General features: G+C 36.9%; 10 protein-coding genes and 2 long non-coding RNA genes across 17 annotated transcripts; 6 read left to right on the top strand and 6 right to left on the bottom strand.

Annotated features, from left to right (window-relative positions):
• The first annotated feature begins 26,142 nt into the window (after window positions 1-26,142).
• Window positions 26,143-36,009, top strand: LOC103511642 (methionine aminopeptidase 2). Its single transcript, XM_026825350.1, has 10 exons — window positions 26,143-26,481; window positions 27,737-27,814; window positions 31,571-31,705; window positions 32,144-32,298; window positions 32,655-32,892; window positions 33,073-33,167; window positions 34,320-34,461; window positions 34,896-35,070; window positions 35,291-35,421; window positions 35,717-36,009. The coding sequence occupies exons 1-10, from the start codon at window positions 26,331-26,333 to the stop codon at window positions 35,836-35,838; spliced, it is 1,422 nt and encodes a 473-aa protein (XP_026681151.1). The 5' UTR covers window positions 26,143-26,330; the 3' UTR covers window positions 35,839-36,009.
• Window positions 36,010-36,116: 107 nt separating this feature from the next.
• On the bottom strand, window positions 36,117-40,816 carry LOC103511635 (integrator complex subunit 2-like). The gene is made up of 3 exons (XM_008476362.3): window positions 40,282-40,816; window positions 39,498-39,787; window positions 36,117-39,107 (listed from the first exon to the last, which is right to left on the bottom strand). The coding sequence occupies exons 1-3, from the start codon at window positions 40,575-40,577 to the stop codon at window positions 36,358-36,360; spliced, it is 3,336 nt and encodes a 1,111-aa protein (XP_008474584.1). The 5' UTR covers window positions 40,578-40,816; the 3' UTR covers window positions 36,117-36,357.
• Window positions 40,817-46,567: 5,751 nt separating this feature from the next.
• Window positions 46,568-51,176, bottom strand: LOC103511641 (doublesex and mab-3 related transcription factor 3, truncated-like). The gene is given in 7 exon segments (XM_026825342.1): window positions 46,568-46,805; window positions 48,654-48,888; window positions 49,228-49,662; window positions 49,954-50,065; window positions 50,067-50,289; window positions 50,574-50,773; window positions 51,089-51,176. Coding segments are annotated over 6 exon segments (1,257 nt in total). The 5' UTR covers window positions 50,588-50,773; window positions 51,089-51,176.
• A 1,859-nt stretch (window positions 51,177-53,035) lies between these two features.
• LOC103511633 (ninjurin-2) lies at window positions 53,036-61,466 on the top strand. Of its 2 annotated transcripts, XM_008476359.3 has the most exons (4): window positions 53,036-53,319; window positions 59,828-60,010; window positions 60,436-60,706; window positions 61,180-61,252. In XM_008476359.3, the coding sequence occupies exons 1-3, from the start codon at window positions 53,239-53,241 to the stop codon at window positions 60,703-60,705; spliced, it is 534 nt and encodes a 177-aa protein (XP_008474581.1). In that variant the 5' UTR covers window positions 53,036-53,238; the 3' UTR covers window position 60,706; window positions 61,180-61,252. The 2 variants fall into 2 exon arrangements, with proteins under 2 accessions (XP_008474581.1, XP_008474582.1); XM_008476360.1 differs by lacking the exon at window positions 60,436-60,706 and having other exon boundaries at window positions 61,180-61,466.
• Window positions 55,652-71,559, bottom strand: LOC113468438. The gene is made up of 3 exons (XR_003392190.1): window positions 71,458-71,559; window positions 67,083-67,087; window positions 55,652-55,696 (listed from the first exon to the last, which is right to left on the bottom strand). It is a non-coding gene; the product is annotated as an uncharacterized LOC113468438 (long non-coding RNA).
• On the bottom strand, window positions 55,666-80,690 carry LOC113468436 (doublesex and mab-3 related transcription factor 3, truncated-like). Its single transcript, XM_026825345.1, has 7 exons — window positions 80,642-80,690; window positions 58,771-58,970; window positions 57,909-58,219; window positions 57,183-57,617; window positions 56,609-56,843; window positions 56,005-56,159; window positions 55,666-55,916 (listed from the first exon to the last, which is right to left on the bottom strand). The coding sequence occupies exons 2-6, from the start codon at window positions 58,782-58,784 to the stop codon at window positions 56,015-56,017; spliced, it is 1,140 nt and encodes a 379-aa protein (XP_026681146.1). The 5' UTR covers window positions 58,785-58,970; window positions 80,642-80,690; the 3' UTR covers window positions 55,666-55,916; window positions 56,005-56,014.
• LOC113468437 lies at window positions 62,339-63,196 on the top strand. Its single transcript, XR_003392189.1, has 2 exons — window positions 62,339-62,676; window positions 62,933-63,196. It is a non-coding gene; the product is annotated as an uncharacterized LOC113468437 (long non-coding RNA).
• On the top strand, window positions 63,776-79,362 carry LOC108252682 (eukaryotic peptide chain release factor GTP-binding subunit-like). 4 transcript variants are annotated; one of them, XM_026825346.1, is made up of 6 exons: window positions 63,776-63,900; window positions 77,593-77,621; window positions 77,989-78,321; window positions 78,399-78,458; window positions 78,720-78,780; window positions 79,021-79,362. In XM_026825346.1, the coding sequence occupies exons 1-6, from the start codon at window positions 63,863-63,865 to the stop codon at window positions 79,148-79,150; spliced, it is 651 nt and encodes a 216-aa protein (XP_026681147.1). In that variant the 5' UTR covers window positions 63,776-63,862; the 3' UTR covers window positions 79,151-79,362. The 4 variants fall into 4 exon arrangements, with proteins under 4 accessions (XP_026681147.1, XP_026681148.1, XP_017300555.2 ...); XM_026825347.1 differs by having other exon boundaries at window positions 77,989-78,329; window positions 78,416-78,458; XM_017445066.2 differs by lacking the exon at window positions 78,720-78,780 and having other exon boundaries at window positions 78,399-78,519.
• A 1,828-nt stretch (window positions 80,691-82,518) lies between the features above and the next one.
• LOC103511639 (calcitonin gene-related peptide type 1 receptor-like) lies at window positions 82,519-110,336 on the bottom strand. Its single transcript, XM_026825341.1, has 7 exons — window positions 110,176-110,336; window positions 108,182-108,298; window positions 105,088-105,194; window positions 96,291-96,382; window positions 94,074-94,160; window positions 84,505-84,793; window positions 82,519-82,700 (listed from the first exon to the last, which is right to left on the bottom strand). The coding sequence occupies exons 1-7, from the start codon at window positions 110,330-110,332 to the stop codon at window positions 82,548-82,550; spliced, it is 1,002 nt and encodes a 333-aa protein (XP_026681142.1). The 5' UTR covers window positions 110,333-110,336; the 3' UTR covers window positions 82,519-82,547.
• Window positions 110,337-126,041: 15,705 nt separating this feature from the next.
• On the top strand, window positions 126,042-128,498 carry LOC113468434 (glutathione S-transferase 1-like). The gene is made up of 2 exons (XM_026825339.1): window positions 126,042-126,182; window positions 128,304-128,498. Exons 1-2 carry the CDS (start codon window positions 126,048-126,050, stop codon window positions 128,496-128,498), a joined length of 330 nt encoding a protein of 109 aa, XP_026681140.1. The 5' UTR covers window positions 126,042-126,047.
• On the bottom strand, window positions 126,733-128,465 carry LOC113468435 (glutathione S-transferase D4-like). Its single transcript, XM_026825340.1, has 3 exons — window positions 128,398-128,465; window positions 127,512-127,625; window positions 126,733-127,092 (listed from the first exon to the last, which is right to left on the bottom strand). The coding sequence occupies exons 2-3, from the start codon at window positions 127,611-127,613 to the stop codon at window positions 126,952-126,954; spliced, it is 243 nt and encodes an 80-aa protein (XP_026681141.1). The 5' UTR covers window positions 127,614-127,625; window positions 128,398-128,465; the 3' UTR covers window positions 126,733-126,951.
• A 2,713-nt stretch (window positions 128,499-131,211) lies between the features above and the next one.
• On the top strand, window positions 131,212-136,447 carry LOC103511638. Of its 2 annotated transcripts, XM_026825343.1 has the most exons (6): window positions 131,212-131,349; window positions 132,653-132,750; window positions 133,014-133,202; window positions 133,890-134,148; window positions 134,361-134,666; window positions 134,790-136,447. In XM_026825343.1, exons 1-6 carry the CDS (start codon window positions 131,232-131,234, stop codon window positions 135,854-135,856), a joined length of 2,037 nt encoding a protein of 678 aa, XP_026681144.1. In that variant the 5' UTR covers window positions 131,212-131,231; the 3' UTR covers window positions 135,857-136,447. The 2 variants fall into 2 exon arrangements, with proteins under 2 accessions (XP_026681144.1, XP_026681145.1); XM_026825344.1 differs by lacking the exons at window positions 131,212-131,349; window positions 132,653-132,750 and having other exon boundaries at window positions 133,070-133,234.
• The last annotated feature ends 7,382 nt before the right edge of the window (window positions 136,448-143,829 follow it).

Raw genomic sequence — 143,829 nt, 5'->3', positions numbered from 1 at the left:
TGAATGTTGAGCAACTTTCAAGGTAAAACCCATTTACATACTAAAAGACAAAAAAGTTTCAGAAATAAGTCTGGAGAGTAAAAAAAGTTGGTCGATTGTTAAAAAGATCAAATCATGAAATTTTTGTGGTAAAGCCGAGAGCTTTCTGAGTGCACCCCGAACACCAAGTACAGAGCCGAAAAAAAAATTCGACCCCTCCGGGAATCGAACCCGGGACCTCCGGAGTGCAAGCCTAGTCTGATACCCACTCTGCCTGGTGGGTACTTGGCTTTAGCAACGGTTGAAATTCGACACATTGTTGTTCAAATTCCAAGAAAAGCACTGATTTCAAATGGTGCTAGATGTTAGAAAGCGACTCTACCATCCACTTGAAACCAGTACCCTGATAGAATTCATCCAGCGTAGCACGTCCCTATCCCATAGTGTTTCCTTGGCAGCTCTAGAATTTAGGATCCGATAGTATGTCAGTATGTCTCCTTAGCTGTCGATTCGTAGCTAGAATGCGATGACATTTTCTCTCCTAGTGCGTTGGTGTCTTTCATTCGTTTCCATGACAGTTGAATCTGGCAAAAGAAAATAAATATCAGAGTGGGTATTGTTTTTATATCCTTGAAACTTTCAAATTCGTGTACAATATTGTACTTAATGTGATTATTCAAGTATTTATTTAGGTATTTACCACAAATTAAAAGTTTTACATGTGATTTACAAATTAATGAATATGCTTATAATTATACTACTTAACCATGACAATAATTTAAATTAAATTTATCAAGGGCCCCGATACTGCTAACCCCTGTGCCCTTCACGTTCCAAATTCTTTATGACACTAGGCACAGTGGGCAAAAATGACCACTAGGCCTCAGGGTCATTTTTGCCAAATAATCAAAATTGGACAAATCGGTTAAAAGTTAAGTATACCACGGAACAAAGGAATAAAAAAATGGTTAAGTTTTAAAACGAAAGATCTAAAAATGGTCACATTTTAAAACAAAGAAACTAAAAATGTTCAAGTTTTAAAACAAAGGAACTAAAAATGGTCAAGTTTTCATCACTTTTTTCTTAAGAATATTGAAGATACGATTCCTCCAATTTCGTAGATTTGTCTTATTGAGGTGTTACCTATGGTTTAGATTCGGACTTGCAAAACCGCAGCACAGTAATTTCCCGAACCTTCACTCCACAAGACTGAACCAATCCCAGACAAGACCTCAGCTTTTTATAAAGCTTTAGAAGAAAAGAAATCTCTCTTGCATGAAAATACTGCGTTTGACGACATTGTTTTCCAAAGTCAGCACCGTGAAAGCGACCAGATTTGATTACACTTTGGGATGATATGTTTGCTCATCTCGTTTTCATATATCACTTGTCACCACGTTAGTTCTTATAGACAGGTGTGTGAGTCTTCCGCGTGTGTTCTGAAATACAAAAAGTTTTCGATTAGTTACACCGTACACCTTTTGTCGAAGCGACACTTCAGTTACTGTTAGGGTGTGTCTAAAAATAGTCGAGCGGCCGTCGATCGACGAGGCAGCGTAGCACGTCCCTATCCCATAGTGTTTCCTTGGCAGCTCTAGAATTTAGGATCCGATAGTATGTCAGTATGTCTCCTTAGCTGTTGATTCGTAGCTAGAACGCGATGACATTTTCTCTCCTAGTGCGTTGGTGTCTTTCATTCGTTTCCATGACAATTGAATCTGGCAAAAGAAAATGAAAATCAGAGTGGGTATTTGTTTTTATATCCTTGAAACTTTCAAAGTCGTATAGATATTTTCTTTAACACAAAGTAAATGTTTTATATGTGATTTACAAATTTAGGAATATACTTCTACTACTTAACAATAAATTTATTAAGATGCGTTCACCATGATATGAGAGAGTTTAATGAAATGATAATTAATAATTAAATATCACTTTAAGCTGTATAAGGGCAATATAGTTATAGGGTCAAAACATCATTTGCCTATACAGACTCTATAGTTTGAAAATTACTGTTTGTTAAGGAGATTCCGAGCTTTGAAAATGGAAGTACAAGGTTAAGAGTTACATAATACAAACATGTGAGTACGAGGTACATAAATGTCGGTATGTACTTAGCAGATAATATGTGCTTAGAGTTAGTGAAAATATTCGAAATAATTATCATTATCAAAAATAACCACTAGGTAGGCCTTGTTTTAATAATTTTTGCCAAATAATCAAAATTGGACAAATCGGTTAAGGGTTAAGAGTTACCTTTATCACAGAACAATAAAAATTAACTCGTCGTGTTGTATCATTTAAATCACTTTTTTGAAAAGAATGTCAAAAATAGTCTTCGTCTGATTTCGTAGATTTGCCTGGTTGAGGACGTTAAAGTGTTGCCTATGGTTTAGATTCGGACTCGTAAAACCGCAGCACGGTAATTTCCCGACCTTCACTTCACAAGACTGAACCAATTCCAGACAAGACCTCAGCTTTTTATAAAGCTTTAGAAGAAAAGAAATCCCTCTAGCATGAAAATATTGCGTTTGACGACATTGTTTTCCAAAGTCAGCACCGTGAAAGCGACCAGATTTGATTACACTTTGGGATGGTATGTAGTTGGATTACACTTTGGGATGGTACGTTTTCAAATATCACTTGTCACAACGTTAGTTCTTATAGACAGGTGTGTGAGCCTTCCGCGTGTGTTCTGAAATAGAAAAAAGTTTTCGATTAGTTACAACTTACACCTTTTGACGAAATGAGACTTTAGCTACTGTTAAGGTGTGTCCAAACATAGTCGACCAGCCGTCGATCGACGAGGTGAAACTATGTTGTCGAGGCGGACGTGTCAGTCGACATCGATGGCCGGTCGACTATGTGTGAACACATCTTTAGGAGGGACTTTCCGCCAATCATTAGCCTATTCTTCTTAAAGTCCTAAACCCTTAAACAAAGACTTTTAGCCCGAAAATCGAAGAAAGAAGGACAGGATAGGTGGATAGGAGAAATCCAGCCGTTCCGAGAATGAACCTCATCTGTTTAGGACATCGGGCGGGAATCAAACCCGCGACCCAGCGCTCACAAGGCAGACGCGCTATCATCCAAGCTAACTAGGCTGGCATAAATGATTTTAATGATGATGGTTTATGTACTTTCTTCACCGAGGCAGATAGGTAGGTAGTGGAGGTACCTACATGGGATGTTGACGGGGGAATGTATCCATTATACCTCATTTTCTACTTCACGTTAGTTTTCAATTACCCATATCCTACCACAGTTCCATGTTTTTTTCAATTAGAACTTTCCCTTCTAATTAACCCGATAATGTTTTTCAATTCTCATTAAAACGGGGAAAACCGTCATAAAAGTACCTACAGTACTATTGTTTTATGCAAAAATATCAGGATTGAAAAATAAAGGGGTAGTATTAGTATTGAGTATTTGAGTGAACCTCCCTCCCCCCCACCCCATATCATAAGCATCTAAATCTATTGTTCCCATCCCCCCTACCCCTCCCGATATCTTGATATCCTTCCCAAACCCCAGCATATTATTTTCAGGCTTGGATTCAAGTTTTCTACCATGTAAATATTATTTAGGTGTTTTGTTACATCCACAAATTTTCAAGAAATTTAGATTGTTAGGTAATCGCCAATACCTACCTACTTCAAAGTGATATTGTAACATCCACTACTGTCGACTGTCGATCAATTACATTGTTCTTGCCCAATTTATTCCTATTGTTCTGTTCTTTTCAGAGTTCTTTCTAATTTTTCATTACAAAAATTTTATAATTTCACTAATATTTTCTATGTTTTACCTATATTTTTTGGAAAGAGGTGGATTCTCCCAAAACCTCTTTTCCCAAGCAATTTGATAAGTATAGGTATAAGGAAAAAGCCACACCACTTTACAATGTAGATTAGGGTTAGGCAAAAAAACATTACATGGGTTTTTTGGAAAGAGGTGGATTCTCCCAAAACCTCTTTTCCCAAGCAATTTGATAAGTATAGGTATAAGGAAAAAGCCACACCACTTTATAATGTAGATTAGGGTTAGGCAAAAAAACATTACATGGTCTCTAATTTTTATTTAGCTTTAATACTTTTTTGCCTACATTCACGTGTTTTCGTTAAATAAATAATGTAACGTGACGTCAAATTTTGACTTGGAAACGGAAACTTTGCGGAACAGGAAAACTCACACCTCCCCTATATCCAGCCTAGTTAGCTTGCAGGGTAGTTCGCCTGCCTTGTAAGCGCTAAGTCGCGGGTTCGATTCCAGCCCGGGACGAATTTTATCCTTAACAGATAAGGCTCGTGGGATCTTTCGCAGCAAAAGTTTGCTCAGCTGTTAATCAGCAAGTTTTGTTTGAAAAGTTCAAACAAAAGATGCTTCTCCTTTTTTTTCTCAGTGAAAATTATCGCGGAGTGAATTTTGAATAACGAATAAAGTGACACCTCCTAAAGTTTATCTATGTTAGAACTTGAATACGTGGTATTAACTACTTTGCTTTGCTTATATTATTTTTTCTCCTGAGATTATTAGGGGGTCAGTTCTCATCAAGCAATTCAGACAGCCGAAGAAACATTAACCTATTCAATATCAATACGTTAACTTTTCTAGGAAATTAGCTTGAGACAGGAAAATAGCGATGTTGATGCTTTGTAAAATGTTCTTTTTTGAAGTCCCTATCGTGTCCACAATGTGATTGGCAGCGGTAAAAGTAGGGCCATCGATCGGCCATTTAAGCCCCATGTCACAGCGATTAGATCATTAATTACGAGTAGATCATTCGTGATGCCTTATAACGTGAAGTTATAGATTGTTCCTTCACATCATTTTAAGTTTATTCCTACACCATACACAGTAGGTTCTCTATAAAAATCCGCGCTCGGAAGGTGTACAATAAAACATGGGTTAGGCACTAGACAGATATAGTGAGGTGAACCAGAGAGTATTAAATTGCAACTGGTTGAGCTCTAGATCGGAGGGATTTGGTTTCATGTCGAGATAAAAAAAAAAATTGACAGGGGTTGAGGTGTTGGTGGGGGGGGTTTGTTTTTTTGGGGAGGAAAAAAAAAAAAAAAAAAAAAAAAAAAATGGTTCAGAAGAGAAAAGGAGTGAGATGTTCATCTCGGATTGATGGTATACCTACTATAATTTTATATTAACTCCTGAGATCTATTAGGTTTGATCTGGATTCTGGCCCTAACTATAAAACCATTTAGATTTTAGAAACTCAATAAAATATTATTAATTGATTAATTTTCCAATAGTGTTTGTTTGATTACCTAATATAAGGTCAGCCACTGATTGTTGGAACGTTTTTGGCGGAAAAAGTTTCCTACAGTTTCTCAGACGGTCTGAAGACTGAAGTCAGAATCACACGTTCTGACGGTCAGACGGAACTTGAGTAGTTGGCCTAACAAAGTAGGTACGAGAACCTACATCAATCGTTATTTATAAATAAAACCCTGACTGGGCCAGCCTAGTTAGCTTAGTTGGTAGTGCGTCTGCCTCGTAAGCGCTAGGCCGCGGGTTCGATTCCCGCCCGGGGGTTAGAAAGTCCCCCCTTTTTCAATCTCCGAAACAGAAGAGGCAGAGCTTTACTGGGGAAATATCAGATATTCAGATCTGAATGAATGATTTTTGGGGGTTTATCTCCCCGCTGGACAGATTGGACACAGATTACAAAGTCTGAGTTTTGAAGAGAATGATACGTCTCCCGGCGAAATAAAACACTCCGTAAATAAATGAAAGTGTACCTTTTTTCGTCTTGAAATTTTGTGGAAAAGCTAGCACCTCGGCAGGGATTGAGGGGGTCAAGAGCTCGCCCCGGGGCTCAATGTATGTGACCCCTGGAACTGGGGATCTTTCGCAGCAAAAGTTTGCTCAGCTGTTAATCAGCAAGTTTTGTTTGAAAAGTTCAAACAAAAGATGCTTCTCCTTTTTTTTGTCAGTGAAAATTATCGCGGAGTGAATTTTGAATAACGAATAAAGTGACACCTCCGAAAGTTTACTTATGTTAGAACTTGAATACTGGTGGTATCCACCCCATGCCTTTGTTACGATTTTTTTTTCGTTTTTATAACCGAACCCTGAACAAAGAATGAATTCCCGTGGCTCTGATACCTACCTAGTTATCCTGAGATTGGGGGTCCATTCTCATCAAGCAAGTGAGACAGGCAAATAAACATAAACCTATTGAATATCAATATGTTAATTTTTCTAGGAAATCAGCTTCAGACAGGATGGTATTAGGCGAGTTGCTGCTTTGTAAAATGTTCTTTTGGTAATACCTACTTCCTAATGAAAGTCGGCCCATCGATCGACTATTCAAGAGGTCTCTGCGATTAAATCACTAATTAGATCTTTTGTGACGTCTTATAACGTGAAGTTATAGATTGTTCCTTCACATCATTTTAAGTTTATTCCTACACCATACACAGTAGGTTCTCTATAACTATAAAAATCCGCGCTCGGAAGGTGTACAATAAAACATGGGTTAGGCACCAGACAGATATAGTGAGGTGAACCAGAGAGTATAATAGGATAGGGGGGAAGAGGTAGAGGATTAGGAGGTAGGATAAATATCGCCCCGGGCGCGACCTAACGCTTACAGACGAGCTACCCTGCAAGCTATCTAGGCTGGTAGTTCAAATGAGTGAAAAGTACCTGTAGGAATCGAACCCGGGAGTTTATGTATGGCTAGCAAATGTTGAAGTGTTGTGTTTGACGGTCATTAGTATGGGTACTATTTTCTGGACTTAGAAGTGTCATTCAAGTACGGGTAGATATTGTCACAGATGGGTCTTAGTACTAAAAATAGGAGTCAAGTTAGAGTGCCTATTCAATTACCTATAAAATTGGCATGACATAATAAATGAGGACCATAATCGTAAAAATTGTGTTAACAGTGGGCTGATATGTAGGTACCTACTTTCCTAATTAGGAAAATTTTAAGATGTAACCTAAATATTTCCCTCTCTATTATTTTGCCCGCCGGGTAAAAATAGAATTTGGCTCCCAAACTATTAGGTACGTACCCCATTTGAATGTGGCAAAGGCTGTAAACAATCTAAAATAAATAAAAAATAAATTATACCTCACATGTAGATACCAGTTGTTGCACATTTCTTATCACTGATTTTAAAAATTAATAATCAAAATAAAAATATTCGTGTGATTGTCAAATAAAATTTGAGGTTTTAAATTGATAAGTAAAACCTTAGTGCTTTTAATTGCAATTATATCGTTACATAATTAAGGTGAAAAAAAACCGCCAAACCACAAAAACATATCATAAATTAAATTAATTGATAAATAAATAATTAAAAGATTAAAAATATAATAAAAATAGCACGAAAAAAATTTCCCTCCTTCTGTTCACTTGTGCAAAACTCACAACATTATTTGTAACTTTGATATTATTTTTTTCTGGAAAAGGAAAACAGTTTTCCCTCTAGAAAATCTAAAAACAGAATGCAGGAGAAAATCAATAGACTCAAATGAAAAGCTGAACACAATACGCACATTATAACCCTTGTAGGTACTGCGTCCCAGCCAATGGACAGGGACACGTCTTATATTTAACTTCCCACGATTATTATTTTTAATAATAAAAAAATATTTTGATGATTTTTATCGTTAGTATTGAAATAAATAATTTATTTTTAGTGATTTTTCTACCCCCACCATTGATCAAATGAACATCAACAAGAACCAACTTTTTCTTTCTGTGCATATCTATAGAATTTCACTAATGGGAGATTTTTTTATTGATCCAAACAGAAGCTTTTAAAAACACCTTTTTGGATCATTAAAAATTCTCCCATTAGTATCTAAAATCTCCCATTAATTCATTGGTGAAATCTACCATAACAGTTCACAAACCTCGACAGAAAAATGATAAAATACATGCACCTATTGCACCTCCCCTTTTTTGCCGAGGAAAAAAGAGAGCCGAAGAAATTACCGCGTCCTGTAGAAATACAAAAACTATGCCCAAATCCAAGCCTGGGAAACATTTTCTCCACGTGTATAATGTAGTTGTGAGGGTGGATGAGATTTAAGATTCCAGCGGTGCTGACTTGTGGGGGTGATGGGCTGATGAGGATGGTGAAGATGGTGGAGTGAATGAAATGGAGCCTCCATGTACATTTGGCAATAGAATAGAATAAAATAGAATAGAATAGAATATACCGTGTTTATCCTGCCCGAATAGGACTGAAAAGTCCCTTTACCACAGCAGTCTAAACAAGGTCTCTTATATTTGATGGGTTAAAGATGGTCAAATGGCCAGTGAAATGGTTTTTTTTTTCAGGCTTAATTTATAGCCCAAATGTCAGCCCAAAGCAATCACCCTAGTTAAAGCTGATTGAGCGACTGACGAAAAGCGCCGACCCCGTCTGTAAAGGCGGAGAAAAAGAAGAATTTATAGTGTGGCAAGGTTCTCCTTAAGGAGCTCTTCCAACCAACCACATACCTTGTTCTCCTTAAAAAATATATTTTCAGAGGTTTGATAAAGGGAACTGTATTATTATAACGACGGAGGTCTTATTGCCCCGGAACCGAAGAGAAGAGAATAGGATAGCCTAAAAAACGTACCATTTATTGGCCCACCTGTACCATACGCCACATAAGTCTGAACTGGACGAAATTTTTCAAGATCCAATTTCATCTGCTATCGAACCTTAAAGACTGCTATCGAACCAGTGCTATTCAAAAATTTTAGTCATAAAAACAAAAATTAGAAAAATAAATGTGGGCAGGTGGGCCAATAAATGGTACGTTCTTTAGGTGGGCGAATAAATGGTACACTTACCCTACCTACATCAATCGTTATTTATAAATAAAACCCTGACTGGGTGCCTATACTTAATTCAGTAGGTAGCAGATATTAGTTGGGTTCCTGCCTTGAGGATTTAGTCCGTGCTAACAAACTATTTCGAACAGTTTACACTTTGTATATTATATGCTATTTACCTTATTGCCATTTATACCTTCTTGTCTCATTATGACGTACTGGATTGTTATGTACGGAATACCCTCAAGTGTACTTCAAGAATGCATTTCTTTTTCGGAAGGAAACTTAGGTACCTACCTACCGAGCGGAAAAAAATCTCCACCAATAAATTATTTACATATCTAGCTATGTAGGTACTTTTTATTCACTGTAGGTACTTTATTATGGTCTCCGATTTTAACTTTATTATATCACTAATTTTATTTACTAATTTACTGACGAAATAACGGTCTTGAGGATTTCTATTAGACTAAATAGCAAAGTCAGCAAAATAAAACTTTCCCTGAGTAAAGTGTACGTGAGTTGATGATGGTATCTTGAGGACTAAAGGCTATTGGGCTTCATGTGCAGTTAAAAACTTGAAGGGTAAATTCTCTGCACTGTGAGGGGGGAGGTAGGGACTGGCCGGACATCAGGGGTAGGGTAATAGTAAGTACGGTATATGAGGTAGCTACCATATATACCTCTAGGTACGTAAGGTATATCAGTTACCTTATCTACCTGAACTATAAATTATAACGTACGTGTGTGTGTGGGGGGGGAGATAGGAGCAGGGGTGGAGGTATTAGAGTGTGAAGATTGGAATGTATTATTTTGATAAGATACATATAAACACCCTTCCTGTACGTATACGAGTATCTAATATGAGCTTTATTAGGAAGAGTCCAGTATTCATATCGTTTTTAAATGCTTTATAGTTTATAGACATCTTTTCTAGATTATAGACGGACTTGTTCATTTTACCACGACAATGTAATGTAATGTAAATGCAGTTTCTTTGTGTTATTATGTCACAACTTTGGTGCTCACTGCAGCATTGTAGGATGTAAATGCAGTTTTTTTGTGTTATTATGTCACAACTTTGGTGCTCACTGCAGCATTGTAGGATTTTCCCAATATCTCAATAATCCTAAAATCCAATGTTTACCTACCATGCTGGCACCGGTCGCTATGCGCATTTATATGTCATAGCTATACTCATTTTCCTCACGAGGCTGAGTGGGCCCCGCGACAGCCAGTCACGGACTGCATGATACAAATTTCTTGACCCCGCCGGGAATCGAACCCCGGTCTCCCGCGTGCAAGGCGAGCGCAGTGACCACTACGCCATGGAAGCTGACACTTCATACTTATTAACATGTAGTCTTGAAAATTAGTGGATGTGGCATAATTACTTCATAGGTACCTTTTAACATGATAATCAAGAAAATTAGTGGATGTGACATAATCACTTCATATTATTTCACTGGAGTGTCTAGAAAAAAATCTAGGTGCATACCTATTTGATAATGTCTACATAACTATTGGTTCTCTATTACCTTTCTAATGTCAATTTCAATTTTTTCAGTGTTTAAAAATGAAGCACGTCTATGTAGGTAGTGAGATTGTTGTATAGTCACAGTTGTATAGTTGTAGTGCACCCCCCGATAATAATACTGAGCAATATGTATTGTGAGAGGATGAGGTTGTTATACAATCATTCCAAACGTCATATCCTATTAGCATAACACCAGAGTAATGTCACTCCTAATACGAGCACAAAATAGCATAGGATTTATCATCGATGTGCAACCCCCGTGTCCCGTGTGCTGCCACCCCTCAACCTGGGATATTTTTGCACAGTAGGAGATGTGCGTTATTGAACGAAACTTTTGAACTTTGAGATGCAAACAATGATACCAACACAGCACTCGTCACAGCCTAATTAGTTGAGAGATGACGTTTTTTTCTCTTTGTTTTTTGCTTCAAGAAGCAAACGAACGCAAAAAAATCAGATTGCAATGCACTTGTACCTACTCTCTTCTCGTTCCTCTTCCCCAGTTGTCTCTCTGTATATACTAGATAGTTTCGTTTCTTTGTGTTCATATTTACCGTCAGTTTTGCAGTTTCCATTATTTCTCTTGCGTTTTTTCCTACTTTGCTGTTTTTATCATGGGAGAGCTAAGAGCTCAGCTTGGCAGACATTCAGCAAAGGATCTAGAAGGCTTTTCTTTCAGTCAAAGTTAAATTTCTCGAGCAGAAAAAAAGCTCGTAAATATGAGGCATTTATCAAATTGCGTTTCAAGAGCAGCTGTTAGCTACATACATAACTTGGCGTGAGAATTCCATCGTGCAATAGGGCTCATCTATCCGTACCTAGCTCCCTTTACTCGAAAGTTCTACATCATGTTGTCTGGATTGTAGCTACACTGATGTGACGCTATACTGTCGATTTTCTGGGCGCCAAAATATCCATCTGAAATTTGATGTTTTGATCTCAAGAGGCCTTTCAGATTTTTGGTAGATTATAATTGGGCTGGAAACTTTGTCGTGCTGAATGGCAGAGGGTCGACTATCGGTAGAAGTGGCCTGGGTTAACAGATGCAAACAATAGACCCGGCAAGATTTTTTTTTTGAATACTTGAACATTTTTTTTTTTCATTATGCTGGCAGTTTTTTCCTGTGGCTTTTGTTTCCAGATTGTAATTAAATACTGGGTCCGAGTTGTGGCCTTGCTAGAACGTTTGGTTGGTTATATTTTACCGAACTGCTTGCACTTTTGGTGATGACTGTGGAGCAGTTACTTTAAATACTACAGACTGATATAGAAAATTTGTCCAATGTCCAGCATCTACTGGAACGTCTGACACTGACTACTAAGTCTTTGGCCATTTCGGTGACAAAGCTACCACAGCTTACTATAACATCGCTCAGCCTGAGTGGGGCCGGGAAGAGAAAGCCTCAGGCGTTAACCTCGCTCGGTCACCTTTTCCATTCAACAATATTTACTTCTGTTAAGTTCTCTATGGATCAGTGAAGTTAAACAAAGTTGGGCGTGGTTAGTATCTGGGTGGGTGACCATCTGGACAATCGCTTGCTGCTGTGTTTATCTTGGCCTTACTCAGACTGAGGTAAATGTGAGGAGGCGGGTAGCTTGTCGCCGAATGGAGGGTAAAACCCCCGTCACTAAACACACATCAGTTATACAGTGACTTTAGATTCTAAAAGCTTAAAATCCAGCTTTTAGGGCTGTTTGCCCCTACACCTAAGCCTCAGACTGGCCTTTTAGTGTACGTACAGTAACGTTACACGTTTGTCAAACAAAATTTACTTCTGCCTTGTGTCCTCCTAACTTACACCGTGTGAACCCTGTATATTATTGTTCTCCCAGTCTCCTCATAATTCAGTCCGTGATTTTTCCATTCATGGATCCCGGTGCAACCTTACAGATGAGGAGCTTGAAACAAAAAGAGCTCGGTGATATTGTTTATACGCGTACTATAACACGTCCAATTCAAATGAAAAAGGGGGTTCTGGCCCATATTGTAATGCTTGGTCCCTAATGAAATATAAAATAGACTGAAACAACATCATGTTATTGCGAATTAATACTACGGGTATAATGCTACATGTAAATGCAGTTTTTTTGTGTTATTATGTCACAACTTTGGTGCTCACTGCAGCATTGTAGGATTTTCCCAATATCTCAATAATCCTAAAATCCAATGTTTACCTACCATGCTGGCACCGGTCGCTATGCGCATTTATATGTCATAGCTATACTCATTTTCCTCACGAGGCTGAGTGGGCCCCGCGACAGCCAGTCACGGACTGCATGATACAAATTTCTTGACCCCGCCGGGAATCGAACCCCGGTCTCCCGCGTGCAAGGCGAGCGCAGTGACCACTACGCCATGGAAGCTGACACTTCATACTTATTAACATGTAGTCTTGAAAATTAGTGGATGTGGCATAATTACTTCATAGGTACCTTTTAACATGATAATCAAGAAAATTAGTGGATGTGACATAATCACTTCATATTATTTCACTGGAGTGTCTAGAAAAAAATCTAGGTGCATACCTATTTGATAATGTCTACATAACTATTGGTTCTCTATTACCTTTCTAATGTCAATTTCAATTTTTTCAGTGTTTAAAAATGAAGCACGTCTATGTAGGTAGTGAGACTAGTGAGTACTGAGTATGTTGTAGCACCCCCCGATAATAATACTGAGCAATATGTATTGTGAGAGGATGAGGTTGTTATACAATCATTCCAAACGTCATATCCTATTAGCATAACACCAGAGTAATGTCACTCCTAATACGAGCACAAAATAGCATAGGATTTATCATCGATGTGCAACCCCCGTGTCCCGTGTGCTGCCACCCCTCAACCTGGGATATTTTTGCACAGTAGGAGATGTGCGTTATTGAACGAAACTTTTGAACTTTGAGATGCAAACAATGATACCAACACAGCACTCGTCACAGCCTAATTAGTTGAGAGATGACGTTTTTTTCTCTTTGTTTTTTGCTTCAAGAAGCAAACGAACGCAAAAAAATCAGATTGCAATGCACTCGTACCTACTCTCTTCTCTAGGAGATGTGCGTTATTGAACGAAACTTTTGAACTTTGAGATGCAAACAATGATACCAACACAGCACTCGTCACAGCCTAATTAGTTGGGAGATGACGTTTTTTTTCTCTTTGTTTTTTGCTTCAAGAAGCAAACGAACGCAAAAAAATCAGATTGCAATGCACTTGTACCTACTCTCTTCTCGTTCCTCTTCCCCAGTTGTCTCTCTGTATATACTAGATAGTTTCGTTTCTTTGTGTTCATATTTACCGTCAGTTTTGCAGTTTCCATTATTTCTCTTGCGTTTTTTCCTACTTTGCTGTTTTTATCATGGGAGAGCTACGAGCTCAGCTTGGCAGACATTCAGCAAAGGATCTAGAAGGTTTTTCTTTCAGTCAAAGTTAAATTTCTCAAGCAGAAAAAAGCTCGTAAATATGACGCATTTATCAAATTGCGTTTCAAGAGCAGCTGTTAGCTACATACATAATTTGGCGTGAGAAGTCCATCGTTCAATAGGGCTCATCTATCCGTACCTAGCTCCCCCTGCTCGAAAGTTCTACATCATGCATGTTGTCTGGATTGTAGCTACTGATGTGACGCTATACTGTCGATTTTCTGAGCGCCAAAATTCTCTCTCTCTCTCTCTCTCTCTCTCTCTCTCTCTCTCTCTCTCTCTCTCTCTCTCTCTCTCTCTCTTTCTCTCTTTTCTTTTCTCTGGAAAAAGAAATCCGAAACAGTTCACTGAGAGCTCTGAGACACAGAATTATAATGCTGGTGGAAAATAATTACTATCCGCCTTAAATGAAGGGAATTTGATGTTTTGATCTCAAGAGGCCTTTCAGATTTTTGGTAGATTATAATTGGGCTGGAAACTTTGTCGTGCTGAATGGCAGAGGGACTATCGGTAGAAGTGGCCTGGGTTAACAGATGCAAACAATAGACCCGGCAGATTTTTTTTTGAATACTTGAACATTTTTTTTTTTTTTCATTATGCTGGCAGTTTTTTCCTGTGGCTTTTGTTTCCAGATTGTAATTAAATACTGGGTCCGAGTTGTGGCCTTGCTAGAACGTTTGGTTGGTTATATTTTACCGAACTGCTTGCACTTTTGGTGATGACTGTGGGGTAGTTACTTTAAATACTACAGACTGATATAGGGAATTTGTCCAATTTCCAGCATCTACTGGAACGTCTGACTACTAAGTCTTGGCCATTTCGGTGACAAAGCTACCACAGCTTACTATAACATCGCTCAGCCTGAGTGGGGCCGGGAAGAGAGAGCCTCAGGCGTTAACCTCGCTCGGTCACCTTTTCCATTCAATAATATTTACTTCTGTTAAGTTCTCTATGGATCACTGAAGTTAAACAAAGTTGGGCGTGGTTTGTATCTGGGTGGGTGACCATCTAGACAATCGCGTGCTTCTGTTTTATCTTAGAGGGACTCAATCCTTTGTTTTCAACCTCCACCCTTCTCCCGTTCTGTCTTACAATCCACCAAACTCTCTTCTCTCTCGTGTACTAGCACCCTTTGATGCTAAATGTAGCAAGACTAAGCAGTAGTGATCTCAAGAGGAAATGGAAGGGAAGGGAGAGGGTGTTAAATTTGCAAGCCAACATTTTGAGAGACTTCACGGTGACAGACATCAGGCTGGAGTACTAGCAGGTAGAGTGAAGTGTCACACTCAGTGAGCTGAAGGTGAAGACAACCAATTATTAGACGAGGTGAATGAGGAAAGAAAACAGCATGGATTTGACTAGAACAAGAAAATAATGAGGGCCTTACCAAAAGTGGGAAAAAAAATAACAGAACATTGTTACAGAAAGCGCTCAGCTTTTGGGCCATATAGCAGGATAGGTAGATACACTAGATACAATATTTGTAAGAAAATATTTATAACATTTCTAATAAGACTGAAATTCACATCAGAAATCAGAACTTGCTGTTATCAAACATGAAATGAAACTAAACTTCTGATGTTCCAGATGTGACATAATCACTTCATATTATTTCACTGGAGTGTCTAGAAAAAAATCTAGGTGCATACCTATTTGATAATGTCTACATAACTATAGGTTCTCTATTACCTTTCTAAAGTCAATTTCAATTTTTTCAGTGTTTAAAAATGAAGCACGTCTATGTAGGTAGTGAGACTAGTGAGTACTGAGTATGTTGTACGGGTATAATGCTACATTATGTACCTACATGATTTATAGTACACTTACATAAAACTAGCATATTCTTCATCATCCCTGTAAGTACTTGTGTACTTTTGGGGACCATAACATAATATTTTGATATTTGAAACTTTCTCAAGAAAGCAATGTTCTTGGTGACAAAGTCTTGGACCGGCTTGGTCACTGAGGAATGCTTTAGCATCCAGACTGCTCCCACCAAGTTATCTGGACCCAAACCACGAAGTCCCTGCTCTAACCACCACACTTATTGAGCATTGAGGACACAAGTGTGGTTTTTATGAGGACAAACTTTTGGAATTATTCTCAAGACACCTAATACAAGAACGGGTTATAGGCGTTTCGTGACCAACTTAATAAGGCAACCTACCATTTTTTACCTATAAAATCTGTTCATAATAGTACCTATGTAGGTATTGTTTTAACGATCAAAGTTTCCTAGTTATTTATGCCTATACTTACCTAGATGTACATTTAAACTGCTCTAACCACCACACTTATTGAGCATTGAGGACACAAGTGTGGTTTTTATGAGGACAAACTTTTGGAATTATTCTCAAGACACCTAGGTAATACAAGAACGGGTTACAGGCGTTTCGTGACCGACTAATAAGGCAACCTACCGTTTTTTACCTATAAAATCTGTTCATAATAGTACCTATGTATAGGGTATTGTTTTAACGATCAAAGTTTCCTAGTTATTTATGCCTATACTTATCTATGTACATTTAAACTCACCTATTCGTCAAAAGGCAAAGTATGTAAAAGATATGGAAAGTTTCGCATTGAAACATTTTAATTACGGATACAAATATTCTCTCTGTCCCTTTCTCTCTCTCTCTCTCCCTCCCTCCCTCTCTTTCTTTCTCTCTCTCTCTCTCTCTCTCTCTCTCTCTCCCGATTTTCTCTTTTCTTTTCTCTGGAGAAACTGAGGTATTTTTTGATTTGAAAATATCCGTTATGTCCTTGGCTTTTATCTGGCTATAAGTTTTTTTATATATATTTAATATATCTACCGGTATTTTTTTGTTCTTATCTGTCCACGAAACCTGTCCGTCTAGTGACGAAAAGGTACAATTTTTAATGTAGGATCGTTACCATTAGCGCTATCTACCGGGTTTATTTAGCTTTAATACTTTTTTGCCTACATTCACGTGTTTTCGTTAAATAAATAATGTAACGTGACGTCAAATTTTGACTTGGAAAGGGAAACTTTGCGGAACAGGAAAACTCACACCTCCCCTCTCCAGCCTAGTTAGCTTGCAGGGTAGCTCGTCTGACTTGTAAGCGCTAAGTCGCGGGTTCGATTCCAGCCCGGGACGGATTTTATCCTAAACAGATAAGGCTCGATTTCGGAATGGCTGACTTTCGCATATCCTGTCTTCCTTTTCTCTTCGCTTTCGGGAAGATAAGACGTTAATGGTGGCTTTCACCAATGACTTAACAAGGAATTTCACTAATGGGAGATTTTTTTATTGATCCAAACAGAAGCTTTTAAAAACACCTTTTTGGATCATTAAAAATTCTCCCATTAGTAAAATCTCCCATTAATTCATTGGTGAAATCTACCATAACAGTTCACAAACCTCGACAGAAAAATGATAAAATACATGCACCTCCCCTTTTTTGCCGAGGAAAAACTTGAAACATTTTCTCCACGTGTATAATGTGAGTTGTGAGGGTGGATGAGATTTAAGATTCCAGCGGTGCTGACTTGTGGGGGTGATGGGCTGATGAGGATGGTGGAGTGAATGAAATAGAGCCTCCATGTACATTTGACAATGGAATAGAATAGAATAGAATAGAATAGAATATACCTTGTTTATCCTGCCCGAATAGGACTGAAAAGTCCCTTTACCCCAGCAGTCTAAACAAGGTCTCGTATAGGTATTTATTTGATAGGTTAAAGACGGTCAAATGGACTGGAATTTAGAGACATTGCAGACTAGTGAAATGATTTTTTTCAGGCTTACTTTATAGCCCAAATGTCAGCCCAAAGCAATCACCCTAGTTAAGGCTGATTGAGCGGCTGACAAAAAGTGCCGACCCCGCCTGGACACGGGAAAAGGCAGAGGAAAAGAAGAATTTATACAATTTGATGTTTTGATCTCAAGAGGCCTTTCAGATTTTTGGTAGATTATAATTGGGCTGGAAACTTTGTCGTGCTGAATGGCAGAGGGTCGACTATCGGTAGAAGTGGCCTGGGTTAACAGATGCAAACAATAGACCCGGCAAGATTTTTTTTTTGAATACTTGAACATTTTTTTTTTTCATTATGCTGGCAGTTTTTTCCTGTGGCTTTTGTTTCCAGATTGTAATTAAATACTGGGTCCGAGTTGTGGCCTTGCTAGAATGTTTGGTTGGTTATATTTTACCGAACTGCTTGCACTTTTGGTGATGACTGTGGAGCAGTTACTTTAAATACTACAGACTGATATAGAAAATTTGTCCAATGTCCAGCATCTACTGGAACGTCTGACACTGACTACTAAGTCTTTGGCCATTTCGGTGACAAAGCTACCACAGCTTACTATAACATCGCTCAGCCTGAGTGGGGCCGGGAAGAGAAAGCCTCAGGCGTTAACCTCGCTCGGTCACCTTTTCCATTCAACAATATTTACTTCTGTTAAGTTCTCTATGGATCAGTGAAGTTAAACAAAGTTGGGCGTGGTTAGTATCTGGGTGGGTGACCATCTGGACAATCGCTTGCTGCTGTGTTTATCTTGGCCTTACTCAGACTGAGGTAAATGTGAGGAGGCGGGTAGCTTGTCGCCGAATGGAGGGTAAAACCCCCGTCACTAAACACACATCAGTTATACAGTGACTTTAGATTCTAAAAGCTTAAAATCCAGCTTTTAGGGCTGTTTGCCCCTACACCTAAGCCTCAGACTGGCCTTTTAGTGTACGTACAGTAACGTTACACGTTTGTCAAACAAAATTTACTTCTGCCTTGTGTCCTCCTAACTTACACCGTGTGAACCCTGTATATTATTGTTCTCCCAGTCTCCTCATAATTCAGTCCGTGATTTTTCCATTCATGGATCCCGGTGCAACCTTACAGATGAGGAGCTTGAAACAAAAAGAGCTCGGTGATATTGTTTATACGCGTACTATAACACGTCCAATTCAAATGAAAAAGGGGGTTCTGGCCCATACTGTAATGCTTGGTCCCTAATGAAATATAAAATAGACTGAAACAACATCATGTTATTGCGAATTAATACTACGGGTATAATGCTACATTATGTACCTACATGATTTATAGTACACTTACATAAAACTAGCATATTCTTCATCATCCCTGTAAGTACTTGACTTGTGTACTTTTAGGGACCATAACATAATATTTTGATATTTGAAACTTTCTCAAGAAAGCAATGTTCTTGGTGACAAAGTCTTGGACCGGCTTGGTTACTGAGGAACGCTTTAGCATCCAGATTGCTCCCACCAAGTTATCTGGACCCAAACCACCAATCTTCATAAAGGTAGGTATAGGTATAGAATTATTATATGGGTTAGGTTATTAGATTGTGATGTAAGGGACCTGAGTGGGCTAACACAAAGAAGAATCCCCGACTTGGGGGAGCTTTTTTTAGTGCTTTATTTAGACTGTCGAATTAGGACATGTAGTCCCTTTATCTCAACAGTTTAATATTGCACCACTTTAGTATTTTGTTTATTACAAAGCTTTGAATCAGGAGAAAGAGACCAGGTGAACCTACATAATTATATGAATACCGATCTGTTCTAAAGAGAGCAATCTATTTTTTAGGTACCTATTAGGTAAACATTATTATTTGGTGTCTGTTTTAAAAGCTAAAATTTCTTTTTCTTCTCCCAAAACTTTTCTATTCGGAATTCCATGAAAGGGGCAAAATATTTTTACACGAGGAAAATGCACATTCCCATTTCCTTATGACCAGACCTGACGTACATTGTGAGTTTTGGATCGATTTTTTTTCTTGCTAGAACAAAGCGATCTCATTAGAGTGATTATTATTCCCTCACTCAAGTGCTACTGGTTCACGCTCTTCATTTTGATCATTGCTTCCTCAAAAATTCATGTTTTTGAGAGACTCTTTCAAAGGTAAGTACTTTGTCTTTCATTTTTATTTGGTTTCTAGATGCCGTCAATTGGCATCGTGCTATCTATTTGACGTGTTGATTTCTGTATCAACTTCCAAGTTGATTTCGTGGTAGGTAGGTGCATAAAATGTTAAGTTTTAGAGAGAGAAGCGTGCATGAGGCAGTAAGATAAAAAAAAAGTAATAAGAGACTACTTCTGATTTCTGATCGCTTCTGACCAAAGAGGAGCGTTTTTAGATAATTTAAGATTGGACCATTGGACAAGGGAATAAGTTCTAAAAGTCTGTTGTACCGAAGATGAATTAGGGTTGATACACATGCCTTTGAATAAAGTTGTACTTTTTCCAGCATTCTAGCAGAAGTGAGTGCGATCTTGAATCTTTCATTTCGTTCAACCGTATTATACAGCTAGCTTGGAAGCAGAATTATTATATGGGTTAGGTTATTAGATTGTGATGTAAGGGACCTGAGTGGGCTAACACACAGATCTGTTCCTTGAAGTCTTGGCGAACGTAATCAAGCGTCAGAAGTTCTTTTTTTATTATTATTACTTCGTAATTAGACAAGAAGTACTCAATTCTTAGGGTTTGGGGTCACTCTAGTGACGGTGGACGTTCCCCTTGGCCTTACTCAGACTGAGGTAAATGTGAGGAGGCGTGTAGCTTGTCACCTAATGGAGGGTAAAACCCCCGTCACTAAACACATTGACAGTTATACAGTGACGTTAGATTCAAAAAGCTTAAAATCCAACTTTTAGGGCTGTTTGCCCCTATTCCTAAGCCTCAGACTGGGCTTTTTAGAGGGACTCAATCCTTTGTTTTCAACCTCCACCCTTCTCCCGTTCTGTCTTACAATCCACCAAACTCTCTTCTCTCTCGTGTACTAGTACCCTTTGATGCTAAATGTAGCAAGACTAAGCAGTAGTGATCTCAAGAGGAAATGGGAAGGAAGGGAGAGGGTGTTAAATTTGCAAGCCAACATTTTGAGAGACTTCACGGTGACAGACATCAGGCTGGAGTACTAGCAGGCAGAGTGAAGTGTCACACTCAGTGAGCTGAAGGTGAAGACAACCAATTATTAGACGAGGTGAATGAGGAAAGAAAACTGCATGGATGTGACTAGAACAAGAAAATAATGAGGGCCTTACCAAAAGTGGGAAAAAAATAACAGAACATTGTTACAGAAAGCGCTCAGCTTTTGGGCCATTTGTAAGAAAATATTTATAACATTTCTAATAAGACTGAAATTCACATCAGAAATCAGAACTTGCCATTATCAGACATGAAATGAAACTAAAGTTCTGATGTTCCACTTCATTGCTTATGAAAACCTCATACCTGCCTGCATTATAAGTTCATACCTTTCTGAAGTTCTCTTGCCTCTTCATATGGATCATTATTGGGTTTTATACTTTTATCATTAACTGAGGAAAAGGGAGTTACAAAAGTACTTTTTTACACAGTAGGTATTAAGATTAAAAGAATCTGAGTGCTCCAAGAACTGTCAATTTTCAGAGACTGATGTTCAACGTCGGATCATTTTCAGCTTTCAAAGCTCTTTGTAATCTCTTGTGCCCCTTTGTATTTTGAAAATATTAGGCATACGTCGCATCGTGTCGCTTATATTCAAACTTGTGAAAATTATCAACATCAGCTTTTTTTGTCCTCTACAAAGAGCATTTGAATTCAAAAGAAGAGACGGAAAAAATATTCGCGCATCAATATCATAAGTAATTAAAAGAATTGACAAAAAAAACTTCGTATTACATGAAGTGACGTTAGCTGCTACTGCTACTGGGTTGGGCGCTATGGGAAGTAGAAAATGCTCAAACCAGGACAGGCCTGGAATAATGAAGCTCAGGACGAGACACGGCCTTTTTATTGAATTGAAATAGAAAATAGAAGGTCCTTTTGGCCTTATCTAGTAAATTTATGCTTATAAAATTAAATAAATCCAACTTGAACAAAAAATAATGTTTTCCAACAGTACAATCCGAGAAAAAAATTGGAAGACTTTAAAAAATCAAAGTTTTTTAGTATCTACAATGACTTTGTGAAAGTGAAACATCTCAGCTATTTTCAATGCGATTATGAAAGTGGTGAAAATGGCATCTCCACTAACTCCAATGAATACCTACGAGTATTTGAAGAAGCCTTTCAACTCCAGGGAAAAATACTGTGTAAACTGTGAAGCCTGTTAAAATCTTGGCCATTTCAAGGGTTCCCCTAATGTCGAAATTGAAAAGGAAAATACAAGTTAGCTTTCACAAACTGTATAATCGTATATTCCTCAAGCTCCATGTAAGCATCTTTCTCCCCCTTCTTCACCTTTACTTCTTCTTCACCTTTTTTCGTGTTCAGACGGGGTCGGCGTTTTTCATCAGCCTCTCAATCAGTCCTGGGGTGATTTCTTTGGACTGACATTTGGGTTTGGTCTTTCTCCAAGGTGTGCAATACCTATGAAAATCCCGTGGCTCTTTAGCAGTCTTACGGTAATGTTTCCATTCTTTTATTCCCAGGTATTCATGCAGGCAAAACTGTCCCCATTGTGAGAGGAGGTGAGGGCACGCTTATGGAAGAGAATGAGTTCTATGCCATTGAAACTTTCGGCTCCACTGGAAAGGGTATGGTCCATGATGATATGGATGTGTCCCATTATATGAAGAACTTTGAAGCCTCCTACATACCTCTCAGGTAAGTACTTGGGTACACTAGTTCCCATCTGACAGAATACCAAAAAAGGAATTTTAATTGTGTTAGCTTAAATACTTGTCACAAATGTTAATACAGAAAGGAGAAGAAGTTGCCAAGAAGAAAAAGAAGAAGAAAAACAAGAATAAGGCAGCAGCCGCCACTGAGGAGGCACCTAAGAATGGTGTACCTCAGCAGACAACCCCACCTAGTATTCCCGTGTCCCAACTTTATCCAGATGGTGAGTGTTGATATAAGGCCCGTTTCCATTTGCTGCAAGGTTAACCCAATTTATTTTTCCAAAAGTCCTTGTAGGCAATGTAATTTTTTAAATTAGAGCACTCCTCTAGGTAGGTATGCCAATTTTTTTCTTCTTCAAATGACAAGTGAGAATGAGAAATGTATCTATAGGATGGGCTAATCTAATACACTTCATAGACAGCCTTTTTAACTGACAAAGTCATGGGTATCAGGGTTTTTGCTATTTTGATTTGTTTTCACTTGGATTTCAAACAGTTTTGGGAACTGGCATATCAGGGACAAATCATATAGCCATTTATTCCACTGAAATGCAATGATTATCCATTTGCTCCCCTAAGTAGGCAAACACAAACCTCATGCCTAGCATAGGTACATTCTAAAATATGAAAAATAACTCCATTTATATTATCTTACAGGAAATTTCCCTGTGGGCCAGGAAATGGAGTATCCTAAATGAAGGGGAAAGGAAGAACAAGAAGAAAGAAACTCCAACATGAAAAAGAAGAGGAAGATAATGAAAAACGAGGACGGGGCGGATTCCACAAAACTCCCTCTTTTATTATTGTGTCTTGTGGACTCTCTTAAAGTTTACCTAAAATCTTTTAATATAATAGGTATGATTAATAGGTAGGTACGTTTGATTAATAGTTTGACCATCAGGAGTCCTATTAAAATAAAGCCTTTGAAGTCTAAACTAAACCCCCATCCCTTAAATTTGCCATGAAGACGCTGAAATATCAAGCTCTCTCAGTACCAAAACTCACTGTCCTATGTGCTTCAAGAATGTAGATATGTACCTATATGACGTCCGTCCAAAAACTTCATTGTCAGACCTCACACATTAGTACATAACCTTACCTTTTTGTCTCATAATCGTAATGTTTGATCCTAAAACAGATCAGATTTTGTTTCCAGGCAGAAAAGAAAGAGGAAACACCACCTCCATCCTAAAAAATTGTTCTTTTTATGTATAAATGCTTCAATGAGGATGGAAAAAAGACGCAAAATATGAAGTGAAAGGGGGGGAGGGAGGAAAAGGAAGAGAGAGAGAGAGAGGGTTAGGGAGAGAGGGGAGGGAAATGAAGTACCTACCTACCTAGTTCAGAAAAAAGCCCTTGTACTTTTTTTCTGTCAAGATTTCAGCAAAAGTAAAGCTAGGTAGGTATTAGGTACACGTACGTATTCTTTTGATGCTTTTCATTCTAAAGGTAGGTAGGTACTCGTTAGGTACGTTAGGTAGGTATAAGTTCTACATTTACTGCGTCTCAATTAGCATTTTTAGGTGGGTACTTTTCTAATTACCTAACGCCCTTTACAATTTACATAAGACCTACCTACCTATATGCATAAATTTTTTATTCTCATCAATACGTTTGTATTCTTTGATCACCACCTCCATCCTAAAAAATTGTTCTTTTTATGTATAAATGCTTCAATGAGGATGGAAAAAAGACGCAAAATATGAAGTGAAAGGGAGAGAGGCAGGAAGAGGAGAGAGAGAGAGAGAGAGAGAGAGAGAGAAAGAGAGAGGGTTAGGGAGAGAGGGGAGGGAAATGAAGTACCTACGTACAGAAGAAAGCCCTTGTACTTTTTTTTCTGTCAAGATTTCAGCAAAAGTAAAGCTAGGTAGGTATTAGGTACACGTATTCTTTTGATGCTTTTCATTCTAAAGGTAGGTAGGTACTCGTTAGGTACGTTAGGTAGGTATAAGTTCTAAATTTACTGCGTCTCAATTAGCATTTTTAGGTGGGTACTTTTCTAATTACCTAACGCCCTTTACAATTTACGTAAGACCTACCTATATGCATAAATTTTTTATTCTCATCAATACGTTTGTATTCTTTGATGTAGGTACCTATATACCTACACAACCTACTTATTCGTATGGAGCATCTAAAGAGTATGGTCATAATAAAATTATAGTCTGGAACAAGCTGGGCCCGTCCCTCCGGGAATTATTTAGCCCGTAGTTTATTCGATCAGTACCTATGTAGCTATGTACCTACCTAATTTGTTTAATATTCAGTTTATTATTATTTTTGATTTGATTTTTCGATTTTACTTTCATGTAATGATTTAAAATCAAGACTAGAGCCCGTTCTTCCTCTATTCCCAATATAAGGTTTAAGTCACCCATCCATTTATTGGCCTAGAAGGAGGAGAGATAAATACCTCCTACCTATGGACACCATGTATTAACTATATTGTCTACTTACTTAAACATCCAATCAAAGTAGGTTATAGGTAGATAGATACATAGGTAGGTATGCACTTACTTTAGGTATCTTGGTAACTAGGTACCTACCTACCTGCCAATGCTATCACACGATTGAAAAACTTCAAAGGTTTTCTGGATGGATTGTAGATATCCCACGTTTTCATGTGACATGGAGCCTGTGACGTTATTACCTACATACCTATAGGTGCCTATGTACCTACCTAATGTTAGAAATAGATCTATAGGTCTTCTTCTTCTTTTTCTTCACCTTTTCCCGTGTGCAGACGGGGTCGGCGTTTTTCGTCAGCCTCCCAATCAGCCCTAACTAGGGTGATCGCTTTGGTAAATGAAGGGGAAAGGAAGAACAAGAAGAAAGAAACTCCAACATGAAAAAGAAGAGGAAGATAATGAAAAACGAGGACGGGGCGGATTTCACAAAACTCCCTCCTTTATTATTGTGTCTTGTGGACTCTCTTAAAGTTTAACTAAAATCTTTTAATAATACGATTAATAGGTACGTTTGATCAATAGTTTGACCATCAGGAGTCCTCTTAAAATAAAGCCTTTGAAGTCTAAACCCCCATCCTTAAATTTGCCATGAAGAAGCTGAAATATCAAGCTCAATCAGTACCAAAACTCACTGTCCTATGTGCTTCAAGAGTGTAGATATGTATATGACGTCCGCCCAAAAACTTTATTGTCAGACCTCACACATTAGTACATAACCTTACCTTTTTTTCTCATACTCGTAATGCTTGATCCTAAAACAGATCAGATTTTGTTTCCAGGCAGAAAAGAAAGAGGAAGCAAGGGAAATTCAGGCTGGTATACTCCCTGTTTATAGTCCCCCAGCGAGACTAAGCTGGTCTACTCCCTGTTTAACGTCCCCCAGCCACACAATACCTAGATAGGTAATGTCATAAAAAAAAAAAAAAAATCATTACCTATTATGCAGGTAGGTAGGTACATTGATATATACCTAGGTATTTAGCAGTAATAATTAAAGACCTAGGTAGGTACCTACATAAAAGTTTTTTCTTCTCCTAGGAAAGTCCCACTCCCGAGCATCCTAGGTAAATAAAAGAAGAAGCAGGAGATAAAGATACATACCTAGGTGGGTAATACAGCTTTCAACCGAAAAGAAATAGGTAGGTACGTAGATAATAGGAACCTACCTACCTAGGAAAATGGGAAAATAAAAAAAAAAAATCTGTCAAATGTCGTCTTTTCCTTTGTCTATAGCACATTGCATACTTAACGAGAATATAAAAAAAATGTACTGCATTTTGCATACATAAAACATGTAGGCGGAACTTGGTCATAGATAAAGATAAAGAGGGAAGTGATTTGTTTTGATTTCAAATTTTTCAAAAAGTACCTAGAGGTAAATTTTTCAGATTCAGAACTTTCAAGAGAAAATTTTTATTTTTCATCTGGAAAAGTGTAGTTTTCCCGAATTTCCCTAGTATTCGAGCAAACTGAAAGGTTTGCTCTGTTTTTAAACCATTTTTGCTGTCGATAAGTGAGCTAGAACTTCAAATTTCAAATGGCAGCCGTCGTAGACGAAGTGGGAAAGTCAGTGAAGAAAGTGGTCAATGAAGAGGTGCTAGATGACGAAATTGAAGACGGGGATGTGGAAGATGGGGCAGCAGAAGCGTCCAAGAAGAAGAAAAGAAAGAAGAAGAAAAAGAAGGCTGGTAAGTTATAAGCTGGACTTGCAGAGAAGTTGTGTAAAGATAACACACCTCATCTCATGTGACCCGTCAAAAAGTTAGGTTAGGATTACTGACGTGGACTCGAACCACCAACCTCCAGATCCAGAGTCCACTGCGCTCACCACTACAAAATACCAATCTTCATGATTTTTTTTTTTTTATGTTTTACAGGTTGGCCTCCTCTAAGTCTCTGCTGAATACGATTAACAAGAACTTTGGTACCTTGGCCTTCTGTAAGCGCTGGCTAGACAGGGCTGGCTGTACCAAGTATCAGATGGCCTTGAAAGATCTGTGTGATAAAGGTAAGATATTTTATATTTTTATAATAGACTCCTGGCTCCCCGGGCCACAGAGTTTTTTTTTTTTTAAAGAGTTAATAGAGGGAAGCGTAACTGCTAAGGTCTTACCGTCACGAAATAGAAGAGGAAAGGAAGACAGGATAGAAGAAAGCCAGTCGTTCCGAGAACGAACCTTATCCGTTCAGGATGAAATCTGCCCCCGAGATTTCTGTACACATAGATCCCTACAGTACAGAACGGGGATGTGGAAGATGGGGCAGCAGAAGCGTCCAAGAAGAAGAAAAGAAAGAAGAAGAAAAAGAAGGCTGGTAAGTTATAAGCTGGTCTTGCAGAGAAGTTGTGTAAAGATAACACACCTCATCTCATGTGACCTGTCAAAAAGTTAGGTTAGGGTTATAGATATCTTTGAGGGACATTAATGACCAGAATAACCTGAGTTTCAAGTTGGTAGGTATAAGCTTAATGCTTGTATTAATCAATCTGATTGTCTATAAAGTTTGAGGTAATTATGCAGAAGTCATGTCCGTGGAAAAGCAAAGCTCCTTTTTGTATTTGACCTAACCCTATATTAACACTAATCACTGCTCTAATTGTGAAAACTCCTTCTTGCGTTTAACCTAACCCTATAATAATCAGGGTCACTGCTCATTTGTGCCAGTTCCTTTGGTAGCAATATTCCATGGACGTGACCTCTGCACAAGTACCAAGTTTGAAATCAGCCAATTAGATTACGGCACCCTATTTAATAACAACCCCATAAGTTTAAAATCTGATTGTGGGTCTGGATATTTATATCAATGAAGATAAATCTCATGTTCCTCTAGGGTAGGAGGGTTTCAGTATGAAATATGAATGTTGTACACATGCATATGCATACCTATCTTGATATAGGTATTTGATTAAAAATAGTCTTACATTATATTTCATTCCTCTTTTAGGAGCTGGAGAGGCTGCAGCCGATGTTCCTATAGATGGGAATGGGATTGCCGAGCAACTGGAACAGTGTGGGCTCAATGGTGATGCTGAGGGGAAAGAAGGGACCTGAGTGGGCTAACACAAAGAAGAATCCCCGACTTGGGGGAGCTTTTTTTAGTGCTTTATTTAGACTGTCGAATTAGGACATGTTGTCCCTTTATCTCAACAGTTCAATATTGCACCACTTTATGTATTTTAATTATTATAAAGCTTTGAATCAGGAGAAAGAATTGTGAAGGCCAGACTCACGTCCTGCTGGATTCTTATGTCATACATCCTTATATGCACCACCTCCATCCTAAAAAATTGTTCTTTTTATGTATAAATGCTTCAATGAGGATGGAAAAAAGACGCAAAATATGAAGTGAAAGGGGGGGAGGGAGGAAAAGGAAGAGAGAGAGAGAGAGGGTTAGGGAGAGAGGGGAGGGAAATGAAGTACCTACCTACCTAGTTCAGAAAAAAGCCCTTGTACTTTTTTTCTGTCAAGATTTCAGCAAAAGTAAAGCTAGGTAGGTATTAGGTACACGTACGTATTCTTTTGATGCTTTTCATTCTAAAGGTAGGTAGGTACTCGTTAGGTACGTTAGGTAGGTATAAGTTCTACATTTACTGCGTCTCAATTAGCATTTTTAGGTGGGTACTTTTCTAATTACCTAACGCCCTTTACAATTTACATAAGACCTACCTACCTATATGCATAAATTTTTTATTCTCATCAATACGTTTGTATTCTTTGATGTACCTATATACCTACACAACCTACTTATTCGTATGGAGCATCTAAAGAGTATGGTCATAATAAAATTATAGTCTGGAACAAGCTGGGCCCGTCCCTCCGGGAATTATTTAGCCCGTAGTTTATTCGATCAGTACCTATGTAGCTATGTACCTACCTAATTTGTTTAATATTCAGTTTATTATTATTTTTGATTTGATTTTTCGATTTTACTTTCATGTAATGATTTAAAATCAAGACTAGAGCCCGTTCTTCCTCTATTCCCAATATAAGGTTTAAGTCACCCATCCATTTATTGGCCTAGCTCGGCGTAGCTTAACATAGGTGACGCTAAAACCGGTCTTAAATGATCGACTGAAGTGTTATCTAAAACTTTCTCGCTTTGAGTTCATAGGTCGTCGCGACAAATTTCAAGATCAGAGACTACGCACTACAAAAAGTTGCTTGTCTACGCTTCTAATGTACAACGGGTCTAAAGGAATGAAAATGGAAATTCTCCTGAAATTTTAGCTCTTGACTATACGTTAACCATGTTATGTTTTATGTAAACTATGTATTTATGTCAATGTAATGTTCTATGTACTTTCTATGTATGTTCTATGTATACGTTCTATGTATGCAGGGGACATGGCGTGAACTAATTAACTTGCCGGAAAATTTATCAAATCACGGGAAAAACGTTTTGCCTAACTAAATTTTATTCGGGATAGGGGAGCGGTACCACGTGTTTTTTTTAAAAAAAAAAAAAAAAAAAAAAAAAAAAACTTCGTTACAAGTGATGGATGCATTTGCATTAACCTGAGAAGTTAGGATTCTCCAGTATTACACTGAGCTAAATTCTTTGACTTGACTTGGACTGACTAACCTTCAGATTCAAAGTCCACTGTGCTACAGTGTAGTGGTTACCTGGGAACTGGCATATCAGGGACAAATCATATAGCCATTTATTCCACTGAAATGCAATGATTATCCATTTGCTCCCCTAAGTAGGCAAATACAAACCTCATGCCTAGCATAGGTACATTGTAAAATATGAAAAATAACTCCATTTTATATTATCTTACAGGAAACTTCCCTGTGGGCCAGGAAATGGAGTATCCCACTTTGAAGGATGGAAGAACCGGAAAGGACAGGTTCACAAATGAAGAAAAGAAAGCAATAGATAGACTGCATAATGATATGTACAATGAAGCTAGACAGGCAGCCGAAGCTCACCGACAGGTGAGAATTGTTCAGTATTACAGAGGTGACCTAAGAAGGTGAGGGGGGAGGGGGTGAATGGTGGATACCAAAGTAGGTACCTAGTTAATAATTAGAATTACCTACCAAAGAAGAAGAAACCAAAGAATTAGAAAAAGAAGAATAGAAAGTAAAAAAATTAAGATTAATAATTAGAAGATCTGTAGCTTTACATCATCTTCCATCTAATATTTTTTTTTCTTCTTTTTGGCACATCATGACCAGTCAGATGAAGAGATCATGATGTAATATGCTGTGTTACTGCCTAACCAGGTTATGAATATTTTGTTATACAACCTTCTATAGTTTTTTTTTTCCTGAACCATAATGGGTACAAGAATGGTAGAGGAAAGAGAAAAGAAAAAGTAGCTAGACTTATGTAACCACCTCCTTTTTTTTGCCACTAGGTGAGGAAGCACATGATGGGCTGGATAAAGCCCGGCATGACCATGATAGAGATTGTAGAGGAGCTAGAGAAATATTCCCGCCTCCTCATCGGTGAAGATGGCCTCAAAGCTGGCCTAGCATTTCCTACAGGGTGCTCCAGAAACCATTGTGCCGCTCATTATACTCCCAACAATGGGGACAAAACGGTGCTCGAGTTTGATGATATTACCAAGATTGATTTCGGCACTCACATTAATGGTAAGAATCACAGTATCACAGTAAGGTCAGCAGAAAAGAATTTACAAAGAGCATTTGAATTCAAAAGAAGAGACGGAAAAAATATTCGCGCATCAATATCATAAGTAATTAAAAGAATTGACAAAAAAAAAGTTCGTATTACATGAAGTGACGTTAGCTACTGCTACTGGGTTGGGCGCTATGGGAAGTAGAAAATGCTCAAACCAGGACAGGCCTGGAATTATGAAGCTCAGGACGAGACACGGCCTTTTTGTTGAATTGAAATAGAAAATAGAAGGTCCTTTTGGCCTTATCTAGTAAATTTATGCTCCAATAAATCCAACCTGAACAAAAAATAATGTTTTCCGACAGTACAATCCGAGGAAAAAATTGGAAGACTTTAAAAAACCAAAGTTTTTTAGTAGGTATCTATAATGACTTTGTGAAAGTGAAACATCTCAGCTATTTTCAATGCGATTATGAAAGTGGTGAAAATGGCATATCCACTAACTCCAATGAATAAGAGGTGAAAGTGACATCTCCACTAATTCATATGTATGTGAACCAGGTGAACCTACATAATTATATGAATACCGATCTGTTCTAAAGAGAGCAATCTATTTTTTAGGTACCTATTAGGTAAACATTATTTGGTGTTTTTTTAAAAGCTAAAATTTCTTTTTCTTCTCCCAAAACTTTTCTCTTCGGAATTCCATGAAAGGGGCAAAATATTTTTACACGAGGAAAATGCACATTCCCATTTCCTTATGACCAGACCTGACGTACATTGTGAGTTTTGGATCGATTTTTTTTCTTGCTAGAACAAAGCGATCTCATTAGAGTGATTATTATTCCCTCACTCAAGTGCTACTGGTTCACGCTCTTCATTTTGATCATTACTTCCTCGAAAATTCATGTTTTTGAGAGACTCTTTCAAAGGTAAGTACTTTGTCGTTCATTTTTATGTGGTTTCTAGATGCCATCAATTGGCATCGTGCTATCTATTTGACGTGTTGATTTCTGTATGAACTTCTAAGTTGATTTCGTGGTAGGTAGGTGCATAAAATGTTAAGTTTTAGAGAGAATAAGAAGCGTGCATGAGGTAGTAAGATACCTAATAATTAAAAAAAGTAATAAGAGACTCTTTCCGATTTCTGATCGCTTCTGACCAAAGAGGAGCGTTTTTAGAGGAAAGGAGAAGAAGTTGCCAAGAAGAAAAAGAAGAAGAAAAACAAGAATAAGGCAGCAGCCGCCACTGAGGAGGCACCTAAGAATGGTATACCTCAGCAGACAACCCCACCTAGTATTCCAGTGTCCCAACTTTATCCAGATGGTGAGTGTTGATATAAGGCCCGTCTCCATTTGCTGCAAGGTTAACCCAATTTATTTTTCCAAAAGTCCTTGTAGGCAATGTATTTTTTTTTAATTAGAGCATTCCCACTAGGTAGGTATGCCAATTTTTTTCTTCTTCAAATGACAAGTGAGAATGAGAAATGTGTCTATAGGATGGGCTAATCTAATACACTTCATAGACAGCCTTTTTAATTGATAAAGTCATAGGTATCAGGATTTTTGCTATTTTGATTTGTTTTCACTTGGATTTCAAACAGTTTTGGGAACTGGCATATCAGGGACAAATCATATAGCCATTTATTCCACTGAAATGCAATGATTATCCATTTGCTCCCCTAAGTAGGCAAACACAAACCTCATGCCTAGCATAGGTACATTCTAAAATATGAAAAATAACTCCATTTATATTATCTTACAGGAAATTTCCCTGTGGGCCAGGAAATGGAGTATCCTACTTTGAAGGATGGAAGAACCGGAAAGGACAGGTTCACAAATGAAGAAAAGAAAGCAATAGATAGACTGCATAATGATATGTACAATGAAGCCAGACAGGCAGCCGAAGCTCACCGACAGGTAAGAATTCTTCAATAATATAGGGGGACCTAAGAAAGGAGGGAATGGATAAATAAAAGTTACCTAGGTAATAAATATTTTATGACAATATTATAAAAGTAGGAGAAAAAACAGAAGACCAATGTAACTTTACATCATCTTCAATATCATTTTTTTATCATTAATGACCGATCAGATAAAGCGATCATGATAGACATATAGTATGCTGTCTTACTGCCTAACCAGCTTACGAATATTTTGCAATAGAAACAAGTACAAATCTTCTGTAGTTTTCTCCTGAACCATAATGGGTACAAGAATGGTAGAGGAAATAAAAAATAGCAAGACTTACCTAACCACCTTTTTTTTGTCACTAGGTGAGGAAACACATGATGGGCTGGATAAAGCCCGGAATGACCATGATAGAGATTGTCGAGGAGCTTGAGAAATATTCTCGCCTCCTCATTGGTGAAGATGGCCTCAAAGCTGGCCTAGCATTTCCTACAGGGTGCTCCAGAAACCATTGTGCTGCTCATTATACTCCCAACAATGGGGACAAAACGGTACTCGAGTTTGATGATATTACCAAGATTGATTTCGGCACTCACATTAATGGTAAGGATCTCTGTAAGGTCAGCAGAAAAAAAAGAACTTTGTTACAAGTGATGAAGTTAGGATTTTCCATTTATTACACTGTGCCAAATTCTATGACTTGCCTTGGACTCGAACCACCGACCTCCAGTTCTCCATGCTAACCACTACATGACTAAGTTAAATAATTCTGTTCTATTCCAGGTCGCATTATCGACTGTGCATTCACTTTGGCTTACAATAACAAGTATGACAAACTGATTGAAGCTGTACGAGATGCAACCAACACAGGAATCAAGGTAATGTACTATGCTTACAATAGATAACGCAAGGAAGAGGTTTAGTAACATTCTAGGATTTAATACCATTATATCCCTAGGATTTAATACCATTATATCCCTAGGATTTAATACCATTATATCCTATCGAGATTTTTTGAGGTAATAATTTTGCCCTTTGTTTTGTCATTTCTCGTATTTTTGTATCACCTACTGTTTTTATTTTAGAGGTTTGATAGAGGGAACTGTACCTAACTGCCAAGGTCGTATCCTCCCTGACGCGAGGAGAGATAAGATAGGATAGGAGAAAGAGCTGTTCCGAGAACGAACCTTATCTATTTAGGATAAAATACGCCCCAGGCGGTAATCACCCGCGACCTAGCGTTTAGGCTGGCATACTTATTTTGAACTAAAACCTATGAGAGTAAGATTTGGTTCCAGGTAATCTTTATGTAAGTAGTCAATTCAGAATGACCTCAGATTTGGATTTTTCCCAACTTTTTACATAAGAATCGACCATTTATTCATAATTTTTACCCATTTGCAACTCCTCCATTCTGTTCTATTCCAGGTCGCATTATCGATTGTGCATTCACTTTGGCTTACAATAACAAGTATGACAAACTGATTGAAGCTGTACGAGATGCAACCAACACTGGAATCAAGGTAATTTTATTATTATGTTAAGGCGGTCTCTTCTTGATCCCTTGTGTGCCACGTCCATTTTTGTTTAGAACTATTGCACTGCAAATCAAGGTATTTACTATAGATAATGCAAGGAACGGGGTTAGTAAGATTCTAGGATTGAATTCTAGTATTTTTTTCATCACATACCTACTTTTTTTTATTTTGAGGGTTTGATAAAGGGAATTGTACCTAACTGTCAAGGTCTCATCGTCCCGAAATCGAGGAGAGAAATAAGATGTAGATAATAGGAGAAAGAACTGTTCCTGAGAACGAACCTTATCTGTTAAGGATAAAATCCGCCCCGGGCTCGAATCGAACCCACGACCTAGCGCTTAGGCTGGCATACTTAATTTACCCTACCCTATGAGAGTCAGAATATGGTTCCAGGTAATCTTTCACTTTTATGTAAGTAGTCAATTCAGATAATTTCTTGATCAACACCCTAGTTTCGTGAGCTTGTCTTAACAATCTGATTGTAACTTTCAGGCTGCTGGTATTGATGTACCTCTGTGCGAGGTGGGAGCAGCCATTCAAGAAGTCATGGAGTCATACGAGGTGGAAATAGATGGCAAAACCTACCAGGTGAAATCCATTCGGAATCTGAATGGTCACTCCATTGATTCATACCGTAAGTTTCTGTTTGGGATATTTGGGATTTGTTTACTTTTTCTTTTTTTGGTTCAACTCTGAGGAGTCTATATTGGCGTGATAAGCCTTTCAACTCCAGGGAAAAATACTGTGTAAACTGTGAAGCCTGTTAAAATCTTGGCCATTTCAAGGGTTCCCCTAATGTCGAAATCGAAAAGGAAAATACAGGTTAGCTTTCACAAACTGTATAATCGTATATTCCTCAAGCTCCATGTAAGCATCTTTCTCCCTCTTCTTCACCTTTTCTCGTGTTCAGACGGGGTCGGCGTTTTTCATCAGCCTCTCAGTCAGTCCTGGGGTGATTTCTTTGGACTGACATTTGGGTTTGGTCTTTCTCCAAGGTGTGCAATACCTATGAAAATCCCGTGGCTCTTTAGCAGTCTTACGGTAATGTTTCCATTCTTTTATTCCCAGGTATTCATGCAGGCAAAACTGTCCCCATTGTGAGAGGAGGTGAGGGCACGCTTATGGAAGAGAATGAGTTCTATGCCATTGAAACTTTCGGCTCCACTGGAAAGGGTATGGTCCATGATGATATGGATGTGTCCCATTATATGAAGAACTTTGAAGCCTCCTACATACCTCTCAGGTAAGTACTTGGGTACACTAGTTCCCATCTGACAGAATACCAAAAAAGGAATTTTAATTGTGTTAGCTTAAATACTTGTCACAAATGTTAATACAGTTAATACACTAGGCTAAGTTTTATTACTTGACGTGGACTCGAACCACCAACCTCCAGATCCAGAGTCCACTGCGCTCACCTCAACAAAATACCAATCTTCATGATTTTTTTTTATGTTTTACAGGTTGGCCTCCTCTAAGTCTCTGCTGAATACGATTAACAAGAACTTTGGTACCTTGGCCTTCTGTAAGCGCTGGCTAGACAGGGCTGGCTGTACCAAGTATCAGATGGCCTTGAAAGATCTGTGTGATAAAGGTAGGATATTTTATATTTTTATAATAGACCCCTGGCTCCCCGGGCCACAGAGTTTTTTTTTTTTTTTTTAAGAGTTAATAGAGGGAAGCGTAACTGCTAAGGTCTTACCGTCACGAAATAGAAGAGGGAAGGAAGACAGGATAGAAGAAAGCCAGTCGTTCCGAGAACGAACCTTATTCGTTCGAGATGAAATCTGCCCCCGAGATTTCTGTACACATAGATCCCTACAGTACAGTTTACTGTTTACATTGTAAAACAAAGTTAGTTACCATAATAATTTTGATTGTGTTCTCAGGTATTGTGGAGGCATATCCGCCCCTGTGTGATATCAAAGGATCTTACACAGCCCAGTTCGAGCATACGATTGTACTTCGACCCACCTGTAAGGAAGTCATCAGTCGAGGTGATGACTACTAAACCTCTGGATCCCACTAGAACTTTGATCCAGGCATTTCTCTATTACTTTATCTATACTTACCTACTTACTGTGAAACTTTTTCCTTTTGACACTCTCCAATGAAATGGTAAAAATCAAATTTTTAGGGAAAAATAAAATCTTGCGTTTAATTTTTAATTTTAACTAACCAATTGGTGTGTTTTGATTATTTTGCTTGTCTATAGATTGATATTACCCATTACCATTCAATATGACAAGACGTTCATAAAAAAAAAGAAAAAAAAAAAAAAAACTCATGTATCGAATTGAATATTACATGTGTATTTGATATATTATGTATTTACAAAGGTATTCTGAATACAGACCTAAAACTCTGTGCAAACGATCTGTTATGAAGTTAATGTAAGAAACTCAATTTTAAACTCAAAGGGCTTGAGTTGTGAACTTTTATGTACATCCCCTGATAAAGGGAAATGAAATTATAAAACCAAAGAATACTATTAAGCCCATACGTCATTGGCTTAACAGGGAAGAGAATGTCAGTAAATTTTTGTTTTAAGTACCGATTTCTGAATGATTTCAGCGAATGTTTTTTCTATATCCCCGCATAGCGTTTGATTGTTAATCACATTTCTTGTTACCTCAGTATTTATTTTGGCCGGTACAGCCGCTAGTGCATTCTCAGACACACAGATACGCCCTAACTGTGATAGGAGAGATAGAGAATCTTCAACCAGAGGTGGGAATGCTTCACATATCCTAACAAAGGCGGGCAATACTTTGCCAAACAGTTCATTCCGGCTATTGCTAGGAAGTACACCAAGCAATGTGGATAATGTATTGATAGCAAGTCGTGCACAACTCATTGACTTGGGTAATGCATATTGTAAAGACACATGGGATATGAGATCAATAGCAAACACTTGCTTATCTAGCGACGGCTGACTTAGTAGTTCAGGAATGAAGTCCGTACAGATATGCATAGAAGGTATTCCTTCTACAGCTATAGGTAGCAACTCTCTGGGGTACCCCTGGAAATGTACTAGTTTGGCTAATGCAGGGTCTGAGATAAACACTTGATGTAAATAAGAACAGATGACACTTCTGATCTCACGCAATCCCCATAGCTGTCCAGGTATCTGTCTATCTTCTTCAGTCTCCATGCATACTTCTAGTAATATCTGTACAGCGATACTTTCCTGTGTTGTGACCAAGGCATTCTTTAATTCTTCTCTCTCTGTATCAGTAGGTTGAGGAGGATGTCCAGGTCCTGTGTCAGATTTACTCAGGTTATCCAACAGGTGACGACTTAGCTTATTCCTTGATGCAGCAAGGCATGCCTGGAGTACTCTCAGTAGAATACTCAAAGCTGAAGCATTACGGAATACTCTACCATCACATCGTAATACCTGTAATGGATCCAGTACAATATTCTCCTGGGTTAACGTTACACTGGGGACACGGGTCTTCTGCTGGCGTACTGCATTGATAGTCATTACCCAGAGACATCTTGGTAATACCGTGTTCAACTTTAACCAGACTTGCTTGAACAATTCCTGTACGTAGCGAGGGACACAAGGATCCAACGTGTTCCTAAAGCTAGACACAACAGTCTGGGCGTAGGGCCACATTTCTGTAGCTGGTAACTTTAGAAGATCTACCAACATGCGGGCAGTGTCTGATGGTACCGTGGTCATCTTCTCTATGCCATCTACTACACGTTGCTGAGTGATGACAGCGCCCTTAGAATGCTTGCTGGAGAGTTCATCATCTTCCAACCAATCATCAACTAGAGAGAGATGAGGGAAATGTGTAGCTAAGAGACGAAGTAGATGAGAGTAGAGACCTGCATAGTTCTGTTGATCCCGCTGTGCTTGCTGCAGTAAATACTTGATGGGGATATCACTGAGGAATTCAGTACTGTACTTTGTAGCAGGGGATACAGTAGAGATATTGTTTAGACGCAGATCTTCATACTGCAGCATGTAGTAGAGAAGTAACAGCTGACAGGATAAGGATGGACCATTGACCTGTAAGGACTTGGAGAATACCTCTCGTATTTCCTGCTCTGTGATTGGTTGACTGGTAATCATTGTATGTTCCTGTGTAAAGCTTCCAGTCTTCACCTGAGGGACTAACATAGAGGATACAAACACTTCCACCAGGGGAGGTAACACAGGATGAAGGGGAGGCTTGCTCGCACAGATCTGTCTGTAAATCCAATCCTTAATAGGGACTTTGTGTTTGATAAATGCTCGACTTTTTAACAACTGGTAAATACAATGGATGGGTAGGAATCCAGAGATGTTTGCATTGAGATTTTCAGTAACAGGAACTTTCACTGCATGTGAGGTGACCACTTGTTCTGTAAATATTTCCTGAGTGAAGATATGTTTCATACGAGTCAAGTTGTTCGTACGCACTGTGACCTTCATACCTAGCGTGGAGCTTACCAGGTCACTGATAGCATTCATTTGGTTACCATGGAAATGGATAGCCATTAGAAGCAATAACTCACCGAAGGATGCTGCAATACCATTCTTACTTTCAAGATAGGCTTCGTCTTTGACAAGCCAGTTGAGCCACTCTATCGCCCTTGCCTCTTGTTCAGGATGGCCTATGAGAGAAGGACATGCTACTAACATGCAGAGTGAGAGAGATACAAGACGCACTCCCTCAGGCGTGGGAGGTGGGTGCGATGTCATCAACCTTACAATAAGAGAAATCTCATCATCTTGAAACTTGATACTGGCAATTCCTCTAAGAGCACAATAGAGGCGTAACAATGCTGAAGCTTGTACCACAGAGGACATGGGGAGCTTGTTATCATGAGAGAAATTCACTATACCAGACAAATGTCTCAACAATTCATCTCTCAGTGCTTGTAAGGCTTGAGAACTTTCTCTATTCCTCTTCTGTCGACTTCTTATGAACTGAGAGAACCAGTTCCGAATGATAATATCGTTGTGTAGCAGGAGTGATGTGACAAAGGGTACAATATCAGAGTCTTCATCCCCACAGTTCTTAGCATAGTCCAAGGTGAGTGTTATAGTTAGTGCTGGCATACGACACAACTCAACACATTGAGCACGTACTATATGAGATCCAGGGGGATACATCTTGCATAACATACTCATTGTCTGCATACGAATCTTACTGCCACCATTGTCTTCTTCAATACGATCCGAGTTAGAGATCAAACTTTTGCAAACCTCATGAAAACAATCAGGAAAGTTGGCCAAGATGCAACAGATGATATTGGGGCCATAACTCACATGTAACAATATTTCTGAAACAAGAGAAGTCAAGGTTAATTAGATTTTTTGCTCTTAAATGTTCATCAGAATTTCACACAAAAAAACTTGGAAGTAGTGATGAAACCTTATTATGTTCAGGTAGGTACTTAAGGGTTCAGTAGAGTTCATATCTTGTTTCTAACCTAAGAATTTTGTTAAGCAGTTCCTCTTACTTCTACCCACTAATTTCAGATTATTAAATAAACCAGTACTCTTAACTACATTCATAAATAGAATACCAATCCCTTACCAATTTTGTTAAGCAGTTCCTCTTACTTCTACCCACTAATTTCAGATTATTAAATAAACCAGTACTCTTAACTACATTCATAAATAGAAGACCAATCCCTTACTTATTCTGAATAAATAATGACTATTTTCACCTGTAACTTGCTGGATAGTTAGAAGAGCAGGTAGTTCTGAGATGGCAATGGTTAGTACATCACAGATTTCAGGAATGTAGACTGCATTATCAAACAAGTCGGACTGTTTCATATAGAACTCAGTGTTGTACTGCTGCTGTTCATGGATTTGAGAAGAAACATAGAGCAATTCTCCAAGCACCAAACGTAGACGACTGGTGGAATCACTTCTCTCAAACTCCAGGGACGGAGGTAAGTTCAGGTTGGTTTTCATGAGAATACTGTCACTTTGAAGACTTCCCCTCTTTTGCCTGTCGAAAATATAATTAAACTTGTTCTTATAAGATAGGGCTGATATGGGTAGGTGGGTAATAGAGGCTGATAATAGAGGGAAAAATATTGTCTTCTCTCAAACTCCAGGGACGGAGGTAAGTTCAGGTTGGTTTTCATGAGAATACTGTCACTTTGAAGACTTCCCCTCTTTTGCCTGTCAAAAATATAATTAAATAGGGCTGATATGGGTAGGTGGGTAATAGAGGCTGATAATAGAGGGAAAAATATTGTTACCTGCCTAGTTTACTTGGTTGGTAGTGCATCTGCCTTGTAAGCAGTAGGCCACTGGTTCAATTCCCACCTGGGGTGGATTTTATCCTGTTGGGATAATGCTTGTTCTTAGAATGGCTGGTTTTCTCCTTACACTTGAATTTAAACCACAAACATACAACTCCATAACCCACCATGCTAACCACTATATCACATAGGTTTGTGCACTATAACCAAATGCATAGATCATCCATTTTCTTACCTCAATAGCTGTTCTTGTTTGACATCAATTTCCAAAGAATGGAACTCAATGGATAGGAGTGCAACAATAGAATTGACCACTTCTATTCCAGATAACATTGTTAGAATCTGTTTCCTTCCTTCTGCACATGTTTTGGTTGGCAATGTATCATTGGCTGAAATGAGACTCATTCGCACCAAACTTGGCAAGATTGGTCTGATTTCCTTTGGGGACATTTTGGACATTTCTGCAACGTCCACATTCATGAGAGCTTTGAACAGCTTGGCTGAGACAGTGTAATTAAGTGGTTGAACCATGGTAAATTTTTGTTACCTGTCCTTAACTAGTGAAATTAATATTCTGCACTTTGAGCACAAAGGTTTTGTATGGAATTTCACTTTGTCTTACATCACGAATCAAATTGACTGATAATCAACTCTATGATTTAGAAACTCAGGAAGCCAAAAATACAGTCCATTTTGAGAAAGGTCATCTTATTCCGTAAAAAAAGGTGGAAAAACAGGGTGAAAATTCGACTTTTCCACACCATTTGATGCCAAAAATTCAAACTATTCAAAAATTTAAAATTTCCCGCTGTCTTGAAGTGTTTACATTCTTAGTTTCTGAATCGACCACTAGAGAGCGCCTGAAAAAGTACAGCAAACCGGGGTAAATTCGCGTCCAGCACGGTAAATTGGGGTAACTTGACTCAACTCATGCTACGTAGAGTTAATGGAGCAGTTGCAAATAAGTAAAACTTATTAATAAATGGTCGATTCCTACGTAAAAAGTAGTAGTAGGGGACTATAAACAGGGAGGAGACTAGCCCAAATTCCCTCACGCTATATCAATAGCGAAGGTTGAGTGCGAAGGGCGTAAATGGTCGATTCCTACGTAAAAAGTAGTAGTAGGGGACTATAAACAGGGAGGAGACTAGCCCAAATTCCCTCACGCTATATCAATATAGCGAAGGTTGAGTGCGAAGGGCGTCCCACTCGGGAAAGTTTTGTTTAGCCAAAACCAGTTGGCCTCAAAGCGATCACTCTAAAGCTGATTGAGAGGCCGACGACAAACGCCGACCCCATATGAACATGGGAAAAGGGCTAGTCTTATCCCTGTTTATAGTCCCCTAGCTAGACGCTGATCTACTCTCTGTTTATAGTCCCTCAGCCAGACTTGGGTGGTAGACAGCCAGCCAGAGAGATTCGGGTGGTACAAGAGAAAAATGAATTTTTACTCACTGCACAGCAGTGTGGACAGGGTTTTAGGGAGATTTGATGGATCGATGTGTGAGGTCCATAAGCAAAATATTTGTGTTTATGTTCATAGGATTGAATTACTAATGTAAATGTCAAAATAATCGAAACATCCCCCCCTCTCTTCTCCTTTCATCTCTCTCTTTAAAATCCCATGCATTAGTAACTTCTCACTCTTCTTCTTCTTCTTCTTCTTCTTCTTCTTCTTCTTCTTCTTCTCTTCCTCCTCCTCCTTCTTCTTCGTCTTCTTTTTCTGCTGCTCTTACTCCCTTACTTAGTCTTTTTTCAAAATTTTCAATTCTTCAATATTTCTAAGCGTTGATTAGATTTCATCAAAAGCAAGCAGGTTAGATCGTTAGATACCTAAACTTCTCACTCTTCTTCTTCTTCTTCTTCTTCTTCTTCTTCTTCTTCTTCTTCTTCTCCTTCTTCTTCTTCGTCTTCTTTTTCTGCTGCTCTTACTCCCTTACTTAGTCTTTTTTCAAAAATTTCAATTCTTCAATATTTCTAAGCGTTGATTAGATTTCATCAAAAGCAAGCAGGTTAGATACCTACCTACTTTTACTCATCTACCATTTACCTGAATACAGGATCACAGTCAGCAGGACGCGGTGGGTGATGTCCATTCAGCCACACACCACGCTCAAAGGTGCTCAACCCAAGTGTTTAATTTAAAGCTGGTGTATCAAACACGACAAAGTTTGGTACAAACGTATGTAACTAATATCTAGGAAATAAGGAATAGGAAATATTTTCTCCAACGCCCCAGCACAACCCACATTGAAACTCAAATCCAGCGGCCTATAAAATAAGTTAATAGAAAAAACCCAGCAGCGTGTTTATTTTGTAAGTTAATACCCAGAGAATAGACACCCCTGGGGGGGCCCCGCTCAATTAATTATGCCCCCTCCCCAACGCAACCCACATTGCACCCTCAATGTTTACTTTGTGAAAATAAAACTTTTTTTTCTATCGGGCCCCGCTCAATTAATTATGCCCCCTCCCCAACGCAACCCACATTGCACCCTCAATGTTTACTTTGTGAAAATAAAACTTTTTTTTTGAATCTTGGAAAGGTAGGAAAACAAAATCGGATGCTGTCATTCTTTTATTCATAGGACCATCCAGTGAGTGCACAGATCTTCCTCTAAAAAAAAGTTTCTGTAACAAAGGAGGTTTTACAGTTTAACGAAATCCAAGAGAGAAGTAGGACGGGATAGAAGAGATCCAGCCGTTCCGAGAACGATTGTATGAAACCTGTATAGGTAACATACCTAGTACCTACTTGATGAACCCAATTCAATGTACCTAGACTACCTATAACCACTTACTCAAGTACCTAAATCAAATCACAGAAACCGTATGGATCTAACATTCCAATGTAGGCGGTGCACGGTGTAAGGAAAATAAAATAATCATGATCCATTCCCCTTCTCTCAGCAGAACAAAGAAAATTTGTAGGCCACCCAAGTCGCAATATTGAAATCTAATAGGTACATTTCCGAGATTTCGAGAACGTACGAGTTCAAATGAGATTGAAAACATAAGGTCACAATGACAGTTTGAATGGGACGTGTGATGTTTTGAAGAAAATCAAAATAATGTAGGTATTACTTACCTACATACATATGGTACTCGTACAATTACCAGAGAAACAAAGTGAAAATTCTTGTAAAATCATTACAATCATCATACTTAGGCAACTTAGGTTACATACGTAGGTACCTACGTACTTATGTCATGTTGTGATATTAGTAAAATAGACTTATAGATACAATAAAATGTACCTACCTGGGAACGTATACATAGTTTTTGAACATTTCTCAACAGTTAAGCCCTTTTACACTACTTCAACAGTGTCTCATTTTAACTGTTATCTTGGAAAGGTAGGAAAACAAAATCGGATGCTGTCATTCTTTTATTCATAGGACCATCCAGTGAGTGCACAGATCTTCCTCTAAAACTTTCTTTGATATGGGTTTTACGCCGCTTTTAACAACTAGGGTCTTCTCACGACGGACGATGGTATATGCCTTTCAGCGAAAAGCTACCCGACTACTCAGATTAAACTCAACCCAGCTAGTAAAATCCAGTAGCACGCGATTGTCCAGATGGTCGCACATCCGGTTACTAACCACGTACAATCTTGTTTAACTTCAGAGTACTACCTAGATAACTAATTTACTCATCCAGGGAAATCAATATATTAATCAAAGCACAAAGCACAGAAAGCGTGTGGATCTAACATTTCAACTCATGTAATCGGTGGGTGTAGGGAAAATAAAACAATCAAGATTCATCTTCCTTCTCTCCGTAGAACAAAGAAAATTTGTAGGCCACCCAAGTCGCAATATTGAAATCAAATACATTTCTGAGATTTCGAGAACTTTCAAATGAGATTGAAAACATAAGGTCACAATGACAGTTTGAATGGGACGTGTGATGTTTTGAAGAAAATCAAAATAATGTAGGTATTACTCAATTTACTTACCTACATACATAGGTACTCGTACAATTACCAGAGAAACAAAGTGAAAATTCTTGTAAAATCATTACAATCATCATACTTAGGCAACTTAGGTTACATACGTAGGTACGTACGTACTTATGTCATGTTGTGATATTAGTAAAATAGACTTATGGATACAATAAAATGTACCTACCTAGGAACGTATAGTTTTTGAACATTTCTCAACAATTAAGCCCTTTTACACTACTTCAACAGTGTCTCATTTTAACTGTTAATTAGACTATTATCTGATGTTGACATGATCACAACAAGAACCTTAATCTTCCTCGTCTAAAACTTTCTAAGCGTGATAGCTAAAGTTTGTGTCGACCAAGGAGAGGAATCAGCTCAGGTGCCTTGGTCCTTGGACGAGATACCTATCTAGAGGTATCACTAGGAATATTAAATCAGTCACATCATCAGCTCGTCACGACGTTGTTTTTCCTTCTGAAACTGATAAAAACAATGATCATCATCACTCCAGATTTTTTCTGCCTGAGGCGAAGTGAAGTAGAAAACTTATCAACATGATTGAATTAGAGAAGAAAATGTTCGGAATTCTATGAGAGAAGGACATGCTACTAACATGCAGAGTGAGAGAGATACAAGACGCACTCCCTCAGGCGTGGGAGGTGGGTGCGATGTCATTAACCTTACAATAAGAGAAATCTCATCATCTTGAAACTTGATATGTTCGGAATTAAGATGGAATACCTGAGGAGATCACTGATGTGCCTTTCGTTCTCAGTGACCAATATCTTTCTTATCCAATGAGCTGGTCTGCTAGTTAAAATTTTCTTCGTGTCCCTTAACCTTAAGGTGTGTCCAAACATAGTCGACCGGCCGTCGATCGACGAGGAAAATCCATGTTGTCGAGGGAGTGTGGACGTCTCAGTCGACATCGATCGATGGCCGGTCGCCTATGTGTAGACACACCTTTACAGCCTAGGAATTGGGAACCACACGAGTAATCAGGCCAGGAATTACTAGGAAATTATTCCAGGGTCGAGCTACCTATGCCTTAGCCATAGCTTGTTCCACCCAAAATTCTTTCTCATTATCTACATAGACCAAACAAGTACAACAGAGTCCTACCCAATACTTTGAGCTCAACTCTGTGTTCCTCCGACTGGTACAAGCCCTTGCAGTATCAGGGATATCCGAAAATTCTGCTAGAAAACTTCCCATCACTAAAGGACTGAAAAGGTCTCGAGAGCCGAGTGAAGGAAGAATCAGAGGAAGATAACAGGAAAAGTAAACATCGAGCTTGGAAGTCCGAGAAAAGTTGCTGGAAGATATTTATTGTGTGTTTGCTTCCATATCATTACTCCGGTCGCGTTTATGCTTTCGGTCCCATGAGAGTGGTGGAGAGAGTTGAAAAGATGTCAGCGAAAAAGTGGGGAATGGGTACAGAGAGGTAGAGAGTTTCGGTGGAAACATAACGTATCTATTGGATGCAGATACTCGTACATACCGGTCAAAAGTTTAGTGTTAGGTACCTCGGTACGTATGTGGGCACTTGGAGGGTGTTTTTGCATTAGATGTTAGTTTTGTTAGTCTGTACATATGTAGATTTAATATGCCAAGATTGCCCGTTATTTGCCCAGTATCTTTTGATATACATAATCTGATTAATCTGTACGCAAAAGCTGTCTCTTGGGTATTTGAATCCATGATGAGCACATCAAATATTGTGCCTCTTGTATGAATAACTCCACGAAAAAAAGACTTTTTTGCAGGTAGGTATAGGTTGGTACTTCTTATTTGCACTCAAAATGGGATATTTTTACACAAATACGATAATAATGTCAAGCAAGACCAGTAGAACGTGTTTGGCAGAAGTGTCTTCCCATTTCACGCTCAGGTATCATTTTTACGATGTACAATATTCCCTCGTAGCCCATTTTTTTGCAATCTAAACATATTTTGAAATTTTTACGAGTCTTAAGATTGCCATATCTAATTAACTACTCATTGTAGACGGCAGTTTTATTGACACAGTCTAGGTCTCTAGGAGCAAATAAAAATATTATTTTTGAAAGAATCAGATTTCGCAAACAGATAGGTACGAATATTTGGATAAGTTATTATTTCACCCTCCCTCACAAACCACATTTTCGCAAGATACAATTCATCACACATCGAGTGTAATAGATACCTATATCTTTGAACGAGATAAGAGAATAAACAACAAGAAATTTAGGCAATAGAAAGCACTATTTATCTTATATTATAAGAACGAGATCCATTCACTCATTCACATTTCACAAAAACTATTTAACATTTGACGTAAGTGTTGATTACCTAGTAATACTTAACAAATACTTAAGCATATTTGTGGGTAAATGGGTCATGAGGTTATGATTTCTAACTTTACTCATCCAAGTCCCTACTGTAAAGTCTATCGACAAAATAGGTATAGGCAATATAAGCAAATAGGCATGTTTGATACCTATGAGTATTTTTTCTTGCACTATACATGGGTAATTACAATATTTATAGGTACCTATAGGGGATTTTCCAATCCCAAGTAGGTATGGAATCATTTTGAAATATGCAGCTTCCACGTACAGTTATCAACACATCTCTTATCTGTCTCATACACAGTGAACCTGCTAGTTTTGCTACTGTAGTAAATACGCATAGTAATAAGCACAATGTATTTGAAAGTGAAAGAGTTAGGATTCTCAGAACAACTGGCATCAGTACCAGTGTATGAGTAAACTGGCAAGTCAGTCCGGAAGTTACCATAGAATCGCTCAGATTCACCATAGTTCCAACTCGCAGTAGAAGCGGACTGAATCAGAATTTTTTTTAGCCTGAAAAAAAAAAAAAAAAATACAACGTGAGTGTAAAATAGTGCAATGTGATCCGTTGATGTTTCTGAGTGTTTATAAGAGTGTAGTATTAGGAACTCCAGTTTTTTTAATGAGTTATTATCGCAGTTTATCGCTTACTCTTGGCCGACTTCTTGGAAAGATTTGGATTGCACCTCTGTTTAGAAGATAACATTTTGATAGACCGAGGAGTTATGCGAGATGGCAACTGCTGACAAAGAGATGGAAAACTCTAACGCTGTCACGGATATTAGAGCTTTTAATGTTGATGATGTTAGTGCGGTAAGTGTGTGCTAGAGCCCAAGAAGTGATGGTTGGGAAATAGAATTGTACAGAAAATAGATACGTTTGTGGAAAAAAATTGAGGTATTTCGCCAATAAGACGTATTCATATTAACTTGATACAATAAATTAGGAATGAGTTTGAGGTTGAGGGGAGTTCTCCAAAATATTATAGGAAGATATTTTTAGTACAATACTACCCTGCAGTAGTAGTGTTACTACAGTTAGGATCAACGAAATGCCCGAACCACGGGGCTGCGAGGGTATGATACCTACTATGATAAATACGTTAGTGCCCATAATACCTGCAGAATAAATGACAAATGAACCAATATTAATATAAGATGCAGTATTTTTTACTTTCTATTATTATTTTAGGAGAGTTCTTATGAAACTGATATATCCTTAGGTAACCGTATAATATGCCCGTAGGCAATGAGAAAGTTTCATGTCATTTATTATTTGTCCACCGCACCATCCGAAAGTAGACAAAAATAATAAAACCTGATAAGGTGATACCATGAGATGAATTAAATAACTAGTTCCTAGTATCTTTAACACATAAAACTATCCAAGACGAGGCCTCTTTGTCTGCTGGTATTTGATAATAGCCCGTCAATGGGTTTCTCTCTTCAACTTCTTGCTAGTTGCTGATTAAAACATTCCTTTCAATTTAAATAAAACAAGTGAATTATTCATTAAGAAAAAACCTTCACGCACTTGGAGTAATTATCTCTGTGTAGTATTACATTAAGTGCTTAATTGTTGGGTATCTTTTATACAAATTATGCAATAAGAAGATTCTGATCACGAGATGACCTTGTTGGATGGCATCTGCAATCAATGACAAAATAATATAAAACATTAGGGGAAGGGTGGGCAAAACGGACACCTTAAGGGAAATTGATTTTTGTATTTTTTATAGCATACGTTTTTGAACCCTTTGAGTTTTCGAACTGCAACTGTTAAAAAAAAGTTGCTGAAATTACTTTAAATATAGTTTGAATTCATAAACCAACTTAATCTATCTTAAAAATATTACATACCTAATTCTTCAAACAGAACGAAATACAAAGCAAAAAAAGGTGTGAGATTTTTTCTCTACACGCGTGTACTGACGTTCGGATTTTTAACGCGTGTACTCACGGGTTTTAAAGTCTATGAAAAGTGTTCAGTAAACTCTAAAATTCATCTACTCAGAAAAAAGAGCCCTTCTACGGGTCCTCTAAAGGCTCAATGATCCCCAATGTAATAAAAAAAAATCTTAAAAATCTTGTGGCTTCGAAGGGAATTCTTCACCAAAAGAAACTTTGTACCTAGACACAAAAATCAGATATTTTCGGACCTTAAAATTATGATTTTCAAAGATTTGATAGAGGGATGTGTAACTGCCGAGGTCTTACCGTCTCGAAAGTGAAGAAAGAAGGTAGACAGGATAGGAGAAAGTCAGCCTTTCCAAGAACGAACCTTATCTCTGAAATGAGGAAAAATGAATAGAAGAATTCGCACCTGAAATGATGATGGGCCGTGGGCAGTTGCAGGAGCGCCGTGGAAGGCAACACTGTAGACAGAACCCGGGTGTTATAACTAAACCTCGGAATCACATTGAGATCCTCACGACGCGAACTCTGGTGAGCTTCTGGCGGAGTGGGGAGGAACGGTCGAAACGCAGACTTGGACAACAGGGTGCTGTTGACGGTAAACTTGTTGGCCTTCTGACTCTTGGATGTTTTGGTGGTTGGTTCTGAAACACAAGTTTTTTGTTCTTTTTACTTTTCTTATTCTAATATTTACTAAACGGGTTAAATTTGTCAAGTATCATTAAAACTGGAGAAAGAATTAGAATACTTTGTCTTCACTTGACTAGGGTAATTGAATTTTCTTATCCTATTTTATGACATGAATGCTTCTTTTTATAATTCCTTCTTTTTATGGGCTCTTTGCAAATTACGGTCAAATTGGTGGGTGTACCAAAAGAACCAAATTTTCTAATGAGTACAGGATCCGAATAAACACGAACTTGGTGGATGGGCCAGAAATACAGAACTTTTATTCAGAAGACAAAAACATCTTGTCCACTCACCACCACTTCCTGTACAGTAGCTTTCCTCCGGGTCATTCTTATGTCTGTTGATATACGCATTGCCCAAGGGAACACACTGCTCAATGGCTTTCAGCAAATCGTCACCACATCTCTTCAGTACAAGCTCGAGTACGGATTTCTTCTTCTCTGGAAACAGTCGGACCAGAAGTTCCAGCGAAGATGGCGAGAACCCGTGGGCGGGAAGTTTGGTAACATTCATATTCTTCGTGTGACAATATTTGGTAACGTTCTGATTGTGATCTCTCTCTTTGCATGGTTCGTCACTACCATCCTCGTCTTCAGGTTCACTAGAGGAATATTTATCATCTTCTTTATTGCTGTCCCGGCGGTCTTCTTCATCTTCGCTGCCATCCGTTTTGTTCGGACAGGTTTCGGAACTTTCGTTTTTCGGTTTCACATTGGGATCATTGATGTCTAAAGCAGAAAATAAAAATGATCGGACATTACAATGGGGAGCACAATACTTGAATGTTGAATGACTACCATATGTATAGTACCTACATCGTTTTGTAATAGAGAGTTTTATTACTTAAAGTATGGATAAAATCAAACTTTTTTGAGTTGGTGCATGGGGCGTAGTTATTATTGAGCGCTAAAAATAGGTAAATAATTCATAGGTAAAAAACTACACTCTTGTAAACGAATATGTATCACAATATAAAAGTGATTAACTGCAGAAAATTATAAATTACACATGTTAATCACCTGTGGTCAAGTTGTCTTTCGGGTCCGTGATGGACATCCCAAAAATGGGTCCTGGGGGCAAATAGCCGTACTGTGTGCCGGTTGCTATGCCGTTCGTGTGGGCGGTTTCCCCCCGCCGCTAATCCGATTGCTATAGCGTCTTCCGCGGCTTGCTGTCGCTTCAAAGCGACCTGGGCAGCCATCACTCGTTGTCGCTCTGCGATTAGATTACATTTGGGGCACACGCAAGCTTTGAATCGACACTGTCGCTTGTGACCTTTGAGCCAGGAAATCATTCCGTGATTTCTGCAGCGGGCACATTTCGGTCGTCTCCCGTTTGTGTCACTCCCAACCATGCTGGAATAAATATTTTGTGTTACAAAAGGGGATATTACTTAATAATAAGAACTTATAAGGTACATGGTAGGAACTAATATTTATTGAGGTGATAAAATCGTAGTGAAATGTTAAAGTTCTCCGTACCTATTTTACTCATGAGATTCCTTCAAAAGAAATCAGTGAATCGGTCAAGCGAAATAGTCAACGATAAAAATCACTCAATTTTCTCTGTATCTTGGAAAGTTGCAAAGTATGTACAAGTAGGTAGATACCTTCAAAAGAATCACACAATCAAATCTTACCTATCATCTGACATTGAATGAAAGAAACACACTTGAAGTTGATTTTGATATTTCACTTCTCTCACTTGACTTCGTAATAATAATTCGGGATTTCGGGATAATCCCTTTTTTTCTGTTTGAGCGCATCTTCCCAAGATTTTTTTCAATTCTCCTCCCTGTGACCACTCCCTGATGAGCCTCCATTGGTTGAAACTTCAGTTCTGGATTGAAATAAATGGAAACACATTTGAGATTTCAATTAAATGTAAGTTTACACAAAATAAACTACTAGGCATGAAATTTGTTCAATCCGTATCATATCTCGATTGATATTCATCATGAAGGAGATATTTACCTACTTATCCATTTACACAACTGACGTCATCAATATGGATTTTTTAAAATCAAATGGAAAAAAATCAACATCATCTCAGAAAATTTGGAAAGGTTATCGAAAAAGCAGCATAAGCTGTAAATAATCTCTTGATGGACCAATTTTTATTAGTTTCATATACATAGTTGATTTCTGTACTTACCTGTCCTCAAAACTCGGGACCTGAAAAGAGGCTTTGAAGTTTGAAACATTTGAGTATCTGTGGGAAAAGGTTCAATTGCTTCTTTTTTTTTCGCAAAATACCTACATACCTATATTATAATGTAGGTACCATCGCTAGGTAAAACTCAAAAGGTACCACGAAATATGAAAACCAAAGAAACCAAAGGAAACCTGAAAACATCATACTTCGCAAATCCCTACTGAAAATATGTAGGTATGCCTATAGGAAGGGAAAGTCAGGTAAGTATAAGTGAGTAGTTATCTGTTTGTACTTATTTGGTATTCGGACTAATCGGTAGGTAACTACTAGGTATCTGTGGATTATTGTCGACACAGGACAATGAGATTGAATGGCGTAACCATGACAACCGAACAATAACAGTCATGTTCCGTTGTTATAAGGGTGATTCATGAGTAATTGAGTGTAAGAATAAAGGGCGCTCCATCATTTTAAATGATACCTACCTATCCCCTGTGGTTGGCTTTGACCTAACTTTAAGTTTTACATACTGGCAGGGAATTTCAGTTTTACATACTGGCTCAGCCAAAATACCTTTTCGGTAAAAAGCACGACCATACTTAAATTTTTTCTACTTTTCACGATATCTAATTTTCCGGTAATATTTTCCATTTTATCGTCAATCCTGTACATTCTTACTCAGCTGACGACCTTGTTTGCATCCTTTCAGTCACTACTCATTACTCATGGTATGGTGCTAATAGTCTTAGGAAAATACTAAACATGGAACCACGGGAGTCAGTCAGGGTAAGAATTTTGGTCTGAAATCTTGTTGTTTTTGTTGACATTGTTGCTTCTGTGTTGAATCTTCCATTCTTCAAAAATTTCCAAGTCAACTCTGTCAATAAAGTCAGTGATTACCTATTTACTTTATTAAAATTAAAAGAGTCTACCAATCTAGGTAACACCTACTTATTAAAATCTAGATTTGGTTAATTTGTAGATTTTCTAGACATCAGTTCAGCAACCAATCAAAAAGAAAAAATAATCCTTTTCATGCTCTTTTTCATGATGTACAAAGTACAATAGGTAAAATTAGATTTTTTTCAACTTGGTCCGCTCCGCCTCTTACCCATTCAAATCTAGGTGTCTAATGGAGAAGTTTGATTGCATTTTCTTCACGTGGTGGCGCAGCCACGTGTAAGTATCGCACAATACTGGCGTTACCTTATAGTTGCATCGACCTCAGCACTGCATCAGCTCATCAGGCACCACCCCCCTTTTTCCGCCTTGTTTCTCATTCCTGAACGCGCGAGACTCGAAGCGAGAACCTTTTTCTCCTGGCGAGGTGGTTGATGTTTCGTTTTCCTTCTTTCCGTCTTGTTGAAATTTCACAGCTCGGAGAGAATTTTCAGTATCGTACGAAACTTGGTCGGTACACGGTGTGCGGGCGAGTGTCTCCTTTTTTTATCTGTGATAAAATTTATTTGGGCTTCTGTACAATTAATAGGGGGGCCTTTAGTGCCATAAGATCCTGCGTTTCTTGACCGATTTTGGCCCCCCTCCTTTTCCTGTGAAAGATATTCGTCGAAGAAAAATTGTTTTTTTCGAACCACTCCCGATGGCGTAATCAAGGAATTACTTCAGAGGGAAACCCAAAGGCTGTCTACATTTTAGTTTGTCCTAGTAAGTTTACTCATTTGTTGAATTATCCTGCCTATGTAGGTAGATACCTATAAGTATATCTAATGCGGTAGATTACCTTCTGCTTAATCATCTAATCAAGAACAAATAATGTTCTTCGTGATAGATAGCTTTGAAATTTGACTTCAGTAAAAGTCGTTTCGAGAACGTCATTATAGAGCAATCCTTGATTCTATAGGTCACTGAAAATATCCATGAATTTTGGTCATAAGTACGGGGCACATGAGTAGGAGGTAGGTACACATTTAGCCTGAAAAAAAAAAAAAAAATACAACGTGAGTGTAAAATAGTGCAATGTGATCCGTTGATGTTTCTGAGTGTTTATAAGAGTGTAATATTAGGAACCCCAGTTTTTTAATGAGTTATTATCGCAGTTTATCGCTTACTCTTGGCCGACTTCTTGGAAAGATTTGGATTGCACCTGTGTTTAGAAGATAACATTTTGATAGACCGAGGAGTTATGCGAGATGGCAACTGCTGACAAAGAGATGGAAAACTCTAACGCTGTCACGGATATTAGAGCTTTTAATGTTGATGATGTTAGTGCGGTAAGTGTGTGCTAGAGCCCAAGAAGTGATGGTTGGGAAATGGAATTGTACAGAAAATAGATACGTTTGTGGAAAAAAATTGAGGTATTTCGCCAATAAGACGTATTCATATTAACTTGATACAATAAATTAGGAATGAGTTTGAGGTTGAGGGGAGTTCTCCAAAATATTATAGGAAGATATTTTTAGTACAATACTACCCTGCAGTAGTAGTGTTACTACAGTTAGGATCAACGAAATGCCCGAACCACGGGGCTGCGAGGGTATGATACCTACTATGATAAATACGTTAGTGCCCATAATACCTGCAGAATAAATGACAAATGAACCAATATTAATATAAGATGCAGTATTTTTTACTTTCTATTATTATTTTAGGAGAGTTCTTATGAAACTGATATATCCTTAGGTAACCGTATAATATGCCCGTAGGCAATGAGAAAGTTTCATGTCATTTATTATTTGTCCACCGCACCATCCGAAAGTAGACAAAAATAATAAAACCTGATAAGGTGATACCATGAGATGAATTAAATAACTAGTTCCTAGTATCTTTAACACATAAAACTATCCAAGACGAGGCCTCTTTGTCTGCTGGTATTTGATAATAGCCCGTCAATGGGTTTCTCTCTTCAACTTCTTGCTAGTTGCTGATTAAAACATTCCTTTCAATTTAAATAAAACAAGTGAATTATTCATTAAGAAAAAACCTTCACGCACTTGGAGTAATTATCTCTGTGTAGTATTACATTAAGTGCTTAATTGTTGGGTATCTTTTATACAAATTATGCAATAAGAAGATTCTGATCACGAGATGACCTTGTTGGATGGCATCTGCAATCAATGACAAAATAATATAAAACCCCCTAGCTATAAGTCCATTAAGATATTGTATTCAAAATAAATTTATCCTATCTCATAATTTTTGTAACTTTTTCATTGGTTCGAGTTATTATTTTACATTGATTCACCCTCCAGACAAATCATCCCGATTAGGGGTTCTTAAATTTTCCTCTTGTGAGGGAAGAAAACCAGAAAACAGAAAGTCTTTGTGTACTTTTACCTAGCCCTGATGAACAGGAAAAGGAGTTATAAGCTAAAGGATTATTTCCTGTGGAGAGCCATTTACTTCTGACGGTAAACCTTGTTGAATTTGATTGTTCAATCCGGATCTGGAAAATTTAGGATAATGAATAAACTTTGACTGTATTTATCAGTGCCATGAAAAACCGATGAATCTACCGATCAAAAGCGTGGAATACCTCGTGGAAGTCAAATACATTGTAATCTGATTAGCTGATTATAATCAACTAAATATTACCTGAGATGTTTCAATATTTTCTCTTTGCTAATAGTTGAGAAGAACCAAATATTGAAGAGAACCAACAGTTTGGGGACCACTAATAGTCTCTTAATTGACGTAGATTTTCAACCAGAAGTCCCAGACATTGAACAGTTTCATCTCCTAATGATTGATTAGGTGATGTCCATGATGATTGCTTGGACATTGATCTCTTTTATCTGTTAGACATCTAGTTGACCAGTGTGTGTAATAGTGTGTTGGGTTCTAGCATAAACTTCAAGATGGAATATTTCTGGTGTCTCCTGGTGTTGAAAACTGTCTGCACACTGTCATTCGCTTTCCCAACAGGTAAGTTTTTATTTTTACAATTTAATTTCCTATATTTTTAATAGGTATTTTTATTCAATTCAAATTCGCACTCGGTTGTCTCAGTTTCCATAGGTACTTTCCTTATAATCCTACCTATTACCTAATACCTATGTAGGTTTTTTTCCAAGTTTTAGATATACGAGTATCTTCCTTATTTTTATAGATCAGAGATGCCAAATTATTCCAAGAAGTAGATAATCATGCACTTGTGAAGTAAAATATGCTCCCTAACTTGTTCAAGTACCTAAGTAGATTTGTATCCCATGTAGCTAGTGCTTTTGATACCTACACGTACCTATATCATGTTTAGATTCTTTCTCGTGTTTTTCTTTCTGTGATTTTCTTCATTTCGCCTTCCAAGCCTCAATTTCACCATCTCTTCTTTCGCTTGTTTGGCGCAGGTTTTAATGGGCGTTCTCTTCCTATCGCTCAATCTGATGAGGGATTGTCGACTTCATCTTATCGAATATAAGTCCTCGGCTCTCATACATGCCTTTTCCACAAGTTTGGCCATGCCTCGGGATGAACTAGCGGGATTCCGGAGCGAAGCGACGGAATTCAGCTAGACACATCGAGTGTAATAGATACCTATATCTTTGAACGAGATAAGAGAATAAACAACAAGAAATTTAGGCAATAGAAAGCACTATTTATAATTAATAAAAACATTTATTTGGTAAATAGGGTAAGCTACACAGTCATGTACTTTGCAAGAAGATAAAATTAATAATTTTATTTATTAATATAAATCAGATTATGGCTCAGCTACAAAGAGATCCACCAAGTTACCTACATATTTTACATGGCATGTTTCCTAATGCTAGGTTTTTGGCTATTTACCCTAATAACATTTTTAAACTTTAAATTCAAAAGCATACTTTGTACTATGAGCTGCTATAACTAGAGCAATATGTAGCCGCAGATAATAACATTTTTAAACTTTAAATTCAAAAGCATACTTTGTACTATGAGCTGCTATAACTAGAGCAATATGTAGCCGCAGATATGTACAATGTACATAGATCACTGGGAGTTAGAGATGACACATTCTGGACAGTTGGGCACTACACAGGAAGATGGTTGGAAGAGGAGCGAGTTGATTTGAAAGGTATCCGAACTGGTGGTCGGTAAAGTTTGGTAGATGGAGGGAGCCCTGCATGGCATTGCGCTGCTAAAATCAAATTAATAGAAAATGAGATTAAATCTTGATTATAATTATCTACTGCTAGAATAATACTGAAGAAACTGAAAAGTTGCTTTTTTAAAGTCTATGAAAAGTGTTCAGTAAACTCTAAAATTCATCTACCCAGAAAAAAGAGCCCTTCTACGGGTCCTCTAAAGAGTCAATGATCCCCAATGTAATAAAAAAATTCTTAAAAATCTTGTGGCTTCGAAGGGAATTCTTCACTAAAAGAAACTTTGTACCTAGACAAAAAATCAGATATTTTCGGACCTTAAAATTATGAGTTTCAAAGATTTGATAGAGGGATGTGTAACTGCTGAGGTCTTATCGTCCCGAAAGTGAAGAAAGAAGGTAGACAGGATAGGAGAAAGTCAGCCTTTCCAAGAACGAACCTTATCTCTGAAATGAGGAAAAATGAATAGAAGAATTCGCACCTGAAATGATGATGGGCCGTGGGCAGTTGCAGGAGCGCCGTGGAAGGCAACACTGTAGACAGAACCCGGGTGTTATAACTAAACCTCGGAATCACATTGAGATCCTCACGACGCGAACTCTGGTGAGCTTCTGGCGGAGTGGGGAGGAACGGTCGAAACGCAGACTTGGACAACAGGGTGCTGTTGACGGTAAACTTGTTGGCCTTCTGACTCTTGGATGTTTTGGTGGTTGGTTCTGAAACACAAGTTTTTTGTTCTTTTTACTTTTCTTATTCTAATATTTACTAAACGGGTTAAATTTGTCAAGTATCATTAAAACTGGAGAAAGAATTAGAATACTTTGTCTTCACTTGACTAGGGTAATTGAATTTTCTTATCCTATTTTATGACATGAATGCTTCTTTTTATAATTCCTTCTTTTTATGGGCTCTTTGCAAATTACGGTCAAATTGGTGGGTGTACCAAAAGAACCAAATTTTCTAATGAGTACAGGATCCGAATAAACACGAACTTGGTGGATGGGCCAGAAATACAGAACTTTTATTCAGAAGACAAAAACATCTTGTCCACTCACCACCACTTCCTGTACAGTAGCTTTCCTCCGGGTCATTCTTATGTCTGTTGATATACGCATTGCCCAAGGGAACACACTGCTCAATGGCTTTCAGCAAATCGTCACCACATCTCTTCAGTACAAGCTCGAGTACGGATTTCTTCTTCTCTGGAAACAGTCGGACCAGAAGTTCCAGCGAAGATGGCGAGAACCCGTGGGCGGGAAGTTTGGTAACATTCATATTCTTCGTGTGACAATATTTGGTAACGTTCTGATTGTGATCTCTCTCTTTGCATGGTTCGTCACTACCATCCTCGTCTTCAGGTTCACTAGAGGAATATTTATCATCTTCTTTATTGCTGTCCCGGCGGTCTTCTTCATCTTCGCTGCCATCCGTTTTGTTCGGACAGGTTTCGGAACTTTCGTTTTTCGGTTTCACATTGGGATCATTGATGTCTAAAGCAGAAAATAAAAATGATCGGACATTACAATGGGGAGCACAATACTTGAATGTTGAATGACTACCATATGTATAGTACCTACATCGTTTTGTAATAGAGAGTTTTATTACTTAAAGTATGGATAAAATCAAACTTTTTTGAGTTGGTGCATGGGGCGTAGTTATTATTGAGCGCTAAAAATAGGTAAATAATTCATAGGTAAAAAACTACACTCTTGTAAACGAATATGTATCACAATATAAAAGTGATTAACTGCAGAAAATTATAAATTACACATGTTAATCACCTGTGGTCAAGTTGTCTTTCGGGTCCGTGATGGACATCCCAAAAATGGGTCCTGGGGGCAAATAGCCGTACTGTGTGCCGGTTGCTACGGCCGCTAATCCGATTGCTATAGCGTCTTCAGCGGCTTGCTGTCGCTTCAAAGCGACCTGGGCAGCCATCACTCGTTGTCGCTCTGCGATTAGATTACATTTGGGGCACACGCAAGCTTTGAATCGACACTGTCGCTTGTGACCTTTGAGCCAGGAAATCATTCCGTGATTTCTGCAGCGGGCACATTTCGGTCGTCTCCCGTTTGTGTCACTCCCAACCATGCTGGAATAAATATTTTGTGTTACAAAAGGGGATATTACTTAATAATAAGAACTTATAAGGTACATGGTAGGAACTAATATTTATTGAGGTGATAAAATCGTAGTGAAATCTTAAAGTTCTCCGTACCTATTTTACTCATGAGATTCCTTCAAAAGAAATCAGTGAATCGGTCAAGCGAAATAGTCAACGATAAAAATCACTCAATTTTCCGTGATTTCTGCAGCGGGCACATTTCGGTCGTCTCCCGTTTGTGTCACTCCCAACCATGCTGGAATAAATATTTTGTGTTACAAAGGGGATACTACTTAATAATAAGAACTTATAAGGTACATGGTATGAACTAATATTTATTGAGGTGATAAAATCGTAGTGAAATGTTAAAGTTCTCCGTACCTATTTTACTCATGAGATTCCTTCAAAAGAAATCAGTGAATCGGTCAAGCCAAATAGTCAACGATAAAAATCACTCAATCTTCTCTGTATCTTGGAAAGTTGCAAAGTATGTACAAGTAGGTAGATACCTTCAAAAGAATCACACAATCAAATCTTACCTATCATCTGACATTGAATGAAAGAAACACACTTGAAGTTGATTTTGATATTTCACTTCTCTCACTTGACTTCGTAATAATAATTCGGGATTTCGGGATAATCCCTTTTTTTCTGTTTGAGCGCATCTTCCCAAGATTTTTTTCAATTCTCCTCCCTGTGACCACTCCCTGATGAGCCTCCATTGGTTGAAACTTCAGTTCTGGATTGAAATAAATAGAAACACATTTGAGATTTCAATTAAATGTAAGTTTACACAAAATAAACTACCTACTAGGCATGAAATTTGTTCAATCCGTATCATATCCCTATTGATATTCATCATGAAGGAGATTAAGTGCTTAATTGTTGGGTATCTTTTATACAAATTATGCAATAAGAAGATTCTGATCACGAGATGACCTTGTTGGATGGCATCTGCATCAATGATAAAATAATATAAAACATTAGGCTTTGTAAAACAATGCGTAAACTGTTTCATCAGGACACCTGAGCGTTAATGTCTGTATTTCCTAATAGGCTTAATAGTCTTGCTATCAATGTTGTTCTTCCCAAAATGAAACAAAAACTACTTTTGTTCATCAAATTGTTAGATTAATGTTTCCACTTTTACGAGACAAATGTTGTAGGTATAGGTAGTAGTTATAGTTTATTAATCATAATCATTAGTATCATTACCTACTTGTTATTTAAGGAAAGATATTGATACCACATTCACTTTTTAACTGGGGTTTTCCCGGCCTTAGTCAGGCTTGCTGAGTTCAATGTGAGTAGATGGTAGACGGGTAGCTTGTCACCAAATAGAGGGTAAAACCCCCGTCACGTCATTAAAAACAGTAGCATTAAAGTGACGTTAGGTATAAATGTATAAAAAAAGTTTAATTTTAAACTTTGAATCATCGATAATGTTAAAGTCAGGGCCGTATCCAGGATCTTGTTGGTAGATGCTCCATATTCGGAATCTTGGCTACAGTATAGGGAGCTCAAGGGAGGGCCCGGGTCCCCTCGTTCCCGCCCCTAAATTCGGCCCTGGTTAAAGATGTTTCCTTTGTTTTTCAGAATCCTCAAAAGCCAATAGACGTCAATCGATATGCCACCAAGAAGACAATTGCCCAGGGAATGCTGGACATTGCCCTCCTCACAGCAAATGCTAGTCAACTGAAATACATCCTGCAAGTTGGAGAAAAACACGAGTTCTATACACTCATGCTGGTGCTCATTTCCACATCCATTGTTTTACAAGTAAGTACAGCAGGTCACAAGTAGACAGGCGTCCGTTCAGATATAAGCCACACTCAACGTTGCTTATCTAAAGTGTAAACAAATTTCATTCAACCATGGTAAATCAAATATTGACAGATTGACACATATTGTAAAGGTAGGAAGTAGGAATTGATTAATGTATAGCTAGAAAGTAATAGGGTAATAGTCTGGAATATGGTAGCAAACCATCCCAAATTGATAGAAGCTTATTAGAAAGTAAAATATGCTCCCTAACTTGTTCAAGTACCTAAGTAGATTTGTATCCCATGTAGCTAGTGCTTTTGATACCTACACGTACCTATTTCATGTTTAGATTCTTTCTCGTGTTTTTCTTTCTGTGATTTTCTTCATTTCGCCTTCCAAGCCTCAATTTCAACATCTCTTCTTTCGCTTGTTTGGCGCAGGTTTTAATGGGCGTTCTCTTCCTATCGCTCAATCTGATGAGGGATTGTCGGCTTCATCTTATCGAATATAAGTCCTCGGCTCTCATCATTAATCATATTGCAATGGGGATGTCGTTTGCTGTGACCGCTATTAACTTACTCATCAGTGCGTTTGATCCAGGGCTAGGACGATTTGTCCCACCGACTTCGTTACTTGACTCTCCATCAATCAGTTCTTTAGATTCGGTTGCGACTTTGTTGCCAAGTACAGCGAATATCACTGGAGAATAAGGTCAGTGAAAGCATTTTTATTATTAAGTAGATATTTTTTGTGGCCATTTTTGGACTTGTGTAGTTTATTCTGCAAATTAAACTGCACCTCAAAATGCTTTCACTGAGCACTTATGTGTGAAATGCTTGTATGGTAGTAAACATTGTGAATAAGGTCAGTGAAAGCATTTTTATTATTAAGTAGATATTTTTTGTGGCCATTTTTGGACTTGTGTAGTTTATTCTGCAAATTAAAGTGCACCTCAAAATGCTTTCACTGAGCACTTATGTCTGAAATGCTTGTACCTATGCTAGTAAACATTGCATTTTGCTTACCAAACACTGTTGAAGCGTTGTAATATTGCACCTTATAATTATTGTGTTATCTGAATCCTTTTGTCTTCTTTGTAGTGTTGGGCCATTATCCATTATCCTTTCAAAGACTACTGACAATGTTTGTTCTAATCCGGTGTGATGTTTTGCTCTGGGTTTCAGATCATTGTGGGTGTCCTCTTTCTCATTATTGGGGGCATGAACATTAACAAGGCTTGTAATTGTAGAGCTGCCAATATTCTTAACGATGTCATCCTGATTATCATCTTCCTCATCTCTGCCATCAATGTGATTATCTCAGTATTTGGAATGGAAAACTCCAGCAACATGATGCAGTTGATGTCTCAGACTTCTGCGTCTCCACCGTACCGTCCTCTTTGATTGGTTTGATCTCATGTAGTGTAATGAAACGCTATTTTGTGTTAAGCGCGTCGCGGCGTTGGGCGCTTCGATATCTTGACGTTCGCGAGCCTCCCAATATTCTTGATAAGTCGTAGATTTTAGTATGATGTACAGAGGCAATGGTGTGATTTAGGATTTTGAGATTACTGAGGTTTCCACAACAAGAATGTCTCATTTAGGTACAGGCCATGATACACCCTTACATTATTATTCTAAGCTTTAAGGGTTGATCGTAGGTGTGGTTAGGTACTCTCAATTTGGGTAGGTACACTGATTTTACTTCAGGCTACTCTAGAGTTGAAAAGATGTCAGCGAAAAAGTGGGGAATGGGTACAGAGAGGTAGAGAGTTTCGGTGGAAACATAACGTATCTATTGGATGCAGGTACATACCGGTCAAAAGTTTAGTGTAGGTACGTATGTGGGCACGTAGAGGGTATTTTTGCATTAGATGTTAGTCTGTACCTATGTAGATTTAATATGCCAAGTTTGCCCGTTATTTGCCCAGTATCTTTTGATATACATAATCTGATTAATCTGTACGCAAAAGCTGTCTCTTGGGTCTTTGAATCCATGATGAGCACATCAAATATTGTGCCTCTTGTATGAATAACTCCACGAAAAAAAGACTTTTGTGCAGGTAGGTATAGGTTGGTACTTCTTATCCATTGTAGCCTTGAAGATGGGTCAATAATATGTCCTTTGACCCGATGCGACGATAAATCGGTACAGTTCGTCATAGTTCGTGAGTGTGGCCATGACTTAACAAGTCGGATTAACCAAAAAGTACAAATAGTTGCAATGAAACTGCGGCTTAATTTTATCAAGCAGCGTTTACACTACACTAGTGTTAGTCGATGCCTAACGCCTTGGTTTGACATAACTGTGGAAGTGTGAGCGCACCTCAGCGAAGAATCATAGTTCGTGAGTGTGGCCATGACTTAACAAGTCGGATTAACCAAAAAGTACAAATAGTTGCAATGAAACTGCGGCTTAATTTTATTAAGCAACGTTTACACTACACTAGTGTTAGTCGATGCCTAACGCCTTGGTTTGACATAACTGTGGAAGTGTGAACGCACCTCAGCGAACAGTAAATTTCAATATTTTGCTACTCTACTAATACCATTTTTATGCTCAAGAAAGATCTGTTTTTATTAAGAATACTCGTTTTCCATAACGTAATTTTTTACTTAAATTTATTATGTAGATAAGTATGTACAACTATTATATAGATTTAAATATTTAAGGATATTTAGGTAGGTATTATAGTGCACAGCGGTGTATCTTAATGATGATAATTCGGTAGCAATTTCCAATATTGTTAAAGATTGTAACAAGAGAGAGATTATGAATCATTTCATGTTCAAGATTAGTCAACTGGGTTTTTTTTTGTCACATTATAGCTGGTGAAATGACAAACGACTGATAGTAAACGTAATTTTTTACTTAAATTTATTATGTAGATAAGTATGTACAACTATTATATAGATTTAAATATTTAAGGATATTTAGGTAGGTAGGTAGGTAGGTATTATAGTGCACAGCGGTGTATCTTAATGATGATAATTCGGTAGCAATTTACAATATTGTTAAAGATTGTAAAAAGAGAGAGATTATGAATCATTTCATGTTCAAGATTAGTCAACTGGGGTTTTTTTTGTCACATTAGCTGGTGAAATGACAAACGACTGATAGTGAAGCCCCTAGCTATAAGTCCATTAAGATATTGTATTCAAAATAAATTTATCCTATCTCATAATTTTTGTAACTTTTTCATTGGTTCGAGTTGTTATTTTACATTGATTCACCCTCCAGACAAATCATCCCGATTAGGGGTTCTTAAATTTTCCTCTTGTGAGAGAAGAAAACCAGAAAACAGAAAGTCTTTGTGTACTTTTACCTAACCCTGATGAACAGGAAAAGGAGTTATAAGCTAAAGGATTATTTCCTGTGGAGAGACATTTACTTCTGATTGTAAACCTTGTTGAATTTGATTGTTCAATCCGGATCTGGAAAATTTAGGATAATGAATAAACAACACTTTGACTGTATTTATCAGTGCCATGAAAAAACCGATGAATCTACCGATCAAAAGCATGGAATACCTCGTGGAAGTCAAATACATTGTAATCTGATTAGCTGATTATAACCAACTAAATATTACCTGAGATCTTTCAACATTTTCTCTTTGCTAATAGTTGAAAAGAACCAAATATTTTCTCTTTGCTATTAATTGAAGAGAACCAACAGTTTGGGGACCACTAATAGTCTCCTAATTGACGATTTTCAACCAGAAGTCCCAGACATTGAACAGTTTCATCTCCTAATGATTGATTAGGTGATGTCCATGATGATTGCTTGGACATTGATCTCTTTTATCTGTTAGACATCTAGTTGGCCAGTGTGTGTAATAGTGTGTTGGGTTCTAGCATAAACTTCAAGATGGAATACTTCTGGTGTCTCCTGGTGTTGAAAACTGTCTAGAAGAAGAAGAAGAAGAAGAAGAAGAAGAAGAAGAAACCAATACAGTGAAGTCGGGTAAAGAGTGAAAGAAGAAAGCTAGATTAGAATATTGAAAGGAACATAACTCCCACGTCATTGTTTTATTAAATTTTAAACGCAAGACTGAGAATGACAGACAGGTCAGGTCAGTGATAGACAAAAACCATTAACCTTGAAAGATTTCATCTTCGGTACCTAATCTATTGTTAATTTGTTTAACCCTATGAGAGTAAAAAGTGTCAACAAAGCATCCGCTATTCGGAGTTTTTAAGAAACTAATAAAAACTCCGTTCCCCAAAAAGTGTACCTTTCGGAGGTGTTCGTTGTTTGGAGGTATCTTCTCTTATTCATGCTCTTATCGGAGGTGGAGGGGGTGGAGGAGGAGGAGGAGGAGGAGGGGAGGTTTCACAGCATTATTATCTCTTTATTGTTATTCGTGTCTATAAACCTTTCTCCTTGGAACTAACCTGACTAGACACGAGGACAGCCGAAAACACATCGTACACCATTTCCCACGGCGATTTCGGTTCGGGACGAAACGGTAGGAGGATGTGATGGAGTCCAAACAGGGGGACCAGAATGAGAGCTGCGCGCGCAGCCTTCCGAATCCCAATCGGGGCAGGATTGGTGGAGTTGCTGTGGAGTTTGGTAAGTAGTACGCGGAGGACGTTCATTAGGATGGCCAAGTTCACGAGGATGGAGAGACAGACGGGAACTGTCAGGATCCAGCGGGAGTGGGCATCGTTCATCCAACAGCTGAAAAATATAGGACAAGACATTGGTGCGAGAGTGTGAGAAACAATGAGGCAGACAATGTACCATACAAGTCATACAATCTTGTAAATATGTAGTAGGTACCTAGGTTTAGATTTCAAAATTACCATAATGGTGGAGGTGTCAAAATCACAAAGGACGCCCAAGAACAGTGTGTGTAATTGTGTATGCAATGTGCAATACAAAGAACATAGGTATCAACTTTTAATATTCGTGGAGATGTCAAAATTACAAAAGGGAAGAGCTGAAAAAAGACATTCGAAGTGTCTAACTCCATAAGTACCTACCAACCTACATTCAAATCATTATGTACCTAAAAGTGGCATAGCAAGGTGACAAAAAGAAGAGAGAGAGAGAGAAAGGGAGGGAAGGAGAGAGAGATGTCAAAATTACAAAAGGGAAGAGCTGAAAAAAGACATTCGAAGTGTCTAACTCCATAAGTACCTACCAACCTACATTCAAATCATGATGTACCTAAAAGTGGCATAGCAAGGTGACAAAAAGAAGAGAGAGAAAGGGAGGGAAGGAGAGAGAGAGAGAGAGAGGGAGAGAGAAAATGAAGAAGGTAATGTTCGTGTCAAAAAGTCTTATTCTGTTTGTGAAACTTTTATTCTTCATTTCTCCCTCTCTCTCTTCCTTTCTGAGAGGTATGGTAGGTAAGTACCTATTTCCCAAGTTGGGAATGGGAATAGCAATTCTTATGAACGCCCGAAAACTAATGTGTGTATGCAATGTGCTATACAATATATCCACATCTTTAGTGGAGATGCCAAAATTACCTACTGAGAATATGTTACAACCCCAGGACTTACGGGATAATTTTCAAACACACTTTAGGGTGTCAAAAAGTCTTATTCTGTTTGTGAAACTTTTATTCTTCATTTCTCCCTCTCTCTCTTCCTTTCTGAGAGGTATGGTAGGTAAGTATTTCCCAAGTTGGGAATGGGAACAGCAATTCTTATGAACGCCCGAAAACTAATGTGTGTATGCAATGTGCTATACAATATATCCACATCTTTAGTGGAGATGCCAAAATTACTGAGAATATGTTACAACCCCAGGACTTACGGAATAATTTTCAGACACACTTTAGGGTTTTTTGAAAGTGGAAATTCTTGGAAAACATCCAAAAGTGGACCAACATAGATTGTGAATAGTATTTTAGAACCAGTAGATGGTGGAACTTGAAATAGGTATCCAGGTACTTAGGTAGATACCTGACTACCTACTCGTATTTAGTAGAAACTACAATTTGTTCCACCACTGTTATACTGTTGATTTAGGTTATTTGCTGGAGAAATTTTGTAGCTAGGTAGGTACTTACCATAAAATTTGTAGTGCAAAATGGTAGTTTGAAATTTGTAGAGAAAAAAAGTAGACAAGATCGTTTTCATCGCCACATAAAGCTTTGCTATAAATGTACAATGTCCTAGTTCTAAATAGGTAGAAGCTTTGCTATAAATGTACATTGTCCTAGTTCTAAATAGAAGCTCGGCATGGGCACTTGAATAGAAGGGAAAGGGAACTATGTCCTAGTTCATCGCCACATAAAGCTTTGCTATAAATGTACAATGTCCTAGTTCTAAATAGGTAGAAGCTTTGCTATAAATGTACAATGTCCTAGTTCTAAATAGGTAGAAGCTTTGCTATAAATGTATAATGTCCTAGTTCTAAATAGAAGCTCGGCATGGGCACTTGAATTACTTGAATAGAAGGGAAAGGGAACCAATGCCAGTAACATTGCTTTTTGCTACCGCTATCTCGTACAGCAATATCGTTTTGTGACAGAACAGTGAGCAATTCAATGAGAGAGAGAGAAGAAGGAGGAGGAGGAGGTAGAAGAGGAGGAGGAACAATATAAATGTCGAATAAAGAGGAAAAAAGAGAATGAATACTGGGAGAGTGAAAGCGAGAGAGAGAGAGAAAAGGAACGATATAAAAGTTGAATGAAGAGGAAGAAATAAAACGGGAATGTATACTAGGAAAAAGGGGAGATGAGAAAATGGGAATAAAAGATAGGGGAAGAGAAGAAGAGAGGGAGAGAGTAGAGAAAAAAGTTTCGTGTGTGGTTATCTGAGTATTTGCCATGATCACATAGGTACCTAGAAACATTACCTACCTGTCTTACATAATAGGGTAAGTGTATCATTTATTCGCCCACCTAAAAAAGGTACCATTTATTGGCCCCACCTGTACCTACGCCACAAGTCTGAACCAGACGAACTTTTTCAAGATCCAATTTCATCAAAAGAAAGGGCTTAAAGACTGCTATCGAACCAGTGCTATTCAAAAAGTATAGTCAGAAAAAAAAATAGAAAAATAAATGTGGGCAGGTAGGCCAATAAATGGTACGTTTTTTAGGTGGGCGAATAAATGGTACACTTACCCTACCTAAAGATGGAATAGGTATTATTTTTATTATTATCATCAATATTATCAAACATTACATTAAAATTGTGGTTCAAATATCCTCAGGAAATAGTCTCGTAATCAAATGAAACTGTTGAGACCTTACTCCATTTTGAAGTTCTCTTCTCATTTCCAAAGAAAAAGAAGAAGAAGAAGAAGAAGAAGGAGGAGGAGGAGGAGGGGGAGGAGGAGGAGGAAGAGGAGAAAAATGATGATGATGATGATGATGATGATGATGATGATGATGATGATGATGATGATGATGATGATGATGATGATGATGATGATGATGATGATGATGATGATGATGATGATGATGATGATGATGATGATGATGATGATGATGATGATGATGATGATGATGATGATGATGATGATGATGATGATGATGATGATGATGATGATGATGATGATGATGATGATGATGATGATGATGATGATGATGATGATGATGATGATGATGATGATGATGATGATGATGATGATGATGATGATGATGATGATGATGATGATGATGAGAAATCCAAAAATAGGGCCAAACTTTTCCCAATCCCATCTCTCGAATCCAGGACAAACCACATTGAAGTTTCTTGCATTAGACATGAAGCAAATTTACAAATCTAATAATAAATGATAAATGAACGCCAGCCTAGTCAAGTCGGTAGTGCGTCTACCTTGTAAGCGCTAGGCCGCGGGATCGATTCCCGCCCGGGGCGGATTTCATCCTGATGGGATAATGTTCGTTCTGTCTCCTTCTCTCTTCGATTTCGGGACGATAAGACCATAGCAGTTACAATTCCCTCTGTCAAACCTCTTTAAAAAAAAGAACTCGAGTGGAAGTGTAACCACTAGGTGAATTTAAGCCTAAAACATATTCTCTACCAACTCTTTTGGATTCAGTATTTCAACTCAGATTTGGAGTTCAGGGTTTCAACTTTCACAGAGTGGGTTACCCACAGGAACTTTTGACGAGATGTGAAGTGAAGAGTTGTCAGCAGTTTCGGTATGTCTCAATAAGGTTCCCCTATAGGTACTAGGTAGGTGAAACTTGAAACATTTGAGATTCTACTTAAGTACCTACGTACCTACTTAGCTCCGTTATTACTTTCGAATGTAGAAGTGAGTGGGTACTTTAAGCTCCAAGAATTTAAGCCTAAAACATATTCTCTACCAACTCTTTTGGATTCAGTATTTCAACTCAGATTTGGAGTTCAGGGTTTCAACTTTCACAATAACAATAAGGTTCCCATGTAGGTACATTGGTACATACCTACATTGATGGCTACATACATACTTTCCTATGTAGATAGCTAAATACATACTAGTTTAGGTATGTATTCCGTTTTTTCCTCCAAGTTTAATTACAAGGATATTTTCCGGTTGACTCTCTAACGACGTATACGAGTAGGTATATGTACCTGTGCGACTATGTAGGTATGAGTTTAGCTGTATGTAGATATATCATTATAATAAACTGATCTTTTTTTTTAAGAACTACCTACCTATGTAGGTACAATTTATTAAAGATATTAAATTTTTAGGTTTTCGGTAAAGAAGTAAGCACGTAAGTAGGTACATACATAATACCATTTACTAAAATAAGTAGAAATATTATATAAGGTACTACCTAGGTGAAACTTGAAACATTTGAGATTCTACCTAAGAAGGTACCTACGTACCTACTTAGCTCCGTTATTACTTTCGAATGTAAAGGTGGGTGGGTACTTTAAGCTCTAAGTAGGTATGTAAGCGGAACTTTTTTTAAAATGACTTTTAATCTCTAATAAACTTGGCTATGTTTTCTCGACTAGCATTTCGCACGAATATGACTTTTTTTTGGGAATAATTTTACTATCCCTTTTTTGTACAGGGATTGTACATGTGACGTGGTATGGCTACATTGGTTTCTCTCGTGAGAAGGAAGTCAAGATAGTAGAAAGCCGGTGGAGAGAGAAGGAAGACGAGATAGCAGAAAGCCAGCCGTTCCGAGAACGAACTTATCTGTTTAGGACAAAATCCGCTCTGGGCGATAACCAAACCCACGACCTAGAGCTTACAACTTTGAAACTTACACTCCAAGCTCCAAGCTAACAGTATAGTTTTAGTTTGAAAGGTCACCTTCAAAGTTTCATTGTTAACCTTGAGAAAATCAAAAGCAGACAGAGAAAGATGACGTTATAGGAATGGGAAGCTGACGAACAAGGTGAAGACGAAGTGAGAAAAAAGTGAATAATTAACGATGGAAACTTTTTTTTCTCACAAGGTAAGAAAACTATAATAACGACCTTTCGACAGCAAAGTAGATAAATTGCCAGTTATTAATGGTGGAAGTTTTGAGATGCTTGTTTTTTTATTTTATTTTTTATTTTTTTAAAGAGGTTTGACAGAGGCAGTAGCAGTTCGCTAGGGTCTTATCCTCCCGAAATCGAAGAGAGAAACTCTCAGTGAACTGTTTCGGATTTCTTTCTCCAGAGAAAAGAAAAGAGAAAATCGGGAGGGAGAGAAAGAGAGAGATTAAAAACAATGTGATAGGTGGATAGGAAACTAGGAAGTAATTATGTACAAAAGAACAGAATATAGGTAATATTATCCAGATTTTAGAAGATACCCCAAGTACTCACTATTTGATGTCTTCCAGAGAGGTATGCCTGACGTAGGCATACACGGAGGTGATAATGAGGGGGACCACCCATCCGATGAAGTGGAACCATCTCATGAGTGAAGTGTCTTTCACGAAGACCACTACCAGGGCTAGATGGAGGTGCAGCCCCTCGCAGAACATCCAGAAATAATTGGCCACCATGAAATACTGGAGGAGTATGTGGAGAATCTGACAATGTTGCTGAGAAAAACAAAAAGATGCACATTATTTCTTACCGTTTACCTATACAATGTTTATATTGTTTATGGATACTTTTTTTATAGTCTTCCACACGGACTCGAGTTTCACCTACTTTTTGGTCTCCTCCGAGGGATCTGACTACAAACAAGTGCTAGAGAACGCCCCAGGTATAATTTTGGAGAATAGAATATACCTTGTTTATACTGCCAGCATAGGACTGAAAAGTCCCTTTACTCTCGCAGTCTAAACAAAGTCTTATCTATAATGTGATTGGTAATAATTGTAATAGATTACATGTACCTATAACATTAAGAGAATAAAGAAAAACAATAAGACCTGTCTAAATTACATAAAAAAAAGAAAAAATCAACAATGGAGAAATAACTTAACTTCGCCCGGTTTGAACTTTAAGTTTCCCTGTTTTTCCTTCTTAGTTTTTCATAGACTTTTTTCTTCTTCTTTGTAAAGTTGGGAAAAATAAAAAGTGTTCTATAGTAATAAGATAATATAATAATTCTGTTTATTTTGCCACGTGTTCAGAATTCAGAGAATGAGTTGAATGAAAACTCAAGACGTGTGGAGTACTATGAAGATATTATGGCAGAGGAAATTTTATTGTTGTTCATACCTGAAATAAGCATAGGTTTTAATAAATATACATACCTTCCTACGCTTTTATTTTCCTTATCATTTATTAAATTACGGTCTTAATACACAAGAATGAAAGACACTTAAAGAATAATATAAGAGAAAGAAAGAGGATGGAGAGCGAGAGCAAATAGACATCGAGGGTGGGTATGTACATTTTACAATAATTACACAAAATTATGAACATGTCTTCTGAGATTAAAAATAGATAAAAAAAACCTAATGTTAGAAATATGTATTTTCCAACGTAGGTAAACGTATTTATGTACTAAGTAATTTTCAAACAAAGTAATCTTGAATATTAGGTATACCGTACAATAACACAATAACTTCCGTAATGCACATCTATCAAGATAATTAATGTTCATGGTTTTACACCCTAAAAGTTTCCAAAGCTAGCTATGTAGTTTCCTATAGCTACCTATTGTACCTACTTATCCATATAAAACATTGAGCATTATAATGTTATCCTAATGTACAACCTTAGATAAAAATATTATGACTCTCTCAAAGTCTCATCCTGACAATCTCAACCCATTTTACCCAAATATTTTTATACAAATGTAAGTAAATAGGCTATGCAGCTAATCAATGTAAAAAGTATAATTTTGAAGATGGTTGGAAGAGGAGCGAGTTGATTTGAAAGGTATCCGAACTGGTGGTCGGTAAAGTTTGGTAGATGGAGGGAGCCCTGCATGACATAGCGCTGCTAAAATCAAATAGAAAATGAGATTAAATCTTGATTAAGGAGCGCGGTAGCGCTCCGCCCCGCCAAGTCAAGAAAGTTTGACCGCGCTACTAGAGATATTATTATATCTACTGCTAGAATAATACTGAAGAAACTGAAAAGTCGGTCATGTACTTTGCAAGAAGATAAAATTAATAATTTTATTTATTAATATAAATCAGATTATGGCTCAGCTACAAAGAGATCCACCAAGCTACCTACATATTTTACATGGCATGTTTCTTAATGCTAGGTTTTTGGCTATTTCCAAATTACGGTCAAATTGGTGGGTGTACCAAAAGAACCAAATTTTCTAATGAGTACAGGATCCGAATAAACACGAACTTGGTGGATGGTCCAGAAATACAGAACTTTTATTCAGAAGACAAAAACATCTTTACAATAAAATGTACCTACCTAGGAACGTATAGTTTTTGAACATTTCTCAACAATTAAGCCCTTTTACACTACTTCAACAGTGTCTCATTTTAACTGTTAATTAGACTATTATCTGATGTTGACATGATCACAACAAGAACCTTAATCTTCCTCGTCTAAAACTTTCTAAGCGTGATAGCTAAAGTTTGTGTCGACCGAGGAGAGGAATCAGCTCAGGTGCCTTGGTCCTTGGACGAGATACCTATCTAGAGGTATCACTAGGAATATTAAATCAGTCACATCATCAGCTCGTCACGACGTTGTTTTTCCTTCTGAAACTGATAAAAACAATGATCATCATCACTCCAGATTTTTTCTGCCTGAGGCGAAGTGAAGTAGAAAACTTATCAACATGATTGAATTAGAGAAGAAAATGTTCGGAATTAAGATGGAATACCTGAGGAGATCACTGATGTGCCTTTCGTTCTCAGTGACCAATATCTTTCTTATCCAATGAGCTGGTATGCTAGTGTCCCTTTCTTCGTGTCCCTTAACCTTAAAGTGTGTCCAAACATAGTCGACCGGCCGTCGATCGACGAGGAAAATCCATGTTGTCGAGGCAGTGTGGACGTGTCAGTCGACATCGATCGATGGCCGGTCGCCTATGTGTAGACACACCTTTACAGCCTAGGAATTGGGAACCACACGAGTAATCAGGCCAGGAATTACTAGGAAATTATTCCAGGGTCGAGCTACCTAAGCCTTAACCATAGCTAGTTCCATCCAAAATTCTTTCTCATTACCTATACATAGACCAAACAAGTACAACAGAGTCCTACCCAATACTTTGAGCTCAACTCTGTGTTCCTCCGACTTGTACAAGCCCTTGCAGTATCAGGGATATCCGAAAATTCTGCTAGAAAACTTCCCATCACTAAAGGACTGAAAAGGTCTCGAGAGCCGAGTGAAGGAAGAATCAGAGGAAGATAACAGGAAAAGTAAACATCGAGCTTGGAAGTCCGAGAAAAGTTGCTGGAAGATATTTATTGTGTGTTTGCTTCCATATCATTACTCCGGTCGCGTTTATGCTTTCGGTCCCATGAGAGTGGTGGAGAGAGTTGAAAAGATGTCAGCGAAAAAGTGGGGAATGGGTACAGAGAGGTAGAGAGTTTCGGTGGAAACATAACGTATCTATTGGATGCAGATACTCGTACATACCGGTCAAAAGTTTAGTGTTAGGTACCTCGGTACGTATGTGGGCACTTGGAGGGTGTTTTTGCATTAGATGTTAGTTTTGTTAGTCTGTACATATGTAGATTTAATATGCCAAGATTGCCCGTTATTTGCCCAGTATCTTTTGATATACATAATCTGATTAATCTGTACGCAAAAGCTGTCTCTTGGGTATTTGAATCCATGATGAGCACATCAAATATTGTGCCTCTTGTATGAATAACTCCACGAAAAAAAGACTTTTTTGCAGGTAGGTATAGGTTGGTACTTCTTATTTGCACTCAAAATGGGATATTTTTACACAAATACGATAATAATGTCAAGCAAGACCAGTAGAACGTGTTTGGCAGAAGTGTCTTCCCATTTCACGCTCAGGTATCATTTTTACGATGTACAATATTCCCTCGTAGCCCATTTTTTTGCAATCTAAACATATTTTGAAATTTTTACGAGTCTTAAGATTGCCATATCTAATTAACTACTCATTGTAGACGGCAGTTTTATTGACACAGTCTAGGTCTCTAGGAGCAAATAAAAATATTATTTTTGTGCATTTTTGAAAGAATCAGATTACGCAAACAGATACCTAGGTACGAATATTTGGATAAGTTATTATTTCACCCTCCCTCACAAACCACATTTTCGCAAGATACAATAATACTTATCCATTTACACAACTGACGTCATCAATATGGATTTTTTAAAATCAAATGGAAAAAAATCAACATCATCTCAGAAAATTTGGACAGGTTATCGAAAAAGCAGCATAAGCTGTAAATAATCTCTTGATGGACCAATTTTTATTAGTTTCATATAGTTGATTTCTGTACTTACCTATCCTCAAAACTCAGGACCTGAAAAGAGGCTTTCAAGTTTGAAGCATTTGAGTATCTGTGGGAAAAGGTTCAATTGCTTCTTCTTCTTTTTTTTTGCAAAATACCTACATACTTATATTATAATGTAGGTACCATCGCTAGGTACAACTCAAAAGGTACTACGAAATATGAAAACCAAAGGAAACGTGAAAACATCATACTTCGTAAATCCCTACTGAAAATATGTACCTAGGTATGCCTATAGGAAGAGAAAGTCAGGTAAGTATAAGTGAGTTACCTATTTGTACTTATTTGGTACCTACCTACCTATTCTGACTAATCGGTAGGTAGGTATCTGTTGACTATTGTCGACACAGGACAATGAGATTGAATGGCGTAACCATGACAACCGAACAATAACAGTCATGTTCTGTTGTTATAAGGGTGATTCATGAGTAATTGAATGTAGGAATAAAGGGCGCTCCATCATTTTAAATGATACCTACCTATCCTCTGTGGTTGGCTTTGACCTAACTTTAAGTTTTACATACTGGCAGGGACTTTCAGTTTTACATACTGGCTCAGCCAAAATACCTTTTCGGTAAAAAGCACGACTGTCCTAGGTAGGTCCGGACGATCCTTGGACTGTTTGGTAGGAGACACGGGTCGGTCGTTGATCATGTCACGGACTTTTTTGCCTGTGGGGGAGGAAACCATAATTACATTTTCTGTACACCATTGATCGACACGACGGCCGTCGACTATGTGTGGACAAACCTTTAGAAGCAATATGATTGCTTTTATTGATATTTAGGAGTTACTGTTTTTGGAATAACTTTAAATGTACCTAGACCTAAATTACCAGAAACGACTTTCTAGTGCCGCAAGAATATCTGAACAGAGGGCTGCGGTTTCAACAGTTTGAAAGGACCTATCTCTTCTAAGTCCTTTTAAACAGATCTCTTCTGCCTACTAAAACCTTTTCCCCTTAAGCCCTTACCTGAATGTTTCAAGCTTTCCACATCCTTATCCGCCTTGCGCGGTCGGCCCGGCTTCCTCTTCACACATCCGGTTCCAAATGTTTCAAGCTTTCCACATCCTTATCCGCCTTGCGCGGTCGGCCCGGCTTCCTCTTCACACACCCGGTTCCAGCCGCCCCCTCCGGCACCGTTTTCCACGACAGCCCCCCGCTCGAATCGCTGTTCGGCGTATGGGGCGACTTTTTTCTTGCTTCTTTTTCTTCCAAAGATTTCCTTCTTGCTTCTTTCTCTTCCAAAGATTTCCTTCTTGCTTCTTTCTCTTCCAAAGATTTTCTTCTTGCCTCTTTCTCTTCCAAAGATTTCCTTCTTGCTTCTTTCTCTTCCAAAGATTTTCGTTATGTTTCAAGCTTTCCACATCCTTATCCGCCTTGCGCGGTCGGCCCGGCTTCCTCTTCACACACCCGGTTCCAGCCGCCCCCTCCGGCGCCGTTTTCCACGACAGCCCCCCGCTCGAATCGCTGTTCGGCGTATGGGGCGACTTTTTCTTCTTGCTTCTTTCTCTTCCAGAGATTTTCTTCTTGCTTCTTTCTCTTCCAAAGACTTCCTTCTTGCTTCTTTCTCTTCCAAAGACTTATTGCTTTTCTCTTTGTCTTCCACTGATTTTCTCGGTTTCTCTCCTTCTTGCTTCTTTCTCTTCCAAAGATTTCCTTCTTGCTTCTTTCTCTTCCAAAGATTTCCTTCTTGCTTCTTTCTCTTCCAAATACTTCCTTCTTGCTTCTTTCTCTTCCAGAGATTTTCTTCTTGCTTCTTTCTCTTCCAAAGACTTCCTTCTTGCTTCTTTCTCTTCCAAAGACTTCCTGCTTTTCTCTTTGTCTTCCACTGATTTTCTCGGTTTCTCGTTTTCTACTTTTCACGATATCTAATTTTCCGGTAATATTTTCCATTTTATCGTCAATCCTGTACATTCTTACTCAGCTGACGACCTTGCTTGCATCCTTTCAGTCACTACTCATTACTCATGGTATGGTGCCAATAGTCTTAGGAAAATTCTAAACATGGAACCACGGGAGTCAGTCAGGGTAAGAATTTTGGTCTGAAATCTTGTTGTTTTTGTTGACATTGTTTGTTGCTTCTGTGTTGAATCTTCCATTCTTCAAAAATTTCCAAGTCAACTCTGTCAATAAAGTCAGTGATTATTTACTTTAATAAAATTAAAAGAGTCTACCAATCTAGGTAACACCTACTTATTAAAATCTAGATTTGGTTAATTTTTAGATTTTCTAGACAGTTTTTTGTGGTTTGGACTTATGATGGAGCAAATTAAAAACTATTTAACATTTGACGTAAGTGTTGATTACCTAGTAATACTTAACAAATACTTAAGCATATTTGTGGGTAAATGGGTCATGACTTCATGAGGTTATGATTTCTAACTTTACTCATAGGTATAGGCAATGTAAGCAAATAGGCATGTATGATACCTATGAGTATTTTTTCTTGCATTACATAGGTAATTACAATATTTATAGATATCAAGTAGGTATGGAATCATTTTGAAATATGCAGCTTCCACGTACAGTTAATCAACACATCTCTTATCTGTCTCATACACAGTGAACCTGCTAGTTTTGCTACTGTGGTAAATACGCATAGTAATAAGCACAATGTATTTGAAAGTGAAAGAGTTATAGGATTCTCAGAACAACTGGCATCAGTATACCAGTGTATGAGTAAACTGGCAAGTCAGTCCGGAAGTTACCATAGAATCGCTCAGATTCACCATAGTTCCAACTCGCAGTAGAAGCGGACTGAATCAGAATTTTTTTTAGCCTGAAAAAAAAAAAAAAAATACAACGTGAGTGTAAAATAGTGCAATGTGATCCGTTGATGTTTCTGAGTGTTTATAAGAGTGTAGTATTAGGAACTCCAGTTTTTTTAATGAGTTATTATCGCAGTTTATCGCTTACTCTTGGCCGACTTCTTGGAAAGATTTGGATTGCACCTCTGTTTAGAAGATAACATTTTGATAGACCAAGGAGTTATGCGAGATGGCAACTGCTGACAAAGAGATGGAAAATTCTAACGCTGTCACGGGTATTAGAGCTTTTAATGTTGATGATGTTAGTGCGGTAAGTGTGTGCTAGAGCCCAAGAAGTGATGGTTGGGAAATAGAATTGTACAGAAAATAGATACGTTTGTGGAAAAAAAATTGAGGTATTTCGCAAATAAGACGTATTCATATTAACTTGATACAATAAATTAAGAATGAGTTTGAGGGGAGTTCTCCAAAATATTATAGGAAGATAATTTTAGTACAATACTACCCTGCAGTAGTATTACTACAGTTAGGATCAACGAAATACCCGAACCACGGGGATGCGAGGGTATGATACCTACTATGATATACGGTAGTGCCCATAATACCTGCAGAATAAATGACCAATGAACCAATATTAATATAAGATGCAGTATTTTTTTACTTTCTATTATTATTTTAGGAGAGTTCTTATGAAACTGATATACCCTTAGGTGACCATATTTATAATATGCCCGTAGGCAATGAGAAAGTTTCATGTCATTTATTATTTGTCCACCGCACCATCCGAAAGGAGACAAAAATAATAAAACCTGATAAGGTGATACCATCAGATGAATTAAATAACTAGTACCTAGTATCTTTAGGACACATAAAATTATCCAAGGCGAGGCCTCTTTGTCTGCTGGTATTTGATAATGGCCCGTCAATGGGTTTCTCTCTCCGACTTCTTGGCTAGTTGTTGATTAAAACATTCCTTTCAATATAAAACAAGTGAATTATTCATTAAGAAAACCTTCACGCACTTGGAGTAATTATCTCTCTGTAACTACACACTGTCATTCGCTTTCCCAACAGGTAAGTTTTTATTTTTACAATTTAATTTCCTATATTTTTAATAGGTATTTTTATTCAATTTAAATTCGCACTCGGTTGTCTCAGTTTTCATAGGTACTTTCCTTATAATCCTACCTACTACCTAATACCTATGTACACAATTATGTGAGAGGCTGAGAGGTTTCTTCCAAGTTTTAGATATAATACGAGTATCTTCCAATTATGTAGCATCTTTATTTTTATAGATGATCAGAGATGCCAAATTATTCCGAGAAGTAGATAATCATGCATCTACACTTGGTTTAAGGGAAACATGGAACAGTGTAGGTATAGTTGTGTATGAGCACCGTTAAAAGTGTGAAAACATATCGATATCATTCCTTCACAGATTCCTCACATCCTCGATATGTCCGTCAGTTTAATCCCGTAGGATCTTTCTTGGACCTAAACCGTCAATACGCCCTTCCATCCTACTTCGGTTACAACCCCTATCTGAGCTCTTTCTCCGGGGCTCATTCAGCAAGTGCCGCCCAGGCTGGTAGCGCAGGTTCCGTCAATGGACAAAGCTCTGGAGCCCAAGCTCAAGCAAGCGCCCAAAGTACGTCCGGGTTAAACAGCTATAACCAAGGCTTGGACAACTACAATCAGGGTCTAAATAACTACAATCAAGGCCTGAACAACTATAATCAAGGCTTGGGTGGATATAACAGTGGATTTGGAGGTGTAGTGTAAATAACTACAATCAAGGCCTGAACAACTATAATCAAGGCTTGGGTGGATATAACAGTGGATTTGGAGGTGTAGTGCCTGTGGCTCCTGTGGCTCCGGTAGCCCCGGTGTCAACTGGGTTTCAAAATGGTGCAAGTCAGACCGATTCTTACACCAATAGTCAATCTCACAGCAATCAAAACTCTCAAAAGTAAGTACCGAAATGAAGATTAAATACAGAGCGTTCGAAAAGTCTTGGAACCCCTGAATATTTTTTAAATGGCTAAATATAAGAAACTGAAATAAAGTGGTGTTTTACCTTTTGAAATGCAACTTTTTAAAGTAGTCACAAAATTTTTGCGGGAGCCAGGATTGGCCCCAGAGGGGTCAACTCAACTGGGTTTCAAAATGGTGCAAGTCAGACCGATTCTTACACCAATAGTCAATCTCACAGCAATCAAAACTCTCAAAAGTAAGTACTGAAATGAAGATTAAATACAGAGCGTTCGAAAAGTCTTGGAACCCCTGAATATTTTTTAAATGGCTAAATAGGTATGAAAAACTGAAATAAAGTGGTGTTTTACCTTTTGAAATGCAACTTTTTAAAGTATGTAGTCACAAAATTTTTGCGGGAGCCAGGATTGGCCCCAGAGGGGTCAATTTTAAAATCTTAAATGAGTTTCTAATCAGTAACTCTATTTCTCAATTCCAGTATCAACGTCCAAGCTCTAGGGGTTCCCCTGGTGAATATTGGAATCAGCAACAGTAACTCCCAGTCACAGTCCCAGTCTGGAAGCAAAACACAGTCCATCAATCAATACGGTAACCAATGGCTGGGATAAGGAACAATAAAACTTTCCATCAGTTTCCACTGTTCCACATGAAATGAAAGTTTCGCCTGAAAGTTTCATGTGTCGACCCAGGATATGCAATCCCAACGCATTTTTTTTTCTCTCGGAAAGAACAAACTATGAAAGAAGTGCATTTGTGCCTGCACTTGTAGGAGGAATTTGGCTTTCCTTCTTAGCCTTGATTCTGTCGAAAATAACTACAAAATAGGTACTGCGAAGCAGACACCTGCCTAGGCCCCAATATAAAAATAAAAGTAATAAATTTATTTTGACTTTTACTTAAGTTGTCCAAAATGGTTGGTGATAAAATGTCCGAATCTTTTTCTTTGGTTTATTTTTGCCTTTTAGGGTGAAATTGGAATTGGCGGCTCCATAATCGACCTCTTGAAATCGAACTCTTAAGTACCTAGCTTCGTACACAGAAGCAGACGGGAAAAGGTAGGGAGAGGGTGCTAAGTTTTACAAAACAAATGCTTTCACTGAGCACTTATGTCTGAAATGCTTGTACCTATGCTAGTAAACATTGCATTTTGCTTACCAAACACTGTTGAAGCGTTGTAATATTGCACCTTATAATTATTGTGTTATCTGAATCCTTTTGTCTTCTTTGTAGTGTTGGGCCATTATCCATTATCCTTTCAAAGACTACTGACAATGTTTGTTCTAATCCGGTGTGATGTTTTGCTCTGGATTTCAGATCATTGTGGGTGTCCTCTTTCTCATTATTGGGGGCATGAACATTAACAAGGCTTGTAATTGTAGAGCTGCTAATATTCTTAACGATGTCATCCTGATTATCATCTTCCTCATCTCTGCCATCAATGTGATTATCTCAGTATTTGGAATGGAAAACTCCAGCAACATGATGCAGTTGATGTCTCAGTCGTCAGCATCACCACCGTACCGTCCTCTTTGATTGGTTTGATCTCATGTAGTGTAATGAAACGCTATTTTGTGTTAAGCCCGTCGCGGTGTTGGGCGCTTCGATATCTTGACGTTCGCGAGCCTCCCAATATTCTTGATAAGTCGTAGATTTCAGTATGATGTACAGAGGCAATGGTGTGATTTAGGATTTTGAGATTACTGAGGTTTCTACAACAAGAACGTCTCATTTAGGTACAGGCCATGATACACCCTTACATTATTATTCGTAGGTGTAGTTAGGTACTCTCAATTTGGGTAGGTACACTGATTTTACTTCAGGCTACTCTAAAAGTAAAAAGACTATCACATAAAAAATAAAAAAAAAACAACTTTTAGAATGTAGTTAAGTGGTGCGGGCAAAATGGACACTCTGAGTAACTGAGTAGTCTGACCATTTTGCCCGGCTAACAAAGTGGCCATCTTGCCCGTTCTTCGTATTTCTAGAAAATATCACTTTTTTGATTTATAGAAAGCACTGAAACAAAAGGTGAGCACTGCAAAATGACACTCATAAAATTTACTATTGAACAAAATTAAGAAATAAAGCATAACACTTACCGTTGAATTTTGATGAGCAAAAAATGCACTCCTCAAAATAACATCAAGACACTATCATTAAACATGACGGCAGATAACTCGCAAACTGAATGACTCTGGGTCCAGAAATTAAATCAAAACAATAATCAGATGCGTACGGCCTAATTGACAGAGGTCCCGTGAGAGTGCAGCACAAGACAGTGGAGATTTCGCCAAAGTCCATTTTGCCCGCACTGGCCGTTTTGCCCACCCTTCCCCTAGGCTTTGTAAAACAATGCGTACTTATAAACTGTTTCATCAGGACACCTGAGCGTTAATGTCTGTATCTCCTAATAGGCTTAATAGTCTTGCTATCAATGTTGTTCTTCCCAAAATGAAACAAAAACTACTTTTGTTCATCAAATTGTTAGGTTAATGTTCCCACTTTTACGAGACAAATTAATGTTGGACAAGTAATAGGTAGATATTAATCACATTACTCATGTGTTATTTAAGGAAAGATATTGATACCACAGTTCACAGACATTCACTTTTTAACTGGGGTTTTCCCGGCCTTAGTCAGGCTTGAATATAAAAATAAAAGTAATAAATTTATTTTGACTTTTACTTAAGTTGTCCAAAATGGTTGGTGATAAAATGTCCGAATCTTTTTCTTTAGTTTATTTTTGCCTTTTGGGGTGAAATTGCAATTGGCTCCATAATCGACCTTTTGAAACCGAACTCTTAAGTACCTACCTAGCTTCGTACACAGAACCAGACAGGAAAAGATAGGGAGAGGGTGCTAAGTTTTACAAAATCAAACAAATTTTATCCCTGGGAAAGGAACAGAGAAACATGAAAGAAAACAAAGTAGGTACCTGAGTCAGTAAAGTATGACAGATAGGTAGTGACTACCCGAGTAGCTATGTTCTTTATTTAATGGATAGACATCGAGGGTGGGTATGTACATTTTACAATAATTACACAAAATTATGAACATGTCTTCTGAGATTAAAAATAGATAAAAAAAAACCTAATCTTAGAAATATGTATGTATTTTCCTACGTAGGTAAACATACTTATGTACTAATTATCAAACAAAGTAATTTTGAATATTAGGTATATCGTACAATAACACAATAACTTACATAATGCACATCTATCAAGATAGGTAATTAATGTTCATGGTTTTACACCCTAAAAGTTTCCAAAGCTAGCTATGTAGTTTCCTATAGCTACCTATTGTACCTACCTACTTATTCATATAAAACATTGAGCATTATAATGTTATCCTAATGTACAGCCTTAGATAAAAATACCTATTATGACTCTCTCAAAGTCTCATCATGACAATCTCAACCCATTTTACCCAAATATTTTTATACAAATGTAAGTAAATAGGCTATGCAGCTAATCAATGTAAAAAGTATAATTATGTACCTATAAAGGGGGTAGGTATAGCATAATATGTACATTTAAATACATTATTTTGAAGTTTTTTTTTTAAGAGGTTTGACAGAGGGAACTGTGACTGCTATGGTCTTATCGTCCCGAAATCGAAGAGAGAAGGAAGACAGAGCTATTCCGAGAACGAACATTATCCCATCAGGATAAAATCCGCCCCGGGCGGGAATCGAACCCGCGGCCTAGCGCTTACAATGCAGACGCACTACCAACTAGGCTGGCTTTTGAAGTTCTAACTAGGCTGGCTTTTGAAGTTCTTGAAAAACGAACATTATCCCATCAGGATAAAATCCGCCCCGGGCGGGAATCGAACCCGCGGCCTAGCGCTTACAATGCAGACGCACTACCAACCAGGCTGGCTTTTGAAGTTCTAACTAGGCTGGCTTTTGAAGTTCTTGAAGAAGCAAGTTGTATCAATTCACAGTTGCTGTGAGGTCCTACAATGTTTATTCGGGGACCCCGTACTGTAGCTTCGTATCGACTGTCATAATTGGAACTCACGAGTACTGTGACAGTAGTTGGTATGCAGAACCATAGTACTGTGAGTACCACGCCTCTGAAGTCGATAGAACATTTTCCTGAACGCACCATGAACGTCCACGTTGGCGAAACAGAATAAGATGGACACGCAGAGTCCCTGAAATAGAAACCAGGTGGGAGAGATAAGTAGAAACTAAATTAAAAGACGTTCTCGGAACGGTTGGTTATTTCCTATCCTGTCTTCCTTCTCTCTCACAGTTCCGCCTGTCAAACCTCTAAAAAAAAAAAAAAATCTGTTGTGAACATCACACGACTTTCCTTATCCTATTGAATGATGCTTATTTGAGAGTTCTTTTACCCTAACTTTTACAATATCTCTAACCGTTTTGTCGCTATAGCTGAAAACCGCCAAAAAACGGTCGAAATCTGTCGAAAAGCGGTCAAAATACCACCAAGCGCTGCAACCATCTCAACCAAACGTTTTGTCGTCCAAAAGTGGTCAAAATACCGCCAAGCGCAGCAACCATCTCAACCAAACATTTTGTGTTGCATCCTTGTCACATTTGTTAACTACATACCAAATTTCAAGTCTCTAGCTTATACCGTTCCCGAGATATTGTTAAATTACACCGAAAACCGCCAAAAAGCGGTAAAATGCCGCCAACCGTTGCACCGGTCTTAACCAAAAGTTTCATGTCGCATCCTTGTCATATTTGACAGCTAGGTACATACCAAATTTCAAGTCTCTAGCTCTCACCGTTCTCGAGATATTTTGTTTACAGACAGACACACACACTGAAACTTTGGATTTAGGCTCTAGGGACCTCAAAACGTGTTTTGGCACTAAAAACTGGCCATCGAAAATTTGACCCGATTACATTACTTTCCTTCCTATAGGATAAGGAAAGTAAAAAGTAAAAGATATACGAGTAGTTATATAATATTATTTTAGAGACCAATTAAATAACGAATTTAAATTATTGTATATATGTAGAAACCAATAACAAAGAAGAGGGGAGAATGGAGTCATAATATGATGGATGAAAAAGAAATTATTAAGGAGCAGCAAAGAAGTTCGAAGTATCAGTGAGAAAGGTTGAAATGTCGAAAGAAAAAGAAAGAAGCAGGAGGAGGGGAAGGAAACTGACCATCGAAAATTTGACCCGATTACATTACTTTCCTTCCTATAGGATAAGGAAAGTAAAAAGTAAAAGATATACGAGTAGTTACATAATATTATTTTAAAGTCCAATTATTAAATAACGAATTTGTAAATTGTATAAAGAAACCAATTACAAAGAAGAGGGGAGAATGGACGCATAATATGATGGATGAAAAAGAAATTATTAAGGAGCAGCAAATAAGTTCGAAGTATCAGTGAGAAAGGTTGAAATGTCGAAAGAAAAAGAAAGAAGCAGGAGGAGAGGAAGGAAGAGAAGGAGAAGGAGAAGAAGAAGAAGAAGAAGAAGAAGAAGAAGAAGAAGAAGAAGAAGAAGAAGAAACCAATACAGTGAAGTCGGGTAAAGAGTGAAAGAAGAAAGCTAGATTAGAATTGAAAGGAACATTTATGTAACTCCACGTCATTGTTTTATTAAATTTTAAACGCAAGACTGAGAATGACAGACAGGTCAGGTCAGTGATAGACAAAAACCATTAACCTTGAAAGATTTCATCTTCGGTAATCTATTGTTAATTTCTTTAACCCTATGAGAGTAAAAAGTGTCAACAAAGCATCCGCTATTCGGAGTTTTTATTTTAAGAAACTAATAAAAACTCCGTTCCTCAAAAAGTGTACCTTTCGGAGGTGTTCGTTGTTTGGAGGTATCCTCTCTTATTCATGCTCTTATCGGAGGTGGAGGGGGTGGAGGAGGAGGGGGAGGAGGAGGAGGAGGGGAGGGTTCACTGCATTATTATCTATTTATTGTGGTCGTGGTCTATAAACCTTTCTCCTTGGAACTAACCTGACTAGACACGAGGACAGCCGAAAACACATCGTACACCATTTCCCACGGCGATTTCGGTTCGGGACGAAACGGTAGGAGGATGTGATGGAGTCCAAACAGGGGGACCAGAATGAGAGCTGCGCGCGCAGCCTTCCGAATCCCAATCGGGGCAGGATTGGTGGAGTTGCTGTGGAGTTTGGTAAGTAGTACGCGGAGGACGTTCATTAGGATGGCCAAGTTCACGAGGATGGAGAGACAGACGGGAACTGTCAGGATCCAGCGGGAATGGGCATCGTTCATCCAACAGCTGAAAACAGAAACAGGAATATGTAGGTACATTAGTAGAGTGTGAGAAACAATGAGGCAGACAATTAACGATACAAACCATACAATCTTGTAAATATGTAGTACCTCGGTTTAGATTTCAAAATTACCATATTGGTGGAGGTGTCAAAATTACAAAGGACGCCCAAGAACAGTGTGTGCAATACAAAGAACATACCTAATTATTATCAACTTTTAATATTCGTGGAGATGTCAAAATTACAAAAGGGAAGAGCTGAAAAAAGACATTCGAAGTGTCTAACTCCATAAGTACCTACCAACCTACATTCAAATCATGATGTACCTAAAAGTGGCATAGCAAGGTGACAAAAAGAAGAGAGAGAAAGGGAGGGAAGGAGAGAGAGAGAGAGAGAGGGAGAGAGAAAATGAAGAAGGTAATGTTCGTGTCAAAAAGTCTTATTCTGTTTGTGAAACTTTTATTCTTCATTTCTCCCTCTCTCTCTTCCTTTCTGAGAGGTATGGTAGGTAAGTATTTCCCAAGTTGGGAATGGGAACAGCAATTCTTATGAACGCCCGAAAACTAATGTGTGTATGCAATGTGCTATACAATATATCCACATCTTTAGTGGAGATGCCAAAATTACTGAGAATATGTTACAACCCCAGGACTTACGGAATAATTTTCAGACACACTTTAGGGTTTTTTGAAAGTGGAAATTCTTGGAAAACATCCAAAAGTGGACCAACATAGATTGTGAATAGTATTTTAGAACCAGTAGATGGTGGAACTTGAAATAGGTATCCAGGTACTTAGGTAGATACCTGACTACCTACTCGTATTTAGTAGAAACTACAATTTGTTCCACCACTGTTATACTGTTGATTTAGGTTATTTGCTGGAGAAATTTTGTAGCTAGGTAGGTACTTACCATAAAATTTGTAGTGCAAAATGGTAGTTTGAAATTTGTAGAGAAAAAAAGTAGACAAGATCGTTTTCATCGCCACATAAAGCTTTGCTATAAATGTACAATGTCCTAGTTCTAAATAGGTAGAAGCTTTGCTATAAATGTATAATGTCCTAGTTCTAAATAGAAGCTCGGCATGGGCACTTGAATTACTTGAATAGAAGGGAAAGGGAACCAATGCCAGTAACATTGCTTTTTGCTACCGCTATCTCGTACAGCAATATCGTTTTGTGACAGAACAGTGAGCAATTCAATGAGAGAGAGAGAAGAAGAAGAAGGAGGAGGAGGAAGAGGAGGAAAGAGAATGAATACTGGGAGAGTGAAAGCGAGAGAGAAGAAAGAGAGAGAGGGGAGAGGAAGAGAGAGAGAGAAAGAAAAGGAACGATATAAAAGTTGAATAAAGAGGAAAAAATAAAACGGGAATGAATACTAGGAAGAAGGGGAGATGAGAAAATGGGAATAAAAGATAGGGGAAGAGAAGAAGAGAGGGAGAGAGAAGAGAAAAAAGTTTCGTGTGTGGTTATCTAAGTCTTTGGCATGATCACATACCTAGAAACATTACATCTAGGTACCTACCTGTCTTACATAATAGGCTAAGTGTACCATTTATTCGCCCACCTAAAAAAACGTACCATTTATTGGCCCACCTGTACCATACGCCACATAAGTCCGAACTTTTTCAAGATCCAATTTCATGAAAAGAAAGGGCTTAAAGACTGCTATCGAACCAGTGCTATTCAAAAAGTGTAGTCATAGGTAAAAACAAAAATTAGAAAAATAAATGTGGGCAGGTAGGCCAATAAATGGTACGTTTTTTAGGTGGGCGAATAAATGGTACACTTACCCTACCTAAAGATGGAATAGGTATTATTTTTATTATTATCATCAATATTATCAAATATTACATTAAAATTGTGGTTCAAATATCCTCAGGAAATAATCTCGTAATCAAATGAAACTGTTGAGACCTTACTCCATTTTGAAGTTCTCTTCTCATTTCCAAAGAAAAAGAAGAAGAAGAAGGAGGAGGATGAGGAGGAGGAAGAGGAGGAGGAGGAGGAGGAGGAGGAAGAGGAGAAAAATGATGATGATGAGAAATCCAAAAATAGGGCTAAACTTTTCCCAATCCCATCTCTCGAATCCAGGACAAACCACATTGAAGTTTCTTGCATTAGACATGAAGCAAATTTACAAATCTAATAATAAATGATAAATGAACGCCAGCCTAGTTAAGTCGGTAGTGAGTCTGCCTTGTAAGCGCTAGGCCGCGGGATCGATTCCCGCCCGGGGCGGATTTCATCCTGATGGGATAATGTTCGTTCTCTTGATGATGATCAGTTCTATAACAGATATAGGAAAGTTGATCCCTTTTTTGCTTTCTTTATTTCTAATGGTATTTCAATTCTGCGAGGAAATGTTGGCAGTATGTTATGTGTGCCATCCCTCAGGGAATGAATTCTTGAACAACTTTGATAATTATTAATAATGGTTATCCTGAATCATGGGTAGGGTTTTAAAGCACATAACTTTGTGCTTTAGAAACTATTTATGAACCACTTCTTGGGTAAATGAAGGTTGTGCAGGGACTGCAGGGTTTGAATGGGTTTGAGTAGCCAGCATTATAATATCAATAATTTCATGTTTGCTAATACAGAGCCATGACCTTAGTACCACCTACTCTTATAAGAGATAAAATAAATATGTTCACAGTTATTATGCCTGAAAAAATAAATATGCCTGCCTCGGTGGTGTAGTGGTCAAGGCACTCGCCTGGTAAACAGGAGGGCGTGGGTTCAATCCCAGCCGAGGTTTGGAATTTTATCCTCAATATAATTTGAGAATTTACCACAATAATAGTGGTAGCCTACTGCTGGAGTAAAGGGACTTTTCAGTCCTATGCGAGCAGTATAAATAAGCACTACTACTACTATTATTAGTTCTCTGGATTAGCAAACATCAAACTGCTCAAGAGCTATACTTTTAAGAGGAGTGATATCATATATGAATTCCAAACTTATGAACAAATAGATAACAATTATTTATTTATTTTTTTTTTTAAACACACATTTAAATTTTCCCGCTATTTATCAGTAATCCTATTGGTTAAAATGAAAAACCTCCCAAAAACCTCTTTGGTTCAACAAGATGTTTGTCTTGAGATTGATCTTGACTAAGATGAAGTTGGAAATGTTTCATACATACCAAATATTCTCAAGTTAAACTTGAGCTGAAATTTTGCTTAGCCAAGTTTAGCTTAAGATTAACTTGAAACGAATTTTCATACATACGGCGGTTAAAGTTCAAACCGGGGCGAAGTTAAGTTATTTCTCCATTGTTGATTTTTCTTTTTTTTATGTAATTTAGATAGGTCTTATTGTTTTTCTTTGTTCTCTTAATGTTATAGGTACATGTAATCTTTTACAATTATTACCAATCAAGTTATAGATAAGACTTTGTTTAGACTGCGAGAGTACTTTTCAGTCCTATGCTGGCAGTATAAACAAGGTATATTCTATTCTATTCTCCAAAATTATACCTGAGGCGTTCTCTACCACTTGTTTGTAGTCAGATCCCTCGGAGGAGACTAAAAAGTAGGTGAAACTCGAGTCCGTGTGGAAGACTATAAAAAAAGTATCCATAAACAATATTTATAAACATTGTATAGGTAAACGGTAAGAAATAATGTGCATCTTTTTGTTTTTCTCAGCAACATTGTCAGATTCTCCACATACTCCTCCAGTATTTCATGGTGGCCAATTATTTCTGGATGTTCTGCGAGGGGCTGCACCTCCATCTAGCCCTGGTAGTGGTCTTCGTGAAAGACACTTCACTCATGAGATGGTTCCACTTCATCGGATGGGTGGTTCCCCTCATTATCACCTCCGTGTATGCCTACGTCAGGCATACCTCTCTGGAAGACATCAAATAGTGAGTACTTGGGGTACCATCTTTTAAATTCTGGATAATATTACCTATATTCTGTTCTTTTGTACATAATTACTTCCTAGTTACCTGTCCACCTATCACATTGTTTTTAATCTCTCTTTCTCTCCCTCCCGATTTTCTCTTTTCTTTTCTCTGGAGAAAGAAATCCGAAACAGTTCACTGAGAGCTTCTCTCTTCGATTTCGGGAGGATAAGACCCTAGCAGTTCCCTCTGTCAAACCTCTTTTTTTTAAGAAAAAGAGGGGCTGCACCTCCATCTAGCCCTGGTAGTGGTCTTCGTGAAAGACACTTCACTCATGAGATGGTTCCACTTCATCGGATGGGTGGTCCCCCTCATTATCACCTCCGTGTATGCCTACGTCAGGCATACCTCTCTGGAAGACATCAAATAGTGAGTACTTGGGGTATCTTCTAAAATCTGGATAATATTACCTATATTCTGTTCTTTTGTACATAATTACTTCCTAGTTTCCTATCCACCTATCACATTGTTTTTAATCTCTCTCTTTCTCTCCCTCCCGATTTTCTCTTTTCTTTTCTCTGGAGAAAGAAATCCGAAACAGTTCACTGAGAGTTTCTCTCTTCGATTTCGGGAGGATAAGACCCTAGCGAACTGCTACTGCCTCTGTCAAACCTCTTTAAAAAAATAAAAAATAAAATAAAAAAACAAGCATCTCAAAACTTCCACCATTAATAACTGGCAATTTATCTACTTTGCTGTCGAAAGGTCGTTATTATAGTTTTCTTACCTTGTGAGAAAAAAAAGTTTCCATCGTTAATTATTCACTTTTTTCTCACTTCGTCTTCACCTTGTTCGTCAGCTTCCCATTCCTATAACGTCATCTTTCTCTGTCTGCTTTTGATTTTTTCAAGGTTAACAATGAAACTTTCAAGGTGACCTTTCAAACTAACACTATACTGTTAGCTTGGAGCTTGGAGTGTAAAGTTTCAAAGTTGTAAGCTCTAGGTCGTGGGTTTGATTATCGCCCAAAGTGGATTTTGTCCTAAACAGATAAGTTCGTTCTCGGAACGGCTGGCTTTCTGCTATCTCGTCTTCCTTCTCTCTCCACCGGCTTTCTGCTATCTTGTCTTCCTTCTCACGAGAGAAACCAATGTAGCCATAGCACGTCACATGTACAATCCCTGTACAAAAAAGGGACAGTAAAATTATTCCCAAAAAAAAGTCATATTCGTGCGAAATGCTAGTCGAGAAAACATAGCCAAGTTTATTAGAGATTAAAAGTCATTTTAAAAAAAGTTCCGCTTACATACTTGGAGCTTAAAGTACCCACTCACTTCTACATTCGAAAGTAATAACGGAGCTAAGTAGGTACGTAGGTACCTTCTTAGGTAGAATCTCAAATGTTTCAAGTTTCACCTAGGTAGTACCTTATATAATATTTCTACTTATTTTAGTAAATGGTATTATGTATGTACCTACTTACGTGCTTACTTCTTTACCGAAAACCTAAAAATTTAATATCTTTAATAAATTGTACCTACATAGGTAGGTAGTTCTTAAAAAAAAAGATCAGTTTATTATAATGATATATCTACATACAGCTAAACTCATACCTACATAGTCGCACAGGTACATATACCTACTCGTATACGTCGTTAGAGAGTCAACCGGAAAATATCCTTGTAATTAAACTTGGAGGAAAAAACGGAATACATACCTAAACTAGTATGTATTTAGCTATCTACATAGGAAAGTATGTATGTAGCCATCAATGTAGGTATGTACCAATGTACCTACATGGGAACCTTATTGTTATTGTGAAAGTTGAAACCCTGAACTCCAAATCTGAGTTGAAATACTGAATCCAAAAGAGTTGGTAGAGAATATGTTTTAGGCTTAAATTCACCTAGTGGTTACACTTCCACTCGAGTTCTTTTTTTTAAAGAGGTTTGACAGAGGGAATTGTAACTGCTATGGTCTTATCGTCCCGAAATCGAAGAGAGAAGGAGACAGAACGAACATTATCCCATCAGGATGAAATCCGCCCCGGGCGGGAATCGATCCCGCGGCCTAGCGCTTACAAGGGTAGACGCACTACAGACTTGACTAGGCTGCGTTCAATTATATTCATTTTTATTTTAGATAGTTGTAAATTTGCTTCATGTCTAATGCAAGAAAACTTCAATGTGGTTTGTCCTGGATTCGAGAGATGGGATTGGGAAAAGTTTGGCCCTATTTTTGGATTTCTCATCATCATCATCATCATCATCATCATCATCATCATCATCATCATCATCATCATCATCATCATCATCATCATCATCATCATCATCATCATCATCATCATCATCATCATCATCATCATCATCATCATCATCATCATCATCATCATCATCATCATCATCATCATCATCATCATCATCATCATCATCATCATCATCATCATCATCATCATCATCATCATCATCATCATCATCATCATCATCATCATCATCATCATCATCATCATCATCATCATCATCATCATCATCATCATCATCATCATCATCATCATCATCATCATCATCATCATCATCATCATCATCATCATCATCATCATCATCATCATCATCATGTAGCGTCATCGTGGTCGATGGTTGCTAGACGTCTTGTAACTGTTGTTCTAAAAAGTTCTCGGTTCATTGCCAGCTCCTTGCACTCTTCATAGCTTCTCACTCCTAACCATTCTTTCACATCGTCCAGCCACATTCTTCTTGGTCGTCCTCTTGGTCTTGGTCCTTCAACATCTCCTTCTATGATATCCAATAGTAGCTGCCCACTCGATCCTCGCATCATATGTCCTGCAAACTTTAATTTTCTTTCTCTTATGTCTTTCAGAAGTTCTGGAGTAGACTTTCCCATTCTTCTCAATATTTCCACGTTGGTAATCTTGTCGACCCATGACACCTTCAACATCCTTCTGTAGCACCAAAGTTCAAATGACGTTATTTTCTTTCCGAATTCGGGGTGTATAGTCCAAGCTTCGCAGCCGTATGTTAATATGGAAAATACGTATGTCTTCAGAAGTCTAAGTTTAGTCAAGGACGTCAAAATAACTAACATTTCCTCGCAGAATTGAAATACCATTAGAAATAAAGAAAGCAAAAAAGGGATCAACTTTCCTATATCTGTTATAGAACTGATCATCATCAAGATTTTCTATGATATTTCCAGGATCTCTCAAATATCTTTTTGGTCTGCGGATCCCTTCAGACTCCTCTCTATGCTCATGATAATTCAGCAAAAATTGATCAAAATCATCCAAGGTGTAGATCAGTTATAATGTAAAAACAGTTGGATTAGAATTTAAAAAAAAAATCATCACCTCAAACAATCTACTTTCCTCACTTTGTTTTATTTTTGTAAATTTGTACCTATCTAGGATTCCAAGCTGAGTTTAAGGTAGCTCATTCCCTGTCTTAAGTTTAACTTAAGATTATACAATAAGCAATTACAGACAATGATACCTATATAGGTTGGAAAAAAGCCTTTGGAAATCAAGTACTTAGACCTACAGGAACAGGATATAATAATTATACTCGTAGGTAATATTACACATACCTACGTATTATAAGTTTTATAAAGTCCGAACCTACAAAGTCATGTGAGGTCAGAAAGTTGAATGTCCTCTGTCAATTTTATATTGTTCCTAGATACATAATAATCGTGTACATTTTACATTTCATTGTGTGTGGACAAATACTTTGTTTAACAGGAAAGGATACGGATTTGTGGTTTTATTAGTTCACAAACTTTTTTATTTTTATCCAAAAACCTAATCAGAGCTTTGAGATTCTTGACCAAGAACCTTCTGCTTATGGCACTTGGGTGATTGGGTGTCTTGCCAAGTTCAACGTCCCCAAAGGTGATTTAGCTGAAAATACCCATTATTAAAATCAGGGCCTGCGAAGACACAACCAGGTACAGAATATTTCAAATTTTGTTTTGTTTTGACATTTTTCATTTACCTATAAGTACCTTTAAAATTCAATTTGACCTAAGGAACAGAAGAGCTGCTGAACATGTACTTCAAAAATCAATTTATGATAATTTTCTTGAATTTAAATCCTAAAAACACGTCACTTTGCGATATTGGAAAAGGGGATGAAGGAATGTCAGGAGCTAGAAATATTTGCTTCCTCAGATTTGATTTAGATCACGTAAATACCTAGGGCCGCGTTTCACCCATCATGTGAATAAGATGGGAGTTAAAACGAAACCATATTAGCCCAAATACGTACAAGGTACAAACTGGTATTACTTAAAATTCCTGGTCTTTTCACAATACAGTCAATAAATTGGAGAAAAAAAAATCAGCGGAGCTTTGGAATGACTCTGTTTTCTCGAAAGGTCATTGCATCATCGGAAACTTAAACCTACCATTCGTTATACTTGGTAAAAAAAAAAAAAAAAAAAACCTTTTCCAAGTTATATTTGGAACGTACAAGAGGTAAAACAAAAAATTTAGATCAAGGCAAATAGGGATCTAAAAGGGAAGAAACTTTGTGCATGCATCTTGAGAATTCCATTTGTCAAATTGTCATAGAGGAGAGAATGAAATTGAAAGAAAAAAGTCAATCTATTTTCGTAGCTTTGGAATGGCTCTGTTTTCTCGAAAGATCAAGAAAAAATGGAAATTGATGTACCTACCTACCAAGCTCTAGAGGTAATCTATTAAAGAAGAGAAAATAAGACATTTCTCTCTATGTTATGCAAACAAAGTTGCTTGGGAAAGGAAAGAAAAGTACGTGACATTTTCAGTCAGGCTTGTTTTGTGTCTCACCTTAGACCTTAGATCTAGTTATTTGATCATCTCTTGAAGGTATATTTTAGCTAGAGGAATTTGAGTAGTTATCCTTTCATGTACTCATTTTTAGTACCTAAAGTATAAAATTCATCTAAGACTCATTTGACCTTTACAACATCTTAGCTTAGCTTTCTGTGTCCGTTTCATCAAAGGCACATTTTTCCAGGCACAAAATTTTTACAACATTATGTACTCGTAGGAATCAATCTTTTACATAAATAATACTTGACAGTCGTTTTGGCGTTACATTCTTGAGCATGAGATCAGAAGAGATCTGGTTTCGGGCTAGGTAAATAAAATTGATGTAACAATAAAAAAAAGGCACGATATTTTAAATTTCGGTAAATTTAACAAATATCTACATAAACTTTCACTCAAATTCTGTTGTTCCTAAAGTTTACAAGCTCTCAAGCCCATATCACAGTATCAGTAAAATCTCTCCTGTCAACTGTCATACATTTCTCATTCTGTGAGTGCGGTATACCATGTACTCGCATAGAGACCTTTTTTTGCCTACATAGGTACATATTTCCATGACAAAATATGTACAACTAAATAGGTATAATATTATACTTGGTACTTACTTGAATATGAGGAAAATGACGAGGGAAATGAGAAGTGTTGCCAGAGATATGGAATATCCGGATATGTAGATGATGTTCATTGCTTTTCTGAACTGTGAATAATAAGACATAAATATATTGTTTTGAGGAATCAATCTGTTACATATAAATAATACTTGACAGTCGTTTTGGCGTTACATTCTTGAGCATGAGATCAGAAGAGATCTGGTTTCGGGCTAGGTAAATAAAATTGGCGCCAGAAAGTGTTTGCCAAGGATATTTGAATAAATTTGAATCTATTATGTTTACTTGAAAGATATCCGGCAACTTTCATTGAAATGGTCCTTTTAAAGACTCTGCCACTCATAGTTTGAAGATTGCTCCAGCGCTAACCGCTTCAAAGTGTAGAAAAACAAGCTTCAAATTGGAACTCTTTTCTGTCTATTTTTAGAATTTTACGCCAAAAAGCTCTAAAAAATATAAAATCCACTCGATTTCCGGGATACCCTGTAGGAGACTAAAGAACACAATGAATCAATGTTCCATTGTTCAAAACACATGTGGCACGAATTCTCTACAAACAAAATACACATGGTAGGGTACTTTATGATGAAAATCTTTTAGGTAGGAATAATCAAAAGCTTTCGTTCAAATGAGAAAAAAAGTCCCGAATGCTTCCAGGCATGGTGGGTGTGGAGTTAAAGTTAAACTTACTTTCAGAAATACTCTTCACCCCTGAGGATCAGCAAAGGAATTGAAGCTTAAATTGAACCTCATTTTATTATGTTGTAGAGGAAAGAAAAGTTCCAAAAGGAAACAGACAAGAAAATAAAATCAGCATAAACTCATTGAGGGTAGTTTTTTTTTTTTTAATTAATTGTCGACACTTTTGATAATCAAGCGCGCCGGGAGGCGCGCGAACGTCAAGAGTTCGCAGCACCGCCCGGCCTATATTAACACGAAACAGAATTTCAGCGTTTCACAAACCTTGGGTGATTGGGTATCTTGCTATGTTCAACGTCCCTAAAGGGGATTTAGCTAAAAATACCCATTATTAAAATCAGGGCCTGCGAAGACACAAACAGATACAGAATATTTCAAATTTTGTTTTGTTTTGACATTTTTCATTTACCTATAGGTACCTACTTAAGTACCTTTAAAATTTAATTTGACCTAAGGAACAGAAGAGCTGCTGAACAATCTGAACATGTACTTCAAAAATCAATTTATGATAATTTTATTGAATTTAAATCCTAAAAACAAGTCACTTTGCGATATTGGAAAAGGGGATGAAGGAATGTCGAAATATTTGCTTCCTCAGATTTGATTTAGATCACGTAAATACCTACACCCATCATGTGAATAAGATGGGAGTTAAAACAAAACCATATTAGCCCAAATACGTACATGGTACAAACTGGTATTACTTAAAATTCCTGGTCTTTTCACAATACAGTCAATAAATTGGAGAAAAAAAAATCAGCACTTTGGAATGACTGTTTTCTCGAAAGGCCATTGCATCATCGGAAACTTAAACCTACCATTCGTTATACTTGGTAAAAAAAAGTTACATATTCCAAGTTATATTTGGAACTTACAAGAGGTAAAACAAAAAATTTAGATCAAGGCAAATAGGGATCTAAAAGGGAAGAAACTTTGTGCATGCATCTTGAGAATTCCATTTGTCAAATTGTCATAGAGGAGAGAATGAAATTGAAAGAAAAAAGTCAATCTATTTTCGTAGCTTTGGAATGGCTCTGTTTTCTCGAAAGATCAAGAAAAAATGGAAATTGATGTACCTACCTACCAAGCTCTAGAGGTAATCTATTCAAGAAGAGAAAATAAGACATTTCTTGCTATGTTATGCAAACAAAGTTGCTTGGGAAAGGAAAGAAAAGTACGTGACATTTTCAGTCAGGCTTGTTTTGTGTCTCACCTTAGATCTAGTTATTTGATCATCTCTTGAAGGTATATTTTAGCTAGAGGAATTTGAGTAGTTATCCTTTCATGTACTCATTTTTAGTACCTAAAGTATAAAATTCATCTAAGACTCATTTGACCTTTACAACATCTTAGCTTAGCTTTCTGTGTCCGTTTCATCAAAGGCACATTTTTCCAGGCACAAAATTTTTACAACATTATGTACTCGCATAGAGACCTTTTTTGCCTACATAGGTACATATTTCCATAACAAAATATGTACGACTAAATAGGTATAATATTATACTTGGTACTTACTTGAATATGAGGAAAATGACGAGGGAAATGAGAAGTGTTGCCAAAGATATGGAATATCCGGATATGTAGATGATGTTCATTGCTTTTCTGAACTGTGAATAATAAGACATAAATATTTTGTTTTGAGGAATATACAATACAAATCTGGCTGTATGGTTGGGCCAAAGGTCATATTACCAATGCCAAAAAAGAAAAAAAAAAGTACAAATACATTCATTGGAATACATTCTTGAGCATGAGATCAGAAGAGATCTGATTTGTCGCTATATAGGTAAACTGATGTAACAATAAAAAAGGCACGATATTTTAAATTTCGTAAATTTAACAAATATGTAGGTATCTACATAAACTTTCACTCAAATTCTGTTGTTCCTAAAGTTTACAAGCTCTCAAGCCCATATCATAGTATCAGTAAAATCTCTCCTGTCAACTGTCATACATTTCTCATTCTGTGAGTGCGGTATACCCACGTTTCACATGACATATCATAGCACAGTGGGAATTGTACCCACACTTCCCACGTCAATGTATTGCACCATATGCGGTACAAGAACGTAACTTTTTAGACAGTTTACTTCAAATATGGCTCTCGAAAAATAAAGATAATAATACTAATAATAATAATTGAATTTATTTATTTACACGCTAAGCAGCAAGGCCATGTGTGATATTAAATGTGTATACCTACTGAGTAAATTTTGCGTTTTAATGTTGCTAGATTTTTGGTCTAGCGTTTCTTGGGGTACGGCCCCTGTTGTTGATTTGTCAGAAGTGTGTAGCCTATAGAGAAAATTAGATGGGTAAAGGAGTGTTGGAAGAAGGTGAATGAATATCTTGACTGAAGAACCTGAGAAGTGAGAATCTGGTTCGCCACTTCTTCAACAAGAGGACACTTCGAAGCAGCAGCCAAAAAAGGCATACGAACATTCGGTAACGAATAGGCACTAGAAAAAGAAATATTGGTTGTGTGGGAGAGCTCTGCGTAAACATCCTATCATAAAGCCTCTTCGAAGCAGCAGCCAAAAAAGTCATACGAACATTCGGTAACGAATAGGCACTAGAAAAAGAAATATTGGTTGTGTGGGAGAGCTCTGCGTAAACATCCTATCATAAAGCCTCAAAAAGGGAAAAAAATAGAAAGGCAAAATCTGACGAGGAAAACCCCGAGTACATGTTCAATTTTTTGTGTGTCTAAAGCCGCTGAATCCCCCATGTTTCTTCCGCCCAACACTGTGCATAATAGATTTTTTTTAACGGAGAAAATGATTTTTTTCTTCTTTTTTTACGGATAAAATGAAGGATGAAGAAAGAGGAAGGATCATTCTACTATAATAGAAAGCACTTTATTACCGTCATCTCATCGTTACGGTAGGATATTATGATGTTAAGAGAGGTCAGAGCCAAGGCCCGTGGAAAATCGTGTTCATAAAGAGGCAACTTGGGGAAAGAAGAAAACTGTTGACTGACAGCAACACTCATATGCATTAGAATACTGCATGAGAGGCTTTTTTATGAGAAAATTCTCTCGTGTATTCTGTATGTTCCTTGGGTACAGTAAAAGGGTACACACCAATTATTTACGTAGGTACATTTATGCAAAACTTGCATGCTAGAATATAATATACCCCGTTATACTGCCAGAATGAGACTGAAAAGTCCCTTTACTAACACAGTCTTGCATAGATATAGGTACAAGAGGAAATTTATTAGTGACAAGAAAGCACCTATTTACCTATAGTTATAGCTGCAAAACATTTCCTTCAAAACTCCTTTAATCGTAGGTACAAGATAGGACAAAGTAGGCATAGAGATATATATAATCATACCTACCTTCTAAAGACTTTCCTTCAAATCTACGACCTTCATGCTTTCATAAGTAGGTACCTATTCAATTTCATGATGGCCACAGGCATTCTTTTTCAGGAATAATGAAAATTAAAACATATTTGCTCGGATTACTTTTTTTCAAGTCCAAAGAACTACTTTGATGTCCAAAGAGTCTTCCTACATAGGAAGTAATATTTTTCCTCCGGGATATGGACACAAGGTTGTCCAGATAGTATTGAAAAACTTCATAAATAATTTTATAGGAAATATGTATCTGGAGAGTTGAAGAAGGCGAGAAAGCGAGCATCAGGATTATCCAATTAATATTTAACGTTATCTTTAATAAAACATGTGTATCCCGGACATTTTCTCTCCCTCCTCCTTTTCTATCCCTGAAAACGAACGCACATCTGAGTCCCCCAACATTTTGACTGTCCCCCATGTAATTTTCCGTTTCTGTGCGATAAGCTTTTGTTTGTATTGCTATCTGGGGGAACGTAGGCCGTTTCTACTCAAGTATATCTGGAGAGTTGAAGAAGGCGAGAAAGCGAGCAGGATTATCCAATTAATATTTAACGTTATCTTTAATAAAACATGTGTATCCCGGACATTTTCTCTCCCTCCTCCTTTTCTATCCCTGTGAAAACGAACGCACATCTGAGTCCCCCAACATTTTGGCTGTCCCCCATGTAATTTTCCGTTTCTGTGCGATAAGCTTTTGTTTGTATTGCTATCTGGGGGAACGTAGGCCGTTTCTACTCAAGTACAATCAGGTTTGACTTTTTTTCGCAGAGTCCACAGAATTTTATATTAGGTTGTTCCTAATACAAAATCCTAGATTTTTACACGAACACAAGTTAAGTGGATTTTTCTCTCAGAAAACTCAACGCTGCGATGGTCCAATGGAAATTGAAATTAGACTTAGACCTCCGATGGCCTGAAATGGTTTAGTACAGGCGCTACCATACTACCTAATAATAGTGGTTGAACTAATTTCCGTATTTTCCTAAAGGGAGGAAATGATCCTCAAAAGAGGTCAGATCTTCTTAGTATAAAGGTGTGTCCACACATAGTCAACGGCCGTTGATCGTTCATCGATCGATGGTTGACACCTTTAAAAAGGAAAATAAACCTTTTGAAGGGGAATATATTTTCATATACGGTCTTAAGTTAGATTCCTTTTTATCTTTTTCATCCACTCTTACCTTGAGATCCTCAATGTCAATACAGGTGGTATAGTTGGACCAGAACTTCCTCGTCACAGGATGCTGAAACCAGGTTCCATTTTCCAGACATGTCCTCAAAGCGAATCCTGTGAAGAAGAAGAAATAACGAATATTAAATTTTATATGATAGGTAGCAGATAATATTAGAATCTTATGTAAGTAAAGTTTTTTGGGCCTTTAGGTAATAGCGTCATATAATGATATACAGTAACTAGGTATATTTTATTATTTACTTCAACCTTTTTTTCCTACGCAACACAAGAAAGCTTTTTAAACTTTTTCAACAAAGGCATTCTCCATAAGTAGATATAGGTACATCATAATATCTTCATAATACATAAATTTAATGTGTTTAAGAACACTCTGGATACATGCATAATTAAAAAAAAAAAATAGATATACGTTCCTAGATACAAAAGTATTATGAAATATAATAAGGTAATACATTATAACAGTAGCTGTTCCTTGTCTTCTAAACTTCATTCTAAGTACATAGTTTAGTTTATAGTTTATTTATACCGCCCTAAATAAGTTAGGTACATAGTACTTTATACTAAACTTAATTATGTAGGTACTAGTTACTCAGATTTATAATCAAGCCGTTCTTTTTGCCATTAAAACAACAACTGAGAAATAGATATACCTGGGGAACGAAATTGTTAAATTTTATTGTTGGTGAATATTATCCTAAACAGATAGGGTTCGTTTTCAGAACAAGTTTTTCGACTTGCTTTCTCCTATGTGATAACTTTTTTTGATAACTTTTTTGCACTGCAGTGATAACTTTTTTTTTCGATGAGTTACAGCGTTTTTGTAAACATAATTTTCAAGGATTTTGATGAAAAATTGAAAACTTTAAAGTTAAATATCTCAGTTTGATGATTTTCATTTATTGCCCTTTTTGCCCTTAGCTCCTCAATTCAAGACAGAACCCGTTTTTTTATCCCATTTTCCATGTTGTTTTTCCCTAAACATTCCGATTGTTTGCCCAGATTTTTTCGTAGCTTTCAGCCTCTTTCCTCTATATTTTCTGTCGAGAGAACATACATAGATAGATAAGGTAAACAGACATTAACTTTTTGACTTTTCCTCTCCATTCGGATGGTTTTTTATTTTCCCACGAATTTTCTTGTTTATTTGCTGTTCTCCTTCCTCTTTTTATTTTGAATTAATTTTCTTTTTGTTTTGATGTTTTCACTTTCCCTTTCAAGTAAACATATACCTATGTCTGTACATACATACCTACAACCCAATTTTTGCCATCTTCTTGTTCAGCATAATTATCTATTGTCTCTTTGTTTTAAAAACAAAAATGTATCACTTTAAATTTAAAGTAGGTATGTACCTATATCTACTTTAAATAGAATGCGTTCGATTTGATTACAGTTAAAGAATGTAAGAGACGATTAATTTTTTAATCTTACAATGAAAGGGGCCCTGAGGCTTACAAGTCGTAGAAGGTATCAGTATGTACGACACCAATAAGCAATAAGACACCGATCATGTCTAATAATTTATTATCTTTTCCACTCGAAACTTTTCCAACGTTTACTTTGTTAATGGTCCACATTAATATTCTGAGAAAGCGTTGAGCTCTTCAGCCTAGGGTGTTTGAGCCTCTCAGACTGATTATAAATTTCGTAATTCTAATTACCTACCTAACCATTAATATTAGCTTTGAACACAAAATTTATTTTACTAAAATAGCTTGCGGGTTCATAAATATTCCTTACATGAAAATTGAAGTGTTAAAGGTATTTGTTAGGTTCAAGGTAAAACATAAGAACTTGCTTCGAAGTTAAAAAAATACATAATTCGTTTTTAGAAACAAGAAAAAGTGACATTGAAACCTTTTGAGAGCAATAAAATTTGTCAACCTTTAAAAAATAAATTCACGTTTTGCCGCACTGACACCAAATACTCGGGTGACCTTCAAAAAGCTTACAATTTAATTATATCCATTATGCCTTTCTGTCAAGCTGTGCCAGTTTTCATTACACTGCAATGGAGCAGTTGTAAATGGGTAAAAACCGAGGTCAAAACTCCGAAAAAATAACTGTAAAATGTCGAAAATTCAAATTTAATTTTCCGTTCTAAGGAAAAAGTTCAAAGTTCAAACTAACCGTATTTTATTTTCCTTGAAAAAAAAAAAAAAAAAAATGCTGACTCCAAGCCCAATTTAGGAGCCCAGGGGCAATTAGGCCATTCCCCCCTGTGTTAGGCCCTGTAGGTAATAGATCTATGAGGCAGATGTCACGTTAGGCACCTACTTAGGTTCTCATTTCTCAAGCTCGTCAGAAAAATATCAGGGATAAATGTCCAATACGTGCCCTGCATATTTCTTACGGGAAAGAAAAATTGCTTTTCAATAGCTAATAGAGCTGGTAAGAGATTAGACTGATTAGAGTGTCTGGTAATGACGATGGTGCTTTAGTTCTCATGTTGAGAAAGAAAGTGGCCGTGAAGCTTGAAGTGATTTTTAAAAGACTTATACCTAGCTTAATATTATAGCAGGTTGCCCGTGAATCCCGTGACTATAGTTATAGGTACCAGGTTGTCCGTGCTTTGCCACGAAAAATTGATCATAACTTGAGACCGGTTTGGATATTTTCAGCAAAGATCTCGTTTATTGCACACCTAGAACATCTTTGTAATAGGTACATATTACCACGAAATTTCGGGTTTCTAGGTGTTGTGGTTCTGGAGGTAGAGCGATCAGTGTGTGAATGAATGAGTTCATTGACCAAGACCATCCAAGTATTTGTAGTTTGGAAATAGGTACTTATATTAGGTATACATATACTGTGAAGAGACCTAATAAATATTAAGTATACAGCCTGTAACTACCTAAGGGAAAATAAGAAACAGCCTAATGTACCTACTAGGCTCCTTTCTAAGGGAAACTTTCTTTCATTGCCAAAAAAGAAAACTCCACAGAATAATGAATTTCATGTGGAGTAGAAAATTCAACGCACAAAGGCTTCGGGTTTCCCACGCTTTGTTTGTAATATGTATTATTACCTACGTGTGTAATACATAATAACATTCTATGGGTTTGGATATATCTATACAGTCTGTATAAAAATACAACAAAGGCTAATATAGACATTTCTTTTCCTTGCGTGGAAAAACTGTAGAGACGTGATTCCAATAGCTTACTCAATTATAATGCGAGTACCTAGGTTCGTACTGGGTACGTACCCTGATTTTTTGGATACCAGCATTGAAGTTGACTAAATCATTATGATGGGAATGAGCTGTGTCATTACTCCTGGTAATTTAGAGTACCTTTTCAATTAGCCATGAAATAGAGGCTGCCTCAAGCAAATGACTCTGTTGGGATAAGTCCTTCTATGGGAACAGACAGACAGAGTGACAGACGACACCGAAGCGGATACAATAGTCCGTCTCTTATACCTTTTTATTACTATTGTAATAATAAAGGAAGGACGGACTAAAAAGAGGTAGCAGAGAAAGGGACAAATATTCTTTTGGTACCTACTTTCTATTTTTATTGGTAAATAAACATATGATTTTTTAAACCTTTACTTAGATTCATAAGCATATGATTTTTAAACCATTACTTAGATTTCTAACTACATAATTATCTAAGTAGGTGAGAAAAGTATGTAATATAGGTACGAACCGAGAAATAGGTACCTACCTATTATAGGTTGCATAGGCACATCAAATGCATCAGCTATATGAAATATGAATCTATGTATTTGCCAGAATTAAATGACTGTGAAGAGGATACAAAGAATTTTGGTCCCATTTAAAAACTTACGTCTGCTGTCGAATCCTACGATAAAGTTTGGACATGGAGTTCTGGCCGTTTCTCCTGCCAAAGTGGCGTTCCAACAGGACCAACCGTCGAACATTGTCGGACAGTAGAGCGTCGAATCTGGGAACAAAAGTTTGACGATTTGAAATTTGCATACTTCAACAAGTTTAATTTTGACTTACCTAGAGATAAAGTTTGAAACATGAAATTCAAGGTGGTTAGATAGCTGGTACCTAGGTGGTACATAATGTATAATATCTACCTATTTCTAGGTAACTATCTCTAACCACTAAAAGGAAAGATTAATATTAAAATGAAAAGAAGGTGCTATCGAGCGTTTATATTGGTTACATGTTCAATTTTTTGTGTGTCTAAAGCCGCTGAATCCCCATGTTTCTTCCGCCCAACACTGTGCATAATAGATTTTTTTACGGAGAAAATGATTTTTTTTCTTTTTTTTTACGGATAAAATGAAGGATGAAGAAAGAGGAAGGATCATTCTACTATAATAGAAAGCACTTTATTACCGTCATCTCATCGTTACGGTAGGATATTATGATGTTAGGAGAGGTCAGAGCCAAGGCCCGTGGAAAATCGTGTTCATAAAGAGGCAACTTGAGGAAAGAAGAAAACTGTTGACTGACAGCAACACTCATATGCATTAGAATACCGCATGAGAGGCTTTTTTATGAGAAAATTCTCTCGTGTATTCTGTATGTTCCTTGGGTACAGTAAAAGGGTACACACCAATTATTTACGTAGGTACATTATGCAAAACTTGCATGCTAGAATATAATATACCCCGTTTATACTGCCAGAATGAGACTGAAAACTCCCTTTCCTAACACAGTCTTGCATAGATAGGTACAAGAGGAAATTTATTAGTGACAAGAAAGCACCTATTTACCTATACCTAGTTAGCTGCAAAACCTTTCCTTCAAAACTCCTTTAATCGTAGGTACAAGATAGGACAAACTAGGCATAGAGATATATAATCATACCTACCTTCTAAAGACTTTCCTTCAAATCTACGACCTTTATGCTTTCATAAGTAGGTACCTATTCAATTTCATGATGGCCACAGGCATTCTTTTTCAGGAATAATGAAAATTAAAACATATTTGCTCGGATTACTTTTTTTCAAGTCCAAAGAACTACTTTGATGTCCAAAGAGTCTTCCTACATAGGAAGTAATATTTTTCCTCCGGGATATGGACACAAGGTTGTCCAGATAGTATTGAAAAACTTCATAAATAATTTTATAGGAAATATGTATCTGGAGAGTTGAAGAAGGCGAGAAAGCGAGCATCAGGATTATCCAATTAATATTTAACGTTATCTTTAATAAAACATGTGTATCCCGGACATTTTCTCTCCCTCCTCCTTTTCTATCCCTGAAAACGAACGCACATCTGAGTCCCCCAACATTTTGACTGTCCCCCATGTAATTTTCCGTTTCTGTGCGATAAGCTTTTGTTTGTATTGCTATCTGGGGGAACGTAGGCCGTTTCTACTCAAGTACAATCAGGTTTGACTTTTTTTCGCAGAGTCCACAGAATTTTATATTAGGTTGTTCCTAATACAAAATCCTAGATTTTTACACGAACACAAGTTAAGTGGATTTTTCTTTCAGAAAACTCAACGCTGCGATGGTCCAATGGAAATTGAAATTAGACTTAGACCTCCGATGGCCTGAAATGGTTTAGTACAGGCGCTACCATACTACCTAATAATAGTGGTTGAACTAATTTCCGTATTTTCCTAAAGGGAGGAAATGATCCTCAAAAGAGGTCAGATCTTCTTAGTATAAAGGTGTGTCCACACATAGTCAACGGCCGTTGATCGTTCATCGATCGATGGTTGACACCTTTAAAAAGGAAAATAAACCTTTTGAAGGGGAAAATATTTTCATGTACCGTCTTGGGTTAGGTTACTTTTTGTCATTTTCATCCACTCTTACCTTGAGATCCTCAATGTCAATACAGGTGGTATAGTTGGACCAGAACTTCCTCGTCACAGGATGCTGAAACCAGGTTCCATTTTCCAGACATGTCCTCAAAGCGAATCCTGTGAAGAAGAAATAACGAATAGGTATTAAATTTTATATGATAGCAGATATAATATTAGAATCTTATGTAAGTAAAGTTTTTTGGGCCTTTAGGTAATAGCGTCATATAATGATATACAATAACTAGGTATATTTTATTATTTACTTCAACCTTTTTTCCTACGCAACACAAGAAAGCTTTTTAAACTTTTTCAACAAAGGCATTCTCCATAAGTAGATATAGGTACGTCATAATATCTTCATAATACATAAATTTAATGTGTATAAGAACACTCTGGATCTGGATACATGCATAATTAAAAAAATTAGATATACGTTCCTAGATATAAAAGTATTATGAAATATAATAAGGTAATACATTACGAGTATAACAGTAGCTGTTCCTTGTCTTCTAAAGAAACAACTTCATTCTAAGTAGGTACATATTTTAGTTAATAGTTTATTTATACCGCCCTAAATAAGTAGGTACATAGTATACTTTATACTAAACTTAGTTATGTAGGTACCTTAGTTAGATTTATAATCAAGCCGTTCTTTTTGCCATTAAAACAACAACTGAGAAATAGATATAGGTAGGTACCTGGGGAACTAAATTGTTAAATTTTATTGTTGGTGAATATTATCCTAAACAGATAGGGTTCGTTTTCAGAACAAGTTTTTCGACTTGCTTTCTCCTATCCTGTTATCCTTCTCGATTTGATTTTGGCGTAGAGGCAAACGTCTTTCTATTCCTAACCTCTATGTACCTACCTATTTTTATATGGTAAAGCTGACAGTGGCAAAAAAAAAAAAAAAAAAAGACAAACATGTAGAAAAAATTGAGGAGCTGGGTGCAAAAAGGGAAATATGGATTTTTCGCCCTTTTTGCGTAAAACGGTTTTTTGAATAGAACGTGGTGCGCTCCCGGGAATCGAACCCGGGTCTCCCGCATGCAAGGCGAGCGCAGTGACCACTACGCCATGGGAGCTGACACAATTCTCCAAATGAGGGGGACAAAAAAGCCCCGGTGCTAACTCTGGTCCCTCACTTCTTTTTACCTCTAGCCGTATTTTATTTTCCTTGAAAAAAAAAAAATGCTGACTCCAAGCCCAATTTAGGAGCCCAGGGGCAATTAGGCCATTCCTCCGTGTGTTAGGCCCTGTAGGTAATAGGCCCTGTAGGTAATAGATCTATGAGGCAGATGTCACGTTAGGCACCTACTTAGGTTCTCATTTCTCAAGCTCGTCAGAAAAATATCAGGGATAAATGTCCAATACGTGCCCTGCATATTTCTTACGGGAAAGAAAAATTGCTTTTCAATAGCTAATAGAGCTGGTAAGAGATTAGACTGATTAGAGTGTCTGGTAATGACGATGGTGCTTTAGTTCTCATGTTGAGAAAGAAAATGGTCGTGAAGCTTGAAATGATTTTTAAAAGACTTATACCTAGCTTATATTATAGCAGGTTGCCCGTGACTATAGTACTCTATAGTAGGTACCAGGTTGTCCGTGCTTTGCCACGGAAAATTGATCATAACTTGAGACCGGTTTGGATATTTTCAGCAAAGATCTCGTTTATTGCACACCTAGAACATCTTTGTAATACATATTACCATGAAATTTCGGGTTTCTAGGTGTTGCGGTTCTGGAGGTAGAGCGATCAGTGTGTGAATGAATGAGTTCATTGACCAAGACCATCCAAGTTATACCTACCTAGCTTATATTATAGCAGGTTGCCCGTGAATCCCGTGACTATAGTACTCTATAGTAGGTACCAGGTTGTCCGTGCTTCGCCACGGAAAATTGATCATAACTTGAGACCGGTTTGAATATTTTCAGCAAAGATCTCGTTTATTGCACACCTAGAACATCTTTGTAATACATATTACCACGAAATTTCGGGTTTCTAGGTGTTGCGGTTCTGGAGGTAGAGCGATCAGTGTGTGAATGAATGAGTTCATTGACCAAGACCATCCAAGTATTTGTAGTTTGGAAATAGGTACTTATATTAGGTATACATATACTGTGAAGAGACCTAATAAATATTAAGTATACAGCCTGTAACTACCTAAGGGAAAATAAGAAACAGCCTAATGTACCTACTAGGCTCCTTTCTAAGGGAAACTTTCTTTCATTGCCAAAAAAGAAAACTCCACAGAATAATGAATTTCATGTGGAGTAGAAAATTCAACGCACAAAGGCTTCGGGTTTCCCACGCTTTGTTTGTAATATGTATTATTACCTACGTGTGTAATACATAATAACATTCTATGGGTTTGGATATATCTATACAGTCTGTATAAAAATACAACAAAGGCTAATATAGACATTTCTTTTCCTTGCGTGGAAAAACTGTAGAGACGTGATTCCAATAGCTTACTCAATTATAATGCGAGTACCTAGGTTCGTACTGGGTACGTACCCTGATTTTTTGGATACCAGCATTGAAGTTGACTAAATCATTATGATGGGAATGAGCTGTGTCATTACTCCTGGTAATTTAGAGTACCTTTTCAATTAGCCATGAAATAGAGGCTGCCTCAAGCAAATGACTCTGTTGGGATAAGTCCTTCTATGGGAACAGACAGACAGAGTGACAGACGACACCGAAGCGGATACAATAGTCCGTCCCTTATACCTTTTTATTACTGTTGTAATAATAAAGGAAGGACGGACTAAAAAGAGGTAGCAGAGAAAGGGACAAATATTCTTTTGGTACCTAATTTCTATTTTTATTGGTAAATAAACATATATTATGATTGTTTAAACCTTTACTTAGATTCATAAGCATATGATTTTTAAACTTTACTTAGATTCCTAACTACATATCTAAGTAGGTGAGAAAAGTACCTATGTAATATACGAACCGAGAAATAGGTACCTACCTATTATAGGCTGCATAGGCACATCAAATGCATCAGCTATATGAAATATAAATCTATGTATTTGCCAGAATTAAATGACTGTGAAGAGGATACAAAGAATTTTGGTCCCATTTAAAAACTTACGTCTGCTGTCGAATCCTACGATAAAGTTTGGACATGGAGTTCTGGCCGTTTCTCCTGCCAAAGTGGCGTTCCAACAGGACCAACCGTCGAACATTGTCGGACAGTAGAGCGTCGAATCTGGGAACAAAAGTTTGACGATTTGAAATTTGCATGCTTCAACAAGTTTAATTTTGACTTACCTAGAGATAAAGTTTGAAACATGAAGTTCAAGGTGGTTAGAGAGCTGGTACCTAGGTGGTACATAATGTATAATGTATACCTATTTCTAGGTAACTATCTCTAACCACTAAAAGGAAAGATTAATATTAAAATGAAAAGAAGGTGCTATCGAGCGTTTATATTGGAAAAGTTGAAAAAAATCACATCAAGCCGGAGTTAATAACGATATTTTTAGCCAATAAGTAGTTTAATAACAAAATATCTGCAGAAAATATTTTCATGTACCGTCTTGGGTTAGGTTACTTTTTGTCATTTTCATCCACTCTTACCTTGAGATCCTCAATGTCAATACAGGTGGTATAGTTAGACCAGAACTTCCTCGTCACAGGATGCTGAAACCAGGTTCCATTTTCCAGACATGTCCTCAAAGCGAATCCTGTGAAGAAGAAATAACGTTGAATGTCCTCTCTCAATTTTATATTGTTCCTAGATACATAATAATCATGTAGGTACTCGTACATTTTACATTTCATTGTGTGTGGACAAATACTTTGTTTAACAGGAAAGGATATGGATTTGTGGTTTTATTTAATCACAAACCTTATAACGAATAGGTATTAAATTTTATATGATAGCAGATATAATATTAGAATCTTATGTAAGTAAAGTTTTTTGGGCCTTTAGGTAATAGCGTCATATAATGATATACAATAACTAGGTATATTTTATTATTTACTTCAACCTTTTTTCCTACGCAACACAAGAAAGCTTTTTAAACTTTTTCAACAAAGGCATTCTCCATAAGTAGATATAGGTACGTCATAATATCTTCATAATACATAAATTTAATGTGTATAAGAACACTCTGGATCTGGATACATGCATAATTAAAAAAATTAGATATACGTTCCTAGATATAAAAGTATTATGAAATATAATAAGGTAATACATTACGAGTATAACAGTAGCTGTTCCTTGTCTTCTAAAGAAACAACTTCATTCTAAGTAGGTAGGTACATATTTTTGTTAATAGTTTATTTATACCGCCCTAAATAAGTAGGTACATAGTATACTTTATACTAAACTTAGTTATGTAGGTACCTTAGTTAGATTATCTGCAGAAATAATGGAAGCATTATCTTTTGAAAACTGCAAACTTGCAGCAGGTTCTCGATTTCTTAAAAGACTGGATATTCTGGATAATAAGGATGTCTCAGGGCGAGGTGAGGTGAGAAAGTGCCTGGAAAACGACTTTACGAGTAGATGATTATGATTGTCGTTAATAGAAATTGAAAAGGCTTTAGATTGTTTAGATAAAAGTGGAACATTTTCTTATTATTTACTAATCCTTTCATTTTCCTTCTTGTTCCACTTTTATTCTCATTTTCTTTGGCTTTGTAAGAAGAAAAATTTCTTGTCATGCTTATCATTTTCATTATTACTTCCATTATTTATTTTTTCCCTTCCTCTTTTCCCTCTATTATTGTGTTTCTCCTTTAAGTATTCTTATTTCTTGTGAACTAAGGAGAAAAGGTGGGAAAGGAAGCCTCCACTTGAAGGGTATAATTTATTGTTCTGGAATAGGTAGGTACCTATTTCGAAAAAATAATAATGAGAAAATGAGTTGGAATTAAAATGAGCGATGGAATTTCCATTGTGAACCAAAAGGGATAAATTTGTCGGGATGTATAAATTTGAAATTTAAGTAGGTACACATAAAATAACTGTAATTATATAACAATTACAAGAACGTTGTTCATTAATTACCTACCAATTTATTTACCAAAATAATTACTAGATGCTTAAGGTAATGTTATTTTCAAGTCACCACTCACCATTGAACATAACGTGGTCGAAATCTTTCTTCTGGGCCTCACATTTTTCGTACAGTCTGAGTAGGAAGAGGATTTCTGACGTCTTTTCTAACAGCTTGACGTTGGACGTCAGGTTGGTGGACGATGGAGTGATGACGAAATCCGACTCATCTGACATTGCTGCTGGCGTTGATCTGAAACAAAAAGAACAAAGTAACAAATGTATTATTTACCCAATATCATTCCTTGGGACTTCTCAGTCCTATTGGGGCAAGATAAACAAGGTACATTCTATTCTACCTAATATTTTCTCAGGTACTCGGTAAATACGAGTACATAAATTAATCGATTTTAATATTATTGAGTTTGAGAGGGTCCACTTTCCACTAATATTTAATAAAATTCATCAATTTTTTGCTATCTGTTATCCTTTGGGCTGTCGAAGTGACCTGTGGAAGGCACGTACTTATTTATTCAGAATTTCAGATAGATACGAGTATTAGTGAAGCTATGTAATATTGTAATATTACCAACCTATGCTATGGAAGGTAAGGATTTCTCGTTTATAATTTTCAGACATTCCGCATACCTTTTTGGGAGTTTGAAACTTTTCCAAGTTGAAGAAAAGGACAAAAACTTTCACCTATTCGTGTGCTGTTGCTGTGTGAATGCAAACTTTTTCGCGGTGATAACTTTTTTTTCCGTTTCGGTAACCAACTTAGTTTGTGTCATTACCATTTCTGATGTTTTGGTAGTGATACAGCCTGTAAATTTCAATTTATAGTCAGAAGGTAAACTTTAAACTTTTCGTCGTAAAAAGAGTAGGTTGAACTTTTTTGTCTTTCATTCACATACTTCAGTACGTTTCTCTAAGATATACATACATGCTTGTGTAATGTGTACGAGATGTAGATTTTAAAATGTCCAGTGTATTTTTTTCTCTCTTCCGATTCCGACGGCCACGCCTTGCAATTACCACTGATTACAGAACCGGAATCACAACTCTAGTAAATCACCTACACAACTAGTCTTGAAGCTCCAGACCCGACTACAATTTCATAATGTCTCATTCATAGTCCAGGCAGACCCGACTACAATAAAATTTCATAATGTTCGGTACTGATTTATAATGAAATAAATCTTCCCTCGCTCTATAAAATGTAAACAAAGAAAATTAATAATAAAAACAAACAAGAACTAAAAAGGAGGAGGGGGAGGAGGAGGAGGAGACGGAAAAAAATTCCTTTTTTTTTCTCTCCCTGGTTTTTTAACTATCATAAAACACGTTGTGAAAAAAGAATGCTCCAAGCTGGTATGATGACTGCACTGAAACCATACCCAAGCTTGAAAGACAAAGAAAATGATGTACAGGTATGACTGTAAAGGTAGGTACCCTCATACGTACATTACTGCTGGTTTTACCTCTGTGTTCTTTATGAACAGCTTTCTTTTCTCTTCAATGACTTCTCATTGTTAGTAGTTTAGATGTTTACCGTTTTCTCAAATCAAAAGTTTCGGTTTTCATCTGTTCTATGTTGTCTTTATTTGTTCTCTCAGTTTCTCTATTCTTCTTTCTTCGGAGTATTTCTGTTTGTATTTTGTATTTCAAACAATTACTCATCTTACAGATTCAATAACGTTCCGTGATTTGCACGTGTTGTATGTTCACTGCCCGCATTTCTGAGGTATTGGGGTTTTCCTTTGTTGACAAAATTCATGTTTCTTTCTTCTTCTTCTTCTTCTTCTTCTTCTTCTTCTTCTTCTTCTTCTTCTTCTTCTTCTTCTTCTTCTTATTTTTCTTCCTCTTTTAAATCGCAAAGAGTTCAATTGGATGAGAACACATCACATGGCTTCACGCTCACTCCATTTTGTCAAGGATCCAGGATCTATGTTCAACTTGTCCTTGGGATCTACATTATGGGTATTTGAAGAAATCATCTACTGACGAAAATTTGTTATGAAAATGTTGTGCATGTTTTAGGAGATCCAAGTTCCCTTTCTCTTTGATAAATTATTTTCCTGATACGTTCATAAGCATAATAACGCTTTAATGGCGTCTCACTTTGCACTAAAAAATCTTTGGGTGCATGAGTTTGAAAATATTTCTCATGAGAAATTCTTTTGAAATTAAATGCGTCGTGTACCTATGATGCACTATGCACCAATTTTCTTTAGTTTAAATTTCACACATACCTATCTTTATTATTGCTTTTATTATACATAGATACTTAGTTATTAATGTTATTATACTAAAATTATGTACAAATTCTTGCTTTGTATGTATGCACTCGTAAGTATGTAGGTAACTATGTTTAAAGTTTTCCATGCTACCGAAATTTCTTTTTGATTGCATATTACCTATAATAATTATGTATATGAACAAATTTCTTGCTTCAACGTTTTCCATTCTACCGAATTTCTAAGCAAACACATTTAAACATGTAGGTTGCATCACCTAGAACATTTAAGAGTATGTAGATATTTCGGGTATCTACCTCTAGGTATAAGTAAATACCTTACTAATTTAATAAATTTAGGTATCTAGGTATTCAATTTATTTTCCAAACCACATTTTTTTCTGCAGCAAAATCGCACTTCTGAGGAATCCTATTGGGCCATCACTGCTCTCAGTGGTATTTTCCTGAGAAATGGTACATATTAATCTAGTCTGCAAAATAAAATTGTCACAACAGATGCGACACGTACAATTTATCAATGTTCGGTTGTTCCTCAATAAATCCTATACAATATTTTTCTGACACTCTCATTCACTTAATTGCTTCTCTCTCTCTCCTCTCTCCTCTCTCTCTCTCTCTCTCTCTCTCTCTCTGGCTTTCTCTAAGCATTTCAACAGCAGGTGTTATTGTAGATAAACAACACCTCCATATGCAACACAATAACATATGCGTTTTTCTCTCTTTCTCTCTCCCTTTCTCCTCTCTCTCTCTCTCTCTCTCTCTCTTACTCTCCTCCTCTTCTCTCTTACTCTCTCTCACTTTCCCCTCTCCTCTCTCTCTCTCTTTCCTTACTCTCCTCCTCTTCTCTCTTACTCTCTCTCACTTTCCCCTCTCCTCTCTCTCTCTCTTTCTTCTCGTTCTCTCGATCTTACTCTCCCCTCTCACTCTCTCTCCCTTTCTCTTTCCCTCTCTTACTCTGTCTCTTTTTCTCCTCCTTCTCTCTCTTACTCTTTCCTTTTCTAAGTCTGCCTCTCTCTCTCTCTCTCTCTCTCTCTCTCACTCTTCTCCCTACCAACTGTTTTTGGAAACTCCTTTCTGTTTTTGGAAACATGAAATATCGTTTGTTCGTTGAAATATGATTCGTGAATTCGTAATGTGCTGACTTTGGCCTCATTTATAAAGTGCACTGTGTACAATACCTATAAAGTGTACAATACTTATAAAGTGAACAATACCTATAAAGCGTAATACCCCATAAAGGAAAAATAAATGTAATATTTCACTGACTGCAGTTCTGATAGTAATGTATATAAAACAAGGTAGTTTCTCATGATAGTACATTTTTTAGTTCAATCCGAATATAAGCCATTGGAACATAAACAAAGAAAAAGTTGCACAGTTTTTATATACCTACTAATCTATTATGTTTCTTGGGAGATTACTCGTAGTTCCGACTTGGTTGATATTTTAATGAAATGTCTTTAAAAAAGCATACTGATGCATGAATAATAAGGGATTTTTAGTCATTTTGTAAATAAGAAGCTCTAGGTAGGTACTTGGAATGCAATAAATTATATACATATGACAGTATATGACTATCCCTATGTACTTATAAGCAATAAGCACATAAGCAGTATTTTATTTGACATTCGGTCTGACATGCAAGATGAAGTCTGACCTTTCACTATAAAAAAAAAAAAAAAAAAAAAACCAAAGAAAAAAACTAAACATTAAGAATAACAAACGATAGGTACTTAAAAAGAAAACATTAACAATAAGTATGAGTATGACTGTATACTCATGTAGGATTGTAGGTAGCTATATGTATATTATTAAAAAATAAAGGCGCTCGGGATAAAATGATAAAGCCTAGGTACCTACCCTAAAGAACGCACATTTTCCACTCTTTTTGTAACAGAACAAAAATAAAAAAATGTTGTAGGTAATATCAAACCCGCTGTTCCACATTGGATTCAATTATCAACATGAGGCCTCAAATTTTCCCTCACACGCACGTACAGCTTGTGTTAATCCCGATTAAATTTATAATGATATCCACACACAAGGCGTTTTTTTAGGGAGGGAAAAAAAGTGTTTACTCGCCCGACTTTGGCCTTTTGGGATTACGCTGAACCTTTGGATTATGGATTTCGAAACCTCCTCTTCGATCCCCAGGAATTTACAGCTTAAATAATAATGTATGTAGAATGTAGATACGTATTCGTAGGTCTTAGAATGCTTAGATAATAATGTAGATAACATAAATTGTCTTGTAATTTTAACGAAAAACATCGTTTTCACTGTAGGTAATGCTGTTGGGGTTACATAAGTTTTTGTAAGTTTACACTCTTTTGGAAAGGAGTGTAAATATAGATTTTACACTTCTTTTTACAGGCTTGATCTGTTAAATGCATCAGGGATGTAATAGACTTTAGGGAATAGACAGGAATTATGGACGTAAAAGGTAGGGGTGAAAATGTATTTTAGGTACAAGGGTTCTGGCAGGAATGATGGAATTAAAACGAAAGGTAGGTTCGTATACCTACTCACATCTTGTATGTAAAATTTTATGGGGATGAGGGGAAATAAGGAAAAGGTAAAAGAAGGAAGAGAAGGGGAGAGAAGACAGAGTATTAGGGGATAATACCCAAGGAAGAACAAAATTGAGAAGAGAGGTAAAATCACGCAGGAATATAAATTGGGAGATAGGTGAGGGAAAGAAGGTACATACAAGAGTATTAGAGGCTATTAGGTATGGAGAGGGGTGCAAAGTAAAGTTGTACGAAACGATAAAACGGACGAAGGGAAATATAAATGGAGGGAGGTAAATATTTTTCACACACGTTACACTGACCTGATGTAGTATCCAACGTATTCACGTGACAGAAGTAAATCGCATTCTCTTCTTCCTCTCTAATTCCCAGAGAAGTTCAGAATATGGCACTTATTTTTCCAAAATATGGCACTAAAAAGCATGGCAATATGGCACTTATTTTGGGAAAATATTGCATTTATTTTTTCAAAACATGGCAAAATTAGCAATTTTTTAAAGAATTAGAGGTAGGTAATTGTTTTACATTTTTCCTTGGAAAGTCAAATAAAAATTGAATTTTCAAGGTTTTAAAATAATTTTTCACTGTTTTGACTTCAGATATGGATTTTTGAGGACTTTTTACGTAGGAATTCACCTTTCATGCTATATGTTTCCCCAAATGCATAACCACTATTTGCGTACGGTTCTTTGGATTTTTTTTTTTTTTTTTTTTTTTTTTTTTGTTTTCTATTTTCCCCTAAAAATGCTTAAAATATGGCAAAATAAGGCTTTTTAGCCTTTTTATGGCATTTTTCCAAATTTTGCTAAAATTTGGCAAAATAGTATGGCAATATGGCATTTGAACTTCCTTGCTGATTCCCCTCCTCCTCCTCATGTCCTTCCTCTCTATCCTTCTCCTCTTATTCTTCCTCCCTCTTCTCCTCCTCGTACATGTCTTCTTTTTCCCCAATCTGAGTATTAGTAGGTAGTGGGTATACCTATGTTGAATAACTCTGCATTTTTGTAGGTATGTACCTATGTGTGTAATAATAATATTCTACGTCTCTTTTGGTGTGGGTATGAGGGTTATTGCGTGCCAAAGAGTTAGTACATTCAACTCGGGGAAATTCTATTCTTATGGTTCAAATTACAACAATTTTATTTTATTTTTAATTTATTTTAATGTACAGGTAAACATAGGTAATTATTATGTACCTATGAGAAATGTCAAATTTCTGTCAACTCCGTTGTTTCTGGGTGTACGTAAAAGTTGTAGGTACCTTTTCTGCTGACGAATGGTAGGAGGGTTATGTAGATAGGTATACGGTTTTTACTCTTTCTCTTATATTTTTCCATGTAGGGTTCTTTTCTCTTTATATACAAAAACTCAAAATTTCTCCTTGTAGATGACCCTGTCTTGAGAAAAATGAAGCTTACTGTTAGTGCTTTCGTCTTTTGTTACACATGACATCTGAGAAGTAACAGCAGGGTAATTTTTCAGCCCGATGTCTGATGACTGTGACGACAAGGAGGGTCAGGAGCAAACTCGTTGCCTACAAAAAAAAAAAAAAAAAAAAACTTTTTTTTAAGAGGTTTGACAGAGGGAACTGTAACTGCTAGGGTCTTATCGTCCCGAAATCGAAGAGAGAAGGAAGATGGGATAGGAGGAAAGTCAGCCGTTCCGAGAACGAACAGTACCTAGATATTTTATTATAATATTTTTATCGTGTTTCATCATCATTCGCTTGTCAGTATGAGTCTGAGTGCATTCTAAAACCCAAAAGCACAAATCTAAATCTAAAAAAAGCAGACTTTGCTGGGACTGGGGAGTTAACCCGGATCTTCTGCTTTCCAGGCCCAGTGTAATGACCACTAAGCAGTATAAAAGTTACCAATGCAGTATCGTCCCTAACAACATTTTCGGTTCGGTAATTGTTGGCCTTATAACATATAATGTAGGTACGGTATATCGTAAGGCCAACAATGGCAAAAAATAAATAAATAAATAAAATAAAATAAAAAATGGGGCTCTGATTGATGAATTTATCTAGGGAACAACAAAAACTCGAAATTCTCAAAAAGCAAAAATCTCCTTCAACAGCCTCACTCACTTCATTTCACTTCTCGTATCATCATTTGTCATAGGGACATATCCTTTTATTACAATTGAAAATTATCCTTCTCCTTTCTTCCCCTTTGCTCCCCCTTTCCCTAAAGTACCTGAGATGTGTCTCTTCCTTCCCCTTCTTTGTTTTCCTATTCCTCCTCTCCCGCGTTAAGATTACATTTGAAGAAATAAAACAAGCTGGGCCCGTCCCTCCGGGAATTTTTTAGCCCGTAGTTTATTCGATCGTGGTTAAAGAAAATCAGTACCTATGTACCTACCTAATTTGTTTAATATTCAGTTTATTATTATTATTATTATTATTATTATTATTATTATTATTATTATTATTATTATTATTATTATTATTATTATTATTATTATTATTGAATTGATTTTTTTTATTTTACTTTCATGTAATGATTTAAAATCAATACTAGAGCCCGTTCTCTCTTTATTCCTTTTTAATATTGAAGTCACCCATCCATTTATTTGCCTTGCTCGGCGTAGCTTAACATAGGTGACGCTAAAACCGGTCTTAAATTATCGACTGAAGTGTTGTCTAAAACTTTCTGGCTTTGAGTTCATAGGTCGTCGCAACAAATATCAAGATCAGAGCTCATTTGTGTGAGAAAATGTGAAAAAAATCCCCCAAAAACCAGTTTTTTGGCTTTATGGTTGTCTGGACAAAATTTGCACCACACTTTCGTGTTCCTGCAAAAAAAAGACCATTAATTTGATATATAGGTCGACCAGGTTTGGATAAGTCCTTCTATGGGGACAGACAGACGACACCGAAGCGAATAGGTACAATAGCCCACCCTTTTACCTTTTTTTTTTTTATTACTATCGTAATATTAAAGGAAGGACGGGCTAAAAAGGTAGGAAGAAAGAAATCTTGCGGATGAAAACGCCAGGGTCACAGGGGAAAACGGTAGAAGGTTGAAACGGATTAAAGCGAAGACAGCTTTCAACGAATGAAATCCCTTCTGTGACATTTTACACGGGGGGGCATTTACATTTTACATGTGCGGAATCTACACATTTGTAAATAGGTAGGTACACACATCAATTATTTATTAGATAAGTCATTTCAAATTCTTCCTCGAGAATTGCTCACTTTTTCAATTCCTGTTCTCAATGAGAATTTGAAACTACCCAGTTTAGAGCAATACATCCCCATTCATTGTTTGCTTTCTGTTTACGACCAATTTACTTTTCATGTTTGTAGGGTTGCTCTTAAAAAAGGAGCATGAAATAAAAACGGTTGACGTAGGATGGATTGTTTTTTCCGTTCAACTTCTTCACATTTCATATCTACCTCATGTGGTATGTATACCTATATTGGTATTTCTCTCCTTCTTACAAGCAAAATGTCACTTCGATGGAAAGCTTAGCAATTCAAGACGGCTGTGTCCCAATTATATTCCTGAAAGGGATGTTGTTATACACCTAGGGACGCTGTTATACCTATTTACTTTCCTTTTACTGTAAAGTAAGGTGAATGCAGCATGCATTAAGCACTGCGCTGCAATTCCCCCAGTAATGAGGAGCTTGATGTAAGCACAGCTTTATTATTCCTTTTGGAGAATGAGCCCCATAGCTCTCAATCAACATCCGTATGACGTACCTATGACGTATGGCAATAAAAATTATAGCTAATACTTACGAGTATTTATACTTCTCGAATAGGACTTAATAAGAGTCTCAAGAGTCCCTAGTGTCGCCGAATTTTCATAAAATTTGGATGATAAAATTTTATACGTTGCGCGTCGGCTGAGATTGAACCCATACAATCCTGATTACCATCAGGCTAGGCTAGAGTGTTGACCACTATACCACCGAGGCAAAAAAGACTCATAAGTAAAAGGTAACCACAAGGTGGGGGTAAAGCCTGAGGGTCGTATGTCAAGAAGAATATCAGGTATCTTTTCCTTTCGTAAACGGAACTGGTCCAAGATGGCGCGCCATCGGAATCGGTTATTTATCTCTGGCATTATCAAACGTGTCTAAGGCCAGTCACTCACTATCAGGTAGACCTGATAGGTACACCTGATCAGGTCCGCCTATCAGATCTACCTGATAGACTATCTGATAGTATGTGTGCTCATCAGGTATCAGATAGATCTGACAGGGGGGCCTTTTTAGCAGTACCTGTCAGGTCTACCTGATAGTGAGTGGCTGGCCCAAGGGACGCCGCGCCAGATGTTAGATCTGAAGAGGTTTATTTTAGCACAGTAGACTGAGCAAGGGTTTCTTTCAAACTACCAATATGGCAAAATATCCTTCCACATACACCTACACCTATCCTATAAATACCTATATTGTGTGTGAATATCAAATTGGCAAGAGAAATTTTTCTTTGAATTTTGTGATGTGTGCAAGACTTTCCTTCCAGTCTTGATATTACGAAGGCATCAGGAACACCTGTGAGCTACCAAGGATAAACTTACCCTCTTCAAGCAAGCTTCTTATGGTGGCTGAAGAATAAAATATACCCAGGTATGTATAGAGTATACTGTATGCCAAGGCCGTATTTAGGGGCATCCCCCCTTCTCGGACATTTAGGGACCCCTAAAAGTAATAATACTTTAAAATATCTGCCTAAAATTTGTATTACAACCCAATCTCCCCCAATAAGTCACCTGCTTATATTCTTGCCCCTCCCCCCTCTTTAAAATCCTGGATACAGGACTGCTGTAAATAAATATAACCATAGCTACTCCTATTATTTCCCATTTTTCACGTTCCCTACTTTTTATGTCTTGGAAAAAGATAACCTCAGTAAACTTATGGTCTAAAAAGTTAGGTAGGTAAATAGCTCTACCCTAGGGAAAGATTGGAAGGTACCCATAATGTATATGTATCTCTACGTAGATACCGGTAATAATGTGTACCTACACACTGAATTCCCCAAACAGGATATTACTTTTATAGTAAAACTTACATGATACCTACATCTAAGTATATTTATGTGGTACCTACAAGTGTAGCTAATGTAGATATCTAAAGATACCCACACCAGATTTATGTAGGAAGTAAAATAATGGTGATATAGGTACCTACCTATATTATTATTTTTCTTCTTTCTTACAGGTATATTTTTATAAGGAAGGTACCTACCTACTTAGGTAGGTATAAGAAATATTATGAATAACGTACTTAGCACATTGCATAATCAAATTGTTTCCAGGCGACCATACAAATTTCATACCAATTTTATCTCGTAAGTTGGTAGGTAGGTACCATATTATTCAGAATATCAAAATCTAAAGCTTCAGCTAGCTACACATAAAGGAATGTATTCTGAGTTATATTCTTGTAAAAAATACTGTTAGCAGGGCCTAAATATTTTTTGTCTGAAATTATTATAAATAGATTTGCCTGGATGAAATTTTAACTGCTAATTTTCCACCTCTTTTTCATTCAATTTAAACTTCTCGTGCTTCAAAACATGCAGAAAAAAAGATACCCAGAGAAATATTAAGGAAATTTTCTAAAACTATGTTTTTATTATTCTTATTTTTATGATCATTATTCTTTTGAATAAATATGATTGCGGAGACGGAATAAATTTCACCATTATCTTTCTCCTGTTGCAAGAGGAAAGCAAACAAACTTGGTTCCGTGACTGTATTCCTCTACATATTTATACAAATATACAATACCTACTCTATTTTGTTGTGCATAAGAGCAGGTATCTTTAAGCAAGAATACCGTATAGATACCTCTCATTCCTACGTACCTACGGTATTGTTGCATCTATTTGCTTATCTTGATACAATTTACCGTAGCTATTGACTTGGTCCATTTATAAGCTTCCTATAATGTTATCCGGGAAATCAATGTAATATCACGTATTAGACGTAAACATAGGAATGCCCTAAAGTGCATTTAAATGCAAAACGATGTACATACATATTCATGCACCTATAGGTACTTATTTTGTGCTAATTTGGATTTAATCCGGGGATGAGAGAGAGAGAAAGCTTTAGTATAGCAATTAAGGTCTTACCTATCAAGGGGAAGTGATTTAGGTTAAAAGTTCGCTAAAATTTACTTGTCAGTTGAACAGTACCTAAGGTACCTACTAAAATTCACCGACTGTAAAAGCATTCAGTTCGAAATTCCAATGTCCTCGCATGTTGTGAACGATTTTCAATTAAATTTCAACTTTCAACCTTTGCCAAATTAAATTCTTTAAACTTTTTTTTTACTTTCTATTACCCTTATTAGTCCTTCAAAATAAAAATAGAATTAGCATTTTCCTTCATTTTTGGAATAAACAAATTCGCTTATTCTGTCGTCTGGTAAGGGAATTAATGTCACTCTTTGGACAAAATTTGCTCTTTTCATTTTCCACTTAAGCTGCCAGGGCTTGTTTTAACTCTCACAAGGACATTTCTAAATTTAGTTAATTTAGCACTCGAAGTTTACATTGATTTAAATTAGACAATTTAAATGGAACATCTACAAATTTTAATTTAATTTAAATACAGGATTTAGGTAGCATAATGCAATACAAAATTTAAATATACAATTTTCTAGTGGAGACGCCAGGATTACGAAGAAAGATCCTTTGAAGTCTATTACATTATATCATAGGAGATAATGACCTCAAAGATAATAAGAAAAGTCTTGAAAACAGAATAGAGAAAGGATTTGGAGCATAAATGTAGTAATTGCAGTACCTAGGTATATATGATGGGGAAAAAACATATTACACACCATTATCACTTTGTCACCGTTACAAATTGTTCACTTTTCCACATGTGGGTTGTGGGTGTAAATTAAGTTTTCCTGATATGATTAGTCGAGTAATTCAGTTAGGAATTTAGTTAGTGTATGAAGGGATGGTGAATTTTATATCTCTGTTTATTTTTACGTCATGGGACTCAGCGGTTGAAGGAATATGTAGAAACGAGTGCAATATGGGAAGTAAATATGGGATAAGGGATGGGAATATGGGACAAGATAGGGGTTGCAAAGTCTGTGGTGAGGAAGAGGAAAATTGGACAGGTTCTCGCCATATGGTGTCCCTGACATTGGGTTTTATGTTGGCCATACTGTGTCAATTACATTTCTCCTGCTGTAATTAATTTTGATGGAGTCATAAAACTGCCTCGGTGGCGTAGTGGTCGAGGCGTTCGCCTGGTAAACAGAAGGGCGCGGGTTCAGTTCCAGCTAAGGCAGAAAATTTCATCTTAGATTATTTGAGCATTTCATCACATAGTAGGTAATAGAGATCTATGGGGACTTTGTTATGGTCAATCTTCGTACCCTTTTCTTGTGGATCCGCTCTTTACTTGCCTAAGAGGCAGACTGAATTTCAACATCATTTGGCTGTAGAGCGTGGGGTTATCATTATCAGGAAATGAATGTCAGTCACGTAGGTATTAATTCTAGTAATAATAAATCATCAACTCCGTAAATCTCTATTAGGTATCTTGGGATATTTTCAGCTTTGAAATCTCCCTAAACAGGTTAGTCAAGAAGATGGAGAGGAAGAAATTGACAGTTAGGGTGGTGAGAAGAATAGGAAAGGAGAGAGAGAGAGAGAGAAAGAGAGAAATAGGGATAAAGAAGGCCATAGGAAAGGAGAATACAAAAGAAGAGAGAGAGAGAGAGATGTTAAGGGGATAATTTTAATTGCATTATTCAGTAGAGTTTAAAGGGTAATGAAAAGTGCAAGAGAAAGAAGGACACCCCTCTCAGGACGGTATTTAGGGGGGGGGGGACAAGAGGTCCAACCCCCTCCCCTTCAGGCTCTATTTGTCCCTAAATGTTGTTATAAACAAAATGGTCTCTGATTTGGAGCAACCTCGAGCTAAGCCATAAGACATGCACTGTTCTGATTCTTGGGTCCCCCCACCTGGATTCGGGCCTGCACACTCTTATTTGAGAAATAGAAATAACGTTTGTGATAGAAAAATATAGTAGGTAGATAAATATCTAGGCAAAAAATGCAAAAATCTAAATGGATTGAGAGAGACAGAGAGAGAGAGAAGGATGGTAAAGGAAATAAGAAAATAGCTTTGTAGACTTGTAGAGGATAAATTTAATAAAGACTAGGCGAAACCCATCGCTTCGCTCCGGATTTCTGCTAGTAAATCCTTAAGGCATGGCTGTTCATGTCACTCATCCATTTAGTGGTCTTCATATCCTTTTGAATATAAAAGTTATAGACACAGAACTCCTCTCCATAACATAAGCATAGTAGGAGTTACAAATGTAAATATTAAATTGAAGCATTAAAAACTTTTGACAGCTCAATCATATAGGCATACATTGTTATGTAAAGACACTCGTATACCTGTATTTGCGTTCGTAATACCTACTGTCATTTTTGTTCTGTGTAATACATATTATACCCTCTGACTAGGTTTTTTTTTAAATGAAATATGAACAAAATTTTATCTCTCAAAATGTAACAGTAGGTACTTTTTTTGAAAGGTAATTTTTTTTTCGCCATTCCCATTACAGAAAAAATGATCCCATAAACTAAAATAAAGGTAAGGAAGTAAGGGAAAGGGACAGTAATAATTTATTTTTACGCGAGGTGGTGTGTGTAAATAAATAAATAAATAATAAAAAAACAACAACAATAGGCATCTAAAAAATATAAAAATAACAATGGAAAAAATATATCAAATCAGGCACATCCGATAACACTTTTGAAAAAAAAAAAAAAAAACCAACAACAACAGCCAACCGTGTTATGAGTAAATAATTGTTTAATAAAATTGTAGCTCCAACAACAAAAGAATCTTGAGCCTAGATACTCCAAAACTACCCTCGAAGCAAAAAATATTGCTACGTTAATATTTTACTTGGAAGATTAACTTACCTAGTTATATTTTCACCTATACCTTGAAAAGCCATGTATATTGGTATCATGTTCACCGGAAAACATTATACAGGGAAACCAACATTTGAAGATTATTATTTTTTACTCGGACCGCGTCCCCATTTCCTTGGTATGACGGGAAAATACCGCTTGGTACACCTTCCACATCTCTGCCTCTAACAGCTTTATAAACCTGGTCCATCTAAAAGCTTTATATTTTTTCCTGGTCCATCTAACAGCTTTATATTTTTTCCTGGTCCATCATGTGTTTTTCAAATTTTTAATAAAGTCTTGTTGGAATAGAGGGGAGCACCCCCCGTTGTTGTCCGTTTTGCTACATACTCTATACTACAGATGCACAGAGGGAGATTAAACTGTGGAGGGAAACAAAGTGGAAGAAAACGACTTAAGGAGCATAATATTACTTTGTATACAGTGTGTTAGTAAAGTTTCCCCTCCTTAACTTTTAGGCAGATCATCGGCTCAGTGTAGAAACATGAATTTTCGACAATTGTTCATGAATTAAGGTTTACTTTACACCAAATGGAAATTTAAGGGCGATTTCAGGGTAGCTCCAAAGTGAAATCTAAGGCAGTTGAAGTAAGTACCAACGTCCCACACCCTACAGAATATTTATTATCAGATCCTAAGTCTTATTAACGAAGAAACAAACTTTTTCAGCTTTTCTCGGAAGTTGCAATCCTTCAAGTTTAGTCAGTCCTGAAACCTCTGAAAAGAGTGAAAAGTTTCATTTTAATGCAGTTATTAACAATGTTTATAATGTTCTTTATTATTATTATTTTCAGTTTTCTTCCATAGTTTTCTTTCTAATTTGCTTTTTCTTTCGTTAAGGAAAAGCTGTTTCATTTAAGTCTTCGGATTACTCTTATTGTTGCTTACATGAAAATCTTTTATAGATATAGCTATATGTATAAAACATAATTTATACCTACCTATACATATGTATGTATACTATACTAGTAGCTCTTATCAGAATTTTCTCCTTTTATCTAAGCGTTTATGATTAAATCAGTGTTTCTGCCCCATGCAACTCTTTAATCATTAATGCATTTCCTTTTGCTAGTTACTAGCTACCTAGCTACCTACTAAATGAAAATTATAAAAAAAGAACGCTTTATAAATATTGTAGCAGAATTAATTACCTAATCTTTCGATGAGATGCATAAGAGTGTTCTTTTCTAATACAGGTTGTTTAAAAAATAGGGGAACAAGGGGGGCAAGGTAGGTATAAGTACTATGGATATTGGATAATAAGGAAAGTAAAAATTATATGAATATGAATGAGGATTTCCACTTTTAGATCCTCGGAATTCTATGAAGGTCAAGGAAACATATTTAATATTAGGTATTATTTTATTTTCCCAGCAATCAGCAGCATGAAAATAATAGGTAGGTGTACCTTGTAAACATTCGGTAAGTAATATTTTTTTTTTTTTTTTAGAATATACCTTGTTTATCCTGCTCGAATGAGACTAAAAAGTCCCTTTAGCCCAGCAGTCCAAACAAGGTCTCGTTTATTTTATGGGTTAAATTCTTTTCTTGGTTGAATATTAGGTATTCTTGGTTGAAAAAACTTTTGTGTTCATGCATCAGCAATTCAGCACACTGAGATTTACAAAAATATTCTTTTTTTTTTTGTTCTATATTTAACAATTTTGTCAGGTTTTCAACAAAAGAAAAAGGAGGAAAGGAGGAAAAAGGAGAGAGGGAGAGAATCTTAATGGGTTAATTAGGCTCATAAATGGACTCAAATAAATTTCATTAAATAATGTAATCAAGAATACATTACGTTCAGCCTGCATTCTGCATTATTTACGCATGATTACGTCCGAAAACCTTTTATCTACGTAAAATGGTTAGATTGTTTGATTATTAAGGTTTTATGTCGCTTTTACCAGCTACCTGTGGTCTTCTCATGACGAAGGTAGATGCCTAGAAAAAAACAGTAAAATTACTTATCTTTGGGTACTGGGGACACTAGTCCACGAAAAAATTCCGAAGTCATATTCCTTCAGTCGTTAGGTACCAAATTACTCCACCCCAAATTTTTGTACATACTTACAGACATATGTATCCTAAGTCGTTCTGTTTATGGTAGGTCGAGTATTTACAAAACCTCGCCACCGTAATCGATCTCTAAAAGTCTGGTTGTTTTCTATGAGACTAGGGTCCTGATTTCTCTATGATTTTATTATTTCCAGTCGAGCCATTATGAAGTATTTGGTGGAGAAATATGGCAAAGATTCTGGTTTGATTCCGGAGAACATTGAAGAGAGGGCGGTCATGAATCAAATGTTGGACTTTGAACTGGGGACCGTTTCCCAGAGAATGCGGGAAAGATACATGGTGAGTTATTAAATCCTTTAAATTTAATCCTTGTCATACACAACAAGCTGGGTCCGTCCCTTCGGGAATTTTTTAGCCCGTAGTTTATTCGATCGTGATTAAAGAAAATCAGTACCTGTGTACCTAGGTACCTAATTTGTTTAATATTCAGTTTATTATTATTATTATTGATTTGATTTTTCGATTTTACTTTCATGTAATGATTTAAAATCAAGATTTTACCAGAGAATGCTGGAAAGATACATTGTGAGTTATTAAATCCTTTAAATCCTTGTCATACACAAAAAGCCTACTCAGAGGTTGGGTGTAAGGCTGTAAGGAGTGTAGGGGCAAACAGTTCTAAAGAATGGGTTAAGCTTCTAGGAATCTAATCCTTTAAAGGTTTTAATTTGTAGATACAAATCGGCGTAGCATAACATAGGTGAAGCTAAAACCGGTCTTAAAATAACGACTGAAGTGCAGTTATCTAAAACTTTTTCGCTTTGAGTTCATAGGTCGTCGCGACAAATTTCAAGATCAGAGCTCATTTGTGTGAGAAAATGTGAAAAAACTCAACACATAAAGGAAATTTGACCATTGGGTTTTGGGCCCCATTGCAAGGCTCCTTTCTGAGTGAGTTCTACAGGTCACTTTAAGTGTAACATACTTTACCTAATATAGTTTTTAGTTTATTTTAATCCTAAAACTAAAAGGATTATAATAATAATAATACTCGTAACAACTATATGCAAATAAGCATAACAAATGACAGAAAAATTGCAGTTGCTCATTAACCACTTTGGGCGGATTTCAGAATAGCTCCAATTTTAGCTGCACCACCCTCATTGTAGTCCCATCCTTTCATTGTACTCTTTGCCTTGTTATACCAGTTTTGAATATTCTTGTACGGTGAAATGTCGTAGCCAGCGGCCTGAAAAATAAATTGAGATAGGTATAAAAAAAAGCTAGGTCGCGGGGTCGCTTCCTGCTCGGTGCGGATTTTATCCTGAACGGATAATGTTGGTTTTGGTTCTCGGAACGGATTGCTTTCGTCTCAAATAACAAAATTCGTGTGCAAAGCATGGTGTAATAGATATAGGTAGGTAATACAATCATTATACTTCCTTAACTTTGAAGAATAAATACCCAATTTTCACTTTGTAAAATGTTTTCCAGATGTAATTTAAAATAAGCCTCTTCATCTCTCTCTCTCTCTCTCTCTCTCTCATTTCTTCTTCATATTCAACTTCTTCATCTCCTCCTTCGTCTTCTTTTCTTCCCTCCAATGGTTTTCATTCCAGGATAATCTATATACCATTATATCACAACCGTTGGGTATCTTTTACTCACAATCATGGTAGCAATGCTGGAAGCATAGGAGAAATCGGCTACGGTCATTTTGTTGCCAGCCACCCAATCTTGGCCTTCCAGAAATAGGTCCAAAGTCAACATCGCGTTGTCCAAATTGGGTCCGGTGTATTCTGGGGCGGGAAGTTTGAATTTTAATGGATACTGCAAAAAAATAAAATGCAGAGATTACACAGGGCGTTAAAGTCTTCTCCAGGGCTGGGTTACTCGAGAACTACCGAATGCGAAAAAAAATACATAAATCGAAAAACCCAAAGAAATGACGTTTCTAACATGGGTAACTCAATGCAAAGCCATCAAGTTAAAACTTATACCTCACTTCATTCTGTCATTCCTCAACGATTTTTTTTTTTTTTTTTTTGTTTCTAAAAATTAAACCCTTTAACCTTACACTCCTTACAGCCTTACACCCAAACCTCTGAATAGGCTTTTTAGTCCGTCCTTCCTTTATTTTTACAATAGTAATAAAAAGGTATAAGGGACGGACTATTGTATTCGCTTCGGTGTCGTCTGTCTGTCTGTCACTCTGTCCCCATAGAAGTACTTATCCAAACCTTGTCGACCTATATATCAAATTAAAGGTCTTTTTACCAGGAACACGAAAATGGTGGTGCAAATTTTGTCCAGAGACATTGAGTTACCCATGTTAGAAACGTCATTTCTTTGGGTTTTTCGATTTATGTATTTTTTTTCGCATTCGGTAGTTCTCGAGTAACCCAGCCCTGGAGAAGACTTTAACGCCCTGTGTAATCTCTGCATTTTATTTTTTTGCAGTATCCATTAAAATTCAAACTTCCCGCCCCAGAATACACCGGACCCAATTTGGACAACGCGATGTTGACTTTGGACCTATTTCTGGAAGGCCAAGATTGGGTGGCTGGCAACAAAATGACCGTAGCCGATTTCTCCTATGCTTCCAGCATTGCTACCTTGATTGTGAGTAAAAGATACCCAACGGTTGTGATATAATGGTAGGTATATAGATTATCCTGCAATGAAAACCATTGGAGGGAAGAAAAGAAGACGAAGGAGGAGAAGAAGAAGTTGAATATGAAGAAGAAATGAGAGAGAGAGAGAGAGAGAGAGAGAGAGAGAGAGAGAGATATGAAGAGGCTTACTTTACAAGGCAAAATCTTCTCAGAAACTTCATTTAAATCCATGGAAAGTTTTCAAGGAGGCTCTTTATAAGTTAATTTTCCAGAATGGATCATCAAGGCAAAATCTTCTCAGAAACTTCATTTAAATCCATGGAAAGTTTTCAAGGAGGCTCTTTATAAGTTAATTTTCCAGAATGGATGATGTTAGATACCTATGACCCATATCACAACAAAATTTGCACGATCCTTAGGCCGGGGGCCACAAAGAGAGTTTAAATTAAACTCGGTTTAAGTTTAACTCTCGGATTAAGCAATCTGAATAGTTGATTTTTAGAAGTAAATAAATGTATAAATCTAGAACCTAGATTATGTAAGTTGGTAGGGGGTTAAGTAAAATTAGGTTATGCAGTTCGTAAAGGTAGGTACGCTCTTATCTTCATACATAGGTAGATTACCTATGTCTACACCATGGGTAGGTATATAAATATGACGAATATCTTTTACCATGTCCCGTGTCCCCAAGGGATATCTCTATTGATAATGAAGTGGTTATTGAATATGGCATAGAGGTCATTGACCTCATTATCTAGATTTAGAATATTTCCGATGTTACGCTGGACATCATTATTGTTTAAATGTCATGCTTGGGATTAATGATTAGTTCCTTGGCGGCTCTCGATGTCAGTTTTATTAGCGTTCTGTAAATTCGTTCATTGGCAAAGAGATTTTTTTTTTTTTTATTTTATTTTAGGTTTGATAAAGGGAACTGTAACTGCTAGGGTTCTATTATCCCGAAATCGGAGAAAGAAGGAAGACAGGATAGGAGAAAGCCAGCCATTCCGAGAACAAACCTTATCTTTTCGGGATAAAATCCTCCCCGGGCAGGAATCAAACCCGCGACCTAGAGCTTACAAGGCAGACACGCTACCAACCAAGCTAACTAGGTTGGCTGGCAGAGAGATTGCCTAATACTAGCGAGATATCTAAGAGTCCCTCTGCTCCTGTAGTATTTTCAACTCAAATGAATTAGTTGGGGACTCGAACCCGCGGACTTTTACCTTGTACATATAGCACAGTGCTATGGAGGCAGGTCATTTTGGCCTTTTGTGAGGTTGGTACAACTAAAACGTAGGTAGGTACCAATGATTGAAATTGTAAAAAAATAAGATATGTAGATGGATGTGGACGTCAAATGTTTACATGCTTTTTGTCATATTTGACCGTGCTTATTAACAAAGCTTCAGATAATCCACTGGTGGTCTCGAGAGTTTAACCTGGGCAAAGGTGAATAATTTAGTAGGTAACTAATAAGATATGTAGATGGATGTGGACGTCAAATGTTTACATGCTTTTTGTCATATTTGTCCGTGCTTATTAACAAAGCTTCAGATAATCCACTGGTGGTCTCGAGAGTTTAACCTGGGCAAAGGTGAATAATTTAGTAGGTAACTAACCAAAGATCTTTAAATTTCCACTCTTTTGTGCAAGCTTTAGGTAGTTTAGGTTGAGAGCATTGGATTTATAATGCATGACAAGTTTACAAGGGCGGCGTGAGTGTTATCATAAGTGAAGTGCACGTGGTTTGTGAACAAGCGCTAAAAAATCTAAAAACTTCCACATTTTCTGTGCATTTATAAAATGATCTTGGTAGGTATATATATATATATATTTACAACAATAAAGAGAATGTCCTCGTGTGTGTTCATGACACGTCAACAGTATTTTTCTTTTCGAGTTTATAAGAATGGGCTAAAGTGGAAGTAGAAGAGGATAATTCATTATTATAACAGTACTTACATCCTGAACAACTTGAATTATTTTTCTAATGGAACATAAATTTATTCTCATCCTGATAATAGCTTTCTCCTGTAAAAGCACGTGGAACATTACCCCAGTGCAGTGCAGTGAGCTCAACTATGTATTTTTGAGGACAAATTCTTAAATTAATCAGGATAAAATATGATGTTTTTGTTGGGATTCGAACCAACTTATAGCTGAGAATAATAGGTATTAATATAATACATTTTTAATTTCATATAATTATTATACATATTTAAAATTTATCTTCTAATAAGAATCGGTAAATATAGTCAAATTATTACCCTGTAAAACCTACCTATAATATAAGGCATAAGATCTACCAAAACTTTAAGTAGGTGTAACCTACAGTGGCAAAAGAAAATGGGGTAGTTTTTTGAGGTATTACTATATTAAATGACCATCACCTACACAATTACAAGAGAGTGTCCTAATAATTATCATTGATAGAAAAGTAATTAACAAAGTAGATACATAAGTCGAGCCACCAAAGAGGTTGCCACTAAAGAAGGGTGATAGGGTGCCACAAGCCAACAAGTTAGGGTGGAAGAACTCTATTATTGGGTTATTCCCCCTGATTTAGATTGTTGGAATGCTTATATTATAGAATCGAGCTTCCCGACATAGAGTTAAATATTAGAGTTCCGGAACCCGATCACTCGTTTGGGCTTCCGGTACCCTATTTTTTTCCCAGTGCATCTTACCCCCAAATTCTCTGTCCTTCCCCACGGGTCTGGTCACTGATAAAGTAAACTCACATGGTTCCTCTCAGACATTACTAGGTGTCATGAGTGTGCTAGGTCTCGTATTGGTCTATTGTGTAGGGAGTGTGAAAAGTTTGTGGAAAAATTACAACTTGAAATTTGAAGGAGCAGAACTGCCAGAGCCTGTTTGCAAGATAGATGGTGAGTATTGCTACAACCAAGTAGGTTATTATTTATTATAGTTGCTTTTTTGTACCTATTTATGGATGACAGACGCAGGGTAGTGACTCTTAAGCTAATCATTGTAACAAAACATTTCACAATCATAATGATAATAATAAGTAGGTACGGCATGAAAAAAATGTTTCAATTTCAAATTATTAAAAAATATCTAGCACTTACGTAAAAATATTTAAACATTTTATTACTATACATACCTACCTATTTGTAGAACTTAGGTACTGGTACTGAGTGGTAGGTAAGTAATTTTCTTCATAGCTGTGTACTAAAGTTTTATGAACGCCTTGAATTTAAAAAGTTCAGGTATGCAATACAGCCAGCATTTCTTTTAGTTGTCTTCAAGATACATACCTAGTTACCAAGTAGGTACCTACATACATAGATCTCATATCTTTGTGTATATTGTGTTCAAATATGTATACTGGGTTCGTCCCGTCAATATAACATTATTATTATGATAAAGCCAATAAAATAGATAGAAGATAGGTACACCTAAAACTACGTATGTCTATGTCTACTTACTATTATCATTTTGAATAGTAAATAATATATGTAGGTATTACTCGTAACATTATTTCTCCTTAGGGAGTATGAATTAAACTTCAAGCTAGTTGGTTCTGCCTCTAAGTTTTGACAGTATGCTTTAAGATTTTCTTACTTTTTCGTTCGTCTTCTCGAAATGAAAGTGAAAAGAACGTAAAGAAAACAAACAGTCCGATGTGGGTACTTTAACTTTGTTAAAAATAACTTGAAAAGAAAAATCAAATGAAAACATATTGCCTGAAGCTCTATGAAAACATTTTTCTTGTCAGATTCTTTCTTCTTCTTTTATTTTCAATCACATTCCTATTATTTTCGGGGAAAATGTCTGAAAGTTTTGCGGAATGAAATAACTTTATTGGAGAATAAAATGATATTACCTACCTTGAAAGTTTCAGTGGTACCTACATGGTGTTTTCTGATTATAGGATTCATATTCCCTGCGGGGTTTCTATATGCCACAGTTTTTATTTTACACGGTTAGGAAAAATAAAGGAAGGGTTTAACGTATGGTTTAAAGTTACTTAAGTACCTACATAAGTACCTAAGGAAATTTGAGGTCCTTTATTTTTCACCAAAAATATCAGAGAATTTTCGACTTTCGAAATTCCCACGTACCTACTTATCCCACGGTTTCCTCTTACCTTGTTCTAGTATCTAAATTTACCTAGAGCATGTACTAAAACCTATAACCTATTTTTATTTCATTATATATCATTTACAGATTGGACTAAGCATATGAAACGAGACTTTGCCTTTTATGATCTCGATTGGAACAATCATTCTGATATTCACAAATGTTCCCGCATTCTTGACAACCCAGTAAGTTGAACATTCCAAATGTACTAGAACTTGAAAAGAAAATGGAAATCTTGGAGCCTCAAAAGTTTGTATTCGGCGCGAACGACCTTCTGTTCGTCGTTTGCAAGTACCTCAAAGAAAAGGAAAAAAAATAACTATCCAGAAAATAACTTACCCCTTTGGTGAATGTAAATCTCGACGTAAACTACAGTTTACAGGTCACCAAAGGGTTAAGGAATACCCACATACCTAATTAAACGTCTCAAATTTTGTCCCATTTCCAGGTGCCGATGAACACAAGTAACCGGGCCATGCTCACATGTCCCCCTCAGCTGGCTATCGACACCTCCTGCATCCCAAACGCCGGCCTAGGGGTTTGGGCCAAGTCCTTCATCCCCAGGATGACCGTGTTCGGACCGTTTGAAGGGCAACGAGTCACCAATGACGACACAGATCATTCATACGGATGGAATGTGAGTGCATTCGACAGCAGTCAAGTTGTTATGTACGTTTAATACGATATCGAACATTGATAAAATATCCAATAAAAATATTTCTTACAGTAGAATTTGACATATGTACATATGTATCAGGTAGAGGAGGTATTGATCTTATAACAAACAAGCAAACAAACAAACAAAGGGGACATAACAAACGGAACTCAATCTAGAGATAGTTTAGCACATAACTTGAATTTCAATGTTGCAAGATTTGGGCCTAGTGTTTCTTCAGTTGTGGCACTTGTTGTTGACACATCTTGATATACTCCTACTAATGTACCTATGTTTAGGTGTAAGTAGTTTTATATACATATGTACTATTAGGTAGTAATAACTATTATGTATGTACCTACATACGTAGAAATGAAGAATAGTGAGAAAAATGACTTAATAGTTAGGTACTCGCCTGGTAAACAGGAGGGCGTGGGTTCAATCCCAGCCGAGGTATGGAATTTTATCCTCAATATAATTTGAGTCAAGGCGCTCGCCTGGTAAACAGGAGGGCGTGGGTTCAATCCCAGCCGAGGTATGGAATACCTACCTCGGTGGTGTAGTGGTCAAGGCGCTACCTACCTCGGTGGTGTAGTGGTCAAGGCGCTACCTACCTCGGTGGTGCCTATATAAATAAGCACTATTATTATTATTATTATTACTTTTCAGATCAATGCACTGAATTGGAGAGCAAATGAATCCATACTAGCACAAGATCCAGCAACCTCCAATTGGATGCGATACGTCAACTCGGCCAGAAATTATGCTGAATTAAACATCAAGAATTTTGTGGACTACAGTGGAAATGTATACTACATAGCTCTCGAAGATATAGAGCCCAATACAGAATTAATGGCAAATTATCATGCAAGTTTCAATATTTCCCCCGAAATGTTCTGGTCAGGAGCTTTCAGACATAACCTGACATGTGAGTAACTCGAAGGTATAGAAAACAAGTTAGAAGTTATGCGAAATAAATAAATATTCCACCTTACATGTCCTGTGGGTTTGAACCTTTGAACCCCAGCCGGATTTTGAATTTGGTCCAAAATCATTCGAAAGAATTATTTTTTCACTCAAATAATTTTTGTTTAGGTGACCTGTAAAATCTCAACACAAATCTATTTATTTAATTTACAGATGTAAGTTTTGACTGCAAAAGTTGCAACAAGTCATACAGTAGTCCCCTCTTCGCTAAACAACATTTACAAGATGAGCACAAGGATATCTCTGAAATTCAAAACAATATGAATGACTGGGTACTGATTCGTAAACCTGAGAAAGATTTTTTCAGCTCTCTGGTGGAGCAAATGGAAAATTTTGAAGGTCTCAATAACACTACCAACAATATCCAAAGCAGAAATTTGACGATAGCTGAAGAACTCCTTCAGGAATATGCCAAACTGTCTAGACAAAGAAGGTCAAAAGTTGATGACAAAGTTGAAGGTAAGATAGAAAGAAAGACGAATTCACTCTACCTACATAGGGTGTAATGAGAATGTTTGAAATACGTAGGTACCTATAGATTTTAGATAGTTGACCTTATTCGTATTTTTTCTCGTTTTATAGGTAAAACAAAGAGGAAAATTAAAAAATCTAATCAAGAAAAAGGCACAAAAAACAAATTAATAATTACTGATGCAACACAACACTATACTAGCATCAGCATAACCCCTCCATATGAAACTACTACAGAGGAAATGAAGCGCATTAACTTGGACTTTGACTCTTATACCAATTTGGAGGAAAAGATTAAACAGAAATTGAGAGATGCAGGAATTGCATTTGAGGAACTAAACACCACAATCTCAACCCCAGACCCAACTGCTCCAGACCCAACTGACAAAGATGGACAAACAAATCCAATATACAACAAAGAGTTTTTTGAATATGCTGCACGCAGTTCGACAGGAATAGAATCGCGCGAGCTTCCCGACTTTTTAAATAAACTGAAAGTTTTGAAAACATACGGAACATTAAATGTGTCCAAAGAGAGAGAAGAACAAGCAATTAAAAATTATAAACCTCCAGTCTCCAATGCATCATCAGCTTCATCTGAAGAAGTACCTCAACAATCTACAACTTATACACAAGTTATAAGTAGTATGAAAAGTTTGCTGAATATATCATCAGTTATTGGGACTAAAAGTACGAAAAATGGAACATTCGTTACTATCACAGAGAGTTTTAGCAAGAAGTCATACAAAAGAAGAACCACAGAGCCATGCACCTGTCCTACATATTCAGACTATCGGTTAATGTGGCATAATGTCTCTGTAAGTTCTACAGAGCGTGAGTTTAACATGCACGGGCCTAACAATTTCATTGATGTTCGGCCCAGATATTATAACGAAAGCTCTGAACCTCAATATCCAGATACTAAAAGACCTCGTACAAAACCAACAACAATAAACAATGAAAACCAAACTTCCACTGCCTTTAATCATGTCTTGAAAAGAACACGTAAAAAAATGAAGACAAGTAAGATTCCAGATATCAAAAATACGCGAAAGAAAACGAAAACGACGGAAACAATAAAAACCGAAACCAAAGATTACATTTCCACGAAGAAAAAAACGAATAGGACTAAACATACCAAAGAAAGACTGAAGAAGAACAAGACATTGATATCATAATAATGAACATAATAAGTCTTTGCAAAGTAATTAAATCGGTTATGACCTTATGACTTACTATGTGGAGATCTTAATATCAAAATATAACTTAATCATAATTAGTATCAAGAATGGTAAACTTACGAGATCGATGCTTGGATCATCAAACTCAATATCTCCTTCGAATAATTCTCCTTCTTCTTCCGGATTCGGTCCTATTTGGACATAATTGGACATGCCAAAAGAATAGGAAGACGAGGTCGATTGATTTTCATTTGCAGAATAATTCATCGACAAAAACGCACACAATCGCATTTTAATTAAACATGTTAAGGAAAGAGTCACTAGTCGTAAGATCATTTTAAATACATCAAAAAACTATACTATGGAGTTATAAAGATATATTCCTAGTTTGAGTGGTGGAAACCCTTCGACTGATTCTAAAGCAATAATGAAACCATTAACATCATTATGTTCATTAAACTGCTTAATCAGGGAGAGACATTAAAATTCGACTTATGTATCTACTTTGTTAATTACTTTTCTATCAATGATAATTATTAGGACACTCTCTTGTAATTGTGTAGGTGATGGTCATTTAATATAGTATAATCTTAATATCAAAATATAACTTAATCATAATTAGTATCAAGAATGGTAAACTTACGAGATCGATGTTTGGATCATCAAACTCAATATCTCCTTCGAATAATTCTCCTTCTTCTTCCGGATTCGGTCCTATTTGGACATAATTGGACATGCCAAAAGAATAGGAAGACGAGGTCGATTGATTTTCATTTGCAGAATAATTCATCGACAAAAACGCACACAATCGCATTTTAATTAAACATGTTAAGGAAAGAGTCACTAGTCGTAAGATCATTTTAAATACATCAAAAAACTATACTGTGGAGTTATAAAGATATATTCCTAGTTTGAGTGGTGGAAACCCTTCGACAGATTCTAAAGCAATAATGAAACCATTAACATCATTATGTTCATTAAACTGCTTAATCAGGGAGAGACATTAATATTCGACTTATCTACTTTGTTAATTACTTTTCTATCAATGATAATTATTAGGACACTCTCTTGTAATTGTGTAGGTGATGGTCATTTAATATAGTATAAACTTTAAACTGTTGCTACACACGGTTCGTGTACATTTATGTATTTTGGATTATGGCGTCTAGATTTTTGGGCACTTAACTCCTTCCCGCGGGGATTAGCTGAAAATTTTCAGCATGTTTTTTGGTCGGAGTGAAAACCATATAGGAGACCTACCGAGTGAAGAATTGACAGAGCCTTATGAATTATCACATCACAGAGGTTTAGAACTATCGCGAAATTTGATAATCTGCAAATCTACAAGCTTTTACAACCATTGTTTTCAACAATAGGTTTACTGAACAATTGGATATCTGCGTCAAATATACCCTAGGTGCCTATCTATGATTCACACTTCACCCATCATTACAGGCACGAATGATGGAAATCAGATGCAAATAACAGTCATATTAACAAGGAATCTAGTAACCAATAGTCAAATTAACAGTGATTCAAGTATCCAACAATCAAATTAAAAAACGTTTCAATTATTTCCTTATCCTCGTGCTGAATTAAAATTAATTTTAACGTAGGGTTATATTGTAAATCGAGCTTGTCTAACAACATCCTGTCCCTTCCTGTCAGTCTATGATTAAATTATTATTTATTTGTTGATTATTATAACTTATTTTATAATGTGATTTCCGTCAGATTGAAATATGAATAAACAATAAAGTTTTCGGTTGAGGTAGGTACACACATGTACCCTGCAAAAGTCTACCTAAATTTTGTACAGGTACGTACATAAAAGAACTTTTGATGCTACTTATAACCAAGTAAGTAGGGAATTAAATAGGTACAAATACATAATAAAATTCATGTATGTAGTATTTTTGAAAGATCATAGCATGTCATTCCTACAAATAAATTTAAATGTTAGATATGTACGCAGGTATCTAGAAATTTCCACGCCACGCCAGTTAATATAGGTACCTATTACCCATTATCTATATATACATAGGTAAAGGTAATCCCTATATACATAGGTAATCAGATATTTTTCTCCATTAAACTAACCATGTCATGTCTAGCGATTGCAATATCCACCATTATAATAGCATATTTTTAGCAACCTTGAACGGGAGGAAGTTTTAACAAAGTACAGAAAATCTACCTACTTTGATTGTTAGGAGTTTTATGTTGCTAGTACGCTTCTAGTCTAAACTCTAAAGAATATAGGATGCCACAGTAGGTCCCCTGTTTGATGTAGGGAAGAAAGACCTCGAGAAAATAATAAAATAGACACCTAATAAATACATAATCATTTTATGTTCACTAAATTACAGAAATTGGTCCTCTTGCAAAAGGAATAACAATCTATGTCAAGTTTGTGGAGTTGTTCAGCAAAGTCACAGTAAAGTAGACCTTTCATATAGCAATTACCAGAATAGTTCTATTTATGTATTCATCTCTAACATGTTTTGAGCTGATGGTGTCCCAATAATGTATTATCCTCTGCAAGGTCGTCTCTTCTCCTCTTGATAGGATACTAGGTATGTATAGAAATATACATTTAAAAGAAATCTAATAGTTATTCGGACTGTCTTCTGTTTTAATTTGTACCTCTAAGGTAGTACCTTAATGTGTCTCTAAATCCATGGGTACCTACATTACAAGTATGTGAAGTATGTATCTGATACTTTCGTCTGACCCTGTAGCATTTCAAATATACAACTGAGCGAGCTCCAAATATATAATTATTTTATAATTTACATAAATTTGTCTAATTTGTTGACAATTTTCTGAACATTCAGAAATTCGTTGTCTATGGTCATTTCCGAATCGGAATATCCAACTCATTTGTAGTTCAGACCCGCTTCAGTTCAGTTCTGCAAAGTTCTTGTTGCAGCTTTTCGGAGATTTCTGGTAGACTTTCCTCATAGTTTTTTTTAATCCATTGATCACTGATCCAAGTTAATCTTTAATAACCAAAATGGCGATTGATCTTTACGGAATTGACGGGAGTCCGCCTGTTCGGGCAGTCATGCTACTCATGACCGCTTTGAATTTGACTCCGAACTTTAAGATGGTCGATATTTTAGCAGGTGACCAGCTAAAGCCGGAATTCACTCAGGTATGTGATGCTGACTGGACTAATTATTCTTATATTCAGTAGTGATTAAGGTGCTAGAGTCTAAAGGCTTCATTATACACACAGCAGGTAAAACCTTCAATTCCAGTGTCCATAAAATATCTACAAAATCTACAAATATTTAGTAGGTAATTACTTTGGAGCCTAGGAGAGGGAAGTTAATGGATTTCAAATGTCTTGAAACTCAGGTTAATAAAATTAATATTAATGTTTATTGTTTTCTATAAAATAATCTCAACAAGTAATCATTTTGTTCCTTTTTAGGTACAGTAAGTACTTTTTGGGAATCGTTGTTGGAATTAAAATGGATGTAGCAATTATCCACTATAATCTTCTGTCTTGTTTCAGCTAAGTCCTCAACATACGGTCCCAACCATGAAGACGTAGGTAGTTTGAATAGGTACTGTAAAATCTTCAAATGTTCGTGCCCACCGGAAATCGAGCTCCGATCTCCAGCTTTCATGGCGAGTGACCACTACACCATGAGAAATGTTACGTTGTTATATAAATCTCCTTTAACGGATAGAACGGCACTTCCGAATAGCGGACACTTTTTGGGGAACGTCGGAAAGGGGACATTTTTCTCGGTTCCAAATCCAACAAATCCAACTATGTACTATGCTACTATTATACATATGTTTGACAGTTTTGGCTTTTTATTGTATTTCTACAAGCAACAAGAAGGCAATGACCTCGGGAAAAAATTCCGACTTGTCTAACTTTTTGTCAGCCGTTTATTTGAACAGCAGAAGCTTTAGCAGCGGGAAACATCTTCCGTTTGTTTGCTTTCTAAAATAAATGCTGAATGCTGCTTGGAAAGGTGGGGTAATGTAAGATCCTTCGGCAAAATATGGGGTGTGCTATTACATAAATAGTAATAGTAGTAATATTTTTATTTATTTTTCACTATGGGACCTAATATTCGGCAGAGGTTAGAGATTGTGATGAGCTAAGGGGAGAGAAGGAATGGAGGGAAGAGGAGATCTCCTCTTTCGATGTTTTATTTTTACCACAAATTGTTTCAGAGTCAAGTATTTATGAAGATCAAAAGTGTCTCATGAAGAAGATATGTACCCTTAAATATACTTCCTAGGTATTCCCAATACCTACACCATATCAAAAGTCATAAGTAAAATTCATAAAAAAACAACGGGGAAAAAAAATCACCTTACCAAGTCACCCAATGTTACCATAGGTACCTACCTAGGTTCTCTCTTCACAAATCATTTCAATTAAGAGTAAAATAAATAAGAATAAGAAAGAATATTATAATTAAATTTCAAATTTCATTGCATAGAGATTTCAAACGTCAAAGGCCTCTTCAAATATTATTACTCGTGTTTTGCTCTGTTTCAAATTACAATTTCACTGAAATAAGTTCCACTGAACGAGCAAACATTTATTAATATTTTCCTTTCTTCTTCACAATAGGTAGGAAATTAGGTATTTGCTTTTTTACTTACTACCTAGGAGGCAAAAACGTAGACTAGGTTGTAAGATTTCTCGGAAAATTAAGGAAAATGAAATTTTATATGTACGTAGGAAATTAGTTAGGTAGGAAATTGGTTACGTTTTTAAATTTTATTATTTTTCCAACGTCCTCTCAAAAGTTATTACCCACTCCTTCCTCTTTACAAAATATCCTCCTTTTATTTTCTTAGAGAAACCTCAAGTCATACCTATTAAGGCGAGGTACCTTTAATGATTTTATGTGCAGGTACTATTAAGTTCAGCAACCAAAGGTATAGGTAAAACTTTTGGAACACCACAAGTTGTGGTCCACAACATGTGTATTTTCTGAAGCCATGCCAGATACTTGGAAATTTTTTAAATTACATTGGTGAAGGTTTTTAGGTATTTAATTTATAGGCACCTATACAAGGTTAGCTTCAACATAATCTTCTGAAGAGATAGCATCACCCCATTCCTGCCCGATTTCGTAATGCATACCGCACAGATGTGGAAGAAAACTATAAAAACTCTCTTTGCTGGTAAAGACATTTTTATGGTCGCGATTTATATTTGAAATTGGCTTAAAGAATAGCTCGCGCTAGTAAAAATAAGTATTAGAAAAATGAGATGAAAGCATTAAGATGCGTAGTATGGTGAGTGTGACAACCCATTCGTATTTCTTATAGATAGGTATCATCAATTTATCAGAATACCCGTGTGCTTTCACCTATTTTTTCACCATCTTCAGAAAGTAGATAGGTATCATCAATTTATCAGATTACCCATGTGTTTTCACCTATTTTTTCACCATCTTCAGAAAGTTTATCTATACCTAATGCACATAGAAATGTGCATAGATTCGTATAAGCTGAACCCATCCTAGCTTAGGGACATTTGCCCCTACACCTAAGCCTCGGAGTGGACTTTTTGTGTGCGGAGTTAAGCTGGAAAGAATGTGCATAAGTAGGTATTCGTTCTGGTGAAAGAAGTTTCCTTAATTTTCATTGCTAATAGGAAAGATATGAGATTATGGATCATTTTTACTTTCCTTATCCTATAGGAAGGAAAGTCAAATTTTCGATGGTGAGATTTTAGTGCCAAAACACGTTTTGAGGTCCCTAGAGCCTAAATCCAAAGTTTCAGCCATTGGTCCGTGTGTGTGTCTGTGTGTCTGTCTGTAAACAAAATATCTCGAGAACGGTAAGAGCTAGAGACTTGAAATTTGGTATGTAGATGTCAAATGTGACAAGGATGCGACACGAAACTTTTGGTTAAGACCGGTGCAACGCTTGGCGGCATTTTACCGCTTTTTGTCGGTTTTCGGTGTAATTTAACAATATCTGGGGAACGGTATAAGCTGAAGACTTGAAATTTGGTATGTAGTTCACAAATGTGACAAGGATGCAACCGAAAACGTTTGGTTAAAATAGGTGCTGTGGTTGGCGGTATTTTGACCGCTTTTTGGCGGTTTTCAGCTATACTGACTAAACGGTTAGAGATATTGTAAATTTTACAACAGAACACCCAAATAAGCACCATTCAATAGGATAAGGAAAGTCGTGTGATGTTCACACCAGATTTTTATAGAACATATAGGTAATTCAAAAGGATAAGGAAAGTCGTGTGTTGTTCTCCCCAGATTTTTTTTTTTTTTTTTTTCTTGAAGATCTTTACCTATCTAGTATGCGTAGTTTTTTAAATCAGCATATTAACTTCGGTGAGCTTAATTTTGGAATATTCAAGTTTACGGCTCTGATGGTGGGTGACTTTGATGAACGCTGAAAGGAAATGGGTCATAAAAAAATAATGCACCATCAAATTTCAAAATCTCCTCGTAAAATGGAGAAGACACTTTTATGGAATTGTTGACTAAGATTTTTTATTCGAACATTAAATCCAGACTTGATGATCGGAAGCTAAATAATTCCGTTCCTTTACCGTGTTCCTGATGGGTAATAAATAATTGAACAGGGGTTTTACTCACTGATTGCATTGATCCTGTTTGCCTATTGAAGTACGAATACATTAGGTATTTCTATACCACGTAGGTAGATAGGTACGTAGAAGATAATGCATAGAAGAGTGTTCATAAAAAAAAGAAGACATAAATAGATAGGGACTTCTTAGGGGTAAGTGATCCAAATATCGGATATCCAAAGCACCTCCTATGTATATCGTTTTGCTGTTCCTGAAAACATAGCTTGTAGCAATGTGTACCAGTATGTAGCAAGTACTATACTAATAAATTCAAAAAGCTTTTTATTTATTTACTTTTCTTCTTATATCAAAAGTTATGGAGACGTAGAAAAATTATGGAGCTCTTTGAAATCTGTAATATGGTATATGGAAATGCATTTTGTTTGCAAATTTTGCGACTGTATAATATTAATATATTATCAACGTTATAATGAAGGCAGGAACCTAGTTAGGTACTCAATATAAATGGAATAACCAAGCCTGCAGTGCGCCGCGACCGTCAAGACCTCTAAATGCCGCCCGGCCCATAGAACACGAAATCTTAGAGTTTTATAAACTGAATTATAAATAAACTCTTCACATAGGCACTTTTAACTTTCAATATTGTATGATTGTCAATAGAACTCCAGTTTTTCTTTACGCCATGGAGCAACAATAACGGTCGTCTTTTCACAGAATCAGAATTTCGCGAGATGAGTTTGAGTTTTGAGTCATTCCTCGAAAGCAAAAATTCAGAGAAGAACAAGAAGAACAACCGCCACAAAAGCTCAGCTTTCCCACAGCTCCAATATTCCAAGTCATTCAGTTACTTTCGAAATTTTCTACAGACAACATTCAGCTCGACCGGTGCCATGATTTTTCTTCCGGAATTTACGTAAAAAAATCAACGTTATTTTACGAAATTCACTTGGGGTTTAATTAATTTTCTTTGTGATGTTTTCCTTCAATTTTGATGATTAGATTTATTTTTTTGCCCAATTAGAGGTAAGTCATTGGCCAATCTATAATTCTGTACCATTTCATAGGTGGGATTTTTTTTAAATGAGATTTTCTGATGCGCCAATAACCAATTCATCTCGCTAGTGGACTTTTCAAAATTTTGTGGAAAATATCTACATAATTGATTACGTACGTAGGTACTTTAGGTACGGATATAATATACGTTGGGTACGGATGTAATTATTGTAGTTATGTACCACTCAAGATCTCTTCTAAAATAATTTATTTAGGCTCTTTGCTGATATTTTTTGTGCCAAGACAGTTTCACTTTCAAACAATATGACCTAATTTTAGAAAAAAATTATGTAAAAAAGTCACAATTTCGAAAACATTATTATCACATTAGGTAACTATGCACCTGGGGGAC

This window comes from Diaphorina citri, unplaced genomic scaffold (genome assembly GCF_000475195.1).
Source record: "Diaphorina citri unplaced genomic scaffold, Diaci psyllid genome assembly version 1.1 scaffold735, whole genome shotgun sequence".
NCBI classification, from domain to species: domain Eukaryota; kingdom Metazoa; phylum Arthropoda; class Insecta; order Hemiptera; family Psyllidae; genus Diaphorina; species Diaphorina citri.
The sequence above is the reverse complement of the archived record's forward strand: the minus strand, read 5'-3'. Positions and strand labels throughout refer to the sequence as shown.

Coding starts and splice junctions, on each gene's coding strand:
- LOC103511638 (XM_026825343.1), top strand. CDS start 131,232: ATGAGTGTGCTAGGTCTCGTATTGGTCTATTGTGTAGGGAGTGTGAAA. Junction 131,350..132,652: donor GCCTGTTTGCAAGATAGATG/GTGAGTATTGCT, acceptor TATCATTTACAG/ATTGGACTAAGCATATGAAA. Junction 133,203..133,889: donor ATCATTCATACGGATGGAAT/GTGAGTGCATTC, acceptor ATTACTTTTCAG/ATCAATGCACTGAATTGGAG.
- LOC103511633 (XM_008476359.3), top strand. CDS start 53,239: ATGGCAACTGCTGACAAAGAGATGGAAAACTCTAACGCTGTCACGGAT. Junction 53,320..59,827: donor ATGTTGATGATGTTAGTGCG/GTAAGTGTGTGC, acceptor TTTGTTTTTCAG/AATCCTCAAAAGCCAATAGA. Junction 60,011..60,435: donor CCACATCCATTGTTTTACAA/GTAAGTACAGCA, acceptor TGTTTGGCGCAG/GTTTTAATGGGCGTTCTCTT.
- LOC103511635 (XM_008476362.3), bottom strand. CDS start 40,577: ATGGTTCAACCACTTAATTACACTGTCTCAGCCAAGCTGTTCAAAGCT. Junction 39,788..40,281: donor AAACAAGAACAGCTATTGAG/GTAAGAAAATGG, acceptor TATTTTCGACAG/GCAAAAGAGGGGAAGTCTTC. Junction 39,108..39,497: donor AACTATCCAGCAAGTTACAG/GTGAAAATAGTC, acceptor CTCTTGTTTCAG/AAATATTGTTACATGTGAGT.
- LOC113468435 (XM_026825340.1), bottom strand. CDS start 127,613: ATGTTGACTTTGGACCTATTTCTGGAAGGCCAAGATTGGGTGGCTGGC. Junction 127,093..127,511: donor CCAGCATTGCTACCATGATT/GTGAGTAAAAGA, acceptor TTTATTTTTCAG/GCCGCTGGCTACGACATTTC.
- LOC103511642 (XM_026825350.1), top strand. CDS start 26,331: ATGGCAGCCGTCGTAGACGAAGTGGGAAAGTCAGTGAAGAAAGTGGTC. Junction 26,482..27,736: donor GAAGAAGAAAAAGAAGGCTG/GTAAGTTATAAG, acceptor TTCCTCTTTTAG/GAGCTGGAGAGGCTGCAGCC. Junction 31,706..32,143: donor GTCCCAACTTTATCCAGATG/GTGAGTGTTGAT, acceptor ATTATCTTACAG/GAAATTTCCCTGTGGGCCAG.
- LOC103511639 (XM_026825341.1), bottom strand. CDS start 110,332: ATGTCAGATGAGTCGGATTTCGTCATCACTCCATCGTCCACCAACCTG. Junction 105,195..108,181: donor CGTAGGATTCGACAGCAGAC/GTAAGTTTTTAA, acceptor TCTTCTTCACAG/GATTCGCTTTGAGGACATGT. Junction 84,794..94,073: donor GTCATTTTCCTCATATTCAA/GTAAGTACCAAG, acceptor TTCTGTTTTCAG/CTGTTGGATGAACGATGCCC.
- LOC113468436 (XM_026825345.1), bottom strand. Junction 56,844..57,182: donor CTACTGTACAGGAAGTGGTG/GTGAGTGGACAA, acceptor CTTGTGTTTCAG/AACCAACCACCAAAACATCC. Junction 56,160..56,608: donor ACGGCCCATCATCATTTCAG/GTGCGAATTCTT, acceptor TGATTTTAGCAG/CGCAATGCCATGCAGGGCTC.
- LOC113468434 (XM_026825339.1), top strand. CDS start 126,048: ATGAAGTATTTGGTGGAGAAATATGGCAAAGATTCTGGTTTGATTCCG. Junction 126,183..128,303: donor GAATGCGGGAAAGATACATG/GTGAGTTATTAA, acceptor ATTTTTTTGCAG/TATCCATTAAAATTCAAACT.
- LOC108252682 (XM_026825346.1), top strand. CDS start 63,863: ATGGAATACTTCTGGTGTCTCCTGGTGTTGAAAACTGT. Junction 78,322..78,398: donor ATATAACAGTGGATTTGGAG/GTGTAGTGTAAA, acceptor GTGGATTTGGAG/GTGTAGTGCCTGTGGCTCCT. Junction 78,781..79,020: donor AGCAATCAAAACTCTCAAAA/GTAAGTACTGAA, acceptor TCTCAATTCCAG/TATCAACGTCCAAGCTCTAG.